Source organism: Conger conger, chromosome 12, assembly GCF_963514075.1.
Source record: "Conger conger chromosome 12, fConCon1.1, whole genome shotgun sequence".
Lineage (NCBI taxonomy): Eukaryota > Metazoa > Chordata > Actinopteri > Anguilliformes > Congridae > Conger > Conger conger.
The window spans coordinates 38,740,476-38,884,654 of record NC_083771.1 but is presented as its reverse complement, the minus strand read 5'-3'; the positions used below and the strand labels follow the sequence as shown (position 1 = coordinate 38,884,654).

Genomic DNA, 144,179 nt, shown 5'->3' with positions numbered 1-144,179 from the left:
ATGCATGCCATCCAACATCTTATTTATTTGCTTGCGGTGGATGAATGTAAAAGTAAAATTCAACTTGTTTTATTTGAACAGAGTGCATGGTGAATTTCTGGCACAGATGTGTGTTGTTTACAGTGAGAGCATGATTTTGACCACTTCACCATCACCCGCCTGTTAAAATTTGCACATTGTTCAGTATTTGAAACCGGAAGACAAGCTATCTAACTATAAAAATGATTATTTCCTTTCAATTCCTTGAAACATATTTGCGTGATAAAACTTTCAACAACATTGTTCCAAATAACTTTCATCTGTGAACATATTATTGGAGCAATATGAAAGGGTGGACCAATAAATTGTATTTAATATGAATACCAAAACCAATGAGTACTCAAAGTGGCTCAAAGTAAAAATAGCTCCATGACACAAAAGGACTCACTGAAGAACAATCTTCATTTAATGCCTAACGATAATATTCACACTAATTCTGAAATGCCGTTGAGTGCAGTGCACAGAGAACATCACTAAGATGTTTCATCCTAAATGAAGCAACTCACCTATATCCTACATTCTGCTCAATCCATGGATATACTGTAAACATAACTGATAACAAAGGCAAGTAGCTATTTGAAGGGAAGAAGAACTGCAACAATTACCAATAAAAAACACTATTATAAAGCTGTGGGTCAGATCAGAATGCTAAAGTTGACACAATCTTTCATAGTCACTAATGCCATGGTTCAAAAAGAATGAAGGAACTGCCTTTGTTGGGAAGTCATTATCAATGACAATGATAAAACATTTACACAAATGCAATTCAAAGTGCAAAAATCTGTTTTCCCGGACATCACATAAACAGTACACTGTGCTCATTCTAATCTAGAGCTATGCTTGGTTCTGGGAAATCAATGGAATCTAGTAATATCTCCTGAGTCAATGATGCCAATGTGTGGGAGGTAAGATAAATCTTTAGTAAATAGCACGAGTTGTAAAGTTGCTGTGTGTCTTCCTTGTCTACAGACAGATGCCACAGCTCTCTTCAGTTTTAACTATAGCTACTGTGTAAATCATGTAAGAGTCACACATCTGTAAACACCATAGGCCACAGGTCTTTAAGAGCATGCTAGGGCACGGTCCATCACTCTCCTGGGTGTATAATCCCATCTTGACTGCTGACACCCCTACCATTACTCCCCTTGGTACTAGGTGTCATAATTCTCAGCAGGTATAATTGTAAAGTGATAACTGCCATGGTGGTGTGTTGTGGTAAATTTATAACGAGGGCCAGTGGGGAAATATTTTCTCTGACAGCTCAGAGGCCTGAAGGAGACAAATACCTTACACAGTTGATAGCTGATATATAGCAGATGGAATTGCCTTACATTGCTTATAATGCATCACAGTTTAACTATTTGACATGATCTTTAACTTGTGTATTTTTTATATTGAGTCGAAGGGGAAAATGGGTAAGTAAAGTTTGATAATGAGTACTGTAAGGATGATTTTGCAAAGAATGAATTTATAATCTAAGTAAGAGGCAATGCATTCATGCAAATAGATTAATAATCAGGCAGGAAACATTGTGTGTCTCTCTTGAAACAGGAACAGTATTATTAAATGTACAAATATACATAGTATCATTAGCATTGCAGTTTGTAAAAGTATTGTGCCTTGTCGGGGTCTGTTAACAGGGTGGATCACGTCAAACCTCACACATCCTCCGCTCTCCACAGCCAGGTAGAAGAAATAAATTTGCATATGTGTTGTTATTTGTTACCACAGGAGTGTTCAAATATTTGGTGGTAGGGTAAAATTAAACTTGGAGGGTTTTTTTGGTGGGACATTCGTGCCATCTGTGGGACTTGGCGAGTAACAGCTGAACGTGTGAGTTTTCATTTTCATCTTCTTTTCATTACCAAGAGCAGAGACATCCAGTGAATGCCGATTCACGGGATTATCTCCACTTCCTGCCCGGACTGAGCGGGGTTTCAGCAATGCCTTCCACAGCCTGCAGGGTGCGACAGCTGGAGGTAAGACCCAGCCTCTTTCTCCTCATCCTCCCACCCATCCTGCCTTTTAGCAGCCCTTCCAGTCTTTTCTGATCCTGAGAGCAAGACTTTGGCACTTCAGAGATTTCCTCTGAGATAACAACGCTGCAGTTCCGTCACATGAGGAGTGCAAAGTGCAGATAAAGGCTGACATTTTTCCAGGTCTGCAGCGCTGGATGTGGGGTTCTCAGGCCTGCCACACCAAATTCAGAAACCACGGGTGGCCTCCATCAGGATTACCAACACATTCCTGCCACTATCATTCCCCTTATCTCCTGCTGCAGCCAAACACCTAGTCACTATACCGTTCACGGTAACCATCTGCTATTGCTTTAAAACTGCTGTCCAAATGACAAAAAAAAACCCCAATGCATAACATTGAAGCCAAGGGAACTGCTAAGAAATATGTGTGCATTCTGAACATGAAATCACAACTTTGCCAATCATTTACTATACATTTTATTTTGGTTGAAAGTCAATTTGATGTCTTACAAACTGCTTAATTGCAACGCTCAATTTCAAAGTATTATATATATCTAGCCCACTAGTCCCCACCAAGAACAGGCCGTGCCCTCACATGCACACCCAACCCTGCGGAGTACACCTCTCTCTCTCTCTCATCGAGGCATGCCAATTTAGTTCTGATACCATTTTAATGAACGGGCAAGAACCAAACTCAGGCCTTCTGGGAGGGAAGTTCATTCACCATTAGTCAAGTGGCTAACCAGCGGTCTGAGTGGGTTTCCAGAATATTCTAACAAATATATTAATTTATACATATATTACAAATTCCTTCAAAACCATTTTTTTTGTTGTGGTAAGGTTTAACTGTGGATTTCGACATATGAAAATATTTGTTTGAAGTGGTACAGATTTTTACTTCTAAAACAGGTGCTCCTTTATTAAGGCTTAATACAAGTGGGTGCATTCCAAAAAACATAAAGCCAGAGGTGGAGTCAAATCAAAGAGACATTATTCAGATACGATTTTGCAAATGCTCCTTTCAAATTATAATCCATGATGGAGCTTTCATTCTGTACCAGAGAAGCTGAGTTAATGCGTGTGTTATTGGGAACATTTCCACAAACACATTGTAGGCCAAAATAAATTTATGATGAGATTTGATGCTAAATCAATATGTACATCAATTTTTATAAGAAATTCTATCATCCTAATCCAGCTATTGTGCTGCACATTTTCCCAAACTGGGAAAAGACATGCTCAGTTACCGCGGACAGAATTTCCAGGGGGAGTGATGAACAACAACAAAATATGGGCAAAAGTGCCCACAAACTGCTCTGGTATCTCCATGCCAATCTTTGAAACAAATAAAATGAAATGAGTCTTTTCAGACTTTTGCCTTTATGGCTTAGCGGGTGCTGTGGGTTTGTGTGGCTTACGGTATGAGTACAACACAACACAGATTGTGGTCCACCATGACATTGTTTTGACAGGGAAGGCCTTGTATGGGGAGCCGACACTGGGGTTCATAAGGACAATAAGGATACCGCCATTTTGTGGTCTCTGGAGGTGCACAGGGAAGTGATCATACTGGAGAGTTTACACGCACTACATTTACTTCATTTCATCGCTGTTCACTTACTGGAGGACCAAACATGCTGGCTGATGAACTCTGAACTTCTAGTCTTTACATTCCTCACTGTTTTATTGTGATACACAGAACCTCATAGGAGCACAGTACACATTGGTCAGAATCTCTACTCATTTCTGCTAGAAACTTGCAAACTGCAATATCTGCAAGGAAAAAACTTCTGCTTGTGATCTAGAGAGAGCTAGACTGGCATTCCCATGTTTACATTTTGGGGGGATGTTGCAGTGGGTAGCACTGTCGCCTCGCAGCAAGAAGGTCCTGGTTTCCAGTTACAGCCTGAGCCTTTCCCTGTTCAGTTTGCATGTCCTCCCCGTGCCCATGTTTCCTCCCACAGTCCAAAGAATTCATTGCATAGTCTAAATTGCCCCTAGGTATGCGTGTGTGAGTGAATGACGGTGAGTTGACTACAACGCAATGGTGAGTCGATTGAGTTATCACCTTGGAGGGCTAACTTGCCTTCATATTTAAGATTTTTTCATATTTACAATTTCATATTCAGTTTCAACAGTAAGTAACGGTGATTTTTTTCCATGTACCGACTCCCCAAGGGTTTTTTGCTCTCCTGTGAAAAATATGTTGGCACGATGTGGAGGGTTTCCGAAGATTCATAAAGACTGTCCTTCAGTCTTCAAATGCACGATATGCTATAGCTGAGATGGTTGGGGAATTATTAAGACAATTAAACTACATTACATTAATGGCATTTGGCAAACGCTCTTATCCAGAGCAATGGACAGTTGATTAGACTAAGCAGGAGACAATCCTCGCCTGGAGCAATGAAGGGTTAAGGGCCCAACAACTTGGATCTTATTGTGGCTATACCGGGGATCGAACCACCAACCTTGTGGGTCCCAGTGATGCACCTAAACCACGACGCTACAGGCTGCCCCTAGGAGCAACTTCAGTCCAGTGGTCCCTCTGAGGGAAGGCTGGTTGGTCATAAATATAGAAAATATGTAACAGATGTGTTTACAAACATATCACATGCATGCACATACAGACGCAGACACACCCACGGAGGGAGAGAGAGGGAGAGAGCGTGAGAGAGAGTGTGAGAGAGTGAGTGGTCATTATATGTGGAGTATTCTTGCCATCATACCTAACCCTTTTGTGACTCAATAAATGACTCCTTGATATTGTACAGAATATACTGTATGTCCCAAAATGAATGAAGGAAAATTAATGACAGCAAAAATATGCTCAGGCACCCAGAGCCCCCCTCTCTGCACATGCCTGCATTCACATATAATATCCCAGAGCAATTCAATTCCATACATTCATTTTTTCAATAGCATAGACATGCACACTGCATTTAACACCAGGAAGCCCAGCAGTTTTTATTACCTAGAACCACGAAGCCTGACACTATTTTCTTTAAATCGATTTCAACATTTTTGAAGAAGCACCTTTCTTCATTCCTCTGCTTCTATGTTCAGCACAGTGCGTTTATATACTGTGTGAAACCACACTCAAAACAGTTACATTCCATGCAGTCGTCGTGTAGTTTATTCAGGCAAACTAACATTTTTTTTGAGGTATCCACTTTGCATTTCTATAATTATAGCTACCGTAGTTACCCATACTGTAACACCCAAGTTCATCCTTAGTTACATACTTAAAACCTCACACACATATTGTATGTTTATGTAGTGCACAGAAGTGCCTCTTTAGGAGCTCCTTCCATCACTCTAATCCATGAGACCTGCCAAGAGGTGTGGTGCTGATCTCATCAGCCTCATCACCAGGACTTCATCCAAGTCAAATATTTTTATCCATGAGTTTTATGGAGATACTTCATATTTTTCAAGTTCCTCTGTAGATACAGGGCAATGCGTATGACACAGGTTGGAAATTACTGTTTCATTATTTCCACACTTTAAAATAACAGCTTCCAGAAAGGATATCAAAGTGTCAGAGTGATGGTTTTAATGCACTATAAAACCATCCGTACGCTATGTTCCCAAATCAAGATCAAAGTGGATGACAGCGTACACCTTTCTGGAAAAGTAAAAAGAATGAGCATATTAGATGTAAAAGCCTTGACTATGTAAAGGTCCTGATTGAGTTTAACATTTGTTCATCCTGTGCTTCTTTGTCCTCTTTTTGTCCATGCACTGTTACATGTTACAACTTATCTTAAAGTAGTTACAGTAGTTACAGTTACATGTAGCTAAAACTGTACAGCCTAAATTATCTACTGTATATGGGAAGGTTATAAAAGAAGAATCCAACTTCATACTCATGTGAGTGGATGTGTGTATGCTTGCTTGCGTGCATGTGTGTGTTTGATCTAGAGATTACTGGAGGCTTCTAAAGTAAAGTAAACATTTATTTATGCTTTGTTTGAAGTAAAAAGTACAAATTTAAGGTATTTTCAATTATGACGTCTAATTAAATGAATAACCCGTTCTTTTTGTTTTTCTTTTGTTAATGAGTTGTTTTATTCCTTAAAATAATGTTCAAATAATACATTGAGGCATGCAGAACATTTCTGAAATTTCTGGAACTTGCCCTCCTGTGGACAAAATGTGGTTTAAATTGTAGTTTTAGTTCAAGGTATTTATGCTTTCATATTTTTTGCTGTTTCTGTATCTTAGGTTTCAGTGGTTTTAGGTGGAATGCGGCAAGTGATCCAATAACCTTCATTCTGATTATCATCCATTAAGTGATGAACTCACTGCATACCCAGTGAACGGTTTAAATGACTTCATATAAATGTCACACCGCATCACACAATGCCAATGCTACACTGTTTCTGGTAAAGGAGTTTGTGTCTTCCAACCTTTCATCTTCACAGCTGGCAACCTGTCTGTGCACCTGTTATTATGCATTACAGTAAGATTAAAGTATGCGAAGAATTTGGCATGTCAAGTTTTCAGAAATGATCGTAGTTGATGTCACAACATGAGCTCATGGTACTGGCTTGTGGAGTGCATTATGACCATATAGAGGGAAAAAATTTAGAGAAGCTGACACATGTTAAACTTTGACAAAAGGAAGAAACAAAGAAAAATATTTTGTATGGTTATAAATTCATAATAATTACAGGCAGGTAAAAAAATCTATGAGTAAATAAGTGGGGTCTGTCAGAGCTGTGGATACTGGTGCTGATTATCCTGCTGGTGCAGTTCCACCTGCCACCTGCTTTTTAGGATTTGATTGCCAAACCTCAGGAACATGGTGGTCCATCTGAGTTTACATACCACAACATCAATTAAGAGGCTCTTTCCCTGCTTGGCAAATCCACATTTTGGCAAAGAACAGTGGACTTTTCACTCTCATGTTTTAACCCAAGTCATCACACAGACAATCCGGTTTTCTGCACATTTCTGCATTTTTCTGACCTTTCATTTCCCTCTGCCCAAACTAAGCCAGAAACATCTGTATCCTCAGCCTAGACTCAGCCTTCCTTTACCAGTGACAACTATAACTAAATATGAATCTAAATCCACAATTTATTGGATGCATCAGACATTGTACACCAAAAATAGAAACTGCTTATGTGGTACATACTGCATATTCTTCATATATTACATTAATGACATTTGGCAGACGCTCTTATCCAGAGCGATGTACAGTTGATTAGACTAAGCAGGAGACAATCCTCCCCTGGGGCAAAGCTGGGTTAAGGGCCTTGCTCAAGGGCCCAACGGCTGTGTGGATCTTATGGTGGTTACACCGGGGATCGAACCACCAACCTCGCGGGTCCCAGTCATGTACATTAACCATTACGCTACAGGCTGCCCTGTACAGTCCATAAATATTTGGACAGTCTCGGAATTTTTGTTGCTTTTGCTCTGTACTCCAGCAAAGAAACAGTTGAAATAAGAGTCCTGTACTAGCTCAGAGGATGTTGCGATGTGATATGGCAGCTATTTTTCGAACAGCATATTACTTGGCAAGTCGTATAGTTGTTGGTGTATTTATAAACTTTTGGTGCTTTACCTATATACTTACATACCTATACACTATCTATACACCTATACACATATTTTTGAGCCCATCTTTTTTTATATGTCTACTATTTTGGAAATATAACAGCAGAATAAAAATAAATAAATTCAAAACAGAAAATGGTTACTTTTCATCTTCAGGAGATATAAAGAGCACTAAAATATATCCCAACATGACAAGCAGGCGAATGCTGATCGAAAAAAAAGAAAGAAAACCTTGAACTTTTTTTAGTACAAAGGTTAAATTCTCCCTCGTGCATATGTCTGCTCATGTGCCATGTGTCATGCTGAAAAATGATGTCCATGAACGGGAGTTGCAATAATAATGACATCCTGATGTCTCTGAGCCATTGCCGAGGGTGGACGTGCAGGTGCTCGGTGAAGCTATCTTGTTGCTGTGGATGAAAGGGACGTAGACAACCGCAAGCTGTAAATAATTGTGATAACACTGAGACAGACCGGAGACCAGTCATCCCCCCACTGCATGATGTCATAGCCATATATCGGATACAGATTTGCTGATAGCTTCAAGAGGGCTCAGAGAGACCTCAAAGGCAGCCACAACTTGTCACCTGAAATGAAGAAAGTTGCAGTGTGAACAAGCGGAGCTGCTAAGTCTGTTTCAGGCTCCTGCTGTGTGGAAGCAATATTCAAACCTGGATGGTCCATGGACTGCAGACAGAAGAGTAAGTTGACCTCCTGGCTGGGATAACAGCCTGTCATAAGGTCATTACCCCTGAGTATCAACATGAAATCTTGTGAATTATTTTAAAATAATTTATTTTCAAAACATTTTGTTCTCTGCTTATCTGAGCCACATTCTGAAGCTGGGCAGAAACTTGAAGCATACCTCTCCAAATTTAACTGTCATTTTTGATTAATGAAAAAAGAACAGATATGATTAGTTTGTAGCTCAGTTTAATCGTGTGTTTTAAAAACCAGCCATGATTAAAAATTCCTCTGTCAATAAATTATATTATGCTGAAACTCACAACAACAGACACCAAGACAGCAGCAGAAATTATATTCGGGGTATCATCTTTCGTCTGCTCTTAAAATCGTCAAGCGCATATTTGAAATGGTGTCCCAGAATCCTAGCAGCTGTTCATTGAGGGGGGGAGCATGGGTGGGGGGTCATTAAAGAACCACTTCTAGGCAATCGTTCCCAGTGAATAATGTACAGAATATTCATGGTGGATCTGCTATCTAAAATGGCTGCTTTTAAAAGATGGAGCATTATTAGTACAAGTACTTGCTTGTGCTAGCAAGCCCCCCAGTGACCATGAGACTGCTCAACTGACACATTAAGTGCTCCTGCAATCAAACTATGAGTTCCAGCCGCATTGAAAAGTGATACACAACAACAAAATCAAATATTGTTGAATAACATTCCTGAAGATGACACTTCATTCACATAAATTTGAACATTTAATTTGAGGTGTAAGTGCGTGACATTTCGTTAAATATTGGGTCTATTTGGTCCTGGTGCATGCTACAGGACTTTGAAATCCAAAATGATGTGGAAAACATGGGAGATCCTGCACATAACAAAATTCACATATATTTGTGTCTTTCAGTTGTTAGAATGCATGCACGGATGGTTTGGCATAGATGGCGCATTATACACTTTACTCATACACTATACTCAACTCACAGAACCTGGGATCTCGCTGAAACTCACATGATCCAACATCTTCCCAGTCAGCTCAGCTCCCATTGGCTGTTGCAGGTTTCTGTTTCAGATTCCATCGCCGTTACCCTCGCACTACCAGATTTTGAGATGTAAAAATCTAATATGTTTGGGTGGGTGGGTGTGTGAGGGTGTTTTCCATCTGCTGGATGAACTTAATATAGTCTTAAAATTTTCTATGACCGGCCATATTTGACCGTAAACATCACAGACGTACACATGTTGAATAAAACATCATATAAAACCTCCAGAGAGGACCCCTTTTTAGTTATTTACGGAACCCTATATTATTGGTGTTAAGTCAGAAAGCTCCCTTTAATTAGATAAAGGCATTTATGAAAGATTTAAATAAACTCTCATCATTCTTATTCACACCATATATCAATCCTTTCTGTTCCCAAAGCCATCTGCTATGCTCTAGCACTTTAAAAGAGCTAAGTATTGTGGTTTTAGAAGAAAGGCCATTTGGTAGCAGGTGCCCACATCTGATGTGTTGTCATGTTGTAGGTGTGGGTAAAACTGGTTATGTTTTCATGTTAGACAGGATATGTGGTCACTGCAACTGACGGCAGTACCATACAGGACATGGACCAGTGAACCATGTGGTCTCAAAGGCATGGCCCCTTGATGATGAGCATTCACTCAGCAGACATAATGTTCAAAATACCGTGTACTGGTCCTGCAGAAACAGCCACTTGCATGCGCTGAGTCTGATTGAAGAAAATCCACCAAAAAGAGCATCAGAACCGATGGACCTACACGTAATGATTCCTGCATTATCATTAGTGTGAAACACCAAGCAGTGCTTCCTTAGAACAATAAAGCCCAGGCTGAGAAAGGGCTTTTCCTTCTCACAGAACTCACACAGCACATTGAGATTCGTGGAGTTGTTTCTCTAGTGCCTGCAAAAACAAATGGACCGCTTTTATAATCCCAAGGAAGAACTCTTTTTTATTTTTGGCTGAGGGCCAAATGCAAACCATTCCTCACCACTTTAAGGTGTGATAATGTTTTTGTTAGGCATTCTGCGGTGAAATATGCTGAATTTATTTTCTCAGCCATAGCAGCAAAATGACACCTTCAGAAAGGATCATTTTACAGATAAGTTCAAGGTTATGGCCTTATTTCCAACTTAAATCTTTTACACCTAACAAATCATTTTTAGATGTCATTGATCCAGTGGCTTTGTCCTTGTAATGGCTGCCATAAGTCAAGATAAAGATTTTTGAAATGCCATCCATTGCTTGACTTTCTTCGAGGGACCCATAGTTGGATTGGGGTAATTGCAATTCCCCGTTTTTGTGTCAAGGGCTGCACGGCTATAGCAAGTTATTTCATATTAGACAAATCCAGATAAGCTCTTTGTGAGCCATCTTCTCTTTCTTTCCATAAATAACAGAAATTAAATGTAATTACATTTTGGTTTATCAGTTTAACCCTATATCACTCAAGGAATAGGTTAAAAATAGCACTTTTGTAAATCCAGAGAGTGTCACTATTAGCTATGAGTAATGCATGAATAAATACTCATGAGAAAAATGGCAGTTATTTTCCCACAATATCAGTTTGGCTTACACTAATACATCTTCATTTAAATGCCTTGCTTTTAAAAATTACATTAATCAAATAAAACAAACATCAGTTATTCACTACAATCTTGTTTTTATGATTATGTACAGACATTTAAGAGTCTATTTATCTATGTCTGATTATCATAATATCCATTTGACCAAATGGTGAGAAATAAGAGGGTCCCCAGACTGCTGGAGCTCTCTAGTCATTATTCATACGCGAAACCCTCCCATGAGTCATGGCTTCCCATATCACAGCGCAGGCAGAATGATTAGTGATATGTTTTTAACCTCGGGAAACAAGAATTATTGTGGAGTATAGGATACGCGCCTGTTGTCCAATTTGTTATGTCACTGCATTCCTGGAAATTAAAGAAGATTTGAAGTTTTTGTTCTCTGAGTGCACATTTTTAGAGTAAAAGTATTTTCCTTCAGTTCAATTGAACTGTTTATTATCTTGACCTATTTTAAATGGTTAGCAATATTTGCAGTGGAGTACTTTCTCATGTGATCACATCTAATGAAGCTGTGCTTTAATTCATTGACATTAATTCATTTGAAATGTCATAAAAGTATAGGTATACATTCATTCCCTGATCACTTTGTTATAATCAAATGCAATTAATGTAATCAGATATCCTTGTGGTGGTTACATTGATTTATTTAAAAGTGCACATAGTTAATTCAGCCATGTTATATACAAGGAAGAAGAATCAGCTGCCAATGATCTCCAAAAATATATAATAATATACATATTTTTTATACGTATTAAGTCTTCTGCTGCTGTAGCATATCCACTTAGAGGTTTGACACGTTGTGTGTTCAGAGATGCTGCATACCGGTGTTGTAATGTGTGGTTATTTGCGTTACTATCACCTTCGACCAGTCTGGCCCTTCTCCTCTGACCTCTCTCATTAACAATGCGTTTCTGCCTGCAGCACTGCCACTCACTGAATGTTTTTTGTTTTTCCCACCATTCTCTGCAAACCCTAGAGTTTGTTGTTGTGCGTGAAAATCCCAGGAGATGAGCAGTTTTTGAGACACCACCCTGTCTGGCACCAACAATCATTCCATGGTCAAAGTGACTTAGATCACATTTTTTCCGTATTCTGTTCTTTGGTATGAAACCTCTTGGCCACATCCGCATACTTTTGTTAAAAAAAGGAAAAGAATGAGCCGCGGCTAAAATAACGCACCTTGATGCAGACATTAGTTTGTTACAGTTGCACACTGAGGTTTGATTCTGAGGACTTGTTGTTCCTAGGGAAGGAAGGGGCTAGTAGGATCATGGCACACTACAGGACCCTGGGTGCCTCAGAATCACGGTAAAGGGCGAGACTGTTCCGTTCCTCAGAGCCATTTTGAATTTAACTGGAAGCCAGTACTAGTGAGGAAAATCTTCAGTATTATATGGTTGGCTGTTCTGATGCTTCCTGGTCTTACGCACTATAGTAAATATGCTCATACCATGATTTGATTCTGTTAGCTTAAACTGGTGAATCCTGTGAGTTCCACAATGAGAGGAAATGATAACTTAATGAAAGCATGTGAACTGTTTTACACATTCTTTGTTTGTTTCAATTTGTCATCTTTTATTAAACCGTGTCAAACCTAACCTTCAGAACTTCCTGGCTACCATGTTGTCATTTTCTGGGAATGTGAGCCCAGAACATTCCCAGGAATTGAAGCTTGAACCAGTGGAATTTAATAAACTGCTTCAGTGTGCAACAGATACTACCTACTGCTGGCATCGTGACTCCCCCCCACCTTCTGAAAGAGTAACAACAAGAGCACCATCAACAATAGAACCTATTAGACATCCTGTGCAGGTGTGACCTGGATTGGATAAAACATTAACTCCTTACCCAGTGTAAATAACCCCAAAGCTGCCCAGGTGTGCCTATTGTTTGTGTGTGACTTTTGGCAACAGGGACCGCTGCTTTCGCAACAAGGCCATGGGAGAAAGGCAGGGTGCACGTTAAACAGCAGGAACCAGCGGATGAAAAGAGAATAGGCAGGAGGGAGAAACCTGAATAGATATTCAAACAGCCTGGAGGCTGGGATGTTCACAGAAGAATAGCTGGAGAAAATGGGATAGTCGTTTTAGGCCCAATTTGGAAGGCATGTGGCCCCGGCCCTGGCATTGCTGAAGAGCCAGGCGTCCTCCCTGCGTTTGGGCCCAAGGGGAAACAAAAAGGAAGATGGCTTAACTGCAACACAAAAGGAGGAGCGGGCCTTCATTAAAACCCATGGGCCCCATTACTCATTGTAATTCCTTTTGTGAAAATACAGAAAAGACAGGAGTAAAGAGAACACATATTACTGTCCGGTGTAATTTCAGCTCTTCCTTACAGGCTATGACTTAAAAGAGAGATGAAAGACCTACCTAATGTAGGAGGTACAGTAAACGACCTGGAAATCATTTACTTCATCAAACACCTATTCGTAAGAGGATGAAATGCTTGTTAATATTTTTCATGTCTTTGCCTCAGCCTTATAATTTCTACCTATATTTCATGAATGCAATGCTTTTGCCAATAGGTCCACTTGCCCATTAGTGGGCAATGAAGTTCAATACAAATGTTTGGCTTCTAGAAGAAAAAGAGAAAATCTAGAAAGGAAATGCATTGTTGTCATTAATAGCACCATATTACCATTAACAATTACATTCACAGACAATATGAATGTTGCATTGATGGAACAAAAAATGTTTAACATATTTTATGAAATGTATCATAATGAGACATAAATAGAATGCTCCCTTTTTTCACAGCGGAAACATGCGTGGTTAATGACCTCATGAAAGGTTATAAGTCTTCAAACTGTTTAACCTGTGTGAGGCACACTCAATTTCAAAATTATGCTAATGACAACACAAAAAAACTTTTTTTTTAAACAAAACAATTTATTTGAAAATATGATGGTGTATCACACTGAAGTGTGAAGAAAACCGTCAAGAATCTGAGTATGTGTAGGTGAATTTGAGAATAAATCATGTCTATTTGTACTCTACTGTCTATCTAAAATATATCAGATAAGTATCTAATTTAATACAAACATTGAGAACATTTAGGTAATATATATATATATATATATATATATATATATATATATATATATATATGTATATATATATATATATAATCTTGACATCATTTACTAGCTGACTGAAAATGACAGCTCTACAACCAGTGAGCCTAGTTCTTTTATTGACTGTGAAAACATTAGTTTTGTACAAGATGAATAGTATGTTTTCCGGGAACCCAAGGGGTGACAAGAGAGGGAGGGGAGAACACAATAAAACCTGCAATTTTATTTTTGTGTGTTCCAGTATAGCACATAGAACTCAAGAGCCTGGAACACATCAATTGGCTAAGACACCATCCTGGGGACTCTTCTATATCATACAGTATCCATAAAATGGCATTTTCACATTTTCTGAAAGTAGCAATCAATGGAAAGTTTAAAAACCTACTAGCATAAGCTACATGTTGGTTGGTGAAGCCACATAATAGGGTGTTGGTTCACCATGTGTTGCCAACATGCCCTAAATTCACTATGGTATAGATTCTATCAGTGCCTGGGATTCGGCTGAAGGCACGTGGTCCTACTGTTCCACAATAAGTCTTACTTACACTTACCTTATGGAAGTGGAATATACTATGATGTTTTACTGGGTTTAGTAAAACATCATAGTATATGCTATAGTATAAGCTATGACATACAGGTGGGATATCAGTGTCTTGCTCTTCAAACCATGGTGGAACTACATGCTCTATGGATGGGGCATTGTCTGGTAAGTTAACCCTTCTGGCAGAAAATAAATGTCTTTACATGGGGTGAAAATTATCAGTATCATTAAGTAATTATAGTAACCAACCTTGCATTCTACACCATTAGAGAACTGCCAGAACCCTGCACTATTGAAAAACAGTTGCATTCCCACCTTTATTCTCTACCTACTTGGTCTATTTTTGTTTTATTTCATTTTAATGTATTTTATTTGGATGTTGGGTGCAGTGAAAAGAGACTTATATTGCCTTTGCGCTAGAAAATGCACAACATGTAATAGTGTGAAAGAACATGCAGCAGCTCTTTTAACATAGTGGAAACAGTCATAGTTAACCATTCGCCTCGTAATAGGACAGAGGCTGCTCAGGTCGGGTCAGCTCACAGCTACTAATCTGGGAGTAGCAGTATACCCATCACCTATCACATTCAAGGTCACATAGTATGTCCGTATTATCAAAAAAGTCATTGATAATACATCAATTTAGTCATTGAGCTTTATTTATCAATTATTTTGTATACCCGGGTAGAAATGTATGTGAGATCGGAACTGAACTAACAAATTCCAGCAGATTTATCAAACACATGTAGACACAGCTTTTTTTTCATATCCCCGTGTGTATGCTTATCAATAACAACTACAACTATCTTAAATTGTATTAATTTGTTATTAATGGCCTGATATGTTTTACTTCAAATGGCTTCAAATTAGATACTAAAATTAGACAGTAGTGAGAAAACTCATGATATCATCAATGCATTTTTACATTGTTAGTTTACTAAGGATATTGCTTAACTTTGCCTGAAGAGCTAGCCGGTGTTTAAAACTTCACTGGAAGCCCCACAATGCGTGCTGTAAAGAAACTCAATATTAAGAGTTCTGCTAATGTCTATTTTAACAACAGTTGGAAGAACCTTTGTGAAAGTTGCTTGACGGCAGACTTAAAGCCTTAAAACAACTTTGTTGACAGATTTAAATAAACTCTGTGACAAGGTCCACGAGCACAGGAAGTGATAAAAAAGTAAGTGGTAGGACTTAAGCACAATCATATCTGTATAATAACAAATGTATAATTAAAACCTGTTGTAAATGTATTTGGAATATCTGCGAGAAATCTTAAACATTGTCTACACCTCTTTTAACTCCACCCTGAATATTAAAGTGACAGGCATGCACATTAATGAAAGTCAATCAAGCATAATGAACATTAAGAAACAAGTAAATAATGTTTCTGATTTTAGATATTTCCCTTTTTTATAAAGAGGAACAGTGTGTCCTTTAACAACATTTGTAATCCACTGACTGATGTAACTCCATCTGAGGCAATTGGAGTGAGACTAGTTAAACTTTAATAGAACAGCAATAACATCTTATGGGGAATACCATAGCTAGTGGAGTTCTTTAGTCATGTACGCACAGTGATTTTCCCCATTGCGGTGGGGCACCTCTCCCTCTGCCAGGACCTTCAGGAAGTTATCTTTGAGTTATTTTCCTGCACTTGCCCATGTCCTGGAAAAGACAACATTCATATAGTTTGAAAAAGCTTTTACTATCACACATTTTCCCAGTATTGTTTGGGAATTATTATTATTCATTTCAACTGAGAGCGTCTCTCCTCTTATTTGTTTTAACAGCCTTGAAAGGTCACTCGTAAAATGCAGCAGTCCGTGTTATTTCCACGGCCATTAGACAGAACAAGTTTAAAAGGTCAGAGTGAAACATTATTACAGGTTAGCTATGCTCTAGACTGTTAAGACCAGGCTTTCCTGAAACATACCTTTCAATGCAAAGATTGGGAAAAAAGGTGATGAAAAAGTAAAGGTTAAACTTCTTTCTCCTTCCATGAGAAGATTATCATTCAAAAAAATGTTAATGCAGGTGTCAATTCATTAATTCATTAAATCACAATTATGTCCAACGGTAATTTAAATTATGATTAAGAAATTATATATAACCCAAAGAACATAAAGTACTCTGCAACATTAATATAACAGGAAACGATTGGCCATCAATACTGTATGTATAAACAGGGCACTGGGCAAAGTGAAATCCATACTTTGAAAGTATCAACTTGACTCAAAGCTGCTCAGATGTATTTCCTTGTATTTTCTTACTTCAATTTAGTTAATAAGACACACATGTCATTTGGGAAATTGTTTCATTCAAGTTCATTCTTCCAGATATAACTTGTTTTTGTTCAATTTATTTACAGTTTTCATTTGTTAGTGGGCTGGTTTTCCCGAGGCCAAGTTTTAGCCCACACCTAGGCTCCGACACCTGACAAAACATTGGCACTGATGTTTAAAACAGTTCACACTGCACTACCCGCAATCAAGCCCTGCTGTTCATCCAAAATTCTGCATGCTGCACCTTCATCAGTTCTGTGCTAAGCTAGCAAATCTGTCCTTTGGCTCCTAAGCTTGAAGCTCTACACAAGTGCTGGCTTTGTTAGAGAAGATTCTGTTAATTTTTAAACTGTTTTTTTGTAATACCTATTTTGGTTTTGATCCATTGGATATGAAACAAAGTTTTTGCACCACTATACTTGCATTGATTAACACATTTTAAATGACTACATACAGTATATCTCCTAGTATTTTACAGTGATCAGGAATATACATTATTTAGAACAAAGAAAGTGTAAAGCCAGTTGCATGCTTTCAAATGGCACATATACAGGCTATCAAAAACCATAAACACATAAGGAATATGTATCCCAACATAGTTTAGAAGATGTCTAGAATACCTTGCTTCAGAGATTTAAAAGCTGTTTAATTATAACGTGTATTAGCAGGAAGAAGTATCCTTTCCATTTGAGGACACTAGGAAACAATGTGGGATACAGAGCTTGAACAAGCAAATCCAAACATGAAACCCTCATCTTTGTGCATGGTCGGCAGACCACTAACAGACTTCTTGTAAAAAAAAACTCCTATAAAAGAGTTATATAACTTCATAAGTACAACATACCACATTCATAAGCCCTGCATAAGTGTTCATGAGCACTTATGTCAATAAGGGACATAAGGATCACTTGCTATGACATGATAATGTCACTTGCTGCATTAATGTTGGCATAACACAACATATGCCTATTTGTGGCTCTTGACATAAGTACTTATGAATCCTTTTGTCGTGCTTATGGATGTGCTATGCAGTTCTTGTGAAGGAGTTATATAGCTCTTATGTAGGAGCTATATTGCAACAAAATTGCAAACATTGCAACAGCTGAAAACAGCTGAAACTTCCACAACAAAATCTGTTCACTGCAACAGTTTTTGTATAACTGCTGGTTTGTAATTGAAAACAGTCTTCCAATATTAGCATGGGAGAGTTTTCATCACTGAAGTATACACATGGCAATAAAGAACAAAGGAAACTGAAATTTACATATTTTAAACAAGGAAATCCTTAAGAAATTGTTTACAACTGGTTTCCTTTTCAAATGGAATACACAAACAAAATCAAATCTATATACATTCACAATCATGATGTACTGTATGACTTTATATTGTCAAATAATTTAATGTCAACATCAGAACAAACTCAGTTCAGTAAGATGGTCCATGGAAAACCAAGAGAAAGGACTTGAATGGTTGTGTAGGTGGCGCTGTAGTGTAATGGTTAGGAAACTGAGCTTGTAAATCAAATTTGTTGCTTTAATTCCCAGGTGGGCTGCTGCAGTTGTAGTCTTGCGCAAAGCACTTAACCTGAATTGCTTCAATAAAGTATCCAGCTGTATAAATGGATTATATACAAAGAATGTAAGCTGTGAAAGTTGCTCTGGATGAATGTACAAATGGATAGTAAAACTTTGGAAACATGTCATTGAGTCATTCAGTTTGTGTGTGTGTGTGTGTTTTCCAGATAATAGCAAATTGTTTTAATTTACTTACACCTTATATGAATGTAAACAAATTATGACTTATGCCAAATTGTGAAGCATTGTGATTTTATGTTGATGTTGATACTGTAGTTTTATTTTATTGAATATTGCTCAAAGGTTAGTTTATTCATATTCATATTGGAGAGCGTGAAAATATCTCTCAGTCAAGTCAAAGGGAGATCTCTGATAATGATAATAAGGCTTAGTCAAAAGTTAGGATGACTTCAAGGGCAAAATTCAGGCAAAAAATAGAGTCATTTAAAATAAAGTACAGTGCCAACAATTGTAACAAAATCATATTGAAAGAGAAATGCTTTTCTCAAATCACTATCATCTAATCTATTAAGGCAATGCATTCCTCCATGGCAGCCAATGTGTACAAAGGTATTCTTCAACACAGTCAGTTATGACGTTGCGTTCTAATAATATATGTCCATGTCATGGGGAAGATGAGCTAATGATGGTGGCGTGCATTGGTGTTGATTTCTCCCAAGATTACATCAATGCTTGTGGAATGTACAAGGGATATTGTTTTCACTTTTTCCCAGTTTAAAATGGTAAGAGAAATCCTGGAGTTAGCAGGTGGTCCTTTTCCGTGATGGGACCAGTTACTCAATCAGCCCCGTGTGCAGTGAGAGGGCTTCAAATTAAGAAGTGGACCAAAGCAAAAATAGAAATGTGGGATGTAATCCTGGCCGAAACATTCATTACTCATGGTGTAAAAATGTGTCTGCGCACGTCTCAAAATTGGATGACATTACGTATTCACAGACTGCTGCGTGAGGCAAATGTTTTCATGGAGTTGGGCATGCCAAAAGGATCCTCTTTTCTTAGTGTTACCTGAGATCATCACTCTCTCATGTCCAGCTCATTATGAGTAAAACAGTCCTCCTTTTGCCAAAGGTCTGTTCACCTTCCACTGTGACTACTGCATAGCCCTGCCTTTACTCATCATAATAATTCCCATGTCTGTTGGCAACATGAATGATTGGTTTCCTCGTCCAAGATAAAAAGCACGATCGTAATATATATTGAAACCAATGGTTAAATTGGTGTGGAGTGATCTGTTCCACCACCTACAGATGCGGCCAATTAAAATGAGCGTGGGATTCTGGTCAAAATTGGACCGAACCGGAGCTCAGGTCCAGCACCTTTGATCATAGAATTCTGTAGCATTTTTAAAGAATAGCCTCATAAATAGTCGAAAAAGTCATTGCTGAAGGCTCTACTTTGGCCGCAGCAGAGCCCGTCTGTCTGTTTGTCTGTCTGTTTGTCTGTCTGTCTTGATGCACCTCATGGTCGTCTACAAGCTCAAGTCACCTCATAGGTTGGTTCAGTTGTAGAAAATCGCACGATCTGGGCATCTCTGTTTCACCTGGCTCAGAGCCGTTGAAAACCCTGGGCAATCTAATATTACATGCAGAGAGAGAGAGGAGTGTGCTGCAAGGCACAGCATTGTGGGCAGCGTGAGGTAGATCTAATGTTAAGCTAAAATAGTAGGTGATGTATTTATTTGTTCTTCCCCTGAGCCACCAAGAGGTGGGAAGGGAAGTCCTCCTGGACTTCTGAGGTGGCTTCAGAACAGGGGGCAGTTGAGTCCCCACCATGTTGCATCTGACTCTCACCTATTTTGGGGCCATACATTACATTACATTACATTATTGGCATTTGGCAGACGCTCTTATCCAGAGCGACGTACAGTTGATTAGACTAAGCAGGAGACAATCCTCCCCTGGAGCAATGCAGGGTTAAGGGCCTTGCTTAAGGGCCCAACGGCTGTGAGGATCTTATTGCGGCTACACCGGGATTAGAACCTTGCGTATCCCAGTCATTTACCCTAACCACTACGCTACAGACCGCATACAACAACTGCTTGATTATTTTGGGCTTCTTACCTTCTTTGGGGGTCACCCAAAGTCTGGAAAACAGCAAGGAAGCCCTTCAAAACATGTATGGGAACTGAGAGGTCAAGAACTATGCTTATTTTCACATGGCAACTGCCCTGCGTCATTTCCAGTGGGAGTTGGGTCATTGAGCACTATTTGGTATCTCCATGCATGCAGAACAGTGCCACTGCCTGTTCCTTTACCTGGTGCCCAGCCTGAGGTTAGGAGATGACACATCTGACCCCTCTCATAATCGGCTGAAGAGGCAAGCTGCGTGTTAATTTATGATTGATTATTCCTATCATTGGTACACTTGTTAATCAAGAGAAATTAATGAAAAGAGATCGATGCACCAGCACAATGCAACATTATCGGCTGATTAACTGTCTATTTTGTGTATTGCCACAAACAATTGGTTAAGAATTAACTGTAGTTATAATTTTAAACATTGGTGACAGGGCCGGTGGGTGATTGCCTTCTTCGCCTATATGGACGAGGTGACCCTGGTCCAACCCAGCATTAATGAGTATTACCCCATAATGTGGCCGCTAGTAAGACATTAATAAGATTGTGGGGCTCATCCACACACCACAGCATGGCGTCTTAACCAAGTGATCCACTCAGCAGCCAATCATAATAATTTTATCATAAACATTCCAGGCTTGTGCTGCAATCCCCTGGACTGTTATAATACCGCTCCAGTCACACAGTAATCATCAGTGAATAAATACTGCGCTCTGACCGACCCCTTTACACTCAACTCTGAATGACCTCCTGAGCTGAACAGTGAAGGACACTGAGCGCGGTGGGACATGGGCTATATGAATATGACCTTATAATGCATGCTGCACTTGTTAAAAAAAACCCAGCGACACATCTTTTCAGCAGTTCTCCTGGGTGGACAGATTTATCTTTATATGCTACAATGGCTCAACAAAACCTTCCACCCGTAGAAGGTTTTGCATTATGCTTGTGAGCTGACCTTGGGCTGAAAATGGCTCACTGCACTAAGATCTACATAATGGAGAACAAGACCTGCACTTTCTCCACATCCAGGTATAGTAGAGTTACAGTACAAGCAGGAATAAAACTACATGCTTCCCAGTGCACCAGATGAAAGTCTTAGAGGAGTGACATGCTGTTGAAAGTGGAGGAAGCACATTTACGGTTGCTGGAACTGAGATTGGTCCGTATGACTGAGTGGCAGATCGCTGCTGGGTCACACAAGCCAAGGGCTCTATATGAACATGAGGAGCTGAGGAAACAAGATAACTAAACACATGCTGTAAGTAATTGCTTCCCCTCAATATACACTCAGTGAGCATTAGACCTATATATCTAATATTTTGTAGACTTATTAAGTCTTCTGGTGCTGTAGCCTATCCACTTACAGGTTTGACGTGTTGTGCGTTCAGAGATGCTTTTCGGCATTCCACTGTTGTAATGTGTGGTTATTTGCATTACTGTCAATTGTGTCAATTTCTCCCTCATCTCTTTCATTGATAACATGTTTCTGCACACAGAACTGCTGCTCACTGGATGTTTTTTGTTTTTCATACCATTCTCTGCAGAGAACTTGAGAGACTGTTGTGCATGGAAATCCTAGGAGATCAGCAGTTTCTGACATACTCAAAGCACCATGTCTGGCGTCAACAATCATTCCATAGTCAAAGTCACTTTAATCACATTTCATCTCCATTCTGACATTTGGTCTGAAACAGCTGAACCTATTGACCACAACAGTATGTTTTTATGCATTTAGCTGATTAAATATTTGCATTAAAAAGCTGGTGAACAGGTCTACCTAATAAAGTGGTCACTGAGTGTATTTTCTGTATTTTAGAAATAAAGTTTTCTTTTACATACTACTTTAAATGATTCTTCTATAAACATGATTTGGGGTAGAGGAGGGTACTCTTGGTATAAAATACAAAAGCAACAAATAGTAACAATCTTTTTTAAGAGCATATAAGGTCATTTTCCTTGATGTATACTTGGCAAAAGACAGATGACTTGCCATTGATAAGCCCACCGAGTTTTTTCAGCTCAGTGTTCAGATGGTTTGCATAATTAAAAGAAGTTGTCATCCTAAATAACACAAGGAAGGTATGTAACTGATCTGAACATTCCATTGAAATTTTTAATATTTAATGCAAAGTGATATATAATCAATGTTGTTGTTATTCATTTAGAGTGCTTTACTTAACTTTATCATTTGTTCACACAAAACAGTCTATGCACTCAGGCCTGTTAAAAATAAATATACTGTATATAAATATAAGCTTAGTCTCTGTTTTTACAACATGGTCGACTTAAAGTGTTTCTACTCATGCACACCCAATTCTGCTTTGACCTCCACTCTGAAAAATGATTTGTCCTCTAACTTGTTTCCAGCTCCATTCTGCTATCTGTTTTTACAGCTGAAAGGAAAAGCAGTGTTTACTGCAAGGATATAAAAGAAATCCAATATAGCACATGGCCCTAAGCCCTGACTTCTTGCTACATATCACAAACAAATTTGACCCATACCCGCCCCTAATTATCATTAAATTACCAATGTCTTGTTTCCAAGCAAAACCTAAATCTGTTACAGTTAATAATTCAAACCATTGCTAGGGGAATGTCATTAAAATATTGTTTATGGGAGAAGATCAACACAACCCTCCTCCCCAATAATCTTTGGCTCTACTTAAATTCACATATTTTTAAAAAAGGAACAGCTGCATACCTTTAATTTTTAAGATTCTGAAAGCTTGTATTCTAAAATATGAATATATTAAAACATAAGATACAGTATATCGAGTTAAAGATTATTTTTAAATTAAACTATTTCTTAATTAAAACCAACATTTCTGACCATCCAATTGGCTGGCAGATGTTAACATTCAAAAAGAAACTGATTCATTGAGAATCTCATTTGGCATAAATCATGGAGAGCCTCAAAAAAAGGACCTTAAGATAAATATTATTTTGGGCTGTTGAATGTTCTGTGGAATTCCATGCAGCATGACCATTTAAATTATACTCAGCTCCTAAACAGTCATCTCTGATTACAATGACCCAAATGTATGGAGTACATGTGTGCACAGAATATCATTTTACTTGAACACTTTAGCTTCTAAAGTTTTCTTGGGGTCCAATTTAATTTTGAATGTGGCATTAGAATTAAAATAAAACAGAGCTAAATATTGCTAGTGTTTATGGTAGCTTGCAAGCTAGTTCAACATTCAGTTGTAATAATGCCTTCAAAATCCTTTGACCTTTTCATTTCCTCTTGCCTTGGGTTTTATGACAGTATAACTGTAAATCTCTCCACTTACAGATGTGTGATGTATTTCAACCAAAACCAAATAAATTCTCATCTAGGCTTTAGAATAGTGCAGCTGGGTTCTGTTCCTGCAGTGGAAAAGGGCTATAAGAACTACTGGAAAGTGTAGTACTTGAGGCCAGTGCAAACATATGCAGTGAATCCCATATTATTACTCTTCTCTCTTTACAACTGAGTGTTATTAGTACAAGCTGACTACATCCCATCCCTTCTGCCAATGTTCTTAAGACTATTGGTGTTCTGTACTCAATGAAAAATAGCAACTAGACTGACAACAAGTTTCAGATGATGTTGGCTGACCACAGTGAAGCCCTGAACTGTCCAGTGTCAGAACTATGGTAACACATCTGAGGTAACACCAACCTGTTACCTGCTCCTGTTCCGGCGCTGCAGTGAACTACAGTGAAACTGAATGGATTCAAGCTGTGATCATTCAGATAGCACACATTATAACTAAGTCTTGTATCAAATATCTCCTTTTGTGATAGGACCTGACTAATGCTACTGTACCTTATCAAACCAAATGGTGACCAAGGTTACCATAAATTTCATGAAGTGCCGAATGTGGCTCTAAGCCCTCCGTGGCAGATCAAGTCCAGATTTTGGCAGTAATAGCTGTGTATACGGGCCCGGTGGAGAAACACATTGCCCAACGCAGGAGTGAAGCAGAGAGGATGGTAATGGCTAGGGTGTCCCCAGCCTCCTTGTTCAATGGAATCACTCCTCTGGTCCATTGCCCTTGGTTCAAAGTATCAAATGAACTGAAGCCCCTTTAGTTTTCATCCTTCCTTACAAACATACGTTGGTGCTCTCAGAATATACCGTATTGTCTTCATTGTAACTTTATTGTCACTGCCTTCTAAGACAATGGGTCAAATATGTTCTCTGCATTTCATCCATCATAGTTATTTAGGAGCAGTGGGCCCGTAGACCAACTGCAGTTCCAAAGCCAGTGCCATGGTCAAGGGTATGCTTTGCTAAAGCATCATGGATCAGTAATTGACTGTAGTTGCTGCACATTACCAAACAAACAGTCAAGTAAGAACTGAAGACATGAGGCTCGGGATGGTCAATCAGTAAGAAATGGCAAAGATGGCACATTTGCTTTAATATACACAATGTAGTATATCAATATATAGATCAGTCAAAAGATCAAATAGATCAGTTCTGCAATTTGGTAATCAACATGCTTACAAAGGAAAACATAGCTTGAAATGACTGCCCTGAAAATTTAATTTATAATGCTTTCAGTGGGGCGACATGGCTCAGGCAGTAAGAGCAGTTGCCTGGCAGTCGGAGGGTTGCCGGTTCGATCCCCCACCTGGGCTGTGTCGAAGTGTCCCTGAGCAAGACACCTAACCCCCAAATGCTCCTGACGAGCTGGTCGGCACCTTGCATGGCAGCCAATCGCCATCGGTGTGTGAGTGTGTGAGTGTGTGAGTGGGTGAATGAGAAGCATCAATTGTACAGCTCTTTGGATAAAGGCACTATATAAATGCCAACCATTTAGTAATTTTTTGAGAGGGGATTCTGCAGTAGCAGCTAGAAACAGCTAGTCCGTTAAAGTGGTTTTGATTTTCAGGAACATCTAAGGCTTGATGAAGTATGAAGTATGCTGAAAGGCCAGGCTAGCCTGCTGAATGAAATGCTCAGACAGACACCTGTCCTCTGTTTAGGCTGTCGTTTTGTAGGAGCAGCAGGAAAGCAGCCACTACTGTGTTGTATTTCCTCTCTCTCTCTCCCAATACACACATACAGTAGGGCCTATATATACACACTATAGTTTAGGTCAGGTTAAAAAAAGAAATCTCCCACTGAAATGAAGAGAAGGGTTCAAAATTTGAAAAGCTTCAAAGGTATGTTGTTATTTTACTGTCCGTCTTTCAATATTACCAGCACCCATGGACATAATGAATCATGCTTTATCTGTTAAGCATAAAACATGCTTCAGTACAATGGTGATTCTTCAACAAAATTTATATTTAGTATGTTTAAAGTGTATTTACCTGAAAATAATTTGTGAACCAGTAAAATGGCTGCATTTGGAAAGTTTGTCTATCATTTGCATTTTTAAAGAAAAACTTCTTAAAAATACAAAATTATTGTATTCTTAAAATACAAAATTTTATTCAGCTGAAAACATTAGTAAAGGTTGCATCATATTTTTAAAGAACCTTGCAGTCTTACTGTAAGTCACTACCATGGTAAGACTGGTTATCAGTGAAACGGCAATCTTCTTTCAGTGCTGGTACAATCAGAGGCTTAACGTGCTAGTACATTAATCTGGGCGTATTGTTTGCATTGTAGATTGACTTGACAGGGCTGACAGCCCTTAGCATGCAGCAGGGAGTGGAAGGCCCTTTCAGGGATCTGCACAAAGAGAGCAGTTGTGGTTGGCCACAATAACGCGTGTGCCACAAGAGGTCCAGAGCTAGGCCCAGACACCTGAGGCCAGGACATCTGGAGACACACTGAGGGGTGCTGAGGGGTTTATGTCCCTTCAACACTTCTTCTTATCTTTGTCCTCATTGTAACAGTCCTGCTATTCTCTAAATCTATGCGCATAACTGTTGGATCTGAATATCTTTTTTTTGGGATCTTGATATACAAATCAACATACAAGCAGCTCATCATGGCTCAGAAGATGCAGAATCCACAAAAACGTGGCAAAAGCTCATGGAAACTTTATGTTTGATCTACAAATGGAAATAAAATTAAACCAGCATATTCTTTTCACAGTCTTATCGTGTGTTGTAAGGTTGTATTCAAAACATTTTTTCTGTATGCTGTTTCAGTCATTCCTGGGTGAATTTGAGCACCTCTTTCACGCTGTCTTTTTTCTGCTTCCTTTCTTTTCTCTCATACGTTAGGGGGCACAATTCTTCCCTTGTCCACTTGTGCTTGGTTGGCAACACCCTTTCACAGCTAAGTTGTTAAGAGGGACATGTTTCTCTCCGCAGTGAAACAGTGTAACAACAGGGCCACATCTGATTAGCATTCACACTGCCCTCTCCCTGTTCCCTGGGTATTTTATTACCACAGGTGCAGGGGCATTCATTGATCAGGCGAGGTCAGCCCAAATTGAAAACAGCTCTGTTTATACACCTGCGTGTATGAAAGGTCCCAGAGAGCTGGCCTCTGAATGGAGGGCAGGCCTCACTGCGCCAGTGGGGGAGGGGGAGGGTGGGGGTGGGGTAGATGATTGGACAAGCCTGACCTTAAGACGCAAAACAAAAGGGCCAATGCCATTCCCAGAACAGCAGGGCCTGTCGCACACTGCCTCCCTGTCTCACAGGTGCACGGCGTAACTCACAAGAAGCCCACGGCCAGGGTCTCAGAAATGCCACACTCTCTCTCCTCCCGTCCCTGAGACTGAGTGTGGCAGCCAGTCCGCCGCACACTTGTGCGTATGAACGTGCGGTGTTATCCACGATGCTCTCACAGGTTTGCGTGTTCATCCTGTGACGTGTGTTTGCACATGATAACCTCTCTCAGCACTATCACGGATTAGTGACCTGCCAGCTGAGGCAAGGGCTTGTTTGTAGAGCCACGCAACACGTTTTTTTTTCACTGTTGCCTCACTGGGATTTATTTTTGTTCAAAGCTCGCCGCTTTTATGAAAATGTGATATTGTGCAATATTCTCTCTTTTTTTATTTCTTAGCTAAACAGCAGGTCACTTTTGCGCAGGATTAATGTTGTGCAGGTCTACATCCTGCAGACCCTGCTACGTGGTGTCAGCTCTTTTCTCATTACTAGTGACACGTTTAGACAGTTTGTTTGATGAATGCTGCACAGAATGCGCAATGCTGCATGACTGAAAAGCTCATTTGTGGGGAAAAGGTTATTTTACTGGAAAGTTAATCATGGATAAAATTTATCACTCAGATAGTTCAACTACCTGTTTTTCAAGGGCCGTGCTGGCTACTCTAATATAACAATAACCGTGGGGTAATCATTGTTTCATTATTGCTCAGCAGCCTTAATTTCCTTTTTTAATGTTCTTTCTCCCTGGCCAGACTGCACATTATCCAACAGCCACAGAGCCCAGTGCATGGGAACCACAACCTGGACGCCATGGCCTGCATCACACATCCACACACAGGTTACTTCAGCGATACCAGCGCACTTTGACAGCATGTTTTGGCCATGTTGAAGGTAAGCCGAGGTTCTCCCCAGAAGGAAATGCAGACCCTGAAGCAATGAGATGGCAGCTGTACCCGTGGTCCATTCTGAAGATGGACCTAACGTAAGTACAAGCACTGCGTTCAGCGCAAAAACAATTAACAAGCAGGCTTGTGACAACAGGCACAGGCAGAAGAGTCACAGGTGATGTCTTTCCCAGCCGTAGCTAAGCTTCCTTGCTAATACGTTTTCCATCTGTGTATGTCTGAGAACAGAGTACAATAAAAATATGTCTGTAACTGATAATGGATACATCTGTCATGACATGGGAACATCTCTGATCATACACCTCTATTTTTCCATCTGCATCTTTGAAAGGCCTTTTTTTCTGTTTAGGCCCCAGCAGTTTGTGTCGTCTCTGAGAGTCAATTTGTTTGTAACTTAAATGATAACTTGCCAAGAAAAATCTTTTTGGAATCTTGACATTCAATATTGCTAAATTGAATCAAATGAAAGCTGTCACTTGAAGAAACGGGTGACATGAGTAGCTCAACTTTTCATGATGCAGCACAGGTGATCTTCTGGCTGCCCTGCATTTAGCATTCTCCAATGCCTGACTGTTATAATGCTTGTGCTGAGAACATTGTGTGATGACATAATGGGTGTGTTTTGCTCAAGGCTCCAAACCAGCATATCGTAACGTAGCTTCTACAAATTATTTTATAGTTGTGAAGCATTGTTTCATTCAATTCATGTCCAGCTGAAGGGTGTATTCTGAAGGAAATCTTATAAAATTCACATTAAGCCAGGGAGAAAAGTGGCTTTACATTTAATAAGGCCCTACAGTAAAATATTCAGTGTTAATGTGGCCACAGTGGACTGATATAAACGATGTTTGAGTTGAATCAACACTGGACATTTTATTGTGTACTTCCTTCACAGAAAGATGAAGATGTCACTGAAAGGGGAGCTGTTATGTTTGAATAGATGTGTGAGCTGCGTCATTTACCCAAGTGTATATCAAAACTCTTCCTGCTAGAGCACTGGATTTTAGTTTAATGATGAATGTCTGATATCAAATCCAGATATTGGCTGACATATCATTGGCTGAGGAAGGGTTTTGCTCTGCAGATTAATCTTTGTCTTATTGCTCAAGATTGACTGCTTATACAAGCCATTGTAATCTCTCATACAGAATGCTGTTGCCCACTTGGTGTTCAACCTGCCAATTTTATACATTCCAAGTGACTTTGGAACAGCAATGACTGGCTTCTGGTGGCTGCCTGTATTCAATACAGATCTCTCACACTGACATTCCAAGCTGTGAATGACAATTCCCCTTCCTGTCTTCAGTGTAAAACAAATCTCAAAGGCAAACATTTCCACATGTAATAAATTTGCTTGCCATGTGAAATGAACTTTTTCATTTGCTTTAACTGAAAGCCTTGATGACTATGTTGTAAATTGTAACTTTTTGTCCACAGCTCACATGGCTAGCCAGACCTGTGCTTCTCAGTAACTTGGGAAAAAAGGGAAAAACTGCTTAAAACTCAAAGTTATTCACAAAAGTTCTTGTCAACATTTCCATGGGCTGACACTGTCCTGTAAGAGCTTTCAGATTCATAAACATTGGTTTCAGGGGCTTTTTTAGATAGAGAAGTACAGAACCCTCACAAGGGATTCATGGTGGTTTTGATCTGTTTCTTTTTTTCTTTTTTTTTTCAAGACTTCCTGAGGTTGTGCAGTTCTTGGCACCCGAAAAGGACAGGTGTCCAGATTTTATGAGCTATGGAGTTGCCTTTTGTGGTTTACCACCCCTCTCTTATTTCTAGAACAGAAGGTGCACCCCGAGATTCTGTAGGGTAGCTATAGCTGCCTGCCCATATATTTCCTCCTGTTTATTGTGTGCTTTTAAAGGACTGCCCATCCTCTCATTACATTAACACATGTGGTGGAACAGGGGAGCAGGGAGTCTGATGAGAAGGAATTGCAATGGTTCAGGCATGAGAGTACCAGGGCCAGGACCAGAAACTGTGTACAAATAATTCTGGAAAGAATCTGCAGGCCCAATTCAATGCAGCTACATGAAGAGAGAAGGACAGCTGGTCATTGAGGGTAAGCCCTTGGCTTCTGGTGGTAGAAGAGCACTGTGTGAGCTCTTCTATAGCAACTGAATTGAAGAAGTGGTATTCAATAATACAAAAAATGTAAAAGTAATGAGAACTGCCCTCATCAACTCCTGTCATACTACACAATCTTCCAGTCTTTCCCTCATCCAGATTGTAAGTTTTTCTCAGAAATCACACACCAGAAAAAGTACAGTGCCCTTCAATGGTGGGTTTGCCGGCAGCTGTCCGGGCATGCCGTCCTTCCAGATATGTTCCACATAAGAGTTACTGCAGAGAAGTAACCAGGATGAGGCAGTACCTCATACTGCCAAGGAGAAGCAGCAGTTATTCCAATCCTAGAGCCACTCTTTCCAACCCAAGGTAGGACAGCGTCTTTATTTCTGTCTTCTGAGTTGGTGGTGAGCGTCGTGGCCTGGCAGCATTTGTCCAGCAGCTGTGCCATCACATCTTCCTGTTACTTCAGCACTTTGTGTTTTCTCCTCAGGTTTTCGTCTTGGTGGTAAGACTGCAGTGATCCGCTTGCCCTGATGGTGGCCCTGATGGTTGTATCTGAGTGCAGGATGAATGCATCACTCCTTAAGTGCATGCTATACTGTCAACCTCTAAAGAATTGATTGTTTGATGACAATCAGCTTCTTTGGGAGACCCCAAGCTTTCAGTGGGTTACTGGTTTCCAACTCCAAAAAAAAACAACATTGTGTAAAAAACTGATGAGCTGTTAGGTGTGGAACATCCGCAATCTGTCCATCAGTATATACAAGATCTGATTAGGGAATCCCTGCCTGCTCTGACCGAAGGTTTTGCTTTGAGTTCTTCGTGTGACACCTTCTCATGTGTCTCCAGTCAATGGATGAGAAACATCTGTAGGCTCTTGACTCCTGTGCAGCTGCTCTACTAGTCTGATTTCAGCCCTGTATCAGGACATCTGCAGTACATCCACATTCCCTGCTGCCTAACTGCACCATCTCCCCCTGACAATGACCCAAGGAACCAAGGCACATGCTGAAGAAGACCTACTGTATAACCACCACACTTCATGACATGCACAAAGAGTAAATTGTCTATTTGTGTGTGTACTGTATGCGTACGTGTGTGTGTGCATGCCTGTGTGTCCATGTGTTGAGGGATATAATGAAGCAAACAACAAGCCATGCATGTATTTGTGTTAGAGAATGACACAATAATCTAAACAGAGCCATGCGGCCAGCCTGGTGGCTTGGAGGATCAAGGGCTACGCCACATGTCATCAGGCGGCCTGGTCCTTGCATAGCCTTCAGCATCTGGACCGCGAAGGGAAAGTCCCATTTCCTGCAAAGCTAAACAGCTTTCATGTGGTGCACTGGAAATGCATTTGGGCTGCTCGCTTCAAAATAACTTCAATGCCCGCAGCCTTAATCTATGAGGCTCATTTACAAGAAAACAAAAATTAGGCGGGCAGTCTGTCAGTTTTTACTTTTTGTCATGGGTATGAGGTTTCAGTACAAATTGTGGTGGCCCAGAAACACTGAGGCCCTGATTAAAGTTATAAATTGGGTACTGTGTTTTGCATTCTCTATCAAAACGTTTGATGACATGTAGCATTAACAGAGCTGTGACAGAAATAAGCCAAACATGGAATACGTCATTTCAAAAAATATATATTTTAAAATATCAGAGGGCATAGAACTCACAGTCTGGGTTAAATCCATTGGGTTGTGCCACAACATCACTGACAACAGTGGAAACTGGGAAGGGAAGGTTGTATTCTAAGGAGTATTAACAGCTTGATTTATAATAGCACCTCCTATGGTGGCTGTAATCTGCCTGCACTAGCTGAGAGATTTGTGCACTCTTGTATCAGTGTGTCAATAAGACGGTACACTGCACACTGAACATCATTAGCCTGTGGTCTAAAGTGAACAGCATCAGGTGGATTAAAGTGAACAGCACCAGGCTGTGGTCTAAAGTGAACAGCACCAGGCTGTGGTCTAAAGTGAACAGCATCAGGCTGTGGTCTAAAGTGAACAGCATCAGGTGGTGGATTAAAGTGAACAGCATCAGCCTGTGGTCTAAAGTGAACAGCATCAGGCTGTGGTCTAAAGTGAACAGCATCAGGCTGTGGTCTAAAGTGAACAGCACCAGGCTGTGGTCTAAATTGAACAGCATCAGGCTGTGGTCTAAAGTGAACAGCATCAGGCTGTGGATTAAAGTGAACAGCATCAGGCTGTGGTCTAAAGTGAACAGCATCAGGTGGTGGATTAAAGTGAACAGCATCAGGCTGTGGATTAAAGTGAACAGCATCAGGCTGTGGTCTAAAGTGAACAGCACCAGGCTGTGGTCTAAAGTGAACAGCATCAGGCTGTGGTCTAAAGTGAACAGCATCAGGTGGTGGATTAAAGTGAACAGCATCAGCCTGTGGTCTAAAGTGAACAGCATCAGGCTGTAGTCTAAAGTGAACAGCATCAGGCTGTGGATTAAAGTGAACAGCATCAGGCTGTGGTCTAAAGTGAACAGCATCAGGCTGTGGTCTAAAGTGAACAGCATCAGGTGGTGAATTAAAGTGAACAGCATCAGCCTGTGGTCTAATGGGAACAGCATCAGATGGACTAAAGTGAAATGCATCAGGTTGTATATTGCCCAATGAATAGCACCAGCTTGTAGACTAAAGTGAATATCATCCAGATATGGGCCAGTTATATTCCAGCTGCAAATTATTCCGTAAATGACAAAAAGGCTTTTTATACACACATTCTAACTTAGCAAAAATTGTCTTTTTGCCATGAAAGTAAAAAAATAAAAAAATAAAAAATTAAAAACATTGATTTATCTACAAACTGAATAAAGTTGGCTACAAGATTAGACTGCTGTACAAGCATTACGTTCTGCATCAACAAAAAAAATAAAAATAATTGTTTATTCACTGAACAACAGCTTCCTCTAGTGGAGAAAAAGCAGTAACCTTCTTACTCTTTGGTCTGTATTCTTGAGCATTTAAATTATGGTAAATTCAACATATGAAACCTCAGATTTATACCTCATATAACCTCAGTTTTTTTGTCCATTTTTAATGACCATCATATTGAACTCACTTACACACAGTGAGCACTTTATTAGGTATTCGATTTATGTTTTTACTTATGTATCTTCTGCTGCTGTGGCCTATCCACTTTCTCCTCTGACCTCTCTCATTAACAAGGTGTTTTTGCCGCAGAACTGCTGCTCAATGTATGGTTTTTTTGTTTTTTGTTTTTTGCACCATTCTCTGCAAACTGTAGAGACTGTTGTGTGTGAAAATCCCAGGAGATCAGCTGAGATTTCTGAGAAACACAATCCACCCTGGCTGGCACCAACAATCACTCCCATTCCAATATTTGGTCTGAACAACAGCTGAATCTCTTGATCACGTCAGCATGTTTTTATGCATTTTGTTGCTGCCATGTGATTGGCTGATTAACAACCTGGTGTATAGGTCTACCTAATAAAGTGTTCAGTGAGTGAATAAGATGCTCCTGTTCAAGATTGACCTTCAAAAGCATCTAAAATACAGTATGACCGATTTTGAGGCATTTCTTGGCAATAGATCAGAAAGCAGAAAATGAACAGTCCCACACATTCTGGACAAAACCCCAAGATACGCTCATTTTGTAACACGATCTTTCTGTGCCTCTGCTCCCCTGCGAATGAAGCCGACCTCTACGACATTCCTGTGGATTTCCCTTGAGTATACAGTGTTAACAAAACACACTCTAAGTTCATTATCTTGGATAACTCTGTGGCCTAAATGTTTACAGAACTCATCTCTTGAGCACCACATTAACAAATCACAAGTAAGCAAGGAGTCAGAAGATGACGTGTCATTTGGCATTCCAGTGAAAGACCATGGGGGGTGAAGACAGTAATACCCTGTTCTCGTTCAGTTAGATAAACAATAAATCCATTACTAATATAAGGCTAGTTCACAAATGTTTGACAGGACAATGCTTAATTGGCATATCTTAATTATGATCTGGTCTTGTGGAATGCAAATCAATGCATGAGGCTTTGTTTATTGAAACTGCTTGCCTGTGGCCAAGGACAATCGAGATGTTATTGCTCCATTGGAAACGAATGTATACTGTGGAGGTACATGTTTATTTTAGTTTGCAGGGGGCAAAAAATTATTCAAGCAGCCTGTCTATGCTGTCTGCAATATTGTTTCTGTGTTGAAATATATGAAATCATTAAAGGTTCTGTCGGACTTATAAATGCTTAAACTGTACCAAGACAGACAAGGATGGAACATTTTTGTGATTACAGAAGAATCTTTTCCGATGGCTCAGCTGAACGATAAATTAACTTGACTAGACAGCTGCTGCAAGTCATTGTTCCATTATTTCATCTTTCTCTGCTTGAAAGACTTAAAATAAAGTATTTGTGTCTGCATTATCTGCCTGCATTATCTGTCTAGAATGCTATTTGGCAGTATAGCCAAATATCCCCCCAAGCTTCAGCGTGACTTTATGCGTCTCCATCAGTTTGGCTATTCAAATGACTTGTTTTATACAAGGGAGAACACTAAGTAAAAATCATCATGCTGTGCAAATGTAGCTCATAGAGATTTGACCTACTGTATGTAAGAAACATACTGCCTGAATCCTATAGATTATGCCATCTAGTGTTCATAGCTACAGGAGGTAGGTGCTTATGACCACATAGCATTACTACAAACATTAACCAAACTATAAAAAAAAGAAAAGCCACAAGAGTAAATTCTCTAACCCAGGGGTGTCCAATGTTATCTAAAAAGGGCCAGATTGGTGCAGGGATTTGATTTAGCCCAATACTATAACACATCATTCAACTAACTATCGTGGTTTTCAATCATCAGCATGATAAGCAGAATCAGGAATTTAGTGCTGAGCTAAAAAGCCTGCACCCACACCAGTCCTTTTCATATATAATTGGACAGCCCTGCGCAAACCTGAACCCTGTTTAACTAAATTAATGTACCAAAACAATCTTCAAACAATCATTTCCATTCAATGTTATTTGTAAATGCACACCCAAAATACTCTCCTTCAATTGCAGTGGTTGCTGTGTGCTTACAAGCTATTTGATCATTATTGTAAATAAATAGGTAGAATGTGCACATTAACAATGTCCACCTGATAACTGTGTAAACAGCCAAAAAGAAAAGGTCAGCTGAAGGATTACTGCTTAGAGCAGGGATCATTAAATCACAGTCCTCCAGGGGCAATATCTATTAGTTTTCCATCCTCCCTTTATCTGGGAGTCAGGTGTGAAGTCTGGTTCAGTTAGCTACCCGGGAGAATAAACCTTTGTATTTGGATTCAAGATAGTTTTGATGATCACTGCCTTAGAGATACAAAATCATAAGTTCCATCCATCCATTCTAGAATTCTCAAGGGGGGACTCTTAATCCTGTGTGCCAAGTCTGTCCTCTGCACTTCTGTCAGCTCAGAAAGGGTAACCTTGGAACTGGGGCACACCAATGCATCTGATCAACTAACCAGCTCCATTTGTTAGTGTAGTGATGTGCAACTGTATTGGTGCAATATACACAGTAAAAAGTAAGTACTGTAAAGTTTCTATTTCTGGTATTTTTTTTATTAATTTGTTGACAGTTGAAATCAAAATCTCTACACAGCAAGAGGATGAGGACCTAGTATTATCAATAAGGGACATTTCATTAACATACAGTGCAAATATTATGCTGGTAAAACAGAACTAGAACATTAAGATCCATGTTCACATGGATTATTTTGGTTGATAAAAGTATGTTTCATTTTATTTATTCATGGAAGCAAGGATGGGAAGCAACAGATGCAGAAGTCAGCAACTCCTAAAGCTTGGTTGATTGTTTAAAAAATTAATATGTCATCACAGCCCTTTTGGTGTTGCCATGTTAAATTTCTAGATGGAATGATTTAATTTCTGGATTCCTGTGCTCCATAAAGACAAAATGCAGCTGTAATCAAGTGTTTCCATATCCATCCATAATCTTCAGGAGAAATCAATCAGTCTTGACAGTGAATTTATCCAAATCTAAATTTGGGCCAGTACTTCACTGGTTGAGTGTGCTTGACCGCTGGTGGAGTGGCTTTTGGTGGCACTGGCTGTGGGGGATTTTGGCTCTCTTTGCTCTTGTCCATGATGGTAAAACCCCACTGGGACCTCTCCGGCAGGTTGAACCTGGGCAGAAAGTGTGTGGAGGCATGCTGGGACTTCACACGGGGACTGGAGCCCATCTTGGCCTTGCCCCGCTTGTTCAGAGCCACAAACCACTCCCTCCCACTCCTGTGGTTCCTGTGCATCAGAGATGAGTATGTGTTATAGCTGCTGTCCTGAAAACGCTCTCGGAACTTACAGTCATCTGTGAATTCTTCCTGAAAGAAAATGAGAGAGAAAAAACTATTTGGACTTGATTCTGAAATAGCAAGATGCGTCAGCCTGGGATCACACTCAGCATCATGACTTTTACATGAAAGCATCAAACAATATATCAGAAGATAACATTAGGACCCTCAGAATTACAGGAGGCAAGAACACCCAACATGCCCATGACCGTCACCCAATACCCAATGCCGATAATCATGATTCTGTGGGATACTTTCACTGACAGTTCAGTGGGTGTGATCCTGAGAACTGTCAAACATACAACTATTTGGAGAACTTCACATCTGTTCTTCAAGCCCACAATGAAGCTCATCTCAATGCAGACTCTGACAGCCCTGAAGTTCACCTGAAGTTTATCAAGCCTTTGAAGTCAGATTATATACTGTACTTTATGTCATCCAATTACTGCAGTTGTAGGCTCATGTGACTTATAGCATCTTAAAAAGCAAGTAAGTAAGAAGCTTCCTTCTAATCACAGGACTCATGTGTGAAAATGCTTTGCACATAACAGGCACACTGATGCTTATTCATTTACACTTAGTTCATGCTCAAAAACATGGTATGACAGTAATGAAGAGAAATATTAACGCATACATTGTATAGTCATTCTGTAGTAAAACATAGTTGTTTATCTATATGGTATCCAACACAGCTGGAGAAATGTATGACTGCAGGAAGCATCATGTCCATTAAAATGCCTAATTGAAGTCTAATTTAAATAATTGATTGAATTACAGTGAGATCCATAATGTTTGGGACAAAGAGTCTGTCACTGCCCAAATACTGTATATCATCTAGACTCATGGTCATAGAAATAATATTTTCTAACTTCTAAATGTTGAATGCGACTTAACTTTTAGGATTCAATTATTTAAAGCTAATACTATACATTTTCCTTTAAATGACAGGTGTCTACCAATTACACGTACATGGACACTGATATTTAAGTTTTGATAAATTATTGTTTGTTAAATAATTTATGATAACCATATTCTATAACGTCTGAAAACCCTGGTTTTAAAATATCTGTTTATGTTCTTGCATGTTGAAGTACATAATGTTCTGTCTGTTAGATCTGTTGTTCTCTGAAAACACTAAAGTGTGGTAAACCCATATATATAATTGAATATGTTTGTCCAAAATTAAATGAATAGTGCATTCATGGAATGACTACTGTTTTCAGCTTCTTTATTAAATATATATTATGCATTTCCATCACCACTCAATACATAGTGCAAACATTAGCCTTGCCCAAGGAATGTTATTAGAATTGATTACATGTTTAAAGGTTACTTCCCATCAGAAGAAACCAATGTGCATTAGTCCTGTAATATTAATCAATAGAAAGACAACTCCTCAGTATGAAATAGAAAGACTACTCCTCAATATTAAACATGAGAGCATAACAGCATGGCTATGTATTCTTTCAGACACAGCGACGATACATTGCTCTCATACTGAAGAGCTACCTTAGTCCATCTACTGTATGCACTGCTTAAACCAACAAGAGCATTAAATAACCCCATGACTTTTTTTTTTTTTTCCCAACCATATCCTCCTCCTCACACTCTGTTCACAAAAATATCATCCTATATCGTGTTTGTTTCCCTGATTGGAAACATCTAAGGGTCTGATTTATGGGATATTTTTAGCCAGTTATCAATGCCTTAATTCTTATTTGAATTACAGTTACACTTTGTAGTTGAACTGTACAATTCCAACACTGTGGAACTCTATATATAGCTCTCAAATAATCTTAATAAACACTGCCTGCACAGCTTATCCTTGGTACTGTAGCATACAGTAGAAACATAATAACTCCTTGCATCCCCTCATATGCACAAAGCTATTAACTTGTGTCCTCTCTCACACACAAAGTCAATAGTTCCTCATATCTTTTGTGACCACTATGTCATGTAACAATGATGGGGTCCTGGGCACACGCTGTTAGCATGAAGGCCATCGGAGGAACGCTGCCGTTAATGCTGAGAAAGAGGGTTTCTGGTTCCTTTGCTACCTCATTCTGTTTACTCAACGTATTGATTTTTCTCCTCTGGTGTATTTTATCAGCTGCCCCAGCCCGTTTTAATCTCGGCTTCCCATTAACACAGGCTAACAGACTGCTGCTTCTATCAGACGGCCGGGCTCCTTTAGAGCAGAAGGACTGTGGAGTTGGCCAGTTTACAAGCTGCTGTGGATTGGCTCTGTGAGTGTGGTACAGATATGAACTCTTCCAGGAGGAAAACAAAACAGGATGAAATATGACAATAGAACACATTTCTAGATAAATTGTAATGCAATTTTGCTAAGCTGTATGGGGAGGGGGCTGGTTGGCGAGAATGAACTTCTGAAACGAAAGATGTCAATTAGAGAGCCTCTCCAGAATAAGTGGATTAAAATATGATGGACTTACAATGGCATGGAGCCTTCCCCTTTTATTCATGGATAGAAATCTTCTGCTGAAAGCTCCTCGTATTCCTACAACACCTTGAGAGACTGCAAAGAGCTCCAGCAAACCTGAAATGGTACATGAAGCGAAAAGAGGCAACCTTCCAGCAACAAATCACAACTAAACCAACAATATCAGATGGGGTTACGTGACTCAACTACGTGAAACTATAGGTTATCTAAATGCAGAAATCTGAGAATTGTTTATAATATGTTGGCAAATACTCCAGTAGGCCTACTTCAGAAGCACAGCATGTGCAATAAGGAGGTGTGCTTTCACAGGATACGTACCAGGATTGCCAATGTGTCTCTCTGAAAAACAGCCCTACTGAGATCCACATGTCTGTAGTTAAAGCTATTTGGCAAAATGAAGGTTAATACGAGAATTATGTATTTTATAGCTAAGGGAGATATCTATTTATTTCTTTTCATTGCAGTCATACGGTATAATCCTGTACTAGTATAATACTTGCTTCTGTTCTGAATGACTTGCCTTTGAAAAACAAAAAGGTTGAAAGTTGATTGAAATTAAACAAATACATCCCCCTACATGCCCCAATAGTCCCCTATAATGACTAACATCAGGTTGGTGTACCTTGTTGGACTTTTAGCCATTTCTTCTGAATCCGCATGTTCACTTGGCACCATAGCACATCTTGCTATCCAAAGAAAACTTTGCTAACTGAGTAACTGCTCAGTTTTGACTTAGGGTTTGCATATGACTGCAAAAAAATATATTAACTGTAATGAGACTGCCCATTCTTTTCTTTTTCCCAAAAATCTTAATGTCTGTGAAGACCAGTCAAAGAGTTACAGAAGTATAGTTGTATAAATTGGATCCAAACTATAGATTTTTAGAGGGCCATTTACAGCAGAGGACCTAGTCGAATCCTAAAAAAATCTGTAAAACACTGCCAATGTGTGTTGTTGTGTGATTTATTTTCTTCAGTGATTGTGTCTGATTTTGTTGGTGCAGGACACCTGAAGAGTTTTAACACATTCTGATCCAAAATAGACCAACATACACCCCTTGGGATAAGCACTACACAAGCATCTTAGTTTAAGTAACCTATTCTGCTTGTCAAAAAGAAAACGCCTACATTTATTTATGCGTCTGGTCATTTTGTACTGGAATTAAAGCAATACATTTTAAAATCTGTGATTATAGCAATTACAGAGGTCTACTGTACACTGACCCTTAACCTGTGCAAGAGTAATGTATTATACCTTTATTTACATATCAGTAGGGTCACATTTTCAAGTGTCATCATGACAATGTAGAAGCTGATAGAAATGTGGAAGTGTGCTCTATTCAATCTGCATAATCTGCTGTAGTGGACATGTGATAACCATTTTAAGTAAGGGCTTGTCACGTGGATGTCATCTTGACAGCTGCGCATCCGGATGACCTTATGCCAAACAAGCTTTCATTAACGGGGTAATTGACCAAATGAACATTTCCAGAACATGCACCCAAAACAAAACAGTCACAACACTGCAGCGAGAATGCGACCAGCGTGCACAAACATTATGCTTGCCAATTAATTATTAACTTACTCAACTGGTTGGGTTCATGACTGCCATTAACTCTGCCATTCGGATGAATCTGTAGATGGAAACCAATTCCGACCCTACAATAAAGTCTTCCAGTCCTGCGTCCTGAATTGATACCTTCTTCAATAAGTTGATCTTCCCGTGAAACGTGGTCCGATGTTGTCACGGTGGCAAAGCTAAACAGACGCGCAAAAAGAAAACACCAGGAAGGAAAGCGCATTCTTGCTAAAACGTGCAAGCTGTCTTGGCTAGGCAAGTTCTCTCATTTTGCCGTAGATCCGGGTTGCGATGCACAGGTAACTGTGCGCGCAAACACGCCGTTATAGCACTAGCAGGGACAACCATAGCTGCAGTGAATGGAGTTGTTCTGCGGGCACTGAGATATTTTTAACACAAGTGATCTCACTGCTTGATGCATGCTTGCGTACCGAAGGACGCCACACTGTCCACATTCTCCGTCAAAAAAGATTCACCTCATTCTAAGATCAGTCCGCCTAATATCGACTAAATGGTTGAAATCTACGGCGCGCCATTGCACAAATTTGTGCCAGAAACGCCATACAGTGCTATTTTACGCACGATAAAATAGATCCAGTTAATACATTGAGAAATGTAATGAAAAAATAAATCCCATTCCTGAGACGCTTATCCTGTACATAAAGCCTTTCATTTTGAAGAACACATATTGTAAACTACCGCAACGGTTTTCTTGGACACCCTTTAATAATGTAAATTTGTTGGCGCACTTCGAATAGCTTAGTTTACTGATGTTTTATATGTTTATTAATGTTATACTTTGAGTTAATCATCAGTTGAAACTAGATAAAACAGGTAAATCAATTTCGAGAACTCAGAATTATAAGGCATAACTGAGTGTCATCAATGCGTTGTTTATACGGCACTAAATATATGTGTGAAGTTTTACACAGAAAATACTGTTTAAAAGTATGACCAATTTAAATTTAAATGGTTGTATCTGCTTTGAGTCCGTTCACTTTGGTTTCTTTGAAGCTCAATATCTCAAAACCACTCAGAACGCAGACAGAACGTTCTAATTCCAAGGTCACGATTTGCTAAAATTCTGAGATGTTAGATCGATTTCTGATATCCCCATTTTTTTGTAGTTGGTACAATGGCACTCAGAGGAAATAGACTAGATTGTGTATAGATTATTTATTTATTTATGTATATATTTATTTATTTCGCTTATACAGTGCCTTACATCCACATTTTTTCATGTTACAACCGCAAATAAAAAATTATTTTATTGGGCTTGTATGTAACGGACCAATACAAAATTGTCCATAATTTTGAAGTGGTGGGAAAATATTACATGGTTTTCAAAATGTACAAATAAAAATCTGAAAAAAAAAGCATTAAGTGCATGTGTATTCACCCCTAACTGGGCTGTGAAACCCCAGCTCTAACTAAGATCAAGTGCAATTGCCTTCAGAAGTCACATAATTAGTAGAGTCCACCTGTGTGCAATTTCATCTCACTATGAATACACCTGTTCTGGGAAGGCCTCAGAGTTTTTGAGAAAATATTACTAAATAAATAGCATCATGAAGGGAGCTCACCAGACAGGTTGTTGAGAAGTACAAAGCAGGATTAGGTTATAAAAAAAAATATCCCAAGCTTTGAATCTCTCACAGCGCATCATTAAATCCATCATTAGAAGATGGAAAGAGTATGGCACAACAGCAAATCTAGCAAGAGCAGGCCATACACATAACCTGACAGACCAGGCAAGGAGAGCATGAATCAGAGAAGCAACTGAGAGGCCAATGGTAACTCTGGAGGAGTTGGGAAAGCTCCACAGCTCAGGTGGGAAAATCTGTCCACAGGACAACGGTTAGTCGTGCACTCCCCAAATCTGGTCTTTATGAACGAGTGGTGAGAAGAAAGCCGTTGCTGAAAGAAAGGTAAAAGAAATCCCGTTTGGCGTTTGTCACAAGCATGTGACCCAGCAAACATGCAGATGAAGGTACTCTGGTCAGATGAGACAAAAATAGAACTTTTTGGCCCTGATGCAAAGTGCTCTGTGTGGCAGAAACCCAACACTGCACATCACCCTGAGCACACCATCCCCACAGTGAGACATGGTGGTGGCAGCATCAGGCGGTGGGGGTGCTTTTCATGAGCAAGGTACTGGAAAATCAGTCGGCCAAATACGGTGCAATTTTTTGAAGAAATCCGTTTCAATCTGCAAGAGACTTGAGACTGGGCGAGAGGTTCAACTTCCAAAAGGACATTAACCCTAAGCATACAGCCAGAGCTACACTTATTATTGTTTGTCACAACAAGTATTTTGCACCTTAAAACACTAAGCATGTTGTGTTAATCAAATGGTAAAAAGCCCAAAAAAATCCATTTGAGTACCAGGTTGTAACACTGAAAAATTTGGAAAAGTGAAATGTAGTGAATACTTATGCAAGGCACCGTATGTACTAGCAATTTTCCAATACCTTTTATGTTGTTGATTCTGCAAGAAAATATATTATCTATTAGTAGCCGTTAATAGTAGCACTTCATTGTTAACAACAGCACGAATAAAAATGTGATTGCTGTTGACAAGTCAATAATGTTTATTAGTAATACAGACTGAATGACAGCAGTCTTGGTGTCTGTTACTTTAAATAGGTTACAAGTAGCCTAGCTGATCCTGGATCAGAACGAATATTTCACATTGAATGGTAAGAGATTGCATCGGAGTGGGCAAGCTGATCGTGGATTCGCTGTAAAGGAAAATCCGCGAGCTCCGCTTTACAGTGTCTGGTGCGAGTATGTCACTTCCTTCAAGCAAAGCACTTCCTTGTTTCTGCCTAGTCAGGTGCTCGTAGTAGACAGCTACATTCTATGTTTGTAAACACGTAGTCTGTACGCGACCATTTGTCCTGGTAGACTCTCCTTGCGATGGAGGAAAACGAAGATAGCGAAATTATCGAGCATCACGTCAATGAGGACATGGAGAAGAAAGGCTTTCGAACAAGACATACGCATTTATTTTTGGAGAGCGCTACTGGGTCTGAGAGGGAAGGGTACAGCACACAGTCCTCGCACCGGCTACTTGCCTACAGTGATGCACTCATTTCCATTATAGCAACTGTTATGGTAAATCAGACTAATGCATACGTCTCATTGTTGTCATTTACGGAATTCATTTTATTGTCATTTCTTGCAAACCAGTAACAAACCTCGGTCAGCTTATGTAGCATAACGAGTAACTCTCGCTAGGTGGAACTAAATGTTCCAGCTTGAATACATTGGCAGCATGATTTTACATTACATCAAGACAAACAAAAAAACGCAGTTCATATTGCCAGATCTATTAGAGTGTACAGAACACACCCGCGGTTCCTGTCGCCTGCTTTTATTGTCGTTTAACCCACCTAGGTGTTTATGAAGCAGATTCAATGTGCACAGCACAGCCATTTTAATAGGGTTGCTGCAAAAGAGTCAAGTCATTCTTTATCTGAAAACATGGAAACTAACGTATTTCCAAATACGGTAGTATGCAAATGCAATGTACCGTAGCTTTTCAAATGACATATTGTTTTAAACTTTCAGATATTACCTGTGGCGCATACAAAATTTCAGGACAATCAGGTACAGTAACTGGAAACATTAATTAAAAAAAATATTCAGAATGTTCAAGTGAACAAATGTGGGAGTGGATATTATTATTATTCAGCCATTTAATGTATGTTTCCATTTTGTTCTTCAGGAATTAAAAGAGAGTTTGCAACACCTTCTCACTACAAAGGTTGCAGTGTACTTGATGACATTCTTAATAGTCACCGTTGCATGGGCTGCCCATATCAGGTAAGGAACTAACGGAGGGCACATAAACATTTCTCATAATCTATACTGTCCATGATGTGGAGGACTTAATCTTTGAATGTGCAAAACACATCAGCTAATCCACAGATTTATGAAAATCCAGTGCAAAATTTTGTAGTGACACCATTGCCAACCCTATGATTTGAAATTTCGTGTTATTTCAAAAGTGGAATAACTTTTTGTGACAGTTAGCAACATATTGCCTGAATAATCTTTTAGTTCTCTGTGGATAATGTACACAACATCGTCCTCCGGCAGAGAGCCTACCATATGCAATGTTTGTTAAAGTTGTTCTTTTATCTTTTTTGTTTTTTTGCAGGTTATTTCAAGTAATTGAGCGCATCGATGACTGCCTTGCCCTTTTAAATCTTGTGAGTTACTAATTTTAAAAAGGCTCAAGTATAAAAATAATTGTTTGTACAAATTATCTTTTACCCAATAAAGGTCATTTCTCAGAAATGCAGTAATGCACAATTAGGAGAAGGTCAGGCCATTAAAGTGAGTAAATTATAATTATATATATAGATATATATATATATAATTTTTTATAATAATTCATGTGCAGAAAAAAAACAGGAAATGACTATTCGTTTGTGAATTTTTATGTGTTGAGATGAGTTTTGTAATGTTTATTCATTACTGTTGGTGCACATGTTGGATACTGTGGGCTTCACTTTGTCAGGAATGCTTGCTTCTTTCTTTTCTTTAGGCCTGTATGATGCTGATCACATTCCTCCCTTACACCGTGAGTACTGTTCAGTGCATTTAGTCTGTCTGAAGAGAGGTGCTCAGGTCCACCGGGAGGACTGTCTTTTGGGGAGAAGGTGTTTGTTTCCTCTAATCTGAGGGTATTGGAGTATCCCTTCCCTTGTAAGATCCAGAGAATGAAATATTGTAGCCTTTTCTTCCAAACATGAGACAAATAGCTTTGACAATGTTTACAATTGTAGTAGACGTACAGCTTTCCTCATTTACAGACTTTTAACCAAGATGCAGTTTATCGTGACCACTGGCTCTCAGTGTATACAAATTCAGTGTATTGAAATTCAGATTAATATGCTTTATACACTTCACTTTTATCACTTATATTATATTATATTGTGTAACTGTATTCTTCACATTCACAGAACTGTATTAGTCAGGGCTCCACTATAGCAATAATGCACGTGTTTTCTACAGCCTTCTGCTGAAATAAAACCACCCATTGGTTTGTTTCCTCTGCTGTAGTTTTCCATGATGGCAACCTTTCCAGAAAACATCCTTGGGATCCTCCTCTTTTGTTCTTGCGCCATCGTGATTGGTCTGATACAGGCAAGTGAATGCTGGGGCTTGAAGGCAGGCCTGTAGGGGCTCTCTGGTCCTGCTCAGATGCCGTAACCGCTGCCCCCCTCTCTGCAGGCTATCATTGTTGTGTACGGGTTCAGCCACCCCTTCCTGCTCAATGACCAGATACAGATATCCGAGAACCAGGGCTTCTACAAGCGGCACATCTTAAAGGTGATTCTGAGAGTGCCAGTGTTCTGCTTCATCGCCATCATCTTCTCCTTCATTTTCTTCCCCTTGGTGAGTGGTCTTTCAAAGTAACAAACATCAATATGAAGAGTAATAAATAACTTTAAAATATAGCCTACCGAAATGATTCATAACCTTGATCAAGAAGAGCAAAGAATGCTCTATAAAATAAACATTGCCATTATGAGCTTTCTTGAGTGCACGAAGCAAGAAATAATTATGTCTGCAGTTCAGGAGACATCCTTATATCACCTGGAACTCAAATGTTAAAATATAGTATGGATTTATCATATCATGTCTCTTTCTTGCAGTCGTACGTTCTTCTAGCATTCATCACCTTCCTGCCCTACATCTCACAGACTCTGAAGTGGTGTCGTAATAAAGCCATTGGTAAGGAACGCAATATTCGGATTTTGTTCACAGCTGCTTTACTGTGGACAAAACTGTAAAAAATAACACTGATGTATCTTTCATGCAATCAGAAAAGCAGTTTTTTTTTTTTTTTGGTTTGTTAATGATTTAATGCTTGGTACTAAAAATGCATTCTTGGAATAAAGTAAAGGATAAACATTAATCCTCACAAACACAGATTTGTCCTGTGAAGTGTTATGAGGTAAGGACAGATTGACTTTTACGAGGCCTATTATTTTGTGACCTTGGCAGGAAGCTAGGGGTGGAACCCGCGGGATGATGATCACAGCGTGTTCTGTGAAGTCAGGTTTAAACATTATGCAGATGGGTGTTATTGTACTATTGTATTACTGTAATGAATGAACTGGCTGTGTATGTGTGTTGTCAGGCCAGATGGAGGAGACTCCTGACTCAATGCTGTTTTATTCCTACCACCCCAATGAGCCTCTCAGTAAAGAGAGGGTGGAGGCCTTTAGCGATGGGGTGTACGCCATCGTAGCCACCCTCCTAATCTTAGACATATGGTAAGCTTTACAATCTCATATTCACCAGCTAATTCCAGCTAATTATGTAGCATACCTATAGCTGGGTCCTTGGCAGACTCTGACAGCCTGCAAGTAATTTGAGTAAATGCTATATTGTTCTATTCTTCAACTTCTTTGCCAATTTGCCAAACACAGTAATGAATTCAAATGTGCAAGAATCAGAAAAAGTAATTCCTCCTTTATTATTCAGGAGTTATAGAGCTGTTACAGTAGTTTGAATAGACACAACATTGCCCAAGAAAGCAGCTCCCAATAGCTCATGGTTGGGTGGGCTTGTATTTAAACAAAGGCAGTTAATGCTTCATGTGTCCGGTGCGGTGACAGATTTCTTCAGCGCTGAACACAGTTAAATAAAGCTTTACCGTGGCTTGCAGTCGAGACTGACGGTTCCTCTGCTGTGTGCGCAGTGAAGACAACGTCCCCGATCCCAGCGAGGTCCAGCGCAGGTTCAACGGCAGCCTGATCGAGGCCCTGCAGGACTTCGGGCCGGAGTTCCTGGCGTACTTCGGCTCCTTCGCCACGGTGGGGCTGCTGTGGTTCGTGCACCACTCCCTGTTCCTGCACGTGACCAAGGCCACGCGTCTGATGGGCCTGTTCAACACCTTCTCCCTGGCCTTCGTGGGCGGCCTGCCCCTGGCCTACGAGCTGACCCACGAGTTCCCCCGCCACTCCCGCAACGAGCTGGAGGCCATCCAGATCAGCTGCGTCATCATCTTCTTCGCCGGGGTGTTCCAGCTGGCCATCTGGGTGACGGCGCTGTTCAGCGAGCGCGAGACGCTGCACCCCTACGTGCGCTACGGCGGCCGCGACCACGCCTTCATGCTGGCCAAGCTGGCCCTGTACCCCTGCGTGGCCCTGGGAACCTTCTTCATCACCTGCGCCCTCAGCCGCTTCAGCGCCCCGGCCTTCCACCTCATGCAGATGGGCGTGCCCCTGGCCTTCCTGCTGCTGCGGCTCCTGATGCGGCTGGGCCTGGCCCTCCTGCGCCGCCTCTTCTGCCCGCCCGCGCCCGCCACGCACTGCGCCCTGGAGGAGGACGACCTGCGCCTGCCCTTCAACGACCTGGCCACCTAGACCCAGCACACTGACCTGACCCAACACACTGACCTGACCAGCACACTGACCTGACCCAACACACTGACCTGACCAGCACACTGACCTGACCCAACACACTGACCCTGCACACTGACCCAACACACTGACCTGACCAGCACACTGACCCAACACACTGACCTGACCCAACACACTGACCCAACACACTGACCTGACCCAACACACTGACCCAGCTCTGTCACACGCTGCACGCTTAACGCTTACGGTACCTTTCAGGATATCACGGTCAAAGTCACGCGTTTCAGATCGCATACGTAGACGGAATAGCAGGCATACACTATTTCAGGACGAGCACCATTTTGTTTGTTTTTTTTTTATACTGTGGACACACTTACCAACGGGATCCATACAGCTTCACATTGAAGTCAGCTCCTAACTGTTAAAGCCTTTTTGTTGTTATATATTTATAGGCGGTTTTATGTTTTGTTTTGTTTAGCAGCTTAGTCCTAACCACTTTAAGCTGATTTACTTGGACCTACTTGATCTTTCTCAATTCTCAGTTCTCAGTTTGCAATCAGCCCTTACAAACACAAAGCTTACCTTTGACCGATATGTATTAGCATTACTGTTTATTACCGTATTCCCTCAATGGTCAATGCATGTGAGCTCACCCTCGTAGCGCTTGTTGTAGACTTGTGTAAAAATGTCAAGGAGCTGGCAGCGATCGAAAGGCACAATAATTTGGGAGGGTTAAATCCTGTAGTCCGGTTCTGAATCCGGCCCATTCCACACACAGTACTGAGACAGTTCTTAAGAATCTCTCTGAGCCACAAATAGGTCATGGGTGGTTCCACTTACTGTAATTCTAATACCCTATTACTCCCCCACCCTAGAAAACAGTTACTCGTGATAGGTTATACATTGGAAAGTGCAGGTTTTTCCATTTGTTTTTAAGATTTTTGGGGGGTTTTATATTCTTAATTTTTAAAATCCCACAATGAATGCCCTTCCTGGGGAAAATATTAATATAAATGTATATAAATGCATATAGCACAGACTGTTGGATTGAAGCAGTTACAATGGCTATTTTGTAGCTACATGTACAGCGATGCTTGTCTGTATTTTGACAGTTGGAAAGCCTATTGCTTAGCCCATTTCTCTGACTTTTCTTCACTGTCATTGGGACAGCTCCGGTCCTCATGTTGACAAACTCCAATAACACTCCAAAGGCTCCAAAGGCAATAAAAGCCTAGAATCAAGACTAGATACTGAAAGCTTTCTTCTATCTGTACTATGGAAGTGATTGAATAGACCTGACTATTCATAAACAGCTGAGGCAAACCATTCAATTACTTTTGGTCTGCTAAAATGGGGGTGGGTGTATATACAGGGATGCAATTCCTACATGCATCACCCAATATGGATGTAAATATCCTCAAATTAAGGGGGACAGTCTGCACTTTAACCTCACAGTTATTGTTCCATTTCAAATCTAATGTGCTGTACTACAGAAAACAGAACTTGTACCAACCGTCCAAATACATATAGACTGCACTGATGACAAAAGCATTGGTGTGCTTTTCTGGGAATATAATTTTGAAAATGAAAATTAATTTATGTTTTTCAGTATGGCAATGTATTATTTTGTTGCTTTCTATGATGAGGAATAAAATTCACAGTGTCAGTCGATTAGCCAATTCTACTGTTCTACAGCGTAACTATAAATTAAGCATGCTCATGACATGATGTTGAAGCTTCATATGTGGGCAGTTGGGGGATAAGATTTTGAACATCCTGCACAATTATATTGCAATGAAAATACTTGTCACTCATACCGTCCACCGCCCAGCCTAACTGACTTTTTTTCAGGGAGCAAATGTAAAATATAGAAAATAGTCAAATGTAAGGGAGCAGGGATCGAATAATGTAAATACTGTAATATCCTGAAATGGAACACTGTCATTTCTTTTTCGGTGGAGAAACTATGTGTGTACATGTAGATTTTTTTCATTAAATGAAGGTTTTGAGGTTGGTGCTTTGATGAGAGAAAATCCAATCAAGTTTTCAGGAGAGGTCTTTAGAAAAGAATCAGGATATAAGGGTGGAACATGAAACTGACCTTACAAAGGTTGTTTCCATATGAGGTCATCCACTTGTATTTCACATCAGGTGGGTGTAAGGGGAAACCTAATTTTGCACTTTGAGTGCCATTGAATCATTTTTGCACTTTAACATTCATTTAACGTTTCATTTTTGTGGTTGCCGTCGAAATTTCCCTTGTTTGAATCTCATGTACTAAATGTTATGTATATTACGGAATAAAATCTGTACTAAATCTGTATTACAGAACACTGACATGAAATAAAACTGTAGTTTTCATTGCCCACACAGTCATTTTCATAATCCAGTCCCGGTCATATATATGTCCTTTGTCATATTGTCATTAGGCAAAAGCCTATTTAGACAAAAGACCTTGGTCTGCTAACACTACATACCATTTTAGCATGAAAAATTTAACTTGTTTCCCCCCCCAAGGTGCACACCTGTGTAAAATTTTCATTTTATTTGATTTCATAACTGTTGATAAACTTCGTCATTTTTTAACCAATGTTGATTATCCACTAGAGGTCACTGTTGCTACAAGGGTTTTAAATGATGTCACTGCAAAAATGAGCGGTTTTTCTTAACAGTATTTCATTAAACATTCATATAGCCACACTGAATTCTTCTGTTGTTTTTGCCGTTTAAAGTGTGGTTTGTTCCAATATTCGGACTAAGGAAAATCATATAAGCAGCATGTTTGTAAGCATACATGCAATTCTCAACTATTTTCAGTGGAAAATATACAATAGTTTTATACAATTGGAAAAGGAAAATATTTCTAGCTTATTGTAATTTTGTGAAAATGCAGAGATTTAGGTCATTTTTGTAAATTAATTCTCAAGCCTCATTTTACCAACTTTTTGTAACTGCTATTTTAACTATTCATGATCGAATACATCTGAGCCAGGGAGGCAGAGCAAGGGCCGATCCGCTTCAGGATTTTGTGCCACCTTCTGCTCTTAATTATTTAATTAGCTAAATAATATAATGATCGGACATTTGTATATGTACCAGCTACAGCCACAGACTGCCAGTGTATCATAAAGATTTTACTGTGCTCAAGTACAGGAGTGAACCAAAATAATTTCTAGAGCTGTCAGGAAAAATAAATAAAAATTAAGGTAATTGGTTGGAAAAAAAAACAGCTCACAGACCGGCCTCCAGGGTCAGAGTTGTGTACCCCTGATCGGAGCATTTGAAATAGGTCAAAGCCATTTTGCTGACGAACTCCACTCATTATATCAGGGGACACAAATGAACAATGACACAGCACAAAAACCTGTGTTGTCTGTTGACATCTACTACAGGGAGGTTAAGGCACCCTACACATCCATCATATACGCTTATACCTACACGCCTTATGGGCTCCAGAGAGACAGCACTGATCACCAAACCAAACACACCCAATGGGTTTGAATGGCCTTCCAGAACATTATGAGAAGTTCCCATTCAGCCTAACCTGGCTTGTAATTCTGACTGATTTTGGGTCCCAACAGATTTTCTGACTCACAGATTCCTCAAATGTATTTGTCACCTTCTAATTCCGGGTTGATATTCATAAGCAACCTTCACTCAAGTGTTTTTAGCCAAAATGGGGTTATATGATTCTAGCCTATTGCCTTCATCAGCGAAATGGGGTTGTAGGCTGATGGCAGTTATTTTACCAAACTCTGCAGCCTTACCAAAGGTGTGCAAGCTAATTAGAAACTACCAATCAGAACCTCCATTTTCAGGTAGGCTATTAATGAGTACTTAATGCCATGCACCGATACACAATTATATACATATTAAATAGAATTAGAGAATGTTTTTTATTAAAAACAAGATTTAGTTAGCTGTTTTTGTTATAAAGTTATTATTTTGGTGCGGAGTTGTATTTGTATTTGTGAGTGCAATCCATTTCCATTTAAAATGTAGGTCTGGGTAAAAAAAGCTGTAAAGCAATAAACCATATGAATCCTTTTAGGATGCAGACCATTATATGACAGAGAAATGCATCCTACCGTCATCATAGACTTTTAATCACAAAAAAACTATGTTTTAAGTGAAATTACATCAGCCTGCTTTCCATCAAGTTATTAGGAATATAATAGGACATACAGTGCATTATTATGCAGCAGGTAGCAGTAAAGCAACTCCAGGAAAATACTTACCTCTCGCAGCATTGCCACAGTAACACCCAGGATGCGGAGCGGCAGGGTTAAATGAATCAGAAGCCATCACCACAAGCACTCTTCAAAACAAGGTCAAAACAAACTGGAGACTAGCCCATTAAAAATGCCTCTTTCAACCACAAACATATGATTCACATTTGAGCATTACAAAGTCCTCCGCTTCCCTCCTGCTTAGAAACAAGGCTAACCTTTCTAAATGTCAGCTGTAATTTGTGCATGATATCACTGCGATGAATTCAGATAAGCAGCTCATTAGACAAGGCTTCTTTTATATCAGCTGGGAGATCACTGCAGAGACAGTGTCTGTTTCCTTCAGTCTACATGATCATTTTGTGACTTTGGTATGGATTATAGAAACAATATAATTAATAATATGCAGCAAATGTCTGAAGTGAAACTGTGCATATACATGCCTGCCTGCATTAAAATATGTATTATGTATCTTTGCCCCTGTCCCTTGTCCCTTGTCCCTTGTCTTCTAAATCAGTGATGTTCATTCCTGGTCCTAGCAGGCTGCACTATCTGCTGGTTTTGTTGTTACTCACCAGTAAATTGATCAATTAAAGCATTCAATTGCCTCACCTGGCTCAATGGCACCGGATTGGGCCCTGCTGTGATCAAGGATTGCAATCATATTTCAGGATGCACTGAATTGGCTTGTGAATGTTGTGTTTCAAAATGAACTTGGATATCTAAGTTTAAATGTATGTATAACACTGTTTTCTGTTTGTTTAAAAACAGCATGCCAGAGATGTACCACTAGGAAAGTGAACAAGTGCCAAGTTCTGCTCCTAATTGTTTAATTAGCTCAATCACAGTTTGATCTGACATTTGTATAAGCACCAGCTACATCCACAGATTGCACGTTTATCGCAAAGATTTAGCTGTATATACTGCAGTTAACCAGTGTAGTTTATAGAGCTGTCTGAGGTATGGAGCTGGGTTACAGAGCTGGGGCACAAAGCTGGGGCACGGAGCTGGGGCACGGAGCTGGGGTATGGAGCTGAGGCACGGAGCTGGGGTACATATAGAGCTGAGGTATGGAGCTGAGGTACATATAGAGCTGAGGTATGGAGCTGAGGTACATATAGAGCTGAGGTATGGAGCTGAGGTACATATAGAGCTGAGATATGGAGCTGAGGTACATATAGAGCTGAGGTATGGAGCTGAGGTACATATAGAGCTGAGGCACGGAGCTGAGGTACATATAGAGCTGAGGTATGGAGCTGAGGTACATATAGAGCTGAGGTACATATAGAGCTGAGGTATGGAGCAAACTAATAGATTAAATGGATTAAAATCCTCACTCACCTAAGGATTTTTAATTTTTGAAAGTACGGGTTGTAAACATTTTTGAAAATTAATTTATTCATCATATGTATATAAGATTCACCTCCATACATGTTGTGTATAGCATCACAGTATCACCTAATAATAATTACATATTTTTTACAAAACACTTTTTTGCTTGTACAGTTCTCATGTGACACACATTGCCTTCTGCCATGTTCTGTGTTCTCATTTCAACTGTTAAATCCCACCCACTCTACAAGTTTTGCATAAACTTTGTAAATCTAAATACACACGCTGTGCAAATGAAATCACATCCCATAAATTATAACCATAATAAATTATAATAAAAACACAAAACTACAATATTTCATCCAACATAGAATAATAGGCAGTGATGTCAGTGAATTGTTTTTGAAGTAAATTTTAGTTTTTGCCTTAGACCAATTCGCCTTAGGCCAATTTCTCCTACAGTACAGCCAACTGTTGGTTTCAAGTGGTTCAAGTAGATAAGCATTTATGTTAAATCCTCATGCATCCACTTGCATGTTGAACATGTAACAAAACACCTACACTTAGTCCAACCTCACTCTCTGAAATAAAGTGACAGTGGAGGTAAAATCTTTTCTTCATGGATCAAATTTCCCAACTGTACCTTTGGGTACCATTGAGTACTTTTCCAAGCAAAAAAGCGAGACTATAGATTATGATATAAAGTACATTTTCAAAATAAATGTACATTATACAAATCTAGACCATTTGAAAAAATAGTGAAAAACAGAACTGATGGAGGTTTTACTAGAGAAAAGAAACTTCAAATAGGGAAGCATGATTTTTATTATTTTAGGCAGTATGCAAATCCTTGTTCAAACTGAATGACTATATATGACTATTTTTCATGTTCATATTGGGATTGGTTTAAAAAGAACACTGGTGGATTGATGAAACCAGTTTTCAGAAGAGTTTGATATTGTAAACAATAAATAATGTTTAAACCAATCAGCTTTGGTAAACATTTTTGGTAAACACTATGCACCTTCACATCAGCACAATCAAATAGTGTCTCAGATTAATGTCAGTGCCCATGTTTTACGGTTTCCAGCCAATAGATGTGCCTAATAATCACAAATCTGCGGTGTGCCTAATATTTTTAAAGGAATACAAAGAAATGCAAGCATAAGATGGGATCTCCTTCATTAGGGAAAGCCAATGAAGGTGTCTTCAGCACATACTGTTGCTCTTTTCACCACATTGTGTGAAAAAACACCTTTTATCTCAGAATAATAATAAAAATGTTCAACATAACAAACCCAAGTCCGACAGTGTGCGCTAGCAGGGCCTGACAACATCGAGCCTGCAGAGGGATTCAGACCGCAAGAAGAATGATTCACCAGCCAGCAGACTCAAGACTCCAGAGATTCAGACTGCAAGAAAAATGATTCACCAGCCAGCTGACTCAGACTGCACAGGGATTCAGACTGCAAGAAGAATGATTCACCAGCCAGCTGACTCAGACTGCAGGGATTCAGACTGCAAGAAGAATGATTCACCAGCCAGCTGACTCAGACTGCAGGGATTCAGACTGCAAGAAGAATGATTCACCAGCCAGCAGACTCAGACTCCAGTGATTCAGACTGCAAGAAGAATAATTCACCAGCCTGACTGCAGTGCAACACCAATATTTGGCTCACTAGACAGAAATTGCACAGCCATGTACAATGGCCTACATTAAACGCACAGAAGACTTACCTGACACCGTCCTAAAAGCTGTCTCATACAACAGCAACCAGATAGCCTTGTCTTCTCTTAACATTTCAACTGCTCGGTCCGAAGGAAAATTGTTCATGCTTTATAGTTTAAAAATGAAAAGGAAGATCCCCATTATTGCATAACATATTTTTCATTTTAAAATGTGGTGTATTAAATAAGTCACATACTATCGATATATGTACATAGTATATATATATACACTCAGTGAACACTTTATCAGGTATTTATTACTTATTCTTTAGACTTATTAAGTCTTCTGCTGCTGTAGCCAAACCACTTTGAGGTTTGACTCGTTGTGTGTTCAGAGATGCTCTCCTGCATACCACAGTTGTAATGTGTGGTTATTTGCATTACTGTCACCTTCCTGTCAACTTCCACCAGTCTAGCCCTTCTTCGTTGACGTCTCTCATCAATAAGGCGTATCTGTCCGCAGAACTGCCGCTCACTGGATGTTTTTTAGTTTTTCGCACCATTCTCTAGAGACTGTTGTGCATGAAAATCCCAGATCAGCAGTTACAGAAATACACAAACCAGCCCGTCTAGCACCAACAATGATGCCACGGTTGAAATCACTGAGATCGCATTTTTCACCATTCTGATGGTTGATGTGAACATTAATTGAAGCTCCTGATCCATATCTGCATGATTTTATGCATTGCACTGCTGCCGCACAATTGCATGAATAGTAGGTGTACCTAATAAAGTGCTCAGTGAGTTTATATATATATATTTTTATATATATATATTTATATATATATATATTTATATATATATATATATATATATATATATATATATATATATATACACATATATATGCACACACATGCATAATGCAGTGTGTATCAGACTGTGCTGTTGCTATAGTATTATATTTACAATATATATTGCCATGCCTGCTACAGTCAACCTCAAGTATTCAGCTACAGCACAGCTCAAGTACAGCAGCTACAGAAGAAGGCCTCTACTCTAATCTACAGTACACCACCACGCCATTCACTTGGTAATGTTACATATCTACTTCAAGTACTTTCGTTTGGATCCTTTTTCATCTCTGTGAAATTGAAACCGTTTCTGTTCCATTCAATTTCTTATACACAGTAAAACATTTCAACAGCTGCATCACCAGGGCTTGTTGCTAGAACAGTTGGGGAACATCTTTTTCTAAACTTGAACCAGAATAGGTGCAATAGCACGTGGATACAGCTCCACAGAGAACCTGCAGTCCCATCGTAGCCCACAACCTGGATCCTGTTATCTGGAAGACATCTCTTATTCACCCAAAGTCTTTGGAATAGTAATGTTCTCTTGCGGAAAATCAATAGTCTCAGTGGAGCTTCCTGCTGTTTGTGACGTCATGCAAGTTCTGCGATAGCAAGAAGGCCGATGACGTTTCCAAGGTAACTCCTGGTGTTTGGAGCAGCTGTTTCGTCACTGAAATCATAAAGTCACTGGGCTGTGATGAGGTGTCATAAGGTCATGGGGTCAGATGGCAGTGTGGCCCCTGTGTGAGGGGCCACGGGTGAGGTTAAGGGGGCTTCACTGAGCCTCGGTGTCGGGGCCTGGGAGCATGCCCGTCTCTCTAAGGTGTGACTGCAGCAGGTGGAATATGTTCAGCTGCTGTTCTGGCTGCAGGACGAGGAGCTGCTGGAGCACCTTACTCGGGTTTGGGCCCCTGGAAGACAGACATGCAAGTCAGGTCCACCCCTGAACAGAGCAGCCTTCCAGGTACTCATTTCAGTGGATGAAAATACATGAGCATGCACTTCAGTGGGTGAAATTACATCAGCAGGCACTATACCCATTTCAGTGGGTGAAAATACATGAGTGGGTGATGTTCAAAATACATACACATATGTAAACTTTGTGGTTCTTAACAATTCTTTTCATTCGGCAAAATGAAGGCGTATAGTCACTGGCTGAAATAACTGTCACATCAAGAGGTAAAAATAAAATCAGAAAATGATTGAATGGGAATGATTAATTACCTGACAAAGCTTGTTATGTAAACATGAACAAAAGTGGCCATCAAGTACTGACAGTCAAAGCGATCGACGATTCCGCCGTGTCCAGGAATGGTGTTGGCGAAATCCTAAGGAGAATGAAAGCACATCGTTGTAGCAGTGTGCACAAAGTTCCCGCAGTGGTACTGCTCTGAAACGGTCCCAAACGGACGCTTACTTTGATTTTGAACGCTCTTTTGAATCCGCTGGCGAAGAAGCCCCCGAACGGCCCAATCAGAGAAGCGAAGGTGGAGAGAGCGATGCTGTGGACCTGAAACGGGTACATGTTCACCGTTTTCTGTGAGGGAAGACAAGGCACCCAGAGCAGCCGTCAGACCTTCAGCTCTCCTGCACTCGGAAACATGCAGCCAGCCTGGGTATAGATCTGTAGCTGAATAATGCACAGACATGTCATTCTGGGCCTATTATGTATGATTGACAGCTTCATAGCTGAGTCGACTGAGCACTGAAGCAGTAAAGAACCTGGGCTGTGAATGATAAATATTACTGAAATATGCTACTGTGGACTGTACAATCTGATAGCAGCCAATGTGACCATAGAAGATGAACCATAATTTTGCTAATGGAGATGTGAGGCGTAGAGTGGTACAGTTCTGGGAGATGAAAAGTGGATGAAAGTGGATGAGGTCTGCAGACGTTACCCATCTCAGGACCTCCTGCACCAGGGACGGGAGGGTGTACTCCTGCATCACAAACAGCTCGGAGGGCTGGCACTCCACCGCAAACCGGTTTGTCTCGCTGTCGTACTCCACCGGACACACAAAATACTGGTACTGGGCGAGGAGGTAGGCAAACTGAACACAGAGGGGCAGGGGCAGGGGGTGGGGGAGGGGGTACAGTGAGGTTCAGTACAGAACTCACTGAATTCTGTATTTTAATTTCTTGTCACTGAATTTCAGTTCACTGCATCTGAAAGCTACTGCACTAAAATGATGATGAGCCCAGCCACAATACTGGGGTCAGTGATCGCACTCACTATGAATCCAAAAACAACAGTGCCAAAGAAGCCACCGATGAACCCTTCCCAGGTTTTCTTCGGAGAGAGCTGCAATGACAAGACCACAGTACATTCAACATCTTTCAAAGAACTGCTTTCTGAAGCTTTCCAAATAAAAGCACTCTGTACATACATTTATTGTGGTAACATTAGAGAAGACTCTTCATGAGCACTAGACTTAATTCATTACCAATCCTTCTTCTCATGCTTCTCATGCTTTAGCTCAGCAGGACCAATCAGAGACAGCCGTGTAACATTGTATTTGCTGTCCCACTGATTAAAAATTGCCTGGAAACATGCAATATCTGAACATATTTCTGGTAATCTGAGCACAATTTTTCATTTTGAAGGAATGTAATGTAGAGCGGCATTTAAATGACAAGTATACTGAAAGGGCTTGTCCTTACCTTAATCAGGGGTGTTCTTCCAAAGAAGAACCCAAACAGGTAGGCCATGATGTCATTGCAGATCACAATGGATATTGGAACAATAAACCTAAAAACATGCAATAATGTTATACCAGCTGAAGCACCAGAGATTATTGCATTGCTGTCTTAATATTTATAAGAAACTGATATTGTTTTGCAAATTAATAACTTGCAATTATTAGATCAAGCATGTTTAATGGCGTATACAGCAGGACCTATTTAGCGTTAATCCAGTTTAAATGAATCTACAGCTGAATTGTTGTTGCTGCTTTGAGAAGGCGTATTACAGGAGATTCTGTTCCCTGCTTACCAGATCATTCCTTCAAACAGGTTCTGAATGACAAGGTGTGACTGTGTTACCACAATCAGCAGTGTTACATGAGTCCAGGCAAACTGAAACCAAGAAAAACACACATTTCTGTAACAATGTAACCATGGGACACATATTAAAATGAACAATGACACAAAAATCAGAGCAGCACAATACATATAGACAAATGCCACAAATATCAACAAACCATATGAAGCACAATGAAAGAAAATGAGACATAGTAATCTAACCTGTGTCACAATTTGTAAAATAAATAAATAATAATAATAATAATGTGAACAATAAACCTACTCAAAGCTTCTGAAATGACTAAAGAGTAAGAGGGGGCAAATAACACTATACAGTAGCTTTTACAGCACATTCAGCAGTGGGCTAACTCATAGATTACAATATACATTATGTTTATTTTCACACAATGAATGTGGTGTTTCTGACACCAGGCTATTGTTTTTCTGTGATAGAACCAGTGTGATTTTATCATGCTTTCGCCATAAGGATGTTGCAAACCTGATAGCAAATATGAATATCTCTGCTGTGTCATATACTACACAGTGCACATACTAGAATGAGTGGGTGGCATATATAGTGTTTATGATAAGCTTGGGTCCAAAGTTTTCTCTTGCTTGGTGATTATCAGCATGCAGTTGTTTCTGTACAGTTAGTGCTTGCGGTTATTTCATTGATACACACCATATAAAACTGCAGGCGGTAATGCTTCTTCACTAAACTCAGTACAAACATGCAGAAACCTGTAAAGTGCAAAAACATGCAGTCAGATTCATTCACAAGGGACACAGAGACGTACAGATCATCCCTTCATATATTGACTTTGGTCAGTGGAATTCTGGCATTACATAACATCCTGGAGCTTTAACCACATATTAATTATTTAATTTAAAAGTGTTGAAGTACAGAGCCAAAAGAACAGAAATTGTACCACTGTCCAAATACTTACGGACTGCAGAGTACATCAGTGTGAGTTCTGTGTATCGATTATAGGTTGTTTTCTTGTGGCCTACCTATATACAACCCTCCAGGCAGTAAATAAGTAATCAGCCTTGACATAAAGACCAGTGATGAGCTCCCCTCTATCTGGCTATTGATCCAGGCAATAAAAGCAGTGAGCATGTCTTGGTGCAATGCACCTTCCCCTAGTAACCTCACTCACCTGCCAAGTACAGGGCAAAGGAAATGAAGCGGTGATAGCGGGACAGGAACTGCAGCGCCTCCTCTCTCTGAACCAAAACGCCAAAGTAGTCCGCCAACGTCTCCCCGTAGAAGAAGTAGTTCACGCATATCAGAAAGTACCTGGAAGTGAAAACAAAGTGGTCGGTCACCAGGCTGCTTTTCATCGTAGGTTCCTCCAGTTACTCTGCTAAACCAATATGGACAGCCAAAATGAACATCAAAAAGCAAATAATATGCCGTGACAGGAACTCAACAGTCTGGAAACCTCTGAATTCAGTACGCTGACTAGTATATATCAAAAATACATGTTAAAGAACCCCAAATGGATTCAGATATTTTTATTTTAAGTAGAGAAGATATCTGTCTCCCAGCATGGGAGGGATGAGCTGGCATTTCCTTGGTGAGGTCTCCAGCCACTCAACATCCCATAAATGTCATATCAAGTGTTCTGAAATAATGTGCAATTAGTATCCTTACCAACTCAATGTCCTGAACCAGGGAAGATCGTAGGAGCGATAAACTCTATACCCAATGGTAATAATTTCCTCGAAGCACTTGATTTGAACCATCATTACCTAACAGAAACCAAAACAAACCATCTCTCAACAGCAAATCAAAACGGGAAATAATTTTAAACACTTGAGTAGTTTTAAGAGATATTTTTATATTTATATTTTTGAGGACATAAAGTTATTTACTGTAACATCATCAACGATATGAACTAAAATGACTGAGAGTAAAACCTATTCATTTTTAATGGGTGGCTCAGTGGTGTGTTATTACTCCGGCCGAGCTGTCACTGCTAAATATGTGTCTGCAGCCCTGCCTCTGGCCAGGTAAACACCTCTTCAGGTGTTCAACATATCTTACCACACCGGAGAGGGTGGTTATGGGTAAAATGGGGTGACTTCCTGCTGGAGATGGGGCACAGACTCGGGTGGAAATGTGCAGCGCCTTTTTATGAATGGCCACGTGTGTTTATATGTGTGTGTGTGTGTGTGTGTGTGTGTGTGTGTGTGTGTGCATATGCATGTGTGTGTGTGCATGTCTGCATGTGTTTGTGTATGCATGTGTATTGAAGAATATATCCTTTCTGAACTATTTCATTTTCAATTAACATGTTTTCGTGCTTATAGCGGTAAAATAGATTAACGGGATACTGTAGGAAACATACCACCAGTATTAGCACGATAGGTCCCAAATAAATGATTAGAAAGAATCCACAGATCATTGTCAATGATAGAATGCCTCGAACCCACCAGTTTTTCCATCTGTAATAAAAAGAATAATGCAAACACCACAGTAAAGCATGTGCATAGATTAGGAAAAGGTCCCGATAACAATCCACATCCTGATATTTCTTGTATGAAAATTTGTGTGCATTATGCTTTCACTGAATTCAATGCAATGGGCATTCTGAATTGCTGATTAGCATGAACAGCTGTACCAAAGGCTTAGCTTACCAATGGCAACACAACACAGTAAAGAATTTTACACACTTCGTAGGAGAGGACTGAACTTCTGAAATTCAGTATGATTCATTCATCAAATTATGCAGTGACTCATGTTCTGACATTTGCATGACTCTGCAGCTATTAAATAGTTCTCTATAAGAAAGGAAAGAGCAGTAGACCATCAATTCCACAACTAAACCCACATGGAATAGACACAATTGAAGTTATCGTTTGAATCATGCCTTGTCTGCAGCCTTTTCTATTTTCTGATCTATTCCCTAATGCACACAATTAGCAACACTTATCTGAGCAGATGATGGCAGTAAAGAAAAGGTCAGGCCCACTTTATGACCAAAACTTGTTTGTTAAAGAAAAAACTGCCATTTAACAGCTAAACAGCATGATGTAAAAAACTAGCATGAGATCACATTCACTGCAAAAAAAAAAAACATTTACCAAAAACTCTTTTTGGTGACAAGTGTTAAAAAGCAGAACTGTGCTTTAAGGCCCAGAGTACTAACCATTTCAGAGACTGCTCACCTGGAGGACAGTCCTTCCAAGGCTTTGCTGAGGCATTTTGGAGTGTTGTCTCCAGATGGTGGCACATCTGGGGTTTCTGCTTTGGACTCTACTTCTCCATCTCCTTCTACCTCTCCGGAAGGGCCCACTCTGTCCTCTCCATCTGTCTCCTGCACATGTACGCACACACACACACACGCATACAAACACACATGACATGAGGTGTCAGAATCTGTTGGAGATTGTAGTCAGCCTGTAAAATGGCAAAAAATGAAAGAGCTGACCCACAAAAACACCCTGAAATGCAATAAAGAAAGTTCAAATACATAATATACTTTTTTCTAACAATACTATTCTTTCCGGCATCTACAAATATGTTGATCATGCTAACAAACAAAAGTAGTCACAATTAAGGTCACAATTCATTCATTTGAGGACTATTTGTTACTTTGGCAACAACTGAATGCACCCAGCACAGATTGAGAAGCAGTGAAAGAGACTAAATATGTGCTATATAAAGAGCAAAATGTGTCTCAATAGCAATATCCTAATCCATCCATGTCGTCAGGCTGAGGTAAATTAAGCTGTCTGCACAGCTAAATAACACAACTGACTAAAGTCATGATGAAATGTACTCACGCGAGTTTCTAAACAAAATGAGTTAAACATAAATGGCAAATGGCAAATGGCCCCAGATGCAGATGGATGCCCTTTTATGGTCATACATAAGCATTCTTCAAAGGCTCAATACAAAAATACATTGTTCGCTCACCAGACACCTATGGTATACTATGATATTTGCGGAATACTTCTTTTACACTATGTAGCCTAAAAACTAAGAAGGTATTCCTAAAATCTCTTGGGATCAATGGCTGATTTTAATTCAATACTGTCCTATGCTGTCGATAAAATCAGTTGATTCTTGTGGACATATTCCAACACTATATATAGAATGAGTTATATCTATAACAGTCATTGTTTTATTCTAGGCCTACATCATACAAACCTTTCCAAGTGTGTTCTGTGTTCTATAAGGTGGCAAACATATGTGTTTTTGTAATGCTTGACACACATTTCCCTTTCGAGACTACTGAACTTAACTGAACCAAACAGTCTGGCATAGAAGGAATATGTCAACTAAAAATAAACAACAGACTGAAAATAAGTGCCCTCAGAGATGAAGAACGCAGTGGGCACTTGAATCAGTTACCATTTAACACCAACCAAGAAGGTCAAGTGCCCATGCAGGCAGCAATTCCAGCGAAGTCATGACTTCAGGTAACCAACAAACATGGCACGTATGAGGAAGTAATAAGTAATGGCTCCCTACTCTGACAGGATAGATCTTTACACAGCTCCCCCACTTGTAGACAGAGAGAAGACTGTAGCACAGTAAAAGCTTGATCTGTACCAGAACCTGGTCAACGTTCACATACTGTGGCCCTTTCATGTAAAAGAAAAAAAATCTATGTGTACATTCTTTTCTTACTCACTTACTGACTTACCAAACTCCCCCCACAACACATGCACACACACAGTGGTTGATCCTGCTCTAGCACTGGTACTGAACTGCTGTCTGTTTTCTGAGCCCAAGTGCCAGCCAGCAGAGGATCGTCAGTGCCACAGGACAGCTGCTCAGTGGGAGGGCAACAGAGGAACTTCATGTTACTAACGCACCCTTTGTCTTTCGGGTACGCCAGACACTATAACAAAGGCCTCCCTCTATTTGACACATAGCCCATCTTGAAGAGAAAGTGTCAGTCAGTGCCACGTAAAACTTATATCACAGCAGCAGTCAATAGTCATTTTAATAACAAAATACATGGGACTTAATTACCATACTTAAGATCAGCCATTTAAACCTGTGTTTAGACAAGGCAAATCATGTGGTCTGTCTCCTACAAACCACATGCAATTCTCCCACTTGACTCAAGACTCACAGCTTCCAGTCAAAGACTGCCACTGATGTATAACATTGAAAACTGTGTTTTTTATTTAAAAATACAACAAAAAAAAATCACTCAGGCCAGGGTTACAAAGATAGGCCTATTAAAGAACACTTAATCTTTCATTCTGAGCGCTCCAGGAAAGGTTCAGCTCACCGTAACATCACCAGAACCTGTGATTCACACTGTACCCAATCCATATCAGATCCAATCAATATTTGCTATCGTATTACTCCTGATGCCACTGCAACGCGATATTCTACACTGCCACATTTGCCCAGTAATAACAACAAATTCCGAAATATCCCTTTTCATCTTGCATGGCAATAAGTGACAGTCTAAAGATGCATCGTTCACTGAACAGAACTGATTTGTTGATCTCGGACTTGGCACAGATTTGGGACTTGCCTCAAAAGTATGTTTGCAGCAACCTACAACAACCAGGCCATTTACAATTGTAAACCTGATGAAAAATAACCATGCATAAAATGAAGACTGGCAAAGTGAAAATCCAGAGAAACAAATCCTGCTGTTAGACTAAATTTTTCAAAAGTAGAAACCACAGCTTTCTCCCTGTGGCTGAAAACATTACAACCTTGATAAACCACAGGCTAAATAGCCACTCCAGGTAATCTGATGCTTACTCACTTTGAACAGCAGTAATCCCAACAGAGAACAAGGAAGAGGTAGGCATCACTATAGCCACAGCTCCCTAGGACCTGTCCCATTCCACCATTATTCTTACACCCAATAACTGTCTAATAAACGCTGGCAACCACAGTGAACCATCTGTGGGGAGTGTGTCATGCACAGCCAGCTTGATTATACAGCAGAGAGGATGCAGCCTTGCAGCCCAGCAGGTCCTTTACATCATTTGCCTCTGTGGTGTAAAAGCCTATCATTAGGAATTCAAACTTGTGCAGCAGTGAACTTGGCTGATGATAGCAAAAAGCTATGTAGGATGGACTTTGGATGCCATTTAGCCCTAGTAAGCTGCTGGAACCAAGCATCAAAATCCACTGTGCAAAGGATAAGATAGCACAATGCATTGTGTGTTTCTGGGCAGAGAGAAAGAGAGCTTATGTTCAGGAGGCCAGGCTTTGTAAAGTGCATGGTGGACAGACAATTCTCTCTCTCTCTCTCTCGGTCTCTGTCCCACTCTCTCACTCTGAAAAATAGTGGTTCTATCAAAAGGATCCTACATATGAAAAGCAAAGATCTATTCAGAATAGTAGCCTATACAATATTTATGGACAAGGGGGGAAATTATCTTAATTTATATGTTGGTGGGAAAGATGCAATTGACTCCAAAATAACAGCTCCCAGAAATAAACAGTAAAATGAGCATCTACCAATATTATAACAGTAAGGAACTTCCTGTTGTTGTTCCTGAATCTACACTTCAGGCGTGTGCAAGAAATCCCACATTCCAAGTTACTGACCTTTGTTGGGGTTCAAATGACATCAGGTGAAATTCAGGTAATGAAAGAGAGACACTTTCACTTGATGTGGCAATAAAAAAACAGTATAAACATACAGGGCCTCACATCCTGAACCCTGGCAAGTAGCTAAACAAACAGATGATAACAAAATATCCCAGACATCACAATACGTATACTGTATGGGCAAAAACCCAGGCCTATTGTAATAAAATGAAATAGAAATTGCTCATTTATTGTGACGTACCAGTAGCACCAACAGCGTAGGCCTATTGGTAATGCTAAAAATTCCACTTTGCATGAGCCACATTTACTTGGCCATTTATCACCATGATTATCACAATAGGCTAGTTTTAGGTAACTACTTTTGAGCACAAACAACAATCCCACTGAGTACTATTCTTGTGGTAGGTTTATATAGCGCACTCACTATATAGCTAGAGGTCCCACTGAGATTAATCTTGAGACTCTTCCCAGGAAGTCTGAAATCCCATGGTACTATTTTCGGGGCTGTGATGTGGTACTTTCTGCACTGAGGGAATTCAGATTCCATTAAGGATAGGTCTGATGTGAAAGGACCCCTGTTTGTCTCTATAATTCAGTCCATTTCAGTCCAACTGTTTTGAAATAGTGTACCATGTGGAATGACCAAGTCATCTAATTCGATATCTGGATAGTTCCATTTCACAATAACCACATAGCGCAAGACTAATGTAATCAGGATGAATCCAACCAGTCTTGTTAAAGCAAGCAAAGGGCACTTCAACATCAAAAATAAAGGCTTAACATGCATGGCTCCAAGAAATTTAAGCCCTTAACTCTGACAGGCTCAGGGCCAAAGAGACAACAGTATGGGTGGTAAAAAAGCATGGGGTGACCTTGCCTTTTCTGCATTTTGGAAATCCACAGACTACAAGAAATAGGGTAATGTCAGTGTCCTTTTCATGGCAATGATCCAGCAAACCAAATGCATAACAGTTACTAATTCTAAAAACGTGCTAACTCTGAGAAACGTCATTAGAATGTCCATTGTTTGCTTTGAATTTCTCTGGAGGAATTATCATATTTGTCGGTTTAGTTTTTTTATCAGTGTTGGCTGTTGCATACTTCTACTTATAAATGGTATTATCTACCTTTGGAAAGGCTCACAGGAACACGATGAGCCCACCTATGAGCTTCTCTGACCAGTATCGATATGTCCTTTTTGGAAAACTGCAGAGACATAGCTTAGAAAAAAACAACACAGAATGCTAATTTTTGGTGATATTTCCATAAAATCTGAAAGGGGAGTTGTGCACTGTTGGCTCCATTGTGTTTCTAAGCGCACCAGCCACAGCCACACTAATCTGTATCAACTCAAAAACAGATAATCTTTTCAATTAGAGAAAAGCTTCCACTTTCACTGTGTTTGAGCTACTGTAACATTGTTATTGTAATATTTGGAGTAATTCTGAGTTTTAATTCTAAAACTGTTGGAAAACAATCGCTAAAGGGTCACCTTTCAGAAGAAACCATGATTACACCTGTAGCCTAAAGGGTTCAAGAATAGTAATCATTTCATTTTGGGTATTTCATTTTCAAGCTTGTGTCCAGAAAATGTACTTAAGGGGTTAAAAGTGACCCCAGTGTGCAGCAGGTAGGCTACTTTCTGTCTGGCACATTTGACAAAAAATACAAATAAAATGTGTAAATGGAGGGAAAAGGCACAACTGAGATTGCAGCCAGACTGCAAAAAAGTAAATCTCATCAATAAAATATTATTTCTATTTAATTTTTTGCTAAATAAGACAAAATACCACAATTGCAGTGAGACAGTTGGACTTAAAACAAGCTGTTTATGTTTTTGTTTTTTACCTTGAGAGAATACTTGACAGAAAATATAAGATTGTTTGCCACAAAGTCAGAATGTGTTTATGGATTTAACTCATTATCCATACTGGGGAGGAGAATTCAGATTCATATCTAAACAAGACAACAATGGCTCATTCTCTCTTGTACTGCAAACCTATTCTCACCTTGCTACTAAATTCGGTTGCACTTATATGGCGACTACTAAAAACTAAAACCACCTCATTCGACATAATTTAATCTAACCAGGCAAACCCTTGGCAAAAAGGCAACAGGGACACAGCATGGCGAACGCCTTTTGATTCATACTTCAAATTCCTTATTAGTAACAGAATGGGCGGGGGGCAACCTTTGTACTGTTGATTGTCAGACAGTTCCGTCTGCCTGGGAAACCAGTCAAACAACAGTTTCGGGAAAATAACTGACAATCTACAATTTACTACAGATTTTAAATATAATAACTATGACAGGCTAAGTAAATGTCGCTAGGTGAATGTCCCATGTAGGAATAGATCCCATGCATTTAGAAATATGCCGGGTGGTCTTTATTTAATTTTTTATATGAAAAATTCTACAGGTCCTGGCGTACCCCCATCCCCTCTCAATGAGCTTACGAAATTAAAATTTTCATTAAAAAATTAAATGTTTGAATGCAATTCACTCATGATGATCAGTTTAAAGCATTTTTAATCATTAAAAAAACTGGTTTAAGCAGGTGGTTTTAATGTTGTGGTTGATCGGTGTACATGGTCAACACAACAGTATTCGCTTGCCAAAATTACAACGCATTACTGGAATTCAGGATTAGATTTAGTACAGTCTCACACTTGTTTAACTAACAACCTAGCTGGTTTTGCCATATGAATCACGAGCTAATATTATTTTCAAATGTACAGTTAATAATAATTATCAATGTGCCGTGCTAGCTTTAACCAATACAATGGTGCATGGTTTTAATCAGAATATAATAATAAAAATCGCAAATTTGCAAATAAGAGAGAAATACAATGTTTTGGGGTAGCCAACAGCACTGCAGTGTCCGCACACTGAACTGCTTGACACAACTGAGTGCCAAGCAATCTCACTTGCTAGCTGATTAGCTTGTTAGCTAACCCCCAGAACATATAAATATAAATTTCAAAACGCATTTCATTTGTTTCAAATAACAAAAGACACGTTATCTAAGAGTGTGCAGTACGCATCTATCCTTATTTTACCTTGTCACTGATGTTTTCTGTAGCGTTACTGTCAATGTCCCCGCCTCTTCCTCGCTTTCTAAGCTCTGTCATTTCTCCGTAGCTAGCTGTGAAGCTAGCTAATAATTCCAGACAATCCCAGAAAAACAGCAGTTTGTAGTTAATAACAGCCGCAGTAATCCGGCAGGATAACAGGTAACATTAAAATGACGTTAGATTATTAAATATCCCGGTGTGAATGGTGAAACAGAACTGTCAAAACCACAATACATTCGCCTGCCTGCGTTTTGTGTTTATAACCGCAAGAGCAGCTCAGCCTGCAGGTCAATGCTGCAGAGTGCGGCGCGCTCTCTCTCTTCCCCCACTCTCTCCCTCCTCCTATCTCTCCCTCCCCCTATCTCTCTCAACCCCCCCCCTCTCTCTCTCTCACCCCCTCTCTGTCCTCTGACGCAATTGCTTATAGTTCAACCTTGCTCAGGCCAGCTCTGCAGTGGAGACATTGTGACCGACCCCAAAAGCAACACTTGACTGTTCAGATGCTGACTTGTTATATCATTAATATTGTTCAATTGTTCAAATTCTCAGCAGGAAACAACAGCTGTATGTTTTCTTAACCGCTTCAGACAGGTAGGGCTACAGGTAAACATGTTGGGTATGATCAAGCATGTAGAAACAGGAATAAGTGTATGATTTATGTTAATGACATCGTTTTCAGTACCTTTAGGGTACCAAAGACAAGACTGTTGGATGAGATCACATATACAGTATGAATTCATCATTTTCAATTCAATTCAATTTTATTTGTATAACGCTTTTCATAATGCATTACACAATAACAGAAGGGAAGAAAAAAAAAGGGGGGCAATACCAGCCCCCTCCCTAATGGTGAGAAAAAACTCCACGATGAGAACAAATCTCAGGAGGAACCCAGCTATAGGGCCACCACTGGCTTTTAGGTTGAATTGATGGCAGTTGAGGTATTGCACTAGCAGGTAAAGTAGAAAGTCCACATTAAGGGATGTAAAATATATAGTTAAGAGGGAAAAACATGAAAAACAAATAATGATGGAGGGGAGAAACAATGAGTGACAGCACAACGCTACCACTGCCACAGTGCTGCCATGCATTTTCTAATAATGCTGTGAAATTCCAGGTCAAAAACAAGGCAGCAAAAGGTTTTAGTGAAAAACTGAGGTCGATTTATTCTCATAAAAACAGTGAAGGGTAAGGGGTGGTGGGAAAGAACAAAGGCAGCCGATCCAAAAACTTCCAGCTGATAGGTTCCCGGTTCCTAAACTTTCCTTTGATTAATAGGCTTGGCACTACTCCTAACTGGAGAAAACCACAAAAGTCAGCACAATCACAAAGTTCACCATCACACTCTTCTTAGCTCTTGATGATTCCTGTCCTTAAAGCTCTTGGCCTCATCACTCCAATGCAGCCCATGTGTGCTTGAGGGGACGTGGCCAGGAGCAGTTCACAATCTCCAGGTGTCTCCACGAGGCGTGTCCTGATCAACTCCAATCATTCAATTATTGCACTAGAAGCTGGCGCTGAGTTTCTCGCCATGGTCCTAAAGCCCTCCATCACATCAGCAGGAAAATACTTTCCCTCAATCACATGACCAAGCGGTATCCTCCAGCAGCTGGCCCTTGATGAGTGCCAGGTTGGCTCAGTAGTACCCCGGGGGCACCTCGGGGGGCCACAGGACATAGACCATTCAAAAGATCACTATGAGACATCATCCCTCCCAGTGGCCATTACCACCCCACTGGCTCATGGACTAAAGTTGGTGAGTTCCTGCATTGTCCTGACTTTGATTCCACTGAGAGGAGCAGGGTCCCAACATAATTTATATCTACTTAATGAGTCTGAAGCAATATGCATGCTGTACTATGAGGGATAGCACTCCAGTGGGAACATAATCCTAACTATAATGAACAGGTACACTGAAAACCCCATTGTGCATTACCTATAGAACATATATTTCTGTACCATATTCCATACACCTTGGTTTATCTCAGTCACAGACTAAAAGGAGGTACCTGTCCCACGGTCATTCAGAATTCTGGCAGAAACTCGTTGCAGCTTTCATTTGGTTAACCAATCATCTCCGAATCCACTCATTTGCATTCCCACCAACCTTCTTTGGAACCCTATACAAATGCTTTACAAATGACTGTATCCTGGGTGACCACACAAGGAGTTATATTTTTGCATATAATCCATTTATACACTCAGTGACCACCTTATTAAGTTGACCTGTACACCATTAATACAAATGTCTAATTAGCCAATCATGTGGCAGCAAGTCCATGCATAAATGCATGGACACATGGTCAAGCGGTTCAGTTGTTGTTCAGACCAAACATCAGAATGGTGAAGAAATGTTATCTAAGTGACGTTGATAGTAGAATGCTTATTGTTGCCAGACACTCGATGTGGTTGGAGTATAATGAATGGTGAAAAAAACAAAAAACATCCAGGGAGCGACAGTTCTGTGGGCAAAAAGACCTTGTAAGGCAGGAGGCCAGACTGGTTCAACCACAATGGTTCAAGCATAAAGGAAGGTGTCGGTAACTCAGATAACCACACATTACAACAGTGCTATGCAGAAGAGCATCACATTTACTACTGATAAAAATACTGATGCCTTCATATTAATGAACGCTGTTTTTCAACATGCCTTCACTCATTAACTGGAAAAAATATATATAAAAAATAAAACCATACAAAAAAGTATCTCATTAATAACCTTTTGCATTTGCTTGCTAGAAATCAACATTTCCTAACTTTCAAATTAATTTAGTTGAGCAAAAGCAGGTTGTAGGTTTTCTTGTTTTTGAGAAAAGTTCTCTATAAAAAATATTTCAATGGCAGTGGTAGCAATTTATTATTACACGTTATTATATTGTAATAGCCAATCATTAACCAGGGTGACATACATATATTAAATGAGTCATGTGGCATAAGATTAAGATATCCTCAGCAATGCAGTGTAAATATACCATGCAAAAGGCATGGATATGTGGAACACTTATTCATAAATAAATGAAGCAGACCAGGAGGTTATTGGTGGTAAATAGCAGGACTTTAATTGAAATAAAAAAAGAAGTTAAGTACCAGATCTATTGCAATAAAGTTACATATGTTGTTGAGTAATTCTACTTTTTGTTTCTGTAGTTGTTTTGAAGACAAATATACAATGAATGAACACTCAGCTATCACAGATTGCACACTAGATACTGTTGTAATGCAGTCTAGCACAAGACCACCAAAAATAATCACAGGATTTACTCAGTCCATTTTTCTTATAGTGTACAAAATTCCACCCCTTTCCATTTAATGCACTCTTGTCATTGCTATACATAGTATTGTTTCAGGGCTAAAGTAATTAGTTAATGCCTTACGGAATGAAACCAGCAGAAATAAGAAAACATGTACATTGCACTGACACAGAGTCAGCCGTAGTTAATTGATATGTAATAGGTAACAAAATGCTGAAACAATAAAGATAAATGTTAAAACCAAAATAATTGCATAAATACTTTATACAGTTCATTTTGCTTTAAAGAAATGCAACTTTGATGATGGCACTTTAAATGAAAATGCATTTGATAGAATTCTGGTTCCTTAGAGTATGTACAACAGAAGGTGCAAAACAAACAAACAAAAAACAAACAAAAAAAACTCATTGCTATTTTATTTTGGAAGCTGCCAATCAGCAGCATCCATTTGATGTTATGATTGTAGGCAAGATATACATACAGTACAGGAGTAACAATTATAATAGGATACACCATGAGGGAGAAATGTCTATGCCTGTACATGGAAGAAGGACTACTGCATTTTACGTTGGACAAAATGTATATGAAAATATTTTACGCCTGATTGTAAAACGTAAGCCTAGAATTTGTACATGTTAAAGCAGCATTTAAATGTACTTGTTGCCCACAGTACCAAACACAGATGTCATTTAAGGACAAGGAAAGAAAAAAAAGGCGTATGATTATAAATGAAATGAGTCCAGTTTCACAGTTTTCATTCACATGATGCAGCCTAAATGTAGCACTATTTCAATTTAGGTCATGAATGAATGAAAACTTAAGGGAAATGTGAATTCTTTCATATGACATATACAATCAAGAGACACATACGGTTATGATAATCTATGTATGCATTCCATGCATTTCCACACCACTGGACTTCTTAGTGGGAAATCATAACTACTGATATTAAAAAGGTGTCTAAAAGTACACTGACATTTTCCCCAGAAAAATACAGGAGAAAGTACTGTACTTTGGACATGAACTGCAATTAACTAATTGTTACTTTGTTACATATACATCCTTAAAATCCAATACAGACAGAAATAACAATAATATTTTGCACATGCATGGTAGTTTTTAATCATATAAGCAAAACTCAAATAATCCCTTGTTTGACTATGTCAACAGTGGCATACAGTGAAGGTACGCAATGCCCAGTGGTTTGGGTAACCAAATATCAGAGTATTGGTCTAACACACTATTTCTCATTCTCTTTACCTCCCTTTACACCCCTATCTCCCTCTCTCCCTCTCTCTCTCTCTCTCTCTCTCTCTCTCACTCACACACACACACACACACACACACCCACCCACACATTATAAATGCACACGGTGGAATTGCACACTGCAGAATTATACTTTTTTAACACTGACAACAAATCTCTGCATTCATTGTGCATGAAACACGACATGACGAAAGAGTTTAATGATATGTTCAGTGGAGCAGCTCGTGGTGATAAAAATGTAAATCCCCTTTTGCATATCTATTATCATATCAGTGATAACAGGTTGAGCATGGTTGAGCATGCAAAAGCAATTGATATGTGCTGGTTAAGAACAATGGCTTGCCAGGATTCAAAATGTATTTTTGATCATGCAATGCTCCTATAATGGTAAATTGAGCCCATAATGACCAGAAAGCTTGACTTGGAAAGTGCTGCAGTATCTCTTTGCTGATGCACTAAATCAGTGGTTCTTCTAACATTGAATGCTGAAATGCACTTGATACAATTGAATGCTGAATCGGAATTAAACATGGGCAAACGGCACCATGGCCATCAAGATCCCATTGAGCCTGCACAGAATCCCTTAATTCAAATGAAGGCAAGTCACGTGCAGCTTTATGATACTGAAGATGCTGACAGAATTGTGAGGTCTGGCAATGGAGAAGAAGGAGTTAGCTACAGGGTCACAGGTGCATCTAACCTAGTATCATGAAGACTAGAAAGCAATCACACCTTAAAGGCAAGTAGTTGCGATTAAAGTAAACATTAAACTGCAAGAAAAGTGTATACTATATTTAAGGTTTTCATTAAAACTATGAAGAATTTCCAACTGTAATCAAGTTGTTGTTTGTAGGCCAGCGATACTGTGGGCAACACATTAACAAAATATACATTGTAAACAAAAAAACCTTTTAAAATAGGAATTGCATTTAATCCTTATTTAGACAAGCTATTCATTTTATTTAACATTCATCGTCCCTCTCCTTATGACATTGACTAAACACTTTCTCTTTAAAGCGAAGAGTGAATCCTCCAATTCCTATTAACAAGCAAAATCATTTTCAATAGTTTCGTCTTCTGTTAAAAAGGCCATTGTATTTATTTACAATATAAACAATTTCATCATACTTCTAAAGGAGGCCTAACAGACAGTAAATCTAAAAAAAAGAAAAAAGAAATCTAAATCTAAAAAGCCTGTGGTCTGAAGATGTGTACTGTAGTTGGTGTTAACAGAAAGACTGCAAAAACATTACAGGGAGAAAAAAAAAAAAAAAAAAAAACACTGATCAAAATCTACTGGATTACTCAGAATCCTTTTTCCCCACTGCAAATTCCCCATCATGCTTTTCTGCAACACACGGAACATCGAACAGGCTTCTGCAGTGATCCCTTCTTCTAAAGCTGCTTTACACATGGTACAGGAAAATACAGACGCTGGGGAAGGGCTAGTTCCTGGGCCCCTCCTCTGAACCCCGCTCGTGCTGCAGGTTGTAGTAACAGTTCTGACACACCCGCACAGGGGAAGAGATCTTTAGCCGCTTGATCTCGGACTGGAAGCGACTGCACCTGGGAGGAGAGAGGGCAGGTGTCAGTGACTCTGCGGCTCCACGCACTGCAGGATGGGAGCAGCGCACTGTATCCTGCTGTCAATGACAATGACTTCTGTAACACAGATCTTATTGCTCTGATGAAGTCCTGAGGGTCAAAACGTTGGCAACAGATAATACATACTAAGTGTATGGAGCTTAAGTGTGCAGTGCTCAATCTCTCCTTTTAAGCTCAATGACTGAACATACAGATGACCTTGTTGAACATACGTATGGATTTTCCAAATTGAGAACAGATATGTGTTAAAATCAGTAGGAATAATAAGCATGAGTTTCATACTGTAGGGGTGCAAACGTTACTAAACCCGTGTGAGACGTGTGCTCTGGTCATACTTTTGGCAGAAGAGCTGGCCTCACGTTAATAAACCATGTGAGACGTGTGCTCTGGTCATACTTTTGGCAGAAGAGCTGGCCGCAGTTCCTGCAGTGGTGCCGTCTCTCGGTGAGGGAGAAGCGCAGGGTGCAGCCAGAGCAGCTGTCCACCACCTCGTCCTTCACCCAGTGGTCAGCGGCAGACCTGCCCGGCTGGTCACTCACCGACCAGCTGAACACCCGGCCCCTTCCATCGCCCACCAGCATCTTACTGTGGTCCCTGGACAAGGAGCGGCCATTAGTCAACCTTCACATCAATGACGACTCAAACTACAATCACATTGATCATAGCATGCTTGCACTTGGAGTAGTTGATAAAACATTTATCTATATTATCCTTAACATAGAAATGTCAAATACTATGAAGTTGAAATGTAAAAAATAACTGAAATACTACCAAAAAAACTAAACAAAGTGCATTTCTGGGACTGAAGATGCTATCCTGTTTTCAAAAATATGCTATTTGAAAAACGTTGGATGTCATTAGCTTATGGAGCCTAATGGTGAGCCAGGGAGACGCTCAGAGCTGCGAGGCTTACTTGGAGATGGCCAGTGCGCTGATTTCTGCGGGGTGAGCGTTGTCCTTGCGGTCGAACGCCGTGTGCAGAGTGAGCTTGCTGCGGAAGACCAGCTGACGTTCCCATCTGTAGCCTGTCCACGAGACACGGAGAGGATCAGCGTGAGCCGCCAGCAGGCCATCGTAGTATTTTTCATTTCATTTCATTAAAAAAAAATATGACCATCAAAGAAGAACTGATTTTCGGTCGCAGGAGGTAACCTTCAGTCACATCCGAAGAACTGGAATCCATTAAACTCCTGGATCAATTCCAGTAGTTTAATATTCTATTCTACTTCACATGGAGAGTTCAGCTTGATTAAGGTATTCGGGAATAATTTTCCTTTTTTTTTTTTTTTTATATGCCCAATTTACATTTCTCTCAAGATTGATCGGTTGAAGAATAATATTTTGCTTATTTGTAACTTAACTTTTAATTAAAATATGTTTAAAACAGATCCAGCTTATTTAATTATACTTCGTTATACAGACCCAAAATATAAAGTATTACCAACATTGAACCATGAAATCCAAAGTGGTGATTGAAACTGAATAAAAACGGTACAAGTGGATTGAACTGGCAGTGTTGATTCCATTGGCTTGTGTGCTGCTGAGTTGGACATACCGGGTCTAAGCTGGTTGTAGGTGCGGGGCTCCATGTTGGTAGGCTGTAGGGGCTGGGGGACCACGCTGTGTGGGGCAGGGTGGGGTTGAGGGAGGGGTTGAGGCTGGGGTTGAGGGTGTGGGTGAGGGTGTGGGTGTGGGTGAGGGTGCAGGGCGGGCCGAGTCTGTCCCTCTGAGTAATTGACGAACACGAAGCCGTCCTTCTCGTCCAGGCTCAGGGTGTCGGACCAGCGGTGGGAGTCCTCCGAGCTGCTGTCGGCGGCCCAGGAGGCCTGGGGCCGGGCCATGGGGCCCTGGGGCCGGGCCATGGGGCCCTGAGGCCGGGGGAGGGCACTGCTGGCCTGGCCGGGCGCGGCCCTGGGCTGGGCCTCCTGGCTGATGCTCTGATCGTCTCCATCTGAGTCACTGCTGTCCTCGTCCTGAGCTTCACCACCCTCTGTGGACACGGACACACACACACACACACACACACACACACACACACACATACACAGATACACACACACGCACACGCACACACACAGATACATACACACACAGATATACATACACACACATAGCATAACTTTTACATCGCTGTTCTCAGCAGGCTGGAGCACAGAATAGTAAGTAATGGCAGAATGGCACAGATCCTAACATGCCTTTTGACAGATCCTTTTCTTCTCCACAGCAGTCTGGGACATCGGGAGGTTCCACAGGCTCTGGAGCTGGGGTCTCTGGGACCTGCAGGAACTCCATCCTCCAGAACTGAGAACACAGAGCACCATAACAGAGCTATATACCCGGAGGTGTCAGAACTGAGGGCACAGAGCACCACAACAGAGCTCAAACCCCAGGAGTGTCAGAACTGAGAACACAGAGCACCATAACAGAGCTCAAACCCCAGGAGTGTCAGAACTGAGAAGACGGAGCACCATAACAGAGCTATATACCCTGGAGGTGTCTGACCTCAATGACTCAGCATCCGTCATTACCCAAAACAGCCAGAGTCTGAGAGAAGCCAGCATGACTACAGCACTGTGCTGTCCTTCACTGCACAACAATAAGAACTTTTCCCAAAAGCACCTCCACAATTACCCTTCATAATACAAACTTTCAAACTGTGATTATTGTTGAAAGTTTGTTCGCTTCTTTCAATTCTGCCAACATTCAATAAGTGTGAATTACAGTCATCTGCTCAACACTGGAATAAACATGTAAATTGTCCATCTGGGTAACAATAAACCTGCATAAAGCCCCACTTTGCAAACAGTCAACTTCGCTTTTTCACCACAGAGCAATAATTACATTTACGCTGGGGAATGTGTGACCCTTTCAAAAGGGGAAAAACAGAAAGCTTTAGAAAGTGCAGAAGCCCCACAGGCATCTCGCTGGGCGCGTAAGAGGCTGCAGGCCCTCACCCGCACGACGCCGTCGGAGTGGCCGGTGACGATGACGTTCTGCGTGTCCCACTCGCTCATCTCCGACACGCAGCAGCACAGGATCTGCTGGCTGCGGCCAGTGAAGGTGTTGACGCTGACGATGGGGCTGCCGTTGATGCTCCACACGTGGATGTAGGTGCCTGCGCAGGACACGATGTCTCCCTGTGGACACGCAGGCAGGCGCACGCGCACACGTGAGCATTGTAGAGATTACACGCACACACACGTAAACAAAATTATACAGATTACACACATGCGCGCGCACACGCACACGCACACAAGTAGGCAACATTATACAGATTACACGTGCACACACTCATGCCCGTGCACGCTCATGCACGCACACACACGCGCACACACACAACCTTATGCAGATCATCCTCACAAAATTACAACACTGAGTCACTCCACTGTAATTATACAATGATTGATCTATCACTGGATGATACAGCGTTCTTCTGGAAGGACATCGGTGTGGCAAAAGGCAGCCATGCGCCAGGTTAGTTAGAGGGCAGTTCTGATGAGGTTAGTCCCCCTTCACTACAAAGGCTCTCCAGGATCCAGAGAGGTGAGGGCCACCCACCGTGAGCTCGTTGATGCAGAGGGCCGAGACGGGGGCCCGGTGGCCCCTCAGCTGCGTGACGAAGGCCAGCTTGTTGAGGTCCCAGATGATGCAGGTGCGGTCCCGCGAGCCGCTGATGATGATGTGGTAGGCGGAGGAGGCCGTCAGGCACGTGATGGCGTCTGTGTGTCCCAGCAGGGCCTGCAGACACAGGAAGTGACGTCACACAGAGACGGTGCAAGTACACCATATTCTTTTTGCACCCAGTTTTTGGCCAGCTTGCGGTATCCAAAAGGCATACATAATATACAACATAAAAGATATTTATACTTGCTCTTTTTTGCTTCCTTGTTTGTAAATAGCATCTGTTAGCATCAGCTGAGCATCTATACATTACATCTAATAGTGCCAGGTAGCGTCATTTCTCTGAGCATGGGTTAAAGCAGACACCCCAGGTGAGTGACAGTACCTGTTTAAGAGTGAGGGTTCTGGCCCGTTCTTTGGAGGTGCCCGTCTCCCACACACAGATGGCTGTGCTGGTGCCGCCTGTCACCACCAGCTTCGGGTTGGGGCAGATGGCACAGAGGATCTGGCCCCACTCCGATAGGCACTCGTACACAATGACCGCCTAAAAATAATTCACATAACCGCCGTCACCTTCTGCTTCCTCTGACAGCCCGGACAGTGCAGCTCACACACTTGTAAACGGCTGATGAAACTGGCTGCGGAGGTAGACATCGATGCAAATGGACAGTGCATTATGGGCCAGTAGCATCAAACCACTGCTCTGTTGATGACTGAACTCAACGCCACACATAAAATGCCCAATAACCATTTACGCCCCTTCAAAGGCTTTTGATAAAATGCCCAATAACCATTTACGTGTTTCATCCCATCAATGCAAATGGCCCAGGAAGAATTCATTGGAAGAATACAATTCATTTTGATTCAGATAAAACAAAATGGAGGACTTGCATAACAAGTCAGTCTGGTTAAAATAACTCAAGTTTCAGGATATTTACATCATGTGTCAGTCAGCAAGTTCCTCACCAGCGCAGTAGGCAAATAAAAGTCACTGATCTGTGTTATTCCCTGCAACGCCCACAGACAGAAAGGATGTGATAATGAAATGGTGACCAGACCTTATCGGACTCATAGTTGGCTAGTCTGCAGCTGAGGTCAGCGTAGCCCCAGGCGAAGGTTTTGTTCCAGGCGGGCGGCACCAGAACCTTATTCTGTTCCACAGCCAGGGTGCCCTTATCCGTGCAGACGATCTGGCCCACTGGCTCCTTCAGCTCTGCAGCACACACAAGCAGAGGAGTTAGCATTAGCATTAGCAACATCAGCCTGTGATTCAGCACCTTTGGAGAAGAGTTATGCTTGAGCGTGAAGGAAACATTACATTTATTTAGCAATTGCTTTTACTCAAAGTGAATCATGTGGCAGCAGTTAAAGGTATAAAAGCATGCAAAAGCAGTCAAGGGGTTCAGCTGTTTTTCAGACTAAATGTCAGAATGGGGAAGAAAGAAAGAAACGTGATCTAAGTGACTGCAGAATGATTGTTGGTAGCAGGGTGCTTTGAGTATCTCAGAAATTGCTGATCTCCCGAGTCTCCAGAGTTTGCAGAGAATGGTGCGAAAAACAAAACAGTGGTACGCAGAACAGGCGCACACAACTTGTCAAACCTCTAAGTGGATAAGCTACAGCAGCATAAGACATAATAAGTCTAAAAAAGAAGTCTACAAATACCTAATAAAGTTCTCACTGAGTATATGTGGGGTAAGTCAGTAGGTACGGTATGTCAGACTAGAAGATACTAGACGTGGTAAACACAGCACCAAAATTGACACAAATTCAATGTAACAGTGCTAGTTGTGTGAGGGTTAGTTGAGACACCATGAAAAATTGTGGAGATAATGGTGCACTCAGTATGCATGTCCACAGCCTGTGCCGCCCTACCTTTGACAGGGGCCAGGGAGGGCCGCAGGTTGTCTAAGTGGTGGAAGAAGATCTTGTCCGCAGTGGTGCTGTTGGAGGCAGGCACACCGGGGAGCTCTCCATTGGACTTGCTGCGAACCCGTTTTGGAGGGTGGGGCTTCTTAAAAAGCTGAGACACAAGAGATTTCCGCTCATTGGATAACTTCTCTATCCCCTCAAACCTTTCTGGACAACAGGGTAAAGGATAAACCTGCTTCATGCCGAAAATGGAGTGAAAAGTCACATTATCACTTCATTAAATTAAATTCCAATCCAGTGTGAAAGTGTGGAAGGAAAATGGGGAAAGGGAATAACTTACAGGACAGTAATTACATCCCCACATCTAAAAACATGAGCTGTAGATTGCATTATTATTTTTATTTTTTTAGATTGTTTTAGAGAGAATCACACAACTCCAGTACAAATGAAAAATGACTGGCTACCTGTTTGGGAATCTGGCCGAAGTTGTTGATGAAGCCGATGGTGGCAGTCTCCTTGAGGGGGTCGTTGATGTTGTAGATGTCCACCTGGCCCTCGTAGAAGAGGTGGTGGAAGACGTTGACAGCCTCCACAGCTGGTGGGCCCTGCTGCTTAAAGCCGAATATCAGGTCTATCCACTCATGCAGGTGGGCACTGACATAATCACACTCCAGGGCCTGGAGAGAAACAGAGACAACTATTACACTGCCCCCCTGTGCCACTATTACACTGCACCCCTGTGCAACCATTACACTGACCCCCTGTGCCACTATTACACTGCATCCCTGTGCAACTGTTACACTGTACGCCTGTGCAACTGAAATCAAAATCAAAAACATTTCAAAACATGTGATAAAAAGACTACTGGGAGATAACCATTCACGCATTGATTCTCTGTAATTGGGAGTAGCTAATTACCACCCCAGTGGGTTGGATGCTGGCGTCACGTACCTCTCGATGGACCCGGATGAATTCCCTGGGGTCTCCCTTGGCCCAGGCGGGAAGGATCACATCCCCCAGTTTGGTGCCGTTCTGTTTGCTACCTGTTAACCGAGAGCAAACAACATTCCCTTTCACAACGCACAACTGAAGTCACCACACACGCAGACACACAAAGGGAAGACAGTAAGGGAATGAGGTGGCAGAAGAGGTGCCCTCACCGAGGTCAAAGTTGTTGGAGTTGAGGAGGAACTCTGGGAGGTAGAAGAATTCAGGGATGAGCTCCTTGACGTCGGCCATGTTGTGTTTGGCGGCGGACATCCAGGCCTCTCGGACGCTGTGGAACATCCTGTCGGCCAGATCGAAATGACCTCCCTGCGGACATAGCAAGCATCACTAACTCTGACATCAGACAGACAACTGATTCATGACTTTGGTTGCAAAGAAACATAAAGCTTCTTCAGGAAAGCAATGTCATTAAAAACACTTTGGGAAGAGGGCAAAGACGCATTAATCCAATGTGTGGGAGAATATTTGCTTAAACCACTCTGCGAACAGATGCCATAAAGTGCCAAGCTGTTGAATCAGTGAAGCGTGATTCTCTTCAGACAGCGGCCTGTACTGCAGCGCTGCAGGCCTGTGTGGGAATGCGGCCCCCGGCTCTCACCTGCAGCCTGAGGAATATCTGAGTGAACGGCTCCATGCGGACCAGGTAGGACGCCACAATCATGGCGGAGGAGTAGTGTGTGCCGTAGTGGTAGGCGGGGGTTTCACCTGAAACAAGAGGGAGGAATATGTGCTCCATGCATGTATATCAACAGTGTGCATACGGGCCAGCTCAAATGCAGAGGAAATTAAAATATCAGTAAGGGTACACAACACATGGTATTCTCTCTTTGGCCTGGAGTCTGTGGTAATTGGCTGCCGATGGAAACTGCATTTCCTGTTTATTCACATATCTAACATAGATATTCCCTGCTCTTATATGGCATTGGAATATAATACAAAACTCATCTGGGGCTTAATAATGAAAACACTTCTGAGAATTTCACATGTGAACATGCATTCAAAACCAGAGAGGACATGTACCATTGGGATCCTCCCAGTCTTTGAACCTCTTCTTGTACTGGGTTAGCCGGTCATCTGTTTGGGCACCCATGGGCTTGGAGAGGTTACGGAATGTTTTGGGATTGCTTAGATCCAGCTCCTGAGAAGGAACAAAGACTAATGACCAAACCGAATCCATAACCGCGCTGGCTCAAAAGCAAGCACTCACAGTGTTTCTATTTCACAAAATGATATGGACCACAAGGAAGTGATTTCAAAGCAGAGCAGATTCATGAGGTTAGGCAAGGATACTGATGAGCATTTATCTGAGCCATTCGGCTGAATGCTTGGGTGGCTTACAAAGAAAAGTCTGTTTTAGGGATGCACGTGTAATAATTCAGTTGTGACGGTGACTGAAAATAACATCCACTTCACGCAATGTCAGGAGTTACTGTTTCTAAACTCGACCCTGAAATATCACTGCACCAGAAGCAGGAAGCAGCCCTGACGGCCCTCTGCTCAATACCTCCGAGTCATAGTCAGCCAGGATCCAGGGGAAGACTGGGTACTGCATCAGGTCGTTGTAGGACCGGCCCGCCAGCGTGTTCAGGTGCATCAGGTACTGGAAGTTACTGATTTCCCCCCTCTGGAATTATAAAGAAAAATAACAATATAATAAAGTGCAAAAGCAGTCCTCTACTGTCTGAGAGAAAGTCATCACAGAAGGGTGTGTTTACCTCCCACCGCTGGGTGACGGACCGTTCGCCCACGAGTGTGCTCAGCAGACCAGACCTGCAAAAGTTCATACTTATCATAATATCAACATTATCATAACATGACAGAGTTGATAGATTCCTGAAAGAGTGAGGGAACAGAGTGCAGACAGCTGCTGTTGGAGTGCTCCCTATGGGCTGAAACTAGTTTGCATTGCCGGCCATGCCTAAATCAGTGATGTCAAAGCAGCTGAGGCAAAATACTTGTAAAGACATCACTGATTGAGTGTGGCCAGCAGTGCAATCAAGTTAGCAATTCTCAACCATAGAGAGCTCCAACAGTACTTTTCTGCCCTTTGTTATGTACTCTTTCATGAATCTATAAAGAATGCCATGCTATGCAGACTTTTCCTGTTTGGGAATTTCATATAATATTATTCCCATTCTCCACCCTAACATTCCCGCAGCGGATATGTAATAATCGTCCTCCTTGTATTAATAATATCCCCAAGTCATATAATAACATTCTTCTTAATATCCCTGCTTTTGGGCCGGAGGCACCTACCCCTGTTCTACGCTGGTGTTGGGCCGCTGCCCGGACACAGACTCAGAACTGTCCGCTAGAGACGGCACCACCGCCAGGAACCTTCAGAGAGACAGAGCAGCCAGAGTTATTATGGATACAACAAGCACCCAACCATTCAACCATTCAACCATCAGCTGGTCACATTATATCTCAGTGTGTGCACCGTGTGCATGTGTGTGTTTTATTCAGTGGCATCATTAAAAACACCTCACAGCAAAACTGAAAGTCCAAAAGTAGACTGGCAGTTGTATAGTACATATCTGTATATTGCTGCCTATTCTTAACAGGGCCTGTACATACCTCTGATAGACTTTGTTCCGAACTCCTTTCTGGAATGCTAGCAGGTAATTTCGCCCATCACCTGAAAACACCTCTACGGCTATTGGCTGGAAAATAAAAGAACAAGTGGGGGAAAATCATTAGATTGCAGGGCTGTGCATAAGAAGGATATATTATTCATATACAAAGGCAGCAGACTGAGCAAGAAATGCTTTGCCAAATGTAGCCCTTCCTTCCTGGGTGACTCAACAGCAATGACGTGCTGTCCTGCAGAATTGGCTCTGAAGGGTATGACAACAGACAGAAGGGCGTGCCAGTTCCCTCATGAGGAGAGCTAGGACCAGCCTCCTGAAAGCCCAAAGTATGACTTTTCTGACACGGGGGCAGTGACCAGTGTTTGCCCTTACGTTTGGTTGTAAGGTTATTCGGCTAACTATACAGTAGATGCAGAAGCCACGCGCGGTCTCCTTACCTGGAGCAGGTAGCGGCGCTTGTGCACCTCTTTGATATCCTCGTAGGCGAAGATGCTGTAGGTCCTCTTCAGCTGGCTCTGGCCCTGCCGTGCTCCCCTGGGGATGATGGCCTCGTGCATGCTGGGACACACAAGCAGAAACACACTTCAGCACAGCCACTGTGTGTATACACACAGGCACAGGGCTGCAGGGACAGGGACTACATCTGCCTCAGCTGCACTTTTCTCTGTGAAGGCACATCACACCGGGCCTTCACAGAATACCCCACAGGTTCCTGAATTGCAGAGAATACTGTAGGTAAAAATCTAAAAGGATCAATCAAATATTGATATTCAATATTGCTCTTTTGGAGGGGAGTGGATAAAAACAGCAATAAACACAACTCTATTATTGCAGATATGAGAAATAAAAAAGACATTGACCTGGAATCAAGCAACATTCACCCTTAAAAGTTTGGCCAACAAATAAAATAAAACGACCATTTCCCCCAATGCAAACTTCATGATAACACATTTAAGGAAGGAATTGATTTATTCAGACCATTATAACATTATAAGGGCATAAAATACTGTTATAATGGCATTTTAAATAACTTTTAAAGTACTATGGTCTATTGGTTCAGGGTAGGAGCTGATAGCAAGAGGCCAGTTGGGACTAAGCCTAGTGGGCAACATTTATCTAAGAAATGAAAGCATAATACAGGGCATATTTACTGTAACAAAGCCCAGTGATTTCACAAGGAAACCAAATATATACTTTTATAATCCCCATAAATATCTACAAATTTCCTGGAGGCATTCACATACACGCAGTTTACTGTTCCAGGTCTATATCTATCCACATTCAATGAGAGCACTTCCCATTTTTGCATATTCCTGCTAGCCAATAGGAATACAAGTAGCGAACAGCAATATGAATGGTAAAAGGATTACAGTGCTACAGAGCAGAGGTCATGCCACACTTCCCTATCTCACAGTGCCGTCTCTCTCCCAGCAGGCTTACTTTGGCGGGAGAGTCTCGATGTCCCGAATCTCGCGGGTAACTGTCATGGTGAAGCCATCGATGACGTAGAAGTGCTCCTTCCCAAAGAGCAGCAGGCCTTCGCTGGTGTCGAGACCCTGAACGCGAGCACAGCGGTACATGTGCTGGATCTGTATGGAGAGAACACAGCGTTATTAGGACAGCTCCTTATCCATTACACAACACAAACCAGAGCCAAGCACAGCTAGGGTGTTCAACCCTGAATTCCCTGACTTGAAAACACAAAACTACAAAGAGTTGTTACATACAATCAGTTAAAATGAAGACACTGGCCTTAAGCGGCTGGATGGAGGTTTGTGAAATACTGTGTGTGAGGACTGGTCCTCAGGTTGATCACAGTCATTCACACAACTTTAATAATGTGTGGTACGTATACTGCAGTCCACTGGGAACAGTGCTGGTCCTCAGGTTGATCACAGTCATTCACACAACTTTAATAATGTGTGGTACGTATACTGCAGTCCACTGGGAACAGTGCTGGCCCTCAGGTTGATCACAGTCATTCACACAACTTTAATAATGTGTGGTACGTATACTGCAGTCCACTGGGAACGGTGCTGGTGGATCACAGTCACTCAGACAGCTTTAATAGTGTGTGGTACATGCCGGTGCCTCACCTTCTCCCCCTCCTCCAGCAGCCTCAGTAATGTGGTGTTATCGGTCTTCTCCTCCTCGTCCATGGCCCCAGACTCCAGCAGCTGGTCCTGCAGCTGATCCGGGCCGTCCTCATCTGCTCCGTCCGCCGTGGAGCGAGAGCGTTTGAGCGGGGGCTTCACCAGACCTGGGGGGGAAGGGGTGAGAGAGTCTGAACACGTACCACCTGCCACTATCCATTACAGAGGGCCAAACACTTCAATCTTTCTCTTTTTGATGGGGCATTATTATTTTTATTATGATAATATGACAGGGCTTCCCAACCTCTGTGTGCTTTGTGTCCCTGGTTTATTCTGTTCAGCCTGCCTGTGTAAAGAGTGTGTGCTTACCAGGGTTGAGTTTGTGTGTATCAAGGATAAGGTTAAGAAGCCTTGCTATGAATGTTAAAGTACAGAACAAATACGATATATAAGTATAATATAGTGGGCTACTTGAGAACTGAAATCTGGAGACATCATACCTCACAGTGCAGATACAGAAGATGCTCTTATCCAGAGAGACGAACAAGGCTTACAAGCTTTACACAGAGTCAATTTCTACAGCCGGATATTTTACTGAAACAGTTCAGGCTAAGTACATTGCTTAAGGGTATAACGGGAGCTTCCCAGCTGAGAACCTTTGAAGTACCTATCCATCATGCTCCACTACCGCCATTAACTGCAAGGAGATGTTTACAGAATGGTAATGAGGGCTCAAGGCAGATAGAGTCAAGAGAGCAGATAAACACACCGAAGCACGCAGGGGATTGTGGGTAATGTTTACCTTTGACCCTGGCGATGGTGTCCTCTCCATGCTCAGGCTCATGGTGCGTGGTCTCTCCCTCAGAGCTGTGCTGAATGGAGTGCTGGTACATGCCTGGGTTTCCTGACAGCACACGCATGTAATACTCCTTACTGTCATAGCTGATGGCCCTCCGGTAGCGGATGGGTTTCTGCGTGATGGGAGCAGGAGACAGGTTCAGAAATCACAAAAACCTTAAATAAAAACATATGGCTTTACTCTCCTTTGTGACTCAAACATTTCTCTAACATTCTCTAGTGTGTATGCATATTGTATTTGGGGTGACATTATGGCAAAAAAATTACTTCAAACACATTACTCAACAGGCAGTGTGGTCATGCCACAATCAATACACCTCAACCAAAGACTCAGACAGTGAGCAAACACCACAGACTCTGCTGTTGTAAGCACAGCACACAGTTCCATCAACGCCCCTTTAACATGCAAACATTCAGGCTAAAATGAGACGCATTGCAGGAGCTGACAGCCAAACCAATGCCTTTCAGCAGATTTCATCAGTGATGACAAATAATTGCTAGTACTTCTTTTGAGTGGCTGCCCTTGTTTAAGGGGAGCACTGCAGATCGACTGCAGCATCCAGATGGAAGGATTTGTGGGTAAGAGGCTTAAGGGGATCTTGGGGAGACTATCCATCTACAGCCCGAGGTTGACAAAAAGCTCATTTCAGGATAAAATAATTATCGGAGAGTCCACCCTTTGTTAGATAAGTCCTTGAAGTTAAGCAGGGTATTGCAGTGAATGTCGAAGAAAGTGCCACCACAGTCATTTTTGTTCCATTTGTGTGGCTCACTATAAAAATAATAAAATAATAATACAATAATAGAAAAATAATAGAATTCTTGATGTAAAAAGCTACCTTTAATTTTGATATTAAGCCTTAGCTAAAGTACAGTGCTTGCTACTTCAATCACCTCTGGAGTGTTAACTGCATAAGGAAGATAATCCTGTTTTTTAGCACCAGTATTTCCCAGCGGTCCCCGTTCTCCCGAAGGGGTGAAAACAGGTCAAAGGGCAAAGGCAGGGTTAATCCAATCAAGCGTGATGTACCAGCGTGATTGAACCTCTGTGTGATGAAACAATCAACACGCAGCTCCACATAAGCCATCCAGCCTCCCTAGGGCTCCATGCTGCTATGACTAAAGAGCCTGAAGGCTACAAATCTGCTTCACAGCAGGCCTTCCCAGGTACCTCCAGAGGAACATGAGCCGGGGCACAGACAGGGGGTGCGGTGGTGTGGCTCTGAGTGGAGACAGGCTGGGCCGGGACATAAGAAACCAATCCATTTAGTCTAATCTCGCCTATCAGTTTATAGTTACCAAAAACATCTTCAAATAATTACTCAGAATTAGATTTATATCTGTTGGGATGGATGACTGTTTGAATCAGTTTATTATTTCAGTAATAAACACTTTAAATAATAACCACTAAGAGAAAATATACAGAAATGCACAGACATAAGTTTTACTGTACAGTATATTTTTAGCATTAGAATTATAGATACACCAATAATACAAATATTGTGGGCACAGTTTGACCCCTCCATCTACACAGTTGTATGAATGTAAAAAAAAAAAAAAGGATTCAAAATCTCCAGGGCGACCACTTATGACTGCAACGAGTGTGTTAAAATATGTGCTGAACTGAAAACAGCCCAGAGTAATAATGGCAGTCTCAACATTCAATCCTTTATTTATGTATTTTCTAATGTTCTAGTCCCACCGTGAAGGACTCCAGCACTACCACAGAGTCATGTGACCTCCTGGGCAAGAGGTGGAGATGGATAAGGGTGTAGAAGAGCCAGTACCTGGGAGCTGGTGTGGGGCGTGTAGGGGATAAGGGTGCAGAAGAGCCAGTACCTGGGAGCTGGTGTGGGGCATGTAGGGGATACGGGTGTAGAAGGGCCAGTACCTGGGAGCTGGTGTGGGGTGTGTAGGGGATAAGGGTGCAGAAGGGCCAGTACCTGGGAGCTGGTGTGGGGCGTGTAGGGGATAAGGGTGTAGAAGGCCCAGTACCTGGGAGCTGGTGTGGGGCGTGTAGGGGATAAGGGTGTAGAAGGCCCAGTACCTGGGAGCTGGCGTGGGGCGTGTAGGGGATAAGGGTGTAGAAGGCCCAGTACCTGGGAGCTGGCGTGGGGCTCCATGTCGGGCACGTAGGGGTAGTGGATGTAGAACATGTCGTTGCGCACCATCTTCTTCCTCATGCGGCAGGGCCCCTCCGTCATCTCCAGCAGGAACTTGTCCAGGTGGGACCCGATGGGCGGGCCCCACAGGCCCCTCTCCCTCAGGAGCTCGTACTCGATGCCCGCCCACTCCTCCGTCACGTACTTCAGCGCGTTCTGCTGCCGCTGCCCGGGGTCAGCATACCTCGTTAGCATGGCGTTTACATCAACCCCTACCGGTGCACTCTTACATGGAAACAGTCTCACATAAATGCGGTGTGTCATCTATAATTCTTACCTCTTGGTGCTCCTTGTACTGCATGGCAAGCAGGTCCCGCACAACCGCTATGTGCGTGAACATCCACTGGAAGGTTTCCTGCAGGAAAAGGAGGCACCGTCAGGGCATTCTTCGCACACACACACACACACACACACACACACACACACACACACACTGTACATATACTCACATGCACACACGCCAGCACGCCACCGTGCTAACACACAAACACACACGGTACCTGTGCAGAGAGGTTGTTCTTGTTCAGGCCGGTCTCCTTTCTGTTGCGCCTGGAGCCTGTGAGCTTGGACAGGCCGAAGCCGCTGCTGACCCGGGACAGCTTGGACTGGGTGACGGGGGCGGCCGCCTCCCCTCGGCTGATGCACTTCTTCTCGTGCGCTGGAAGAAAGCAGGAGCAGGTCAGGACACGCTCCAAAACCTCCCTGAAATGGCCCAGCCTTTGGGGACAGTGCGGCAGTCATTACAGAGAACCATGCGACAGGGTAGCACAGGGTCTCTCACAGGGTCCTTCTTTAGACAGCATCCGGAACGTTCCACCTGAGCTGCCCAGGTGCCCAGGCGCCCACAGACGACACAAGCCTGGATTCACGGCACTCTGTTAAATCATTTACGGCCACCTTCCAAAAATACTAAATTACAGCATTATTCCTCATTCCCAGAAACATCAAACTGTCCCTTTCCAGACAAAGTTTGCAAGCAATGGGCAACAGAGCCATTCATCTGGCCGTTAAAGGAGAGGCTATAAAAGATGAGTGATAACAGCACGCAGCTCACAGCAGACCGGTCCTGCTCCCTACAGAGACCGCTCACCCAGGTGGTTGAGCCAGCTCTTGGCCGCTGGCTCCTCGATGTGTGCGCGTGCGGTCAGTATGTCCACCTGACCGCGGTCGTTGGGTTGCAGGGCCACTTTGAATATGTCCTCCAGGACCTGCCTCTTGCTGTGAATGAGCTCCGTCCAGACTCGGTTAACCGCTTTTAACAGAAGCTGCCGACCTGCACAGTGACAGCAGAGTGACAACCAGTGATACACTTCCCAGAGTTGTGTGGTAAGCAGATATTATTGTTTGGTAATGGCAATGCATGTATACATTCACATTTTGGTACACCAGCAAAATGTTTCAGTTAAAAATACTGCTTTAGGATAGACCATTCATCCTCTGGTCAGACATGTTTTTAATGTATGAAAATAGGGTTGCTTTCAGGTTTCTCTATGCTTCAAAACCGCACGTAGTACTGTGTTTGACACATGTGCATTCTGTCTGCATTTGCATTTGAGCGGAGGCAGAGGGAGAGGGCTGGAGGCAGAGGGAGAGGGCTGGAGGCAGAGGGAGGCAGAGGGAGAGGGCTGGAGGCAGAGGGAGAGGGCTGGAGGCAGAGGGAGGCAGAGGGAGAGGGCTGGAGGCAGAGGGAGAGGGCTGGAGGCAGAGGGAGGCAGAGGGAGAGGGCTGGAGGCAGAGGGAGAGGGCTGGAGGCAGAGGGAGGCAGAGGGAGAGGGCTGGAGGCAGAGGGAGAGGGCTGGAGGCAGAGGGAGAGGGCTGGAGGCAGAGAGAGGCAGAGGGAGAGGGCTGGAGGCGGAGGGAGAGGGCTGGAGGCAGAGGGAGAGGGCTGGAGGCAGAGGGAGAGGGCTGGAGGCAGAGGGAGGCAGAGGGAGAGGGCTGGAGGCAGAGGGAGGCAGAGGGAGAGGGCTGGAGGCAGCGTGTCGTACCCTCGCTGACGTCCTGGCTGTGAGTGGCGTCCGGCTCGGCGTCGGACGGGATCATGACGTGCCAGGTGGTCATGCGAGCCTCCGCTTCCAGCCCGAAGCCGTCCACACAGCTGTGGGGCGGAGGAAAGAATGACCTCACACACTGAACAGCGCTAACAGCTAAACCAACCGGGCTGCCAACAGCAGTCTGCTTCAGCTTCAATTCTGAATCACAGAGCCCTTATTCACATATGATTTAATGCCAGACACCCAGTAACAATGCAAGAGAAGAGTTCATTCCACACTTTCATGAGAGGCCAAGCACATAGGTCAGTTTGAATTGATTGTACATTCAGTAAATATATAAACATATATATTTAAAACTCACTACAGCGATTAACCGCTGGCCGAGGCTTCCCCTCAGCCTGGTCAGGGAGGCCATTAAAGCTGATTCTCTGCAGAAGGTAAATCTCCCACACTGCCTGAGCACCTCCCTGCCCATCTGGAGGACAGCGTTACTTCACATTATCATAATCACATTCATATTCTCTATCCTCTCCGTCAGCAGGTCCGCCCGGGCGACGCTGCACGATCCTCACCTCCCCGCGTGCAGGATGATGAAGCAGTGCGCCAGGCAGGCGATGAAGTCCTGGTCGTGGTTGCAGGGGCCTAAGATCAGGTTGCGGTTGACCGTGAGGACGCGCAGCGAGTCCAGGAGCGCCACCTGCTGGGGGACGGTCTTGTGTGGTCGGCAGAGCTGGTACAGGATGGTCCTGTTCAGACAGTGGTAGATGGAGTCCAGGGACAGACCTTGGGACCTCCGCTTGGACTGGGAGAGAACACAGAGCACAGAAAAGAGCTTCATTTACAACACAATAGTGTATTATCATACTTCCCACTAATTTAATACATTATCCTTTTGTAAAGACAATTAAACTGCACCCTTCACTCATACCTTGCAGAAATTAATGCACCACTAATTTCATTTTTTAAGTTGTTTTTGAGACATCCCATGGAAATATCTGTGTAGGACTGAGAAAATATTACTAATGTAACTAAACAGTGCAGAAGTAGAGTGATCTTGAGTACAGCAGACTCTAATGTGTGATTGGAGACCCTCTCCCTTTCCTGTGTCACCGACTCTGTCCTCCACTCTTTCAGTTCCTCACTCCATCTTTTTTACAAGCATTTACAAGCTTGGGATTAATTAATATTTATTCACTGTACCAATTACCATTTAAATATAGCCCAACTTACTGCAAGACTTGTTGGCTTGTTTATGGCATTTAATTAAAAAAATTCTATCAGATGGAAATATAGCCACAAATCACTGCATGAGATAAATAGTTCATGCAGTGATTTGTCATTAAAATATAATTAAAACCGGTACATATCATTATCATTTTTTATTTTATTTTTTTACATTGCGCAGTAAAGTTGTCTCATTTTCCAAATGTTTACAGAGGGTAAATACACAATTTGGCAAGAGGCCATTTATAATTGCATTTGCTGAATGTACAATTGCATAGTTGTGTTGGCCAAATTGAATAAGTGGCTGTGGCATCAGCTGAAGACAGGGGTATAAACTGAACAAGGAATTGGTTGATTGGTTTAGCAGGACATGCTAAAAATGAGACCTTGCAGTCTCTATTGGCAGCCAGAGGAAAAAACCTGCCACTTCAGTCTGGAGCAGATGTAAACGGAAGGTCTAAAAAGCTGTTTCTGCTGCAATAACACCTTGTGTTCCAGCAGGTGGCAGCATACTCAGCAAAAGTGCGGCAAATACAAATGTTTCAGAATAATTCCTGTTCATTCTTGATACCCAGTGTTCATGATTTTGGCGGCTTCCATTGAAACATGAATAAAGTACAGTATTTTTCACGTGTTGGCATCTCAAACATTACTTAATGAATAGTAGGACAATAGAACATTCAGCTTAAAAGTCATTTTTGTGCATTGCCAGTCAGGCGTAGCCATATTTCTGGAGTCCACTGTATAACATTTACATATTTACATGCAAATCCAAGCAACTGTTCTAAGGAAGTACTATCTCACAGGAATAACAAGTACATGCTGTGTATCTGCTGAGTGAACACAGAATACTGAAATAGAGCTAATCCTTTGGTGGAGCTGACACAGTACAATGTTATAGACTTAACTTAAATCATTTAACTAATAGTAACTAATATACCCAGAGATGAACAGCAATAGATTCCTGGGTAAAGTTACAAACTCATTAATTATGTCTAATGAGTATACAGCGTAATTACTGTATTTCTAGGTATATAGCATATCTGTTATAGAGAGGGCTGTGGTCTTACTTGTCCAATGAGTTGCACAATGAATTCCACTACAAGCTTGGACTCCTTATTGAACATGCCCTGCCACAGTTTATCCACCACACGCTGGGTGAAGTAGAAAACATTGTTGACCAGGACCTGGTAGCTCCCTCCACTAGTTATGGGCAGAGATGCATCCTCGCCTAACACACAAGAGAGACAACATGAAACAGACAGCATACAGCTCATACACTAGCAACAGCAAGTAACAGCTTAAACCTGGGAGATAGAATGCAGTCCATATACTAAAGACAGCAAGTAACAGACAGCTTAAACCAGAGACAGCATACAGCTCATTCACTTAGAGGCAGCAAGTAATAGACACCTTAAACAGAGACAGCAAGTAACAGACAACTTAAACTATAATGCACATATCATGCAGCTCATACACCACTGAGTTGACATGAAACTGTGAATGGAGCGGACAGCCTGCAAAAACGGCACAACACATACATCGATATTTAAGTTCATGGATGGATTTTCTACTGTGATGGCAAAGTGAATGAAAGAATTACATCAAAAAGCAGACCCATTTCAGCTCAATGACATCTCTAAACATCTGAGCAGTTTACTCTTTAATCAAAAGCTGACGATTCACCTAGAAGGACTTCTGCAGCCAGAAGGTGCTCCATCACACTGTCCAGGATGTAGGACTGAAACTCCTTCTGCTGTGTCCGAGTCGAGCGCTCGGGGGAGGCCTGGTGAAAATAACATTACATTACATTATTGGCATTTGGCAGACGCTCTTATCCAGAGCGACGAACAGTTGATTAGACTAAGCAGGAGACAATCCTCCCCTGGAGCAATGCAGGGTTAAGGGCCTTGCTCAAGGGCCCAACAGCTGTGCAGATCTTATTGTGGCTACACCAGGATTAGAACCACCGACCTTGCGTGTCCCAGTCATTTACCTTAACCACTACACTACAGGCCACCCCTGTATAACACAGGATTATACAGGTATATGTAATTTAAGTGAACACACCTAATTAATCTTCACCATCTCCTGAAAAACCAAACATGTCTGCTGATAAACACTGAATAAAGGACAGAATATTGAGGAATTTCAACAAGCCAATCCCTTCACTGAAATGTTAATCGGTACAACACAACCAAAGCGTTAACTCTAATGTGTGACAAGTCGATTGAGTGCTTCTCTGTCCACTCCACATGCTGGCAACCTAAAAGATCTTAGCTACCACAGAACTACACTGTCTTAGTGACATCACAGGGAGCTAGCAGGGTTGCATCATCAAGAGGAGGGGCCAGAGAGGGCATCGCCCAATGGGATGCCTGGCCACAATCTGTGCTCAACAGTTAATGCTGTAGGACAATTCAAGGACTACATTCAAGTACCTTAAAGAGAAAAATCACCTATATCACAATATCAACAAAAGAGATATTCAGCTAAGGATTTCAGTTTTCAAGCTTTTTATATTCGAGACAACAGGTCAGGGGGCGGGGCTCACCTCCAGCAGCAGGTCGATGATTGGCGTCTGCTTGCTGGCGGGTGTCAGGCACAGATTCTCCATGATGAGCACTCTCATGAAGTCAAAGACGTACTTCTTGGCGGGGTGGTTGGTCAGGTAGGTCTTGGAGCCCACGTTGCAGTACTCGGACTGGCTGCGGTTCATGCCTGAGTCCGCAGCAAAAGCCTTCAGCTCCTCCGCCGGAGAGCCCACGTCATCATCCAGGTCACTCACCTGCAACACAGGGCACCAGGGCCTGAGAGACGCATCCCACGGGCCCCACTGCTCTACAGAACTACTGCTGTACAAGCCAAAGTTTATTAGGCATTTGAGTTTTTAACTGCTCACATTAAACACGTTATGATATCCTCCCACAACATCCCCCTACTACGTACTGCACTGGAACATTTACTTTATGTCCTGAATTTAAACGCCCTTTGGAATTCATTTCCTCATACTTGCAAATGCAAATGTAAAAGTGCCCTCCTCTCTTTTTGACAAGTCATGTTTAATAACGCTTGTGCAGTGTAGAAGTATTCCTCGCTCTAAGGTTGAAGATTTATCTGCTGGGAAATGAACTCAGCAGACTGCCATATTGAGCACTGCGGACGCCACTGTACCATCTCGGAGTAGGGCCTGATGTTGAAGGGGAAGACGGTGGCTGCCAGAGCACACAGGAACTCGGGGCTGTGCCACATGGGCGCCAGGTCAGGCACGTTGTGGTAGAGGTAGCGGAAAAACTGCATGAGTGTGACAGGGTACTCTCTGAGCCAGGAACCCTCCTCCTCTGACTGCCATGGCTGCAGGGAAGAACAGAGCCGAGACACCGTCACCATAGTACTATACAAAACACATTAAGCTACATCTGATTTAGCTTCACATGCAAAGACTGCCTTTATTTAAATATGGTACATGCAAATGTACACACATGCACAGATACTCATGAAGTGTCTCTGTCGCACACTCACACTCAACAGCATGGACCCTCTCCTCCTCTTCCTCACTCACACACACACTCACACACTCGGACACACACTTGGGCACACACTGACACACACACACACACACACACACACACACACACACACAGCATGGACCCTCTCCTCCTCTTCCTCACACTCACACACACACTCCCACACACACTCGGACACACACTCGGACACACACTCGGACACACACTCGGACACAGCATGTACCCCCTCCTCCTCTTCCTCACTCACCAGGTTGAGCATGCTCCGTAGCATGGCCAGCAGGAGGAAGGCCGCCTCGGTGCAGACGTTGTGAATGGAGCCCACCACAGTGCCGCTGGATGCAGGCACCCCGAAGATGAACGTCCAGATGGAGTCCAGGTCGAACTGCAAGGAGAACTTACATTACCAAAGACTGTTACTCACTGAACCCAGGATGCTGAAGAACACATGACACTGCTGTTATTATTATTAAACCTCAATATCACACCTATTTTCAACTAATGGCAAAGAAACCATTTCCATATTCAAGCAGTGGGAATGTGGCTAAAGTTTGTCAAATTATAAGTTTTAAATTAGTTTAAATTAGTATTATTTGAGGTAATGTTATAAATAATAATACTAATAATAAAATGAAATAATCAAAATTAAAAGAATGCGCCAGACAAAATGTTTTGCAAAGCATACAACTAGCATTTAGAGGTCACACTTCACAATAAGGTATATGAATTGGAATTATAATGCAGTTGTTAACATTAATTAATGATGTACAAATAAATAAACAAAGCGGTACATATTGAGTTCTCAGTAGGTAGCAACTACATTAGTTAATGCCATTTTATGTAACCTTATTGTGACATGTTACCACTTGTAATCACAACCATTCAGAAGATGAATTTCAGTAGAAACGGGTTGAAAGGGTGAATAAAGCCAAGCTGAGCCTGGTTAGTGTTGACATCTACCTGCAGGTTCTCTGGCAGCTCAGTCACAGGCTGCTGCAGAAACATGGCCATCAGCAGGAAGTACAGCTCTGGCACGTTGGTGTGTTTGGGCAGGAAGCTCTGGAGCACAGGGAACCCTGGGAAGTGGCAGGCCTCCCGGTTTATCTCCCGCAGAGTCGACCGGCCGCCGGCGTTGCGGCCAACATTGAAACCTGAGAGGAGAGGGCGGAGGAGTGCTTAGTCCCCACAACAATTCCAGTAACGGATTACCAGGATTTACTGGGTCCCAATGGGTGGGATTCTGTCAGCATTCTTCTATTTACATATGGTCTTATCCAAGATAACTTGGATGATGGAGCTTAGTTTTGCAAATTATTTATTGACATAGCTGCATATTTATAGAAGCAATTCATATTCAACACGCGCCTCCAGGATATGGAGCTGCGTCTCATCTGGGAGTGAAACCTGCACCCTTAAGCCCGTATTCGGAGTAGACTCTGAGACTGGCTCACCCAGGACGGTGCCGATCTTGTTGGTGAGCACGGAGTCGGTGTGGTCCAGCCAGCCGCCCCCGCACAGCCCCTCCTTGAAGCGGGCCAGGATGGGCTGGGTGCTGAGCAACACCACCAGAACCCGCATGGCCGCCGTCACACTGCTGGAGTGCAGGTGCTCCTCCATGAACATCAGCAGCCAATCAAAGCCTAGCGTGCGCACCAGCTCCTCGCACGCCCTGCAGGGGGCAGCACAGAGGCTTACAAGGGGTTTGAGAGCAAACCCAGGGTCTGACCCAGGGTCAGTTACAGCAGCTACACAAAATGGCAGTGGGCATGAATAATGGAGAAATGCTGATCCTGCTCATAAAATAAATCATTCTTCTTATGTTACATTAGCGTCCAACCGACTGAGTGCAGTGTAACGAATGTACAGGACAAGCAGGTAGATATGCACAAGACTCACTGTGTGTTAACGCTGCATTTCTCTTTGGAAGTGAAGAGCAGTTTTAGTAAGATGTCCAGAAGCCTGTTTCTCAGTAAGATGAGATTGGCTGAGAGAAGGCCCCCAAAGTCATCCTCAGTCCCTGTATGCCAAAATGAATAATTGCATCAAATTGAGACTCAGTTAACACAACAAAAACAACGTTGTAACACCAGGATACAACAATACCCAGACCGAAGATGACTCACCTGCATCTAATTTCTCTTCGTTGTTTGCTTCCATGACAACAAATTTCTCACAAACTGCAAACGTGGGTAATGTAGAGGCAACAAATTGGCCAAACCTGAATGGATACAAATAAAAGATGTGTGCTGAGAAGCTACATCAATAATACTAATAGTATTAGAGTAATATAATGCCATGAATTTGGTATCTCAGTACAGTGCTCGGTTAACGGGGTGTATGGTAACCCTCTGTACCTGAGCAAGTTTTCGTGAAGTCAAAGCCTATATGTTAAATTAGTACCTGGGGTCCTAGTTGACTGAGTGTTTTTGTGCCACGTCTATGTGGTTATCCTATGTGGTACCTAAGCAGGTCACAGTTCAGTGGAGGTCTATGTGCTGAGTCTATGTGGTAATCCCCAGTGCTGAACAGGTCACAGTTCAGTGGAGGTCTATGTGCTGAGTCTATGTGGTAATCCCCAGTGCTGAACAGGTCACAGTTCAGTGGAGGTCTACGTGCTGAGTCTATGTGGTAATCCCCAGTGCTGAACAGGTCACAGTTCAGTGGAGGTCTATGTGCTGAGTCTATGTGGTAATCCCCAGTGCTGAACAGGTCACAGTTCAGTGGAGGTCTACGTGCTGAGTCTATGTGGTATTCCCCAGTGCTGAGCAGGTGATAGTTCAGTGTGGAGGTCTATGTGCTGAGTCTACAGTATGTGGTAATCCTGGGTACCTCAGCAGGTCGTAGCTGTTGGGGAAGCCCTGCAGCAGCAGGCTGAGGACATTGCTGATGGCGGCGATGGTAGGCTGGGACAGGGACATGTCCCGCAGGGTCAGCAGGAGTTTGGGGATCAGCTGGAACTCCCGCAGCAGCTTGGCGTTCTTAGCGGCCTCACTGAGAGAGAGAGCAGAGCACGAGTTAGGCCTCACACAGACCCAACCAGAACACCTGGAACAGCCATTACATGCACCTCTCTGGACTGCGCTGCTCTCTGCCCCGGGCAGCTGCACCACACTCAGCTGTAGTTCATATTAATCAGAACTCTAAGACAGTTTCATAAGAATAGCAGTTTTTTCAGTCAGGGTAATAGTGCTGGACAGAGGCTTTTGATTGTAACCCACAGATTGCAGGTTAACATTTCAAGTGGAGCAATGCAGTTGTATCTTTTAGGCAAGATGCTTAACCTGAATTTCTTCAATAATATTCAGCTGTTAAAATTGATAATATGTAACCATGAAAACTGTATAAATTACTATGGATAAAGGCAATCCATAAACATAAGCATGAATCAGTGAGACAATAAAATGCATTCACCTGGATTCAGTCAGGAGCTCGATGAAATGCTCAAATAGGGACAGGTGCAATTCATAAGGAGCATGGAGCCATACCTGGATAATTGGCAGACAGACATACAGAGAGAAAGATAAAGAGGAAGAACTGATGCCTTCAACATCAACAATAATCCAGATAAAACCACATGTAATGGATGCCTGGAGACCGTAGTATTTTGTAGTTCAGCAGAGTAACCCTTTAAGGACAGTCCACAGCAGATCCTTTCTAAACCTGCCACTCTCACCTCAAAGTCACAAAGAAGGTCCTGGAAGGCAGTGGAGTTGGGGATGATGGAGGTCTCATGGCCGCTGTCCACGGTTCCCACCAGGGAGAAGGTGAGGTGCAGGATGTGACTGTTGAGCAAAGAGCGCTTCTTCTTCAACAGCATGGCGAGCAGCTACGAGACGGGACAGGAGCAGAGATACTCAGCGTCTCTTACACTCACATTTCCATTAGGACAGTACTCTACACCATGTGGGTGAAATCTCTCAGACAAAAGAGGGAGCTGCTCTTCAAGCTGAGTAAGAACTGCACACTGCAGGAGAAACTGGGATATTCTCCACTGTACCTGGTAGCCTTTAATGCGCTCCATTTCCTTGCTGGCCAGGGGGTTACTCTTCACGACACAGACCAGGGCCTTCACCGCTGCGTACAGCCCCTCCACATCCCACGCCATGGCGACCAGGCCCAAGATGGCTGCCGCGCCTCCAATATACTGAAGGTTTGTTGCTACCGGCTTCGGAACGAACGCACGTACCCCTGAAGAACAAACATTAAATCTCAAGCTGTGAGCCTGTCTGTGTAAGCAAAGAACACTTTGTCTTTCTTTAGGACAGAATGGGCCTCTCAGACATTATACCTGTGAACATGAATTTCCCTCAGTCACAGCATTGGATCAATAAGCATAGAAAATTTGTGGAGTCTTCAACTGGCATCCATTGTGAAACGCAGCAGTATTTCACACCACAGTTTAGCACAATCAATACGTGTCAGCATTCGCGCAAGAATTTATCTAAAAGCTACATGAGATAAAAGCCTAGCAGAAAGCAGCGTGGACCTGTATAAATTAAGTGATTTCAGCACGGCCTCAGCTCAGACAGCCGGCGAGGTGACTCTGTGAGAAACACAACTCTGAAAAGAACAGATTAATGAAAAGAGGAGTGGGCACGATGAGTCACACGAGGACCGCAGGCGTTCACTTCAGGCCTCACCCAGGTAACCGATGACCGCAGCTCCCACGGTGCGAGCTGGACCGTTCAGATGACCGGCTGCATTATGGACCAGCTTCACTGGCGTAGCGTTTTCATGGGAGGAAACCGCCAACTGAGGACACAGAACAGGATTCAGGTCAGGACCTCCAGCCCTCCGCCCCTGACCCCATACCATGTGATGATCCAGGGAGACGGACACTCAGACGGATGATAATGAACTTCACCTACGTTACTCACAAGCAATCTTGTTAGAAGCCATAGAGCCCAGTCTTACTGATAATCCATGGTGATAAAGCATTATAATAATGTTTTTCAGCGGTCACATGAGCTATGTTTTCCCTCATTCAGCCGACCTGCCAATCATTTATCTGTTATACTCCATCAGCGGGGTAGACAACCCTGGCTAATTCCAGGGATGTTCCTAGTTTTGCACCACCCAAACATGCAAATAGATAATTACATTCATGAATAGGCATTATGAATGAAGGAGACAATGTATTGGAGATAGTTGGAGATTCCCCATTCTGAATATAGAGGATCAGGCTCTTAATAATCCATCAAATGCTTACGATCAAGCTCAAACTGAACAAAAACTAGGAGCATTACTGACACTGAACGGGGTTGTCTATTGCTGTTCTATCATGAACTCAATATAATTTAAAAAATTGCAGATGGATTTGATGCCTTTGATCATCGGACCACTGCACAAAAATACGCTACAAACCTGATCCCAGTTATTGATATGACTACTGATTAAAAAATACTTTTTAGTGTAGTATTTATAGTATTTAAACTGGCATTTCACAGTCAGTTTAACCATTGTTATTATCACAATAGTTCAGTGTCTGCTGCTGTAGTAGATCCAAAGTCTCTGCGCTTCAGTGCTCCCCAAATCTCTGAGCACAGAGGACGAGGGGATACATCATTTAAACAGCGAGGCAGGGAGGGCAGGAGGCAGAAGGAATTAGACTCCAGCGGCTCTCACTCGTATTCCTTTGGTGGCCAAAAACCAATAGTCTTCACAGGCGAGTTTGCAGGCCTGTGGTGCAGTTGAGCACGGGTGCAGTCTTCAAAGGCACCTGGGGCTGATCTCACAGCTTTTACCGTCCAGCCATCATTCAGCATTAACGCACTTTCGATTATTTTACTGCCCTCTGTAGAGGACGCACTTTCAGACTGGACGTTGTAGAGAATAAAAGTACACATACATCTAATTGGAGCATGAAATTCATTTTAAATTGTCTGGAGAAAAAAGTCAATAAGCAAAAAGTCCAATAAGTGAAACTGAACCCCAGGGAAAGCATCTCACCACTCCGAATACACCGAGACGTGAGCAGAATTCACAACTCCACCTAATGCTTTGAAATACAACGAAGAATATCCATGTTTTATTTTCTCAAAGCAGAGCCTTATGAGGGCTTATTTAAGGGAGATGGACCCCACCTGCTTGGCAATGGCCTTGCTGTCCAGCTTGTTGTAGACCTTCCGGATCTTGGCGACGGTGAAGGAGGAGACAGACAGGGCATACAGGCTGAAGGACACCTTCTCTTCAGGTACCAGGGCCACTGGGCATGGAGGCGGAGCCTCTCCTTTAGGGTCTTTACCTGAGGAAGAAATGCCATTGGTCAGTCTGGCCAGTTCTGTCTCCAGATGTCCTAAACACTGCACTGGAATAGAAGGGACTGGAGGCACATGATTGATGAAGTACTTAATGCATAATTTCACATTTTGAACACAAATCTTTCACATTTGTCATATTCATATTGTATGCCTCCTGGCTGGAGAACGGCCAGTACATCAACTACAAAAGTACCATTTTCAGCATGAAATAGTGAAATACCATCAGACATCTATTTCCACAGAATGTGAATTACAGAAAATACTGACACACAAAAGCATGCATACAGACACATACACATACACATACACCGCACACGCGCACACACACAGACACACACACACACACACGCACACACGCACACACGCACACACACGCACACACACGCACACACACGCACACACACGCACAAACCAAACTTACAGGGCAGGTTAACAGCCTGGAAGCTGCCCACATAATTGGGCCCCAGCTCGTAGATGGTGGAGACGCTAGCAGCCGGCAGAACCTCCTCCAGGAAGTGAGTGGGCCCGAGACGCCACACCAGCGTGGAGAGTTGGCGCTGGGCCGGGGGGCTCCCGATGTAGCTGTACACCGTGCTCACCACCGGGGGGTTAGTGGATCCCGACCCGCCGGGTGAACTGTGAACATAGTGCAGCTGTAGAGAGATGGAATAATTCATCAGAGCATATACATAGGTAGAACATATCTTCATTAATTAGTTAGCAGAGGCTTTTATTCAAAGCAAGTTAGCAAGGGGACAGTCCACCCTGGAACAATGCGAGGTTAAGGCCCTTGCTCGAGAACCCAACAGCTGTGCAGATCTTATCGTGGCTACACTGTGGCTTGAACCACCAACCTTCCGGGTCCCAGTCATGCACTAGACTACAGGCTGCCTTCCATGTCTTTTGGACACCTGAAGCATTAAAGGCTATGTACAAGGCTGCTAGCCTCACATATCACATCATAACAGCACAGTCACATTCAGCACAAAGTCAACTTGCAACATTCAAAGCCAACTATTGCACAGTCTCTCTGTTAGACACTGTAAGGATGTGGTTGTTTCTGCTATGCTCCATTGCCCTTATCTGTACACATCCGAAAGCCAACATTCGACAGGAAACCCACAACAACAAAAAAAAATCACAATTGCATTGACACCACAGACTTGACACGTGGCCAGCAGATGGGTGAGTGTGTGGTGAATGTAGCAGATATTTCTGAACAGATGCCTATGCTCCCAACTGTGCTAGTGGGCGCAGCCTGTCACTGTATGTACTCTAATAGCAACATGGCCTCCACAGATCATGACATCGATCCTGGGAGCCATGTTCATTTCTAACGTCTATTGATGCAGTGAGTCACGGGAAATGTATTTTTACTTATGCATACGCCTACATACACATGTATGTAACAAGCACACATATGCAGAAGCAAATGCACACTAGCTTGCCCACATACCCACACACACACACACACCAGCTGCCCTCTGCCTCAGAATATTAGTGAATTCATTGATGTTTTCAAACAAGAGGCGTTTTCAGTCTGAATAAGCGTCGGATGCTTGGCATAACATTGGGAATGTTCAATTACACACTCTCACACACACACACACACACACACACACACACACAGAACAGAGCTGAGCTGAGCTTTCATGTCTATCATCATTGATTCAACTGGGGTTTCTCTCTGAAGCAGCAGAGCATTTGACATTTGGGAGCACATTCCTGTGATCTGCTCTAGCTCGAGTGTTGCCTCCGCATTTCCTGTTTACCAGGGCGACATCTGAGGCTTCTGAACGCAGCTCCCGTTGACACACATTACCTCACATTTCACAAGCAGTCAGACCTGAGCAGACACCTCAAACAGACCGGCAGTTCAAGTAATGCACACGCCTATTACGGATTCTAAAAATGGAACTCAGGACTATTCAGTGACGGGTCTGCTGTTCAGCGGAGTGTTCAGCCACTTCACCCAAATAATTACAGCTACGTATTCATAATTGATCCGGTTGAACCCTCTCTCCCAGTATTGAGAGGGAGGAAATCTGCAATTCCAGGCTTATTTCCTGACTACATGAATCCATAAGAAAAACAAGCTCCAATTAATTCCTCTCTCTCTCTCTCTCTCTCTCTCTCTCTCTCTCTCTCTCTCTCTCTCTCTCTCTCTCTCTCTCTCTCTCTCTCTCTCTCCTCTCTCTCTCTCTCTCTCTCTCTCTCTCTCTCTCTCTCTCTCTCTCTCTCTCTCTCTCTCTCTCTCTCTCTCTCTCTCTCTCTCTCTCTCTCTCTCTCTCTCCTCTCTCTCTCTCTCTCTCTCTCTCTCTCTCTCTCTCTCTCCTCTCTCTCTCTCTCTCTACTGAGGCCTAAAACCATGACTTGGACCATGGGATGCCCAAACCTCAGAGACAACACTCATTCTCAGACACGCTCTGGACACCCAAGGGACAAGTAAATGTGTCGGAACATGCCCTGGATCGCGTGATGAAACTTGGGATGACTATGCAGAATCTCTCCTATCACCAAAGGTATGAAATATTGGAAAGAGTTCACTGTAACCATATGTCTCATAGGCGATAGAGATGACTAAGTGCATTTATGCATTTAGTTAAAATCCAACAAGTACATTATGCACATTGCACCAACATCTATATAACCCAAAGAGAATACTGGTCTGCACATTTCAAATGTTACTTATCCATGTTCACTCATAGCAGATTTCATAAAACCAGATTTGACACAAACAGTAACCGGCATTGACAAAACAAAATAAAATCTGTTTACAGGTGTGAAAAGAGGAGCCTGGGTGCCAGTCCCTACCTTGACCGTGTTGACCAGCTGCCCATCCATGTAGAGCGTGGCTGTGCTGTTCTTCAGCATGCCTTTACTCATCACCAACACCAGGTGGTGCCACTGTCCCTCGCTGATGAGGTCACCGCAGCGGAAACGAGCGCAGCAGGGCAGGATCTCGTAGAAAGAGGATTCCTCGCCGAAGTCATCCACTGTGGGCAAGGAAACGTACAGGTTCAGAACAGGCCTGTGTACACCAGCATGGAGGACGCACTGAAGGCCTCAGAAAAGCCCTCTCACCAACTCAGTATCGCCGAGCATCAAAAGCGTATGCTTTACCAAGCCGTGACATCTAGAGGTCGTTATATTGCAGGTGACTACAATACACAGGCAAGTTGCTCCAGAATGGCGCCCGCACGATAGAAACAGCAGGCCGGTTACTTGCCGTAGTTCTGCAGCAGCTCTTCTTTGGTGGAAACTGTGAGCGAGCGGTCCTTGGCGGACAGGACGATGGCCAGGCACACGTAGTGCTGCTCGGAGGAGGTGGCCCGGCGCACCACGGTCAGCAGACGCACGGGGTGGTTGTGGGGCGGGGTGCTGAAGCGCTCGATGCAGAACCAGGAGGAGTAGGTCAGGCCCGAGGGAGGGGGGAAGAGACGCTCACCTGCGGAGGAGGCGGGAGAATCAGCAGTCTGAACTGTGTACCGTACTGCAGAGGAGCCCACCCTAAACGTGAATGTACTAGAACAACCAGGCTATTTGGAAGATTTTCTGACAGTCTCAGCTCTTAATTCTCTTGCATGTTTAATGCAATTCCATCAAGCAATTGAAAATTAAATAAACAATGAATCATTGAACATGATGAAATATTGATACATAATGAAACCAGTGCATGAAAAAAGTCTGTTTTGGCTGTTTTATCAAGTGTTCCCTAAATTGCATAAGTAGCAGGAAACTAAATGCTTTTCTTTGTTAAGGAAACACAGGCAACATTCCCTGAGCAGTGACACTGCGAGACTCTGCCCTAATGGGAGACTGCAGTAATCTCACTGGACGTCTCTCCAGCAGGACTGAGGTCACAGGACATGAGCTGTGGGCTGAATATGCTGCCTCCAGCATCCTCCAGCTGCACCACTTCATTAATACTGCACTCAGAGCTCCTCGGAGATGGCAGGCCAGTTTGAGCTGTCTGGCTTCCTCCTTCAGGAGCCTTTCAGACTGGGCCACAGATCAAGCCACTCGACGACAATCGCCATTTTCTCCTGCCGAGAAAACAGCGCGGGAGGCTGGGTGCATGGTTTATTTCAGGAATGGCTGCTCTGTTTGTGTGAAGGGGATTGAGCGTGCGGAGGAGGGGAAGGCCATGTTTAAGGGCAGTACTCACCGTAGATTCGCTGATCCGATTCCGGACCAGCCCCATCGCTGACCCACCCCGGACATCGACCGTTAACGTTATTAGACGGCGCGTTGTGGGGTGCAAAGGCTGGGGGCAAGAAAGATGGAGGGTAAAAACTGAGGGATAAAAAAGGTTAAATTTTACATTAAATACTACACTCATCAGCACTTATAAAAGGGGAATGTCCCAGCGTGATGTTCTACTTGATCTGTGTTGTTTTAATATAAAATGAAAACATTAAAGACGTGTGCCAGGCAATCTCTGATATTCATATCTACTGTCCTCCAAACATGTGCAAAATTGACCAATCCTGAATGTTTTACTGGGAACAAAAAAATTTCACAGACCTCAAAGAGTTGTGTATGAAAAGTGTTATGCAGATAAAGACAAAATTACTCAAATATAATTTCTCTTCACTGACTCCCAGACACGAAGCACACAGTGAGACAGAAGTGAAGTGCTGAGACCGGCAGTGAGGTGTCATGTGGCTCGTAGGCCCGGAGGGAGAGGCTGAGGGAGTTATAGGGCTGTCACGACCGTCGTTCCCAGACGCTCGTTTTCATTAGGGAGAACGCACTCAGGAGCCAACGGGGAAACAACAAAGAGCCCCCAATCTGGGACAGAGAGGCAGTGCCATGCCTTCCTCCCAGAATTCAGATCAAATTAATCGAATAATTAAGAGTAGCCGCAGTACTGTCCATAAGTGTATTTGGGCTTGATATTACCCACTTGTGGTTTCACTGACCCTCTTCTCTAAGTGGACAGTGGGACTGAGAGGTCGCGTTGGATAAAGCCCTACGCTGTGGTCAGGAGCACACGTGATGAACGCAGGCGAGGGGTGAGGTGACGGGACAGGTCGTGTCCGGAGCGGGTCTCACCCGAAGCCTTCCAGGGAGGTGTCGAACTCCACGAAGGCCGGCGTGACCGCCGAGCCGTGCAGCCGGATGTCGTGCGGCGTCGTCATGGAGACCAGGCACTTGACCCGGGTCAGCGGCACCGTGCTGCCCTCGGCGGACCGGACCAGGCTGCGGCTGATGCGGTACTGGCTGTTGTCCTCGCTCACGGCGAACACGCTGTCGGGCCCGAAGCCCTCCATCGACATGGTCATGCTGTCTGCGGGAAGGCCCCACAAAGGCACACGTTAGCCCTCGACACGCTAAACGTCTGAGAAAGGCTGGCCTCCCTCCACAGGGGGCCAGAGAACAAAGGTTCACAGCTGCTTCTGTTCCAGGGTTAAACATTGCTTTCCCTCACTGCTGTGCCTGTAATTGTCTCCCAATGAAAATACGGAGACAGAACAGCGGTGAAATTAGCGTAGAATAACAGATGGGACAGACTGCCGTTTACGTTCCTTTTAGCAGTCTCTTCTCACAGACAGGCCTACACGCTTCTCCTGACTTGCCATCATCAGTTGATAAAACAGTTTTTCAGAATCTCCGGCAATTAGCTGCATCGTTTAAAAAAAACAAAAAAAAAACTTTAATTCAGTTCATCACCGGGCTGATTGCCTTCCTACAAGCTGCTGTGTAGCACAGTGCACATATTCAAATGCTAAAACGAAACGAGCATTTTACAGAAATACCTCCCAAAACAGCCATTTCCCAGCAAATTAAAGCAAAGGGAAATCAAATTCCATTCTCATTTCAGTCAAACATTCACTGCAGGGTAATTAAGTGCTGTAGTTCTGCTGCTGGAGCGAAATCATGGCCATTCAAATCGCACCTCCTTCCTCTCTCTGCCATTTACGAAACACTCGGTCCAGAACCGGACATTAATCACACATTTCACACAACAGTTTTCCGCAGGGGCACTGGAAATCATAGCAGGGTAACAGCAAATGAATTTAACAGCAAGGACATAAAGCACTGTCTCTGAGTAGTTATGAAGGCTCTGTGTTTTCTTACTTCTCATCTCTGCCTCGTAGCTGAGGGAGCTGGGCTTGTGGACCCGATACTGTTTCAGCAGCTTCTTGTCCCAGGCCCCACAATTCAATGGGTTGCCCAAGCGAAGGAATTCCCTGCAAAACAGGACAAAAGCTTTGACTGTACGGTGTCACTGTGCATTTATTCAGCCGTTAGACACAGAAGACCTCTCAATGAATTTCAATGTCCGCAAAACGGATTAGGAGGAGAAAGAAAGTTTATGCAGAATTTTATAAATAAATTAACAAGCATTCATTTCACTGTATTAATCCAGTCATTGGTATTTTAGAAGCTGAATTCTCACAGTATATACTTTAAAAAACATCCATAGCAATAACTAATTATGCAGAAAATTAAAACCAATAATTGTGAGAACCTCTGGGAGCCTGTATCCAGGAGCCACTTAATATGGATTTAGCCCAGAGTTGAGAGTGTGGTTCAGATGAATAAAGATGAATCATTGTCTACCTGCATCTTCAATCCACAAATACTCAAACAACACACTAGATGTCACCAGGATAATTTCATTAAATGCATCTAATATACAGTAATTAGACCCTTCTGACACCAGGGTCTTGGCACTTCACAATTTGGCGTTTATATTACACGTGACACCTGCTGAGAAGTCATTTCAGACATACTTTAAGATAGCACTTTAAGATTGAAATAGCCTAACTGAAGCCATCAGGCAGTGAAAGGTCAGCCTGCTGAGGACTGTGGGTAGTGTAGGCCCCTGGCTGTACTTGAGGGCCATAGGCTGCAGAGGATTGTGGGTAGTGTAGGCCCCTGGCTGTACCTGAGGGCCATAGGCTGCAGAGGATTGTGGGTAGTGTAGGCCCCTGGGTGTATCCGAGGGCCACAGGCTGCAGAGGATTGTGGGTAGTGTAGGCCCCTGGCTGTACCTGAGGGCCACAGGCTGCAGAGGATTGTGGGTAGTGTAGGCCCCTGGCTGTACCTGAGAGCCACAGGCTGCAGAGGACTGTGGGTAGTGTAGGCCCCTGGTTGTACCTGAGGGCCATAGGCTACAGAGGATTGTGGGTAGTGTAGGCCCCTGGCTGTACCTGAGGGCCACAGGCTGCAGAGCATTGTGGGTAGTGTAGGCCCCTGGCTGTACCTGAGGGCCACGGGCTGCAGGGCCTGGGAGGCCAGTCTCTCGAACATCCTCTGCAGGGGCGGGTGCAGGGGGTGGTCCTCGTCGCCCAGGGCGGAGCTGCAGCGCTGGAGCAGGCGCGAGTGCAGGCCGGCCTCACACAGGATCTGCTGGTTCCGCTCCGAGTGCACCAGCAGCTGCAGCATGTTGGCCACCGCCAGCTGCAGGTCCAGTGCATGCTGGGAGGCCAAGGAGACAGAGCCTGCGCTCAGTACTAAAGCATCGTGATAGATCTCTCATAATAGATCTCTCAGTACCGCAAAATAACATGCATCAAGCCACAATGCACTGATAGCCTGATATTGCATTACTCAACAGAAAAAATGGTATTATGTCTGCAGGAATTTCACGGTGAGTAGGATTAAGGGCAGCATATGAGCTTGAATGCTCAACATTGTTCACATTTTCACATCTGTACAAGATAAACATAACAGGGGAAAAACCCAAACAAAATAACTCTGTTATGTTTTTACCCTTATATAACAGGAAGCAACCCTCTTAGCCAGCATTATTTGACAATAAGACTTCCTCCACATTGAAAAATTCACCCACAGTGGAGCCGGATGGTGGAGCTTGTCTTTATTATCTGTTCAGATGTCTGGCAGGAAGCTCCTCAGATACAACAAAAATCCGAGTAAGGAAGTAAGGTGCCTGGATCCGTGAAGCTATACCAGCAGCTGTGTCATCGACTGTGATGACACAGCTTTCCACCTCCACAAACACTATGCTGAGGGCGGGCCCCGTCTCTGTGGGTGCAGAGGCCGTACCTCAGGCTGGGCCTCAGAGCTCACGGAGGCCAGGAGGTCCAGCATGGCCAGGCTCGCTCCGGGGTGGATGACCACCGAGTCGGGGGAATGCTGCGAGGGGTTCCCCAGATGGACCTTCAGCTCGGCCGACGATTTGGCAGGAAAGGTGGGAGCGGAGGCGGACACTCCGGGGTAAACGTGTCTGCCGGGGAACGGAAGGGAATGAGTTTAAAATTGTGGAGAACATTGGGAAACTGAATGTTTTCCGAGCAAATCTAAAATGTTTTAAAAACCTTGAGCCTCATCAGGGTTTCTGTTTCCCAGCCCTTTATTAGCAATTATAGTACATTTCGACAAACCACAGAAAATAACCGTAAAAAAGGACATTATGAAAGTGATTTAGGGTCCTCTTCACACTTGACTTGGCATGCTGCAGGCGCACAATGGTCACAGTGTCCTCATCTTCTAATCTCTTCACCAGTGAGTCTGACAACAGCTAGACCCTCTGTGACTGATGTTAGCTAAGCTGTGGTGTCTGACCAGGGCTGTTCATATCAAACATAATGCCAGCGCGCTACAGTGGCTGGCACTTCTTCTCCCACAGTGACCTCATACACGGACAGAACACACAGAATGCAGCGGTTTCGTGGCGGTGCAGGCGATGGGGATTCAGGCCCATGTCAGCACTGACCATCAGCCTGTCTGAGAGAGCATCAACAGGAGCAGGGGCCAGCTGACATGAGCACTGCACAACAACCAGGAAACAGGGCACAGAGAGGAACAGGAGGGGGAACAGAAAGAGAAAACAGGGGGGAGAGAGGAACAGGAGGGGGAACAGGAGGTGAAAACAGGGGGCAGAGAGGAACAGGAGGGGGAACAGGAGGAGTGTGGAAAACTGCAGAGTGCAGTACCTCTTCCTGGCGAGTGCCGGGGTGCCCCAGGGGGAGGGAAGGGAGGTCTCGTGCGTCAAGCAGGGGGGCACCTGCTCAGCACGGCTACAGAAGTACAGTGGGACACAGCCAGAGAGAGAGAGAGAGAGAGAGAGAGAGAGAAAGAGAGTCAGACGGAGAGAAAAAGGAGGGTGGGCAGTTAGTAACAGCAGAGAGCAGAGCACACAAAAAAGCACACAGCAAGAGAAAACTGCTAGCACACACACACACAGATATGCATAAACACGCACACGCAGCCACCTACACACAAGCACTACACACACCTAGACACACACAGTAGCGCAGGCAAGGAAAGATGGTACTGTAGTTGGAACAAAACTCTTGTTTTTCAGCTGTCAGAAGTTTGGAGTAGCAAAAAAAGACACCGTCAATCAGGAGTTATGCCTAATTATTTTCCCGTGGGGCCCAAAGCCATCCAGCTGAAGCACCTGCTCTTTCATCAGAGGATGACTGGCGTGCGAACAGAGCAGGTGTCTGTGTAATGACAGCACCCTCTCCAGCTCAGCGAAGAGGCTCCACTGATCACTGCGGCTCTGCCTCCGACAGGCTGGGATTAAAGACTTTTCTTTCGAATGAAAGTTAGCGAGAGCACAGCAGCAAGTTCCCACAGACGGAGCAGATGGCACCGCATCTAAACAATGATTTATGAGCACTTATCATAAAAAGCACCTGTATGTGAACGCTAAAACTGCAAGGACTGAACATGAGAAATCAACACAGGCGATCTCATGCTAATGCCTCAGAGCAGTACAGAAGACCAGCCACTAAAAGCACCATGGGAAATGAATGTAACTTTTGCTAAATCCTTATACCTTGTGTGAACACAAACCTAGTAAATAATCAGAACAGTATATGAAGATGAACACTATGCTCTATTTGTGTATACTGGCGAATAAGCCTAGAATAGCCTATTACTATTTGACACTCACATACTTTTTCTTTTCTGAAGGACGGTATCTGAGTATAGTACATATACGTAGATTGCCACAGTTTTACTTCACAAACTCTCATCTAGTTTGTACATAGTGCCATGTTATGGCGAATAAGTAAAATAACTAATATCAGAAAAACAACCCAACCCAAGATATCTTGCCCCTACCTGTCAAAGGAGTCGGTGGCCATCTTGTACAGGTAGATGAAAAGCTTGCTGCCGTGTTTGAGGGTGGGGCACACACTGTCTGAAGACACCAGCTCGTCCTCCAGAAGTCTCTGGAAGGGCTGGGCGTTGGAGGGGAACACAGTGGCCAGGCCCAGCTTCTTGGTGTCGGAGAAGCAGCCCAGCAGTCGCACGGCGTCGGCCAGGTTCTCGTACTGGATCTCGGTGCGGAAGAAGTGGGAGTTGGCAGGCTCGTAGCGCATGGCGGCCGTCAGCGTGCAGAAGACCGTGTGCAGCAGCTCAAACACCTGGTTCTGGTTCACCTTCTCCCAGCCGTTCTTCGGTGACGAGCACAGTGACCTCTCCATGGCAACCAGCAGGGAGGTCACATACACAAAGCCGCCCACCTTGCGGAAAACTGTTCGCGTTCGGTGGCTCTCTCTTAGGACCGCCAACAAGGCCTGGGATTAGAAAGGTCAGAGGTCAGAGGTTTGGTTACCAATAGGAGCATAATGTAGTGTAGCAGTGTATGACATTAAGGTGCTAGGAACAAAAAGGTTGCGGGTGCAATTTAGCGCCAATTCAGTGCCAGGTAATGCCATTGCAACTTTGACTGAGGCTCAATTATATCAGTAAGTATGTATACAGTATGGCTATAAACACAGACAGTGGATCTGGAAAAAAGTACAACAAGGAAATAAACAGAAATCACCCCAGACTGGGAATTATAGCACAGAAAGAATTGTGTCTTTGAAGCTTTCGATTATCACTGTGTTTCAAATGCAGAAAAAAGCAGATTACTGCTAGGTCAGAAATCTCCCTGATTGCACTGTCTGCCCTAATCTAAAAAGAAGAAGAGGGAACACAATAGTCAAAGAGATTTAGCACTATTTACACCAAACTACACTTTCTGTGCCAACATGTGACTTCTATCTATCTGTCCAGTGAAATCAAATGAGAAGAGCCTGCCTGAGATTAAGAAAATAATTTTTAAGACATCAGCGAAAGCTGACTGCAGCTTTTAAACTAATATGGCAGAATTAAACAACATGTTTTAATTTCTTGAGAAAATAAACACATATTGGAACTGATCTTGGTCTATTCGCAGTGTAGGAAGTAATTAGCACAAATTGCAGGTATGAAGTGGAAAATTAACTGATTTCAGCATTGAAATGGTCTATTGAATAGACCTAATCGAATTTGTGTGTGGTTTTTTGAGTATTAGGCTATTAACACAGTTGTTGCTCCCTTCACAATACAAATTAAATTGATCCAAACTTCTCAAACAGGGAAGAAGGACATGCTGTGGATTTTGCTTAGAAATGTATTGTGTGGATACATCAGTGCAAAAATATAATGTCATTTAATGTCTTATAGAGAGTCATTTGCACAGAGGCTGGAAAATACAAAGTCAAATGGTTCTGGTTCCAGTAATAATCTCTAAAGTAAAAATGTTTCCCATAAGCCCTCAAGGCGAAAGGAGAAGCAGGAAATTGTGGGATGTGTGGTAAAGGGCTGAAAGTGTGAACAGAGAGCGGGGGTTATACCCTCTCTCACCTTCAGGATATCGGTCTTGAGCTGAAGCTCTGTGGCGGGTGCGGAGTGCATCAGTCCCAGCAGAGTGCCCATGTCATCGTCTCCGCTGGGCGACAGCACCAGCTGCTGGATGATCATGAGCGCCTGCTCACGGCACTGACGGTACTTCACTATGTTATGGACACACCTGGCACCGCCAAACTCCCGGAACAAACCTGAGACAGGTACGGGGGGAGGGGGGAGAGGGAGGGAGAGAGAGAGAGACAGAGGAAGAGAGAGGGAGAGAGAGAGACAGAGGAAGAGAGAGAGGGAGAGAGTGAATAAAGCATTTTGAATGAGTCACCGGCATCTGCTCAGATGCAATGGGATCAGGAAAAAATGCATTGGATGCGTCTCTTTTTATCAGAAGATTAGTTCTGTAATAATTGAGTAGACATGAGTATTGGAAATAATTGAGAAACACTGCAAGATGCAATCTAAATCTGAGGCAATCTGCACAACTCTGTAAAACACATCAAAAGCGAGAGCCTTGAAATCTTCAAGCGCCTCTTTCTAAAAGGTTGCGTTTGGTTTAGCATTGTGTGGGTGGTACCAAGTTAAAGGTACCACGACCTATACCAAAATACAGCTGTTGAAACTAATTTGAAGAAAGTACTAAGGATGAATGTTCACCTCCACCCACTTATAATAATAACTTTTTGTTAAATTAGTCTGCTCCAAAAGTGCACTCTTCCCACAAGTAGGGAAACTTACTTGCAAAACTGACTCAGAGTTCAACTAAACTCCGAAACAAACCAAATCTTTATTCATTGAAGCCACGACAAAGAAGCAGTAATAATGAGCTTTTCAATTGATTCACATGGATCACAGGCAGAATAAACATCAACTTTGTTAAGCTTTCAAGCAACTGCCAAAGATGTATTCGTAACTTGCATTCATGCTAGCATGGTTACATTTTCCAACAATACCAACATATAAGGCAAACTATTTGACTAAACTGATTTTCAAATATACACTCATATCATTCTAGTGCGGAAATTTAAAGAGTGCGTAGCACGGATCATTTGTAACTCATATGATAACATCAGTACCCATCAGTCAGAGCACTTTCATGGACACAAATTTAACTGAGCCAATCAGTCAGTCAGTCAGTGCAGACTCAGTGATTAAGGTCCAGGATGCTGCTTGCATAAAAAGCCCTGTGCTTCCTTCCAGAGAACTGACTCAATCAATATTGTAATTACTGCCACTTAACACCCAGGTTTAAACATTCCAGTGCACCCTAAATTAGACAACATAATCTCAACTAAGAAGGGAAGCCAACACTTTCTGACGTCGCTGTGAATACGGTGAATAATTTATAATACTTATTTACTTTTTAATACCTTGTAGAGCCGGTCAGGGACTTCAAAGTCGGGTTTGCTGAGGTAACCTCAATAACCTGACATGAACTCCGAGAGCCTGCGAACAGGAAAGTAACAGCCCAAACAAGGCAGCCATGCCTCTTTCAATCCCAAGCGAACAGACCCAGTTCCCTGTTTTCTCCTCCCCAGAGTAACAGAGGTCCAGCTGGCCTGGCCTTCACCCAAGGTAAAGAGAACACGGGGCAGAGCCCTGCTGTTCCCGGCAGCTTGTCAGCATTTACACCACCGGTCACAAGTTGCTATTTGCATAAGCCCCTCTCTTACCGAGTCATCCATCATTTGAACAAACCCGTCTCCTGCGTCTTCCTTCACACTGAAACGTGCATACATCTTCATTCTCCAAACAAAAGAGGCAGGGGCAGATAACATGATCTATCAATGGATTACATCTGAAAGTGAGTGCAGGGAGTTGAGGGAGGATGAATGGGTGAGGAGGGCTGACGGAGGCGGGGAGTGGGGCGGGGAGTGGGGCAGTGAGCACGCACCGGCGTTGGTGTTGGACCCCTGGAGCAGAACGGTGAGCGTTTCCATCACCAGCCAGGCCAGCTGCTTCTGCTCCTCCGCCACACTGTTGTTCTTCGCCTCGCCTGACACAGAGGAGGCAAACCACCAATCAATGACCATCCTCAAAATACACACCCGTCTCTGCGCACATAATGAACACAGTTCATCACGCAACTTCATAATGACATGTGCAATTTATTTATGAAGTTAGGATCAATAGCCTTAGGCAGGAAACCTAACAATGTTTTTACAGATAAGCCCATTCAACTCGAAATTGTTTTATTAAAGCCCATCTTATACCAAAACTTCAAATACGCTATACAACGTAAATTGTTAGAGCAATTTACATATCATTAGGTCTTTAGCATAAGCAAATCCCTTTCATCAGATAATCACATAATTAAATGTCATTATCGAGAGAGTTTAAAATACTGCACAGTTTGAAACCAGCCCATTAAGTCAGAGCAGTTTCATAATGAGCACACTGTAAAATGAATAAACGCACCAGAAAAGTTGTTTTTCTGGACATAACAAGCATTGAGGACCCAGCTTTGTAAGGGCCACAGTGTGGAAAGTAAAATGGTGGGCACCGAACACCCAGCTGGGCAGGGAGATTTGTGTAGGGCCAGAGAGTCCACTGCGCTATGCACCAGAGACCTTGACACATGCGATTCCTTTACAAGACACAATTCTGAGGCAGAAACTGTTAGCACCACAATTAATGGGAGGTAACACAGAACCCAAAGTTATAAAAATAAAATCAAACCTACAGTCACTAATACATGCGTTTCTGTGTGCAGCCAACAACACAACAGAACCCTTGTGAACTTTAGTTATGTAAGCAGGACGTACTCATTACATTTACAGTGCATAGCACGTTATTTAGCAGACACTTTTATCCGCAGGGCGGAACCAGGCCAGGCCCCCTCACCGTGCTCGTTGTGGGCCTGGGTGGGGTCCTTCATCAGGGCGGCGTACTTGTGTAGCAGGTTGACCAGGACCTCCAGCAGGCCCACCTCACGGAAGACCTCACTGAAGATGGAGTCGTGGCGGCTGAATTTGAGCAGGGTGCGTGTAGCCGTAATGCTGCACTGGTACGAGGAGCTGGCCTTCAGCAGCACGCTCACGCTGAACAGCTCCTTACAGGGGACGTAGTTCAGGCTGAACACCACAAACTCCAGCAGCTCAAAGTACTTGACCTGGGCCTCGGGCAGCCGGGAGATCTTCTCGCCGAACTGCGAGAGCGTGTTCTGGGCCTCCAGGATGAAGTAGTTGGCGTTGTCGGCGATGTAGATGTTGGCGATGGCGTCCAGGATGATGCCGGTGAGGCGGCTGCTTTTGGCTTTTAGGAAGGCGTTCTGGAGTACGGAGAAGGCGTGGATGTTCCTCACCGTGTGACCTGGGGGCGAACAGGAAAAGCAGCAGAAATGAACATGAATCCATCAAGCACCCTCAGCAGAGCACACCTCACTGACTCACAACCTGACTGACCTGGGTCAAATACGTAACTGTTGGATTGAAATACTTTTCTGTGCTGGATTGACCGTGCTTGGCGCAATTGACCTGTGTGCGCAATTGGCGCCAACCAAGAGGATCAGAAGGTGGGGTTTGTACTTTTTGAGAGCATTTCATCAGTTAAAAAAAAAAAAAGAAAAAGACAGACAAGCTCAGTACAGCATAGAAAAGTATTTGAATACAAAACAATTACTATGACCCAGGTCTGATGATCACAAATGCAGGGGAAAGCGCCAAAGACCCTCATAGCTTTACTTAATTTCCCGGACTTGGGAAGCACCTGCTGTGACCAGAGGTAATCTGGTGCTTGAAGCAGTAAATTGCAAAGCAGCAGATTCGTAAATGTTCAATCCCTACAGGCGCAAGCACAGGCATTGTTCCAAACTGACACATTCTCTATTCTACAAAAATCAAAGGGCTATCTTTCCCCGGTGCCCTCCCCGTTCATAACTTCCTCGGGGGTAGGACCGCAATGTGCTGTTCTGTCCTGCGCGGTGATAAGAGAAGATCTGAACGTGGCAGCTTGCTCAGTGATTCTCCGCTGTGACAGAGTGAGACGGAGGAGGGGGAACAGATAAGACAGGAGTGACGCAGGAGCACTGCAGCTGGGGGGGACAGGTGTGAGCGGAGCTTCAGTGGAACCTCTGCCACAATCCTTCTCAACAAATCCTCAACTATTCACCCAGCTCAGCTCGCTCTGCTGAATGTCACATGGAGGTGAATGTCACAAAGAGAACATGTTCACAATATATTCATGAATTCAAAGTCAATTATAAGCTATTTTCTTTACTAAGAAAGATAAGAAACATTTTTATTTTTTATTTAACTGTTTAACTGAAAATGTTATTTTCTGTACTAGCCTACAGTCGTGTTGCTGCACAGCTCAATACTGGGCACTAGATGATGGCAGTGAGCCTGATGGTAAAACAGTAAATCCTTTGAAAACCAACTAGTCAAATTGCGGAACTTTTCTTCTTTCGCTCAAAATGTATCTTTAGTTGTAAAACGTTGACACTGCACCCATGTGTTGGAGATAAAAAGGCATACATACTGTATGATGTAAAAAAAACCGTATGAAACAGGAAACTAATACCCAGGAAGCAACTGGAACTGTTTATTGTTCATGCTAAATGGAACATGCTTTTGGCTTCAGAGAATAAATAAAAAGCCCCAGAAATATGCCCTACATCCTCGAACAACAACACTGAAATTTTCCTGTGAAATGGCTTTTAATCAGTTCTCACATCTATCCAAGTGATATGCGAGGGAAAGCAAAAACATGAAAACCAAAAATAGTTTGAAAGTGTTCAAGACATAAAAACAGACGTTTCAGTAATCATGGGCCTTCATCAGGTCTCTGAGAAAAATAATTCTCATGAAGAAGTAGAGTATTGTTACTTTTCCTTTAATTAAACCAAAAACAGGAACCAAACATGAGGCCAGACAATGCAACATGAAACATAAGTGGCCTCAGCAGTGGTATGACTCCTACTATGAGTACTGAACTCCTACACCCGAGATGAACAAATCACAAATCTGTTTGCACTCGTGCTCATGGGAAACACACAATTCTTCATACAATTGTTCATACGCAGCAAAGCTCTTTAAGCCAACGTATGCCTGCTGAGGCACTATGTTATGCTAGTCAAGCAGTAAAGCATATCTAAATGTCATGAAATGAGACGTAAACTCAAAAGTAATGTACTTTCCACTAATGCATAATAAAATAATAACAAATCGGTCTAGAAGATCACAAGGGGCGTGTTGGAAGGTGTGCCAGGCTGAAAGAAACAATGTCAATCAGTGGCATGACACATTAAAGACATAACTGCAGGTCTCCTGAACTGGACACTGAACTCACCTTTGCAGGACGGCTGCGGCACCACGAAGCCAGGCAGGAGGAAGGGCGCTCCAGTGGTGAGACCAGCAGGCTTCAGCTCGCTCACTCCGTACGTGGTGAGAGACGTCACCAGGTTAACCAGGTCCTTCAGAGCATCTTTGGAATCGTCCTCTTTGGCCTGTTCTAACCTGAAATTAAAAAAGGATCAGGTTACTGTCAGGTGCGTGTATCCTAAATATATAAAAGCATAGAACAGGGCACCTGTTCAGAAAATCAATAATAATAATCATCCAAATTGTTTTTACATGTTTCAAAGGACTACACTTCCAAATAAAACTCAAATTAAACTCATAATCTAGAGCAGTCATTATATTAAGAATTCCGCAAGCCCTTGTTTGTTTTTCCACGTGTGGTCTTAGTCATAGTCTTAGTCTGATGCCGAAGCTTACCTCAGCATTAGGTCACAGAGGAATGTATACCCCTGGCAGATGCGGAAGTCATCCAGGAGGGTCTGGGACACATCACTGGAATCCTTCAGGAAGCAGGAAAGACCAGCAAACATCTCCACGATCTCCAGGGGTGAGAGGTCATCTGACTGCTGCATGTTCTGGATGCAGGTGGACAGACACTCTTTCTCTGAGGGGAAAACACAGGTCTATGAGGCTGGCATCAAACAGTGATTAATTATCATATGCTCAAATTAAAAGATTTACAGATCCAACACAAAGACCCACAGGGGGGATTCAGTGAAATGCACTTACAATCTTTGAGGGCATATGCAATTAAACCAAAGCCTCAGGATTAATCCAGCACTGCATCTCATTAAGGGCTACATCTCACTACCACAGCTGGAAATTAGAGGCTGGCATCAGTGAGAATTTGTTTTCATGACCTGTCTGGCACTACGCCTTGCTCCTGGTTTGTTGGTTTGCCTTTTTCATGCTTAAAGTATTTTATTGGTTGTACATTTCATATTGGTTGCACAGTTCAATGTTCTCCATTGTACAGAAAGATACAAAAACATGGGAATATAGACTGCTGCTAGTTTAAGATTGTATACTGTACTTAAGGAGATAATGAATTCAATTTTTGTTTAATTGGTTTAATTGTAGTACACTACAAAAATCCCCAGACCCAGGTCAAGTGTGCTTGTGCTTGTAAAAATATAGCCTAAGGATTTTTTTTTAATTGGATTTCATCATTGCAACAGTTTCAGTTTCTGCAACGTTTCTCAGTTTAGGCTACCTGCAGCCTGTTATTGTGTTAATAACAGATCTGTGCATGGACCAATACTGTACAGGTATGAACAGGCAATAATACGGTGTATACATAGTACATAAACTTTCTTTACTGCAGCAGCAGCTGCCAACATTCGAAGAACAATTTTTAATCTTAATATTGATGAATCTACAAACTTAGGCTTCCATGAAATTCATACAAAGTTAACTTGTAAGGAAAAAAAACGGTCTTGAGGGTGTTGTATAATTTCAGTATTATACAGAAGCTAATGGTAAAACACATAATCATATTTGTCATTTCCAAGGACATTGACTTATACGGCCTGCTTTGCTTTACTTCTATAGAAAACTGTCTCAGACTTGAGAAACCTGTATTTGATAAAAAAGGGAGGTTATTATTCAGCACTACACAATAATAAAATGTTTGAGGCAGAATGAACAACTGAGATAAGTGTGGTACAGTACTCTATGGAGCCAGTTGTTTTGAATGCTGTCTTCAGGAAGCAAAAATACTGCAATGACTAACTGATTCAACCATGCGCAAGCTTCAGTACTTCAGTATGTATGACATTTTCAGGTCAAATATTTTCAGACCGTTAAACTTAACAGAGCTTGAACCTAGGGGCCAGTTCTTCCACTCTCTTCGGTAGCCATTTTACATGTATATCCAGTCCAGAAAAACACTATTTGTTCCATAGCCCTGGATTTATCCTTAGTTCCCAATGAGGTCTACCTTGCTTGACCTTCCCAAATCACATATCCTCTATTTTTAACTATGTTTCCTACTATGTGTTCCCCACCAACACTAACCTCAGATTTCATCCCAACTGAATCTCAGCTCTCATGTCACTAGGACTGAAAATACACAGGACCTGCACTTCTGCGCTTACACTGAAAACTCCTCCCCAACTTTCCCCAACGATACAAGCAAAGCACATTTGAATGAATGGAAATGTAATATGCTTATAAATTGCCACTTTCATAGATTCTCCACAGTTCTCTGGCGTCATTAACGTAAAACAAGAATGGAATCATAATAAGTCATACGGCTTGGGTAAGAACACAAAGTGTCGCAGCAGAGGCATACAGAATCCCCAAGCTCCCAGCACACCATGCACACACAAACACGCACGCGCGCACACGCGCGCACACGCGCGCACACGCGCGCACGCACACAGACAGACGCACCATGGATGTACTTGACCAAGTTGACACTCAGCCCATGGCGGAAGATGGTCATCAGTACCTCCCCATTCTCCACACGCACACACACACGCACGCACACACACACAGACACAGACACACACCATGGATGTACTTGACCACGTGACACTGAGCCCATGGCGGGAGATGGTCATCAGCACCTCCCCGTTCTCCACACGCACACGCACACAGACACAGACACAGACACAGACACAGACACAGACACAGACACACACACAGACACACGCACACACAGACACACGCACACACACACACACGCACCATGGATGTACTTGACCACGTTGACACTGAGCCCATGGCGGGAGATGGTCATCAGCACCTCCCCGTTCTCCACACGCACACGCACACGTACACACACACACACACACACACACACACGCACACGCACCATGGATGTACTTGACCACGTTGACACTGAGCCCATGGCGGGAGATGGTCATCAGCACCTCCCCGGCGCTCTTCCTCCAGGGCAGGTTGTGGGGGGGGCACCAGGAGGTGATGGCACTGAACAGCAGCTGGAGGTCGTCCTTCTGGGCCAGCTCCTCAGCCGGGGACACAAAGCTGCACAGCTTGACCAGGATCTGATACACACAACGCACACTTCATCAGGCAGGTCTCCTGACTGTAACTCCATACACATTTAATATACTGAGCATGGAAGTGCGTAAGACAACAAAATAATTTAGCGTGACATAATATATCAGACGCAAAAGCAACACAATAGCATATAATAATAACGTATTCATATGAGCACAAGGCCCATTTGAACAGGCTGTGTTATTATGTAGTTATCCGGGGGTCTCTGACGGATATTGCCAGTGGGATCAGATGATGTGTACGTGACCGCCATGCGTACGACAGGCTGTGGCTGTGCAGAGTCAGTCAGTGACAGCACTGTGCCTTCTGCTTCCCCTCAGCTCTCAGCTCTCAGCTCTCAGAGCTCAGAGCTCAGAGCTCAGAGCCCAGCCCTCACACTGGCACTGGAGCATGCACTCACAGGAGCCCAGGGAGGGAGGGAGGGAGGGAGATACAGAGATACAGAGAGTGAGAGAGACGGAGAAAGGCAGAGTGGAAGAGTGAAAAAGAGAGCAAGAGAAAGAGCAAGAGAGAGACAGAGATAGTGACAGAGAATGAGGGATAGAAAACAAATGAGTGAGACAGAGAAAGAGAGCCAGAGAAACAGAGAATTAGAGTGAGAAGGAGCAAGACAAAGACAGAGAGAGAGAGAGAGAGAGAGAGAGAGAGAGAGAGAGAGATGGAGAGAGACATAAGCTGTTCACATTGTCGAACCTGCACAAATACTTTCTGCAGCAGGGCTCGGCGGTCGGCCAGGGGCAGCTCTGTCTGTGCTGCCCCCGGGACTTCGGGAACGAGTGGCAGGTCAAAGAACAGGTACAGACACTTCACCAGCGTGGAGGGAACTGACATCGTGGTCATGCAGTCCACCGTTTTCTGCAGAGAAACAAAGGCAAAACTCATACATGCAGGAAGCGTTAACTACTCAAAATGACCACTGACTGTCAGACTGAAAGATCTTTAAAACACTTCCTATTTCCCACGTCCTCTTTGCTTTACAAAACCATGTCCATAACCAGCAGGGCCTAAAGACTCCATTTTAACTCTCCCCATCCGATGTTACAGAAACACAGTGAGTATATTTACACACCAGACATAGCCGGACATTTATGTAAATTTGTGTTGCAGCGGGTCTCAGGTGTGTGTAAAGTGAGACATAACCAGCAATGATTAAGCAAAATTTGAACAGCTGACACCTGCTCCAGTGAATGTAATTAAACAAAAATAATGGAAGCAGGGTCCCAAAGCAAATGAGCCTAGAATAACAGAATCCAACCTGCTCATCTGCTTGCAGTGGTGGGGTAAATAAAACCAGAGCCCACAACACGCTCATCCATGCAAATGAGCCGCATAAATTTATCGCACAAACAACTCGTATTTAAACGCACATGTGCGCAACCAAATGTATCAAATGGAAAAATAAGGCACTATCTTGAGCTGACTGATGCATATCCGATGTTTCAACTTAATGCAAATGATCGGATTATGCAGTTGTTCACAGAACATAAACTGCCGCAAACGACAGCGCTGTAAGATAAATGCTGTCAGACCTGGGTCATGGCAAGTCAGTATGCACGGGAAGCACTGCATTATTTACGTTAGGGCACACCAAACATAAACAAAATAAGTAATGTTAATAGTAGTGAACAAACACAAGGCCTTCCTATTTCACAAAAAGAAACATTTACAATAAATACACCTCTCAAGTTAAAAAATTACTGAAAATATTTAAATAAGATAATAGAATGTTTCCCCATAGACTGCAGAAAAAGATTGGAACCACCACCCAACAGAAAGCCTGTATCATTCTGTAATTGTTTAGCCCGCATTAGGAGACTCATTATTAACCAACACCCAAAATCAGGTATAAGTGATTTCAGGCAACAACATAAAAAGCACAGCATGCCCCTGCAAGGCTAAGACTTAAGCTAACAGTGCCTTCACCCAGCTAGAGACCTGCAAATGAAGATACTGAACATAAACACTAACCAATGTAGTAAAATATAATTAAAAAACGAAACTGAATCAACCATTGAGCCATAGCTACAGTATGCACACTATTATGATTTCACTGGGTTACCATGATGGAGTGAATAGATTTAAGCATTTTAATTTCATACACAGCATTTGTTTGTTCATTTCACTGGTGTTGGGGAAACATATATCCCTTGAAGGTCAAACTCTTTGTTGGGTTAAGGGCAAGGTGAAATATCCTCAATATAAGGGCTGTCAGAAATCTCTTCTGACTCCTGGTGAAGAGGGGAGATAGTTTATATCTCTTACATGCCAGCTCCCTGACAGGAACCTGGAAACCCTGTGAAGGGATGAATGGAATGGGAGTGCTGAAAACAGCCCATGAAGGCCATCCTTTTACAGTGTGAGAAAGGGCTCTGTTGTTCTCATGACATCAGTAGGGGTGAGGGAACCAGGGCAGCTTTTGCTCATTGGCAACTTGAGTTTAGAATACCAATTGATGTCATGTAATTTAACCCGGCACGACACAGCTAAAGTTGCTTAACCATGAAGGACCACGCCTCTCTAAAACATAAATACTAAAAACCTGGACATAACAGCTTGAACGTGAAGGTTTGAATTTCAAACTGCCACTGGTTTTGAGAAATAAGTGTAGCTGGTTTGTCATCCACAACAGCAGCAGTGCAAAAAACCTGCTCAGATATGAAGAATGACACCAGTCCCGCCACGCCCACACCTTCGCAGCCCTCCAATCACAGACCTGTCCTGATGAAGCGAGCAGGTTAATGGTAGTAAGCAGCATCCAGCCCCGGCTGGCTTCCTCACTTTGGTTCACCTCCAGAAACTGCACAATGGCTCGACTGGCAGCCTCTGTGTGGGAACAACGCACATACACACACAGACATATTATACCACTTGGACACCAAAATGGCAGGTAAATGTCAGATGATGTTAGTGGGTGGGTGAAAGGGGGTGGACATGCGCACCTGCATGCCTGTTGAGAATGGACAGGGAGTGGGTCTTTGCATATTGCCGTTTTGGTTGGGGCACATGAACGTTTTAGCATTCTTACATGTTATTTGGCTGACACTTTTCAAATAAACAGCAAGCCTCTTTCTTAGCAAGGATATCATTCACAGTGAGACGCGAAAGGGGAAAGACAGATGTTCAATTTCCTCAGCCTGCTCGCTAAGATGTGTGGAAGTGCTTTAATGCAGTAGCCCAAACATCCGTAATTAAAATAAAAATGTTGTCGACAGTGCACTTTCTTTGAAGAGAGAACACTTGGGTACTGTAGAGCACTCCGCAGCAGTGCCAAATCTGTGATGTTCCAGAGACTCTGAAATAATCACACCCCAAATTAAACCAAATAAACACCTCAGATACAGCTAATCTACTCATGTCAGGTTGCATTATTACAATATTATATGACACGCAGAGGGACAAACCAGCTGTGCAATTATGAACAGTGCTCTACTGTTTGCTACTGATATTTCAGAATGTACCGGAATACCCTGGCTGTGATGGGACTGCTGCTGAATAAACACTGTCATTCACACTGCTTCAAAGCTAAACACACTTATACAAATTGTGCGGCACAATTATGAAATGAGATTAACTGTTTTCCAACACCTGTCTGTACTCAAATTGGCTCAAATTGTTAGGTTATAATTTTCGTAATAGTAGTCAACAAACTTAAAACTGTTTTTAGAACTGCATCTTTGTACACACAGTGAAGTATATATTTTTTTTAATGTAGTTTGTTTTGAAGTAAAGAAGGCATCATTAGATTCCTAAACCTTTGCAAGGTGCTCTAAGAAGGCACCCAGCTGGCGTCTACAGCCACATGGGAGAAAGCACAAACAGGAAAGTCACATCATACACCCCAGATGAAGGCCACCACATGGAGGCTTCCTGCAGCTGAAATATGAGAGAATGTGCCATGGATGTGTATTTATTCCTTAACAAAGGTATGCACCAAGGGCATAGAATGAAGGGACAAGAGTGCACATGTTTCCAAGAATGTAGGCTGCAGCCTGTGAGTCTATATGAGCTTACATGTTCAATATTCCAGTCTTTTCAGAGTGCAACTATGCAGAGATCAAAACCAGAGTATATTAAATTTGAAAGAAGCAGAGCGTCAGACTTTGCGGATAAAGAAACAAAGATATTTCCAGAATCCTTCCTCCCTCAAGGCTCTCAGATACTCCAGTAACATGGAGGACATGGGTTCACAACACACTGTTTCTGAAGTCTGTGCACCTGTTGATTTATTGGAGGCTCTTCGTCGGATCTCGGTCACCATCAGCCGGGACACCTGGGTGGTGAACTGCAGCAGGTCAGAGAACTTCTCAGTCATCGTACTGGGCGGAGCATTCCCAAAAACCTGCCACGTGGGGAGGAAGCGGGAGACATGGGATCACAATCCTTCCAAAGGAGGACACCTGGGATGTTCCATTCCAACCATCTTTAGACATTTCAACTTGAATTGGACTAAATGGCACATTGGCTGCCTCACACTGCACAGTATGTTCTGCAAAGCAACAGCCTCAGCCTGTTTTTAAACAGCCTTTTAAAACGTCTCACCCTTCAGTCCAGCATCACATAACTACTTCCCACGCAAATGGGGTACTCAGTGGGGGTTCACTGCCTATCAAGTGAAACAGCTTAGATGAGCAAAGAGTAACGTTCTTATTCCCTCCAACATGAATCACCGTTAAAGACAACCAAATGAGTTAGCACATATGTTCAGACATTTGTACACAGTCTGAGCCCATGCATCATCAAACTGCCAGCTAGACACAAATGCCTTGTTTCATCGGTAGCTGGAGTGTATCTGAACACAGGCTAATGCCATTGCTTGTTGACGTATGTATACTTTTAAAACAAATCAAAAGATAGTTGTCACTTACACTTCAGGACTCGTCCCACACTACCCGGTGTGCCTCATTGGAGAATTCAACTCTTAAGTGTTCTGCATACAAGCCTCTTACAACCTCTTACAACCAACCAATTATGTTGTGTTTATTCTTTACAAAGAAAAGTCAATATTAACAGAGAATAAAAAAGTTAGGAGACTTCCATGCCGTCTTATTTCATTTTCTGGTGCTCAATGGAATTGCTGTGCCCTTGAGGAGACATTTACAGTAACAGAAGCACACATCTGCTACAGACAAAGACAGCTACCACTCAGGACAGTGAACAGGTATGCATGCATTAAATAAGCACATACAGTTGCCTCCAGCCTGGACCCGGTTTGGTCAGGTTTGTTTGTTTACTGGAGCGGGAGAGGTCAGCCGCTCACGGTCACCAGCCTGTCACCCCAGGCACTCACCCGGTTGAAGACGGGCAGCATCATGTACAGCTTCTCCTCCTGCTCCTTCTGGGTCATGTGACGGGGCGGGTGGCAGAGCTCGGAGAACAGGCGACGCAGGTGCATCAGGCCCAGGGCGTTGTCCTGGGGGCTGCACTCCTCCTGCCGTGGCCGTCCCATGATCCTCTTCACCATGTTCATGTTGAGCGGCTTCTTCAGGACAAAGCCCGCCCTGGCAGGGGGAACGCAGAGAGGGGGATTGAGGAAGAGAGAGAGAGAAGAGAGTATGACAGGTAGAGGGAGAAAGGGAGGAGGAGGAAGAGAATCTGTCACTGTTTACGCAGGTAGAGGCAACACCAAACCGTCAAGAATGTTTGTGTCAGCTGACACTTTAACATCAAACAGCATAGATCTGTACCTCACCACACAGCCTAACAGGTTCCACATTGTCACATTCATCACATCTTCTGCAACAGCTCTACATTTAATCTGACTTTGGTTCACACCATTTGCGAGTGAGATTTAATAACCACTCATGTATCTGATACTCCCAATTCCTGTGCCATATTAAGAAAATTTCCAAAAATTACAAAATATTAAAAAAAAAGAAAAAAAAAAAGCATGGTAACTGTATTTAACAGAAATGAACATGAAGTATACTAATAATTTTGCATGAACACAAAATTACCATTAAATAATATCTTTTTCCAAAAGTCCAGCAATGAAATAAACAAACCCCATGGGTTTTTCCCATCAAAAGGAGAGCAGAATTTTGAGAAAACATATGGTAGGTGTTAACTGGCAGTGTTGGGAAACTATGTGCACACAGATCACTTGGGATTTTTTTATTTTTGTGTGTGGGTAGATAATGATGAGATATAGAACTCCTGAAAATGTGTGCTTCAAACTCTATTTTGTTTTGCTGGTTGAACACTTTTATGTTCGGTTGTTTATATCTTACACTAACCCTAGCCTTCCCGCCACAGGGCTGCAGTGAATTCCATATTCGACTCCACAGTTTTTGAGAAGCCTATTTCTGTGCTGTGTGTTTTTCTTACATTTGGTTCTACGGAGAACAATGCTGCTCATCACTGAGGAGCAGCGTTTGTTTTGGGGGGAAAATTGTGTCTGCCACAAAAATGACCTTCCTGCACATCTGGGTACAAGCTGCTCTCTGATATGAACGGGGAAACGGCAGACCTTATGGATTCTACCAAAATCAACTTCAAGACTTGGGAGTGGGCGGTAATATGGTGACTAAAGTCTATACAGGAAATACAGTATTCTAAGCTCACAACCACCACCAGTAAGTACCCTCACAAAAGATCTACGTAAGACTATAGTATTAACATACGCATGTTGAGTGCATTTAAAGGATTGCATTCTCACACTTTTCCGTTGTTGTGGAAAGCATAGATTCTACCTGAATGTAGTAAAGTCCAAACGTCTCAAACAGTAAGGTCCCTTATTGAGAACACACCGGCTGCCTCCCCACACTCACACGCTTTAGTGATGCTGATCTTTTTTGGGCTTTGTTTGCAGACTGCAGAAAGAGTGTAAATGATTTCCCTTCCTGCTGGATGTGACAAGCACACCCTTCGGTGTCTTCCCTCGCTGAACTGCAGTATTCTGGGAATGTGAGAAATCACTCACTGGATTTCCTGTCACGAGTTCAGTAAAGGAAAAGCAATACTGCTGTGACATTTGATTAATTCTCACATAATTATTAAGGAAGTGATTGACAACTGACATGAACTTCTCCATAATAATCATCATCCTAAATTGTATTTCCAATATAAAAAAATTTTTTATAGGGATTTACAGGCAATAGATTTATTTTGACTGAGTCCTACTTCTGCATGTGCCTGCATTTGGATGAATGTGCACATTAAAAGAGCCACACTTCATAAATTCACGTTTCACGATTTCTTTGAGATGGTTTCTATTTGAGTGCCAAACAAGATAATTCTAACTGAATAATTTCATGATAAATTATAAAAGATAATATTCTTTCATCTATTTTTAATGTACTGATTCCAGATATGCAAACATTGTAAAATCAGTCTGGAAGGGTGCATACTTATATTTGTGCATACAAATATTCAGTTTTTATATGGGCTGCCAATTCATGAAATTATAAACGTATTCTGCCATCTTAACATCCACATTACAGTGCAAACACATAATTGTTTTGTTTTTTTAAATAAAAATGATCTATCACAGTCTGTATAAAGTCTAGCACTAATTGCAGCCTACAATCAGTGGTTAATCTCTAACTGTGCAAATTCTAAAAAGTGCAGCTGCATTCATGTTTGCAAACAAAAGAATTCTGATCAACACTATGCTGTAATTTTGTATTGATTTTCCATGCCACCACACTTATCAATCTGCATGTATGGCTACCCAGCATACAAACAAGACAAAATTATGAAACTGGCTAAATCCATCCCTGACAGTGCACCTCAACACAATTATGTTGAGAGACTGGCACCAAAAAAGGGCTTGGAGATCCATGAAGGTTGCTACATAAATTCAATCTACTGTGGCCCTATAGTAAATCTTCAGGTCCTGTCTACTGCATTTACCCCTGTAACAGCTAGGGAACAGTTAACTGCCAACAGCCATCAGCCAAGTTATTGAAGTAGTCAGCTATAAACCAAAGGGACACAGAGTAGGTCAAAGGGACTCCTGATTTCAGTTAGACAGACACAGAATGGTAGGCTATGCACCATGGGGAGAGAAGATAGTACCAAAAACAACATCATTTACATCTGAATAAATTAATGGCAGCGCTATGGACATGATAAAGCAAGAGGATTTTATAAAACAACATGTATAAAAGGCACACAAATGTGTAGATTGTGTGAGGTTATAGGACGCCTACATTAACTGGTGCTGCTGTGGAGGAGCTTCAGCCAGCACCGTCCGTGACTGTAAAGTAGGTTAGATGTAATATTTATGACTTTCCACACGCTGAGCGAAGTCTGATTGGAGGAACAATGCCTCTCTCCGCCATCATTTCTCTTTATAGAAACCTTTCCACACACTTGGATTTGAATGCTTTGAATGCTGCCCTTGAAGCTTCAAACACTGAAAACCATGCAATCTTTCCAATAAAACAATTGAATTAATTTTCAAGCAAAACCAATAAAATGGTTCCATGTGGAATGTAAACAGGAACACTCCTTAAACAAATGGTGTGGTGTTAGTGCCCCGACTCCCCTCCAATTTGAGTGATCTTAATACCTAGAAACCACAGCTAAACCCAAGCAGGGTGTGCTTTCTGCACATATTTTGAGTTCCTTCCATGGACACTTGTGTGTATGCAAATGGAGAGAAAGGGCACACAGTGTATCAGTAAGCAGTTCTGTAATGCCAGTAATTAGAATAATGCTTCATTAGTGCGATAACTCTACCATGCTGTCATTAGGCTAGAATGATTCATATTAAACAAAAACACAGCTACTTCAAAAAATGAGAGAGAAACATTGCTCAGAGATACAGTCATCGCAGCCCACTCTAGACTAGGAAAATGTCAAAGGAACAAGGGTTCACTTAAAATTAGCTTTATATAATACATAACCTTAAAAATAAGGACACCAGTCTATCGAGGACAGCTTTCTCACTTGCAATTCAGTCATCCCTCAGTCAGAGGTCGATTGAGCCTTCTTATCAGTGTAATCATTTGTTATTTAGCTGACACTTATCCCAAGGGCCCAACAGTAGTCCGGATGTTACATCGGGTTTTGAACAACCAACCTTCCAGGTCCCAGTCATGTACCTTAGCCAGTAGGAATACCTACTTATTCATGTGATTATCCAATCAGCCAATCGTGTGGCAGCAGTGCAATGCATAAAATCATGCAGATATGGGTTAGGAGTTTCTGTTACTGTTCACATCAACCATCAGGATGGGGAAAAAATGTGATCTAAGCGACTTTGACTGTGGAATGACTGTTGATGCCAGACAGGGGTTGAAAACTGCTGATCTCCAGGGATTTTCATGCACAAGAGTCTTTAGAGTTTGCAGAGAATGGTGTGAAAAACAAAAAACAACCAGTGAGCAGAAATTCTGTGGGCAGAAACGCCTTGTTAATGAGAGGTCTGAGGAGAATGGCTAATGGTCAAACCTGACAGGAACGCAAATAACCACACATTACCACAGTGATATGCAGAAGAGCATCTCTGAAGACAAAACATGTCAAACCTTCTAGTGAATAGGCTACAGAAGCAGAAAAAAAAAGTCTAATAAATACCTATAAAATGAAATTCTCAATTGGTGTATGTAGATATAGTTAGACGGAAGAAAAGCAAAGTACTACTACTTGACAAAAACAGTTAAATAAGACAAATCATGACTAAACAGCAGGAAGGAGACTTGGCAGCTTAACAGCGACAGCAATAATACCCTCCCTAATACCTTCCAGAACAAGAAAGAACTTCAAAACATACTCCACCGATATCCTAATCTCCCCTTCTGGAGTTCCTGTGACTAACCTCCAAAGACCAAACCAGAGGTGCCACAAACGTGCTGAACAGCAGTGTGACCCTCTGATGCCCCCAGGTCACCTGAGAGACTTACTCGGTCTGTGTTCTCTGCAGATCGATGCTTCCACTCTAATGGGCTTCGATTCCCACGTCTCTCAATCAGGAGCCGTCTGCTCGGATGGCCTGTGGAGCCCTGAGCACAGGGACCTGACTGGGGCCGGGGGAAGGGAATCACGGGCAGGGCACTGCAGGTGAAGTCCGGCCGGACTGACCTGCTCCACCGGAAGGATAACTCTCCAGTAGATTAACTCTCCTGGGGGCCTGCTAACAGCCCCATGTAAAGCCTATGGCCCACACACCATGCTAGTTTCAGACGATTGCTAACAGCCCTGTGTAAAGCCTATGGCCCACACACCATGCTAGTTTCAGACTACGCCAACTCAACTGCATTTCTTGCCACCAAAGGGAAAGAAACTAAGAAAACAAAGCACTTGCTTTGTTGGTTGCTGTAATTCCTGCTGAGTTTACAGGTGTTTAGGTCAGTTTCCATCTTGGAGATTCCAAGTACACTACGCTAAAAGAACGGAAGACCTGTAGAATATGAAAACAAGTTCAGAGATGAGAGCTGCTAAATGAACAGCACTGGAGGAAAGCTCCGGACACACATTTTAGAGGATGCATGGCAGAATTACAAAACAAACATGCTTCAGTCATGGCCTCTGCAAACAGGGCCCTGGGTCAGAGGAAGCTGGCTGTAGTCTTCGGAGGAGTGAAAACTACAGGAGCCCGCATTGTTCTCCCCGGTCTGCGCTCCCCCTCGGGACAGACACAAAGGCACGCAATTTCACCCATGGAATTACAGTACGCCTCTGTAATGCAAGTACTGTATAGTGCTGAGCATAATGTATGAGCAAAGAAAGCATTCATCACACCAAATGCAGCCTATGAGTAATACCATGGACAAGTGATTGTAACCAGAGAAAAATGTAGAGTACAAACATTTCCTCTGTTAAGATTAGCTACGTAATTCCTTGACAGTGACAGATATCGTGCATTACATGAGCCCAGGTGTGCGTATTAGTAGTGATCATCTTTGTGATTACATGAAGGAAAAAGAAAAGAAAGTGATCGGAGATTCAGTGAAATTAAATATGAAATGCCACAGAAGGGCCTGGGGAACTGAGTTTTGATGGAGTGTCTCCATTCAAAATAGAATTTAGTCCAGGACAAAGTTTAATCTGTTTCTGCGAAACTGGACCTTAATTGTTTTCCACACTTAAAAACAATTAACATGTTTTTTAAATCTAGTTCTGGGCTTTACAAGTTAACATTATACTTTTCCTTGTGGAGATGAAGCCATGAAATGCATTAGGAAGCCCCACACTGTCATCCAGGCAAGCCTTGTAACATGGTGCAGCAAATCTAATATCCTTGCATTAGTTCAATTGACAACAGCCCCAGGTAAAAAGACTCAATCATGGTTTCTGGATCCTCTGTTCTAAAAGAATGGGGAGTTTTAATACAGCACACAATTGTATCAATCTAATTGTACAGCAGCTCATCTTTTCTAGCTTTGTGCCGCACTTTGTGCCATTCTAAAGCTAATTCAAATAATCACCTGAAAAAAATGGAACCTAATTATCCTATGAAAATCTTCTTTAAAAATTACAAAAAAACGCTTTTTGCTTCAAGCCATTACGAAATGTACAAAACAAGAGGTTAAAAGGACTCCCAGACCCAAAATACCAAGCCTGATGGGTGGATGCAAACAGTAAACAAGAAAGCCACCAGGAAGTGCCACAATAAAGATGGGATGACTGATGGGCAGAGTGAATTTACATAACTACAAATGATCCCAATGCAGCTGACACATTTCCCAACCGACAATAAACAGAACCAAACAACCACAAAGATTGATAGCCCAGTGCTATTGTATTATTACAACACAACGCTTCAGTCTAAATTCATTTGACTCTTGTTAGGGTTTACCAAATGGGGGGATGGAATCTAATCCACTTGGCTGAGCAAATAGTGATGATGATGAAATATAACTTCTGATTAATGTGACCTTTTATATGGAACGCTACATCCATTCAAACTGACACCAGGTATTAGGCAGTCGTGAAAGGATAAGAGATCTCTCGTATTGTGTATAAGTAACCAGTGCTCACAGTGGTACAAAAACTCTCAGTTAAAAATCGTGCACTTTGCTTCCTTTGTTTATGCCAGCACATAATGGCTTACTCGGCTACCGTTCAAGTGAGCTGCAAAAATATTCACATTTTGTCTTATGTGTAAATGAATCAATTGAAACAGATTTCCGAAGTTACTCCAAAAAGCAAGACAACCAAGCTTTCAGTTCATTTGCTTTTTTTTGATGAAAGGAGATGGCAGGGGTTCCTAACAAAGACTACGCCATTCCTTTTTATTCATCCCTTTCTGTTGTCACCACATCACTTGTCACAGCTTCTTTCCTGATTCAAACTACAGAGCTCCATCACCGTCACTTCAACTACAATTACACAGCTCGCATTTTCAGACGTAAACTGCAGCCAATGGCACTTAAAAGACCTATGGGACGCTTTTTGAGTCTTGTCCATTCCCATTTTGCAGTGGGACAACAAGCAGTGATTCATTAAAGCGCGTTGGATATCGCTCAGCCTACCGCATCTCCCAAATAATTCTGCACTTTGCTTAACAGCGGGCGACTGCCACATGCAACAAACTTTATAACTGACAAAATGAGTATTTATTTGGTATAATGCTACTCATTATTTCAGAGATTGCTTGCAGTGCCAAGTAAATAACAAAAGCGACTGACGGAAAGCAAACAAAACACTTTCAACTTTATATAAACCATTTCATTGGTTAGCAATCATTTCTGTGTTTTTCTGTGTTACGAAGAAAACAAGTCAAACAAAAACACTATAGACGTGCACATACTTCATTTATTGACACTTGTTGGCATTCTTCAATTAGTGGCACCAAACTGTTTAAAAAAAAAAAACAAAGTAAAAGTATAAATATAAAATGTGTAGGCCAGATAAAGCATTTGAACCATACATGACACCTTTACATGACACCAAAGGCCTTTCTAAGACAACCAGCACAGTAACTATTAATAATAACTAAAAGACAACAAATGGTGCAGCAGTAACACTATTAGGAAGCTATTAGTATCTGATACCATTAGAAGTTAACCAGCTCAGGAGACTTATCTGTACCTGTCACTCTCCCGATGTCCCTCCAGCATCTCAGTAATGAATGCCCCTTCACTGTGAAAACACCGCTACCAGAAGACTGCTGGCCCCAGCTCCAGTTACAGAGTCAAAAGCCGCAGGGACCTCGGCCCTTCACCGGGAGTACCAGGAGACTCTAGTGTCCGTGCGCAGGGCAGCCTGCTGGCCCCAGCTCCTATCAGTCACAGCTCCTATCAGCCACAGAGTCAAAAGGCACGGGGACCTCGGCCCTTCACTGAGAGTACCAGGAGACTGTTGTGTCCGTGTGCAGGGCAGTCTGCAAGAGCTGGCACAGCTGAACCCCTGTCGCCAGCTCCAATGCGGGGTAATGGCCGGGGGGGGGCTCGGTCACACACGGAGCGGGAGATACCATCTGAACTCTTCAGGGGGTCAATAATGTCACCAAAAAAAGTACAAAAATATTATCTTCCAACATAGAGAAATCCAACTACCATTTTTTTCCACAGATTTATTATTGCTCATGTGCACAATTCACGGTTCGTTTTCTTCATCTGGAAAAAAAAAAAAAAAAAACTGCCACCTTTTGTATTCACAAACGTGATTGACTTTGTGTTCATTGCTTTTTACAGTATGATTCATCAAGTATCATCAAGTAATTGCATAGACAGACATGCAATTAAACTGAACAATGTGGTTTTCGATCCTTCTGATGCCGAGATAAATAACTAAATAACAGCTAAATAATAGAACAAATAACAGCTAATCAGACTTGTTTCATTGTCTCAGCCTGCAGCTACTGTTAAAAAAAAGTCTGGTTTCCACTGCCAAACTCGCTTGCTAAATGTAAAGTCTGCTGTGTTCAGAGTGATACCAGGAGCCCGGCTTCTTCTCCAGACTAGCCTGCGGCATCACGTATCGCGCCACAGACACAGCCATTTATAGCCAAACCATGACATGCTATTCAGCCAAGTTTTAAGTGTTAGACAGCAACCGCCTGCAAATTCTCCAAAAAGGAAAGAAAACCCAATCACCCAACAAACATGCCATATACTCAGTAGGACTTGTCAATATGGTGCAGAAACCGTTTCCATATTCACTTAAAGTTCCAACTTATTGTTTTAGTGTGCTAAAATCAGCAACAGCCATGCAATTTTTTTCCGCACTCACAGTTAATATGGTCTTTGTGAACTGTTCCGTATAAAACTATTTCCTCTCTGGATCTCAGATGCCAAAACTAGCCAAGGCACTATGGGCCTACAGTACAAATTGTACAAAAACCCCTCTACAATTACACTTTAATTGAATTACACATGGTGTGAGCCCTGGTGCAGGCCCAAAGGTCATGAAATGAAACAGACCCCAATAGAAAGGTTGGCATACTGGGCCGCATATGCACGATAGCAGTCATACAAACACGTAAGCACACACACACTAACCCTGCGCCTTCTTGTACACTTAATCACTGGAAGAGGGGGCTTGTAGCGTCAAGCGTTGCCTTACAGTATGGAGGAACTATCTGAACAAAACAAAACCACAATAAGATGTGATCTCAGTATCGTAGATAAAGATACATTGTCGGGAATAGTATGACCCACAAGGCCACACATCAGTCACTCTGGTTTAGGCCTGCACTGTTATGTACTTCTGGTTTCACCATTTAGAAATGACAGCACTTTTTATAGAGCCCAGCTCCATTTCAGAGCACCATAATGTTTGGGACATGTTTTTTGTAGTTTGTCTGTTTTGTCCTCAGCATATGAAACGCAATTTCAATGGGATTGGATTCAATTGGATTCAGACTTGGTGAATGACTTGGCCAGTCAAGAATTTTCCAGTTTCTGGCTTTGAAAAACTCCTTTGTTGCTTTAGCTGTATGTTTGGGAGCATTGAACATATAACACTAAAAACTATATGAAGCCTTACCATTAAAGATAAAACATTCCACAAGAGAAACAAAACCACAGAAAAAAAATAGAACTGATAATTATTTCCAGTGTAAAGGAATGCACTCACCACACAGCAATTAGACTAGGTGGAACACATAAGGATCCATCTTATTTCCCTGGAGGCATCATGCTTATAGGAGACTTACATATTCCATTACACACCACTCTGCTTATAATAGTAGCTCCCTCACGATTAGCATCTTATAGGAACTGGCTTCTTAGAGCATTGCTGAATCTGCCCGTGGCCTTTATAGACCTGTATAGAAAGAGTCATTGGTGGAGGGTAGATTTGATGTACAATTGACAATGTTTATATTATATACAATTGTTACCATTACGGTGGTGGCTATGTGTTGTATATGTAAACAGGTAGTTGTAGTTGTGAGGTCTGTGTGTATTTGTGTGTGTTTGGGTGGCTACGGGGGGTTACTGTGTGTGTGTGTGTGTGTGTGTGTGTGTGTGTGTGATGGTGGTGGTTGATTTAGGCAATGCACATTACCAATTTGGCAGGAGTTTGATATATAAATGAACCCAAAGTTTCACTACATTTCTGCCTCTTATGTCTAATGTCAGATTGGCTACTTTTGGCAGAGTGACAGTCCAGTCATTATTGCATGGCCTACTATAAAGCATTCAGTCCTTACATTAGACATTAAGCCGGATACTATTACAGTGGCCGTGCTTAGTGATAAGGTCTGTGATGACACAGCAATTAATGGGGTATGCCAGAAAGCCATCGTGGGGAAGGGGGGGGGTAGAGGTAAAGGGGGAGCAGAATACTAGTCCTCACACTTCCTGTTAAAGAAGTCAACCTGAAGATCGCAGCAGGTTCTCATTGACATCACATCCGAGTAGTGACTTGGTCTGGCTTTCCCAACCACAATGCATCCACTTCATCCAATCAGACATGCTTGACAATCAGGCTTAATGTGTCTGACGAGAATATTGTAGAATCACACTGTTCAGTCAAGTCAGCATACATGCTACAGTGAGAGAGCTGGCTGCTCATTTATTTAAAACTGTGTCAGCGGTTTAATCTTCAAACCTCAATGGAGAGGATAACAGTACTACTTTATTATATACAAACTAACAGTGTTCGGTACAAACTGAACTGCAAATACAAATTGTCACACTGGTTTTCAAATAGACACACATACTGGACTTGCGTAACAAAGCAAAAATAAATGCACAGCGTCAAAATGCTGCATCACCAAAAATATATGCAGGCAAAAGCACCCTCGGGCCTCGGGTTTGAATGTCACTTCTATTAAAAGAGGCTCATTCAGAAACCTGGGCCCAACAAGCGGCGATACCTCGACCTAATTCAAACCCCGTGCAAAACCGCAGGCAAAAATGTTCATGCAGTTCACACGCTGGTCAGAGATAGCTACAATAATCTTAATGGGGATTTCAATTTCCTCAGCAGGCAGTGATGACCAAAGGGCACTGGGAAGAGAGCCTACCTCACAGAAGGACTTTAGGCCAGTCTCGTTTTTTTGCATCAGCCCTGAACTTTTAGAGTGGATTATGCAATGCAACAGCGTTTACAATGCAACAGCGTTTCCATTCCACAGAACCATGGCAGGCGGTTTACCCCATCATTTCACATGCACATTCCTATTCAGATTAAAAGTGCAGACTAAACCTTGACATTTCATTGCAGTTACGTGGGGGAAGAATTTATCTTCGCTTCTTACACAAGATGTATGATTTCAACGCATTTAATGCATCAGTTGGTGAGAACCTAGGAGCGAACTGAATATGTGACACTGTCTCCACCCTTGAAATAGCCATGGCAGACTGAACTATAAAAAAGGCTCAAGTATTCTCCTGGAAGCAGTACCTGTTGACCCACCAACAGTGAGCACTCTTCCTTCTGAAGCAAGCAGAAAAAAACAAATGCATGTACCTCAGCAGAGGCATTGGCATTGTGCTGTAGGAGAGGCAATCTTCCAGATGAGAAATGAGAGCAGGTTGTTCCTCAGATGAGATATGAAAGCAAGGTTTAAATGAACTCTCTGCGGTCCTTAAAGGCATGCTGGGACTGCTTATTGCATTGGCTCTCTTGACCTGTTGACTCGTCACACCCGTAGTCTAACTGGAAAGTCCCCATAAACGGATGTGTTCTGACCACCCCACCAATAAAAATATTACTCCAAGTGCAAAGCAGTTTGATTAATTCCAGGTCAAGTGTACCACTAACAGACATAATCCACTCAGAAATCTCAAATATGTCTAGCAGGCCCTGCCCTGAATGGTTCAAACTGCTACACACTGCTGTTAATGGCACTCCATGTACATTGCACTTGTAAGTCGCTTTGGATTAAAAGCGTCTGCCAAATGACTAAAATGTAAATGTAAAATGTACATGTACAGCCCTGGAAACGGCCATCCCGCATTACCAAGGTCAGTGCTACACAGGTGGATCCCAACCCTCCTCATGCCAAACACAGCCATATAAACACATATAAAGCCCACAGCATGTTTAAACACAGCAAGAGACAATGTTTCCCCTGTCAAAGGTCACCATATAGATCAAAGTCTCACTCGTGTGAGAGCAGTTTGAGGTCTGCGAGAAACAGGACAGCACCCATCCAGGTCTGAATACTGCAGCCACGTCTTTAGAGTTACACCTAGCCACCGCGCTTGTTGTTCTTTCTAACAACAAGCATGAAACATCCCTGAGAAAGGTTATGGCAGAAATAAACTACATGGAATGCACTAAAGGTCTTGCTTTAACTACTAGCCAAGCTTATCCCTTCTTAACCATTCTTTCATGTGTTCATCATCCCATCTGTGGCTTGTTAGAAGCAGCTGGGTCACTGCTTTTCATTTTTTCCATGCCATGACCTAACTTAACTGTGTACTTCTTTGTCGCTCAATTTGTTAAAGCATTAAACAAGTATTCATATCCAAAACATCGGAATACATAGGAAACAACAGGAATTATAAAGCCAATCCCAGTTACATTTTCAGTAAAAATTCTGGAACTCAGTGTAATGAATGGCGCTACAGTGGTGGATAAACCACGTGACCACCCTTAGATGGGGGAAAGTGAAGCATTCAGCCATGGTTTATGACCTGACTGTGACTGCACAGAGACACTGGAGGGTGACACTGGAGATATAGGATGTCCAGCACAATCACGTTTTTTCAAAGCAAAGCAGTAAAGAACACTAATCCCATGTCATGGTTGGCAGTACTACTGACTCCACCAGGGAGAGAATTTTAGCTGAATAAGTACATTGTGGAAATGAAAAAAAGTAATGATAGTGTTCAGTAAACACTGAAGATTGAAGAAGACACCGCAAATAAAACGGAACATTGCTTCACCCAAGATATAATATGTACTTTATATTTCCAGTACTATTAAAATTTGATAGTTTATATGCCACACAATATTGCTAAATACAGCCTGCCTTACATTATTCACAGTAAGCCAGATTGATTTACATATATGAAGTAGTGTGCTGATAAAAAAACAAAACAAACAAACACGTGAATACAATATTGAAATATCATTACAAGTGCTAAGACTACCCAAGTATTACCCAAAATATTGGATTTAAAGTAGGGCTAAACCAGAGATGCACAACAAGAGCAATTCCGTTTCAGGATTTTGTGCCAACTACTAATATTAATTATTTAATTGACTCAATCATATGTTATTAGACATGTGTATGAGTACCAGCCAGAGCTGCAGAAGTGTATCCTAATGATGTTACTGTGCTCAAGTACAGGCTTGAACCAGGGTAATTTATAGAGCTGTCAGCAAATTAAAAACAAGGCATTTGGTTGGAACAAAACCCAGTACTCAGACCGGCCCTCAAGGAGTGGAGTTGTGCGCCCCTGGGCTCAACCCTCTCATATGAAGGCTGAGCACATACCCACTACTGTACATCTGAACACAAAATATCCTCACTGCAGTGCAAACTCCCTCTGCAAACAATGTACTATTGACCCATGAGAGATGTGGCTGAAAATGTGAAAAGATATACAGTTCAGAACACAGGACACACAGATGACAGTTGCATGACAACATCATCAGCAGAAGCGATGTGAATGGGCTTTTACCTTGATCACTGACGAACGTGACGGAATATTTATTCATTACTGGGAAATGCTGCTGTTGAACATTTGCTTCATGACATGATTAATACCCCCTTCACGTGACATCTCCAATATACCGAGTGCCTTTTAAGGGTATTTTGGCAAATATAAACGTGAAGGAGACAATGTGCTTTTTGGGACAGTGGGTTAATGTTGCGGACTGTTGTTCAGTGAAAATGTCCAAATGTTGGACAAAGCATCTCATCATCACATTGAACGACAAAATGTTATGTAGCACAAGACACCCGCAAACAGCTGAAGTTACATTGGTGAATATTGCAATGTTTTCTTTTTCCTTCACATGCAACAGGTTTCCCTTTTCACCCACTGTTGACCTCAATCAGCTGAAGGCTAATTGTAGCTTCAGCTGGTGTGGACAGAGAATGACTGGTTGAATGATCACCCAGATGAACAAGAAACACAATAGAGTAGGAAATAAACATGAAACTTTGCTACCAAAACTTTAGCTTTTACTAGGTGTGAATGAAATCACAATTGTCACTTAACAAGGCAGTTCCCTTAAGGAAACACAGGGAGGGTCTAACTGGAGAAAAAAAAAGTTCATTCTTTGTGTTCAGACGTGGGGAAATATTTTGGTCCTGTTGTATGAAAACCGCTATTAATGAGGTGATTGTTTTGAATCAGTTTTTGAGCAAGTCCAACTAGCAGACACTTTCACACAATGTGGAAAACTGTGGCATCCCAGGAGAAGGTAATTGCATACCGTAGTCATCTGTTTGCAATAGAAATGCCACCATGTAAACTGTATGTCTTGGTGAGACAGTTCCTTCAGCATGAACATTGTGTCAAGTATACTATCCTACAAAACAAGATACATTATCATAAACTAGAGGCTAAATATAGAACTCTATATGAAGCCTCCAAAAAGCTACTAGTTACTAGCTAGTTTTTCATACAGTATTGTCAATAGGCAGTATTATACAGGCTGAAAGGGAACTAGCCCTGTAACAAGGATGTTGCATGCAGATTCATATCCAAGGCACTCAATCTAAACTGCTTCCATAAGTAGCCCACTACATAAATGTGTAATGTACAAAAGATGCACTGACATGCCAGTCCAGACAGGAGCCGGCTCAGCAAATAAATGCAAGGAAACAAAACAAAATTTAAACACATTGAAAAATGCTATACAGCTATGTCAGAGATTACGTTTTTCATAAGGTTTGCACTGTAAACATGCTCATTTTTCCATACGCATATACTCCCATGAAAAATCCAAAAACGCCCATGAACATCAATCAGTTCTTACAAGCCTCGGTTTCACTTCACTGAAACAACTGACCATCCAAATTTCACATTTAAAAAATGGGTAATTTCAGGCGCATTTGTAGGCATCGGAAGGATATCATTTTGTTCATTGACTCAATTCACAATATGATTACAAAACATCTTGGCATGTAGTATGTTAGCGAATTAGACACGAGCTATAAAAAAATAATTCACGTTACCAGGACTGTAATCACACGAACCGGGAAGTAATCAATATGCTTAAAGTAATGTACATGAATACAATCACAATTTCCCTAACAGATTTTTTTTTGATAAAGGCTATACTACAGTAACGTCACATGAACGGCAGCCAACACCAGATTCGAGGTCACATCATATTCCTTTAATACCACACTGCAGTTTAAAATCCACAACGAAGGTTTCATATACAGAGGCCTGTGGCTATAACGCTCAAGTCACCCGCAGAAATAAGTTAATCGACATATTTGCAATGAAAAAGTGTAGCTCCCTAGAATTCCTTACCAGAAGTTCTTGGTAAAGTAAATAAATAACAACAATAAATAACATTGCTGTGTAGCTATAGCTGGCTCGCAGTGATCAAAACAATCTACCATTTACAATCTAAACATTTAAGCTAGCTATGTAACACAATTTCGGAGTGCTGTTGAATAAACAAATACAATGTAATCGTGCTATTAATTCTTTTTTCCTTCTTTTCCTTTTTTTTGGAATGGGAGAGGATGTTAACATTATTTCAGTGCCCACTGCTCTATGATCCTGCTATCCAGCTAACAGGGGTAAACCATAATTGTCAACTCACCAGTGAATCGGTGTTTATATCGACGGGGATCGGGGTAAAGGAAATTAGGGTATTTTTGCTAAGAATTAATGACGTTTCTTGGGTCCTCTTTTCATCCATATATGATCAATAACGCCGTAATCCCGAAGCGGTTACTGTCCCTGCTCCTCCTGCTGGTGGCCATCTTTAATCCCCACCATCCAACAACACACAGAGCTCCAGCGCTACTCCTTCGCTGCATTCTGGGTAACACAGTAGGCTACAACCTTCGGCTAGTGTCAAAAATTGGAGACGCCAAAAGGGAATGTTGCAAAAGCAGATGTAAGGGAGACACTGACATCTGCTGTACACACGGGAAACTGACAAACATATTTAAAGTGACTAAAGTGGCTGAAAATGTTTGAAATAACCATAACCATACACATCCACAAAATATTGATTCAAAGTAATGTCAACAACTAACACATTTCAAGTCAGACATAAATTCTGTATTCAAAGCAATGTTAGGATTGTATGTGTGTGGTCCTGACTGCCTCAGCACCCCACCTCCCTTCTCAACTCCTCCAAAAATTGAGACTGGATGAGGAAGGTTGGTAGAGGGATTAAAAGATGAAAAATAGCAAGATGCAGTCAGGATTCAAACCCTATAAGTTGTTGAAGCAATGGCGTTATCCATTGCACCACCATGAATCATGCTATAAAGCTCTCTATAAAGAATCTCTTTATACAACCCTAACCCAATAGCTCAGTCTGGTAATAAAAATAACTCCACCCATTCAATCCCCACATTGGATTATATTGAAATGTTTGACTAATATAAATTGATATTGCAATGCATTTGCCATTCAATGTAGTTTACAACCATTTGAAGATTTACGTTTACAGTCACTTTAAATGTAAATAGAGCAACGTTACTGAATCTCCAGTAGCTACACAATAAAACATCCTCCTGTGATTAGTCTAACCTTCAACAAAATTATATTTGGACTGAAAATAGTAAAAATAAGAAATGGTCATATACATCTTTCTATAAATGGATTTAATCATAATCTGATGTTTCCATTATTATTTGACCGGTTAAATAAAAAATAATTAGGCCCATGCATTATTTTTGTTTACTTAATTGCAACATGGGTTCTTGCATTTTCTTGAAAGAAAAACTGTAGATGATAGCTTGCTTTATTTATGCAATGGTTTTATAGATTTTTCAAAATTATACACATTCCTTTTCAGGGTATATGTGGTTTAATTGTGATCCCTGTACGATGCAGCATTATTATAAATAACAGTAAGTAACATTTGTATTTAGTACCTATGTTCTAGAGATAGTGTTCTGCACAGCAAAATAAATACATAAATAAATAAATAAATTTGCATGAGA

At 42.3% G+C, this 144,179-nt stretch overlaps 4 protein-coding genes across 6 annotated transcripts; 1 reads left to right on the top strand and 3 right to left on the bottom strand.

The window, feature by feature from the left end:
- Positions 1–35,569: 35,569 nt before the first annotated feature.
- On the bottom strand, positions 35,570–52,506 carry LOC133105513 (fibroblast growth factor 5-like). 2 transcript variants are annotated; one of them, XM_061215657.1, is made up of 3 exons: positions 52,003–52,506; positions 38,794–38,897; positions 35,570–36,370 (listed from the first exon to the last, which is right to left on the bottom strand). In XM_061215657.1, the coding sequence occupies exons 1-3, from the start codon at positions 52,067–52,069 to the stop codon at positions 36,020–36,022; spliced, it is 522 nt and encodes a 173-aa protein (XP_061071641.1). In that variant the 5' UTR covers positions 52,070–52,506; the 3' UTR covers positions 35,570–36,019. The 2 variants fall into 2 exon arrangements, with proteins under 2 accessions (XP_061071641.1, XP_061071642.1); XM_061215658.1 differs by lacking the exon at positions 38,794–38,897.
- Positions 43,228–50,464, top strand: LOC133142049 (endosomal/lysosomal proton channel TMEM175-like). Its single transcript, XM_061262983.1, has 10 exons — positions 43,228–43,496; positions 43,953–43,991; positions 44,110–44,207; positions 44,545–44,596; positions 44,935–44,970; positions 45,453–45,536; positions 45,624–45,788; positions 46,049–46,127; positions 46,537–46,672; positions 47,101–50,464. Exons 1-10 carry the CDS (start codon positions 43,299–43,301, stop codon positions 47,765–47,767), a joined length of 1,554 nt encoding a protein of 517 aa, XP_061118967.1. The 5' UTR covers positions 43,228–43,298; the 3' UTR covers positions 47,768–50,464.
- A 3,336-nt stretch (positions 52,507–55,842) lies between the features above and the next one.
- Positions 55,843–68,768, bottom strand: LOC133142202 (phosphatidate cytidylyltransferase 1-like). 2 transcript variants are annotated; one of them, XM_061263274.1, is made up of 13 exons: positions 68,475–68,768; positions 62,046–62,194; positions 61,226–61,322; positions 60,529–60,626; positions 60,032–60,171; positions 59,554–59,612; positions 58,843–58,925; positions 58,512–58,599; positions 58,084–58,152; positions 57,749–57,901; positions 57,265–57,384; positions 57,072–57,175; positions 55,843–56,758 (listed from the first exon to the last, which is right to left on the bottom strand). In XM_061263274.1, the coding sequence occupies exons 1-13, from the start codon at positions 68,544–68,546 to the stop codon at positions 56,623–56,625; spliced, it is 1,368 nt and encodes a 455-aa protein (XP_061119258.1). In that variant the 5' UTR covers positions 68,547–68,768; the 3' UTR covers positions 55,843–56,622. The 2 variants fall into 2 exon arrangements, with proteins under 2 accessions (XP_061119258.1, XP_061119259.1); XM_061263275.1 differs by lacking the exon at positions 68,475–68,768 and having other exon boundaries at positions 62,027–62,103.
- Positions 68,769–71,522: 2,754 nt separating this feature from the next.
- LOC133141977 (WD repeat and FYVE domain-containing protein 3-like) lies at positions 71,523–127,229 on the bottom strand. The gene is made up of 65 exons (XM_061262859.1): positions 127,026–127,229; positions 125,954–126,077; positions 124,452–124,561; positions 122,432–122,593; positions 121,530–121,722; positions 119,129–119,315; positions 118,701–118,867; positions 116,256–116,723; positions 115,306–115,407; positions 113,418–113,611; positions 111,864–112,321; positions 110,726–110,809; positions 109,836–110,016; positions 109,033–109,247; positions 107,901–108,013; positions 106,872–107,109; positions 106,012–106,097; positions 105,046–105,297; positions 104,631–104,812; positions 102,238–102,469; positions 101,640–101,800; positions 100,197–100,308; positions 99,554–99,744; positions 99,230–99,382; positions 98,968–99,041; positions 98,386–98,547; positions 97,680–97,774; positions 97,453–97,573; positions 97,008–97,225; positions 96,517–96,707; positions 95,807–95,953; positions 95,207–95,386; positions 94,587–94,820; positions 93,719–93,818; positions 93,103–93,263; positions 91,381–91,610; positions 90,803–90,912; positions 89,908–90,090; positions 89,318–89,475; positions 89,095–89,172; positions 88,755–88,982; positions 87,827–87,892; positions 86,600–86,768; positions 85,801–85,964; positions 85,145–85,293; positions 84,142–84,262; positions 83,691–83,776; positions 83,370–83,450; positions 82,829–82,883; positions 82,618–82,737; positions 82,134–82,251; positions 81,712–81,818; positions 81,266–81,419; positions 81,057–81,148; positions 80,570–80,782; positions 80,109–80,256; positions 79,292–79,446; positions 78,619–78,777; positions 78,171–78,350; positions 77,567–77,749; positions 76,808–76,913; positions 76,168–76,602; positions 75,526–75,637; positions 75,009–75,206; positions 71,523–74,573 (listed from the first exon to the last, which is right to left on the bottom strand). The coding sequence occupies exons 1-65, from the start codon at positions 127,203–127,205 to the stop codon at positions 74,453–74,455; spliced, it is 10,707 nt and encodes a 3,568-aa protein (XP_061118843.1). The 5' UTR covers positions 127,206–127,229; the 3' UTR covers positions 71,523–74,452.
- Positions 127,230–144,179: the final 16,950 nt, after the last annotated feature.

Bases quoted from the DNA above. Each gene is read 5' to 3' on its own strand.
- LOC133141977 (XM_061262859.1), bottom strand. From the start codon at position 127,205: ATGAACATGGTGAAGAGGATCATGGGACGGCCACGGCAGGAGGAGTGC. The intron at 108,014-109,032 runs GTACAGCCAGGG...CCTGTTTTGCAG, and splicing joins CTGCAGCCCGTGGCCCTCAG to GGAATTCCTTCGCTTGGGCA. The intron at 97,775-98,385 runs GTACCCAGGATT...GTATCCATTCAG, and splicing joins AACAGCTACGACCTGCTGAG to GTTTGGCCAATTTGTTGCCT.
- LOC133142049 (XM_061262983.1), top strand. From the start codon at position 43,299: ATGGAGGAAAACGAAGATAGCGAAATTATCGAGCATCACGTCAATGAG. The intron at 44,597-44,934 runs GTGAGTTACTAA...TCTTTTCTTTAG, and splicing joins GCCTTGCCCTTTTAAATCTT to GCCTGTATGATGCTGATCAC. The intron at 44,971-45,452 runs GTGAGTACTGTT...CCTCTGCTGTAG, and splicing joins TCACATTCCTCCCTTACACC to TTTTCCATGATGGCAACCTT.
- LOC133105513 (XM_061215657.1), bottom strand. From the start codon at position 52,069: ATGGCTTCTGATTCATTTAACCCTGCCGCTCCGCATCCTGGGTGTTAC. The intron at 38,898-52,002 runs GTAAGTATTTTC...GTACCATTTCAG, and splicing joins CTGTGGCAATGCTGCGAGAG to GTTTGCTGGAGCTCTTTGCA. The intron at 36,371-38,793 runs GTAAGTCCATCA...ATTTTCTTTCAG, and splicing joins GGGGAAGGCTCCATGCCATT to GAAGAATTCACAGATGACTG.
- LOC133142202 (XM_061263274.1), bottom strand. From the start codon at position 68,546: ATGACAGAGCTTAGAAAGCGAGGAAGAGGCGGGGACATTGACAGTAAC. The intron at 59,613-60,031 runs GTGAGTGAGGTT...TGCACTTTACAG, and splicing joins CTTTGCCCTGTACTTGGCAG to GTTTCTGCATGTTTGTACTG. The intron at 57,176-57,264 runs GTAAGCGTCCGT...CATTCTCCTTAG, and splicing joins AAAGAGCGTTCAAAATCAAA to GATTTCGCCAACACCATTCC.